At 41.7% G+C, this 144179-nt stretch overlaps 2 protein-coding genes and 1 non-coding gene across 7 annotated transcripts in view; all 3 read left to right on the top strand.

Moving 5' to 3' along the window:
* Nucleotides 1–8035, top strand: part of LOC147891279 (uncharacterized) — a 23051-nt gene extending 15016 nt beyond the window's left edge. For all 3 annotated transcript variants that reach the window (XM_087389405.1, XM_087389402.1, XM_087389404.1), the window contains 5 exons: nt 2831–3190; nt 3379–3552; nt 3635–3741; nt 6463–6887; nt 7054–8035. In XM_087389405.1, coding sequence (XP_087245531.1) covers nt 2831–3190; nt 3379–3552; nt 3635–3741; nt 6463–6887; nt 7054–7400 — 1413 coding nt within the window. In that variant the 3' untranslated portion in view covers nt 7401–8035. The remainder of the gene's footprint in view (nt 1–2830; nt 3191–3378; nt 3553–3634; nt 3742–6462; nt 6888–7053) is intronic.
* Nucleotides 456–527, top strand: TRNAK-CUU (transfer RNA lysine (anticodon CUU)). Its single transcript has one exon. It is a non-coding gene; the product is annotated as a tRNA-Lys (tRNA).
* A 38750-nt stretch (nt 8036–46785) lies between the features above and the next one.
* On the top strand, nt 46786–95142 carry LOC147891278 (GATA transcription factor 28-like). Of its 3 annotated transcripts, none has more exons than XM_087389806.1 (9): nt 46786–47034; nt 48373–49017; nt 82310–82396; nt 82483–82616; nt 88813–88941; nt 90796–90901; nt 91143–91214; nt 94267–94393; nt 94483–95142. In XM_087389806.1, exons 2-8 carry the CDS (start codon nt 48550–48552, stop codon nt 94351–94353), a joined length of 1083 nt encoding a protein of 360 aa, XP_087245932.1. In that variant the 5' UTR covers nt 46786–47034; nt 48373–48549; the 3' UTR covers nt 94354–94393; nt 94483–95142. The 3 variants fall into 3 exon arrangements, with proteins under 3 accessions (XP_087245932.1, XP_087245931.1, XP_087245930.1); XM_087389805.1 differs by adding an exon at nt 47951–48235 and having other exon boundaries at nt 94267–95140; XM_087389804.1 differs by having other exon boundaries at nt 94267–95140.
* The last annotated feature ends 49037 nt before the right edge of the window (nt 95143–144179 follow it).

Raw genomic sequence — 144179 nt, 5'->3', positions numbered from 1 at the left:
ACAGAAAAGCCCTAAATTTTAGGGTTAGGGTTGCTGCAAAAGTAGGGTTTGCAGAAAATTGGGGCTTTTCAAAATTTCCTAGAGCATAGTGTTCTAGCAATACTAGGGAAGCTTCAGACCATAAAAGCCCCAACAAATTCACCCAAAATGGGGCAAAAATCTTCAAAATCGCAATTTAGGGTTTTGGGCTCAGAAAGGAGCTGGAAAAGTGTGAGCATGAGCATGAGAGTAGGCAGAATATCTCAGACGGACTGTTAGCAGAAGATAGCGCACATTTCAAGGCCGGCTGTACGGATAGTAGGCCAGTTTGTACGGCGCAACAGTCCAGTGTGAGTATCCGTAGCACGTGTCAACGTAGATCGGCTCCTTCATGCAGCAGTGCTGTCGGCTCTTAAGCAGTTGCGGGCATCTTCTCAGCCAGCAGCTCACCAGTCAACGCAGGAGGTAGTGCAATCGCCTCTATAGCACAGTGGTAGTGCAATCGCCTCTTAAGCGAATGGTCGTGAGTTCGAACCTCGCTGGGGGTACCATCAGCGTTGAGTGAGGGAGCAGTTGCGAGGGAGGCTAAAGGTAGCAAGCAGAGGAGATAGCGGGCAGAATGGCGCAGCGTAGAGCAGAAGCGGGAGCAGCAGCGTGGGCTAGTAGAAGAGCGAACAGAGGAGCGGGCAGAATGGCGCAGCATCAGAGAAGATAGCGGAGAGGTGGCAGAAGAGTGGCGCAGCAGAAAAGTGGAGCAGAAGAGTGGCACAGAAGAGTGGCAGCGAAGGATGGGCAGGATGCTTCCTCCGCTCATCACCTCAAGGAGAGGAATGCCATCAGGCAGGAGCTTCAACATGGCTCTGATACCAACTGTTGAAAATGGGGAGAAGGTGAGAGACACATGATTGGAGACGAGCTGAGGCACGAACTGATGTGGATTGATTGATATCTTCACAGCAAGTACATAGCCTCTTTTATAGGCTGGGCAAGCCTTATCTTCCCACACAGACACCTCATAGATGAGGTCACACACAAGAGAATCTAGATCCTAAAATCTAGGTGAGGAATCACATCTACCACATGAGGTGGCACAAGTGGCCTCAAGACTCTTCACACTCACACAACTATAGGACACCCCTAGGACTCTAGGACCACACACACTAGGACTCCGATTCCAGCAAATGCAGCTTCAACATTCAATTCGCAGCAAATCTGAGCACTTAGCACTTCAAAAACGATTTCAAATACTGGCTGGAAAGTGAACGTTGAAGCTGGAACTTGAATCCCCTCCCAAAAAAATAAAATAAAATAAAATGAAAATAGAATTAAAAAAAAACAAACAAACAAACATACATACATACATACATACATACACAGAGAGAGAGAGAGAGAGAGAGAGAGAGAGAGAGAGAGAGAGAGAGAAACAAACAAACAAACAAATATATATAAAGAGAGAGAGAGAGAGAGAGAGAGAGAGAGAGAGAAGGGTGCAGCCATAGATAAAGGCTCCCCCCCTCCCGAAGGTCTTTATTGCAATAGAAAACCGTTACAAAGCTTGTTCACAGGGGAGCATGAATCTGATACAACTTGGATTCTCCATCCATACAAAGAGCAAGATTGCTCTCTAATTTATAAACTTGGCACACAGTCGAAAAGCTAGGCTTTCTGCAAAAAAAAGGGGCCTACTTTTGGTCAAAATAGGTCAGCTTTTCCTAGAAAGCCGTAGCTTTCTTATCCAAATAGACGATTTCCTTGCTTTTAGCCCTGTGGGCTCTCTTTTATGCTGCTCGCTCCCTTGCCGTGTGCTTTCTCCCCAAAATTGGGCACTCCATATCTGCTTTTCTCTTGCGGGACCTGCTTTTTGTGCTTTCCCCCTTAAAACGAGGGCCTTTTTGCACTCTCCAAGGTCATGCCGCAATGTCCAATACTCTTTAATCCATTAAGATTAGCTAATCCATAAAAAGTTTGAGTTCTTCGACTAATCCTAGTCCTTTGTGAGCATACCCACGATGCACATTAACCAATGCAAACAAAGGAAAATGGAACTTGTTCTAGTTGACCAAAGTCAACAATCTTTAATCAGAGTCAAAAATAAAAAATTCTCTTTATTTCTTGGGAGGAGTACAATTTGGTGACAGAAACGTTTACATTTAAAAGTAAATCCATTTTATCAGGGACTGGCCCATCTTGGCCCTGGACACGTGGATTTCTCTGTGAACCCTAACCAGCTATTTGATATGTACAAATAATATGTTTGGTGACATGTCTTCACTGGAGTAGACTTTCTGTAGACTTTTTGCTGTGTTACTCTTACATTTTCTTTATGATGCTAAACTTTTCACAAATTATCACTACTAATTGATTAAGAAAAGAATTAGAATCGCATACATACAAGTGGTTGCATTGAAGGATTGCTGAATATCATTGGTATGATTGACCTTTTTGGCTTGAGTTATACGTGTGGGTCCTGCATTGGTGCGCTAACCTTGGTGGTTTAAAAGCTAACTGCTTTTATTCAGAAGCTATAGGACATATGGAATTAGCGCATGGTTTTCCCTTTTGGATGCTCTTATTTTTGGCAATGGATGTGTTTGCTGGAAACGATTTTGCCATTTTTAAATTGTGCTTGGATTTCAAGCTTGAACTGTATAGATCAATTTGTTATAAATCTCTCCTCTTTCAAAATTTGAACAATGATTTAATGTGTAGCCCTATCTCATGTGCTAAGGATCTTGTACTCATGCAATGTTTGACCTTGATTTCTTTATGCGGTTAGAGGTTTAGCAGATTGATTTATCATCAGGGCGATATTAGAAGGCTAATTTTTTTGGTTGTCCTTTTGGTACTTCAGACTGCTAGTTCAGATGTATCCATGGGAATCACATCACCACTTACTTCCAATCTATCCAGCATTTCGGAGTCGAGTGAACAACAAATAAGCAGTTCAATGCCGACAGCCCTGCAAAATACCCAATTGTTTTCAACCAGCCCATTTGATCAACCACAACCCCTACTAGGTTTGCATCTGAGGAAGTCACCATCTCTTGTAGAGCTTGTGGAAAGGAGACTTGCACAAGGTGACGTGACAATGTCTCCAAGTTCAGGGGCTGTAGAACTAGCAAACAAGGGAAGAAAATATGCCAATGGGCAGCAGGAGAAGCTCAAAGCTTCAAATTTTGCAGGCTTGGTGTTGAGAATTGGGACATGGGAGGTGAGTATATCATGAATTGATATAAGTTTTTGGAATGTTCCAGATATGTGCCATACATGGGAGGAAGAAAGATACATGTTTGTATAGGGAGCACTATTGTACATAAACTTGCCAGGGTGGTAGTGTTGTGTCTGCTGCATCAGGGTTGTTATTTCAATTGCTGACAAGGTTCTTTGGTTGTTGGACAGTTTATTTCCAAGCATGAGGGGGACTTGGTAGCAAAATTTTATTATGCAAAACGAAAATTAGTCTGGGAAATTTTGGATAATCGATTGAAAAGTAAAATAGAGATACAATGGTCAGACATAACATCGCTCAAAGCCAGCTGCAAAGAAAGTCAGCCTGACGTGCTGGAAATGGAGGTAAGTAATCTGGCTTATCACTTTCAGGATTGCCTCTTGCAGATGGCTTTTCATTTCCTTTACAATTGATGATACTTGTCAGGTATCCAGACCTCCATTGTTTTTCAGAGAGATTGATCCTCAACCAAAGAAGCATACATTGTGGCAAGCCACATCTGACTTTACTGGAGGGCAAGCAACTATTTGCAAGTCAGTAATGGAAAATTTACCACTGCATCTTTTGTTCTTTAGTTTTTTTCCCCCTTGTGTGAATGATATCATATTCGATACTGGTGCTATCGTGATGAACTTAATCCAAAATCAGCAGAGTCCTTCCGTTGAATTAATTTCTTTGTTGAAACTTCCGTAACGTTAGTTTAGAAATATGAATGTAAGCCAACCCATAATCTTCTAAATGAAAGGCTTTCAAATGGTTCAGATCTTCCTGACAAGGTTTTTTCCTTAGTGATATACCCTGCAAATATATTGCAAGCATTCAATAAGAATCCAAATTCTGGTCAGAATTCTGTGTAGGTGGGATAGTTTAAGGTCATCAGCTTCCATAAAACTGATAGCATTAAAATGCATTTCTTAAAACAATTGGATTATAATACAGGTTGTAGTCCTTTTTTGTATGAAAAATTCAGATCAAGCATAAAATTAAGGCATTTTGCATAAAAGAACAAGCAATCTTGGGATAGGATTTGGATCATATTGAGCCTTCCCAATAGAGCACATAGAAGGGTGTTTAACTCCTTTAAAAACCTCTGTAGTGTAAACTGGTGTGTTGTATGAATTGCCTTCATCTATGAAATACCCACATTTTGTTTGGGTATTTTCAAAACTAAAAATATGACTCATTTGAGGAAAATGTCTCTTAAAGCTTTAAGGCAAAGCATTTACAGCCGGCTCTCTTTTCATGGAAAACGTTCTAACAGAAATTTGAATAGGGTTGCCTTCCTAAAACGATCTAATGTGTTTCATATTCTTATTAGTATTTTTCACTTTTAGTATTCACCCCTATGCCCAAAAGCAAATAAATGGATGGAGGTATGCTTCTACGGTGGGAGGGTTGTGGAGGCATGTATGCAGGGGTAGAGGAGTGTCTGGAAGAGAGCAGGACTCGGGGACTGAGGGAATGGAGGGCCAAGCAGAGGTTGGAGGAGGGGGCTGTGGCAGCCTGAAGACTCAAGACGCTGAGCATAGGGTGCAAGGATGTGAGCAAGCAGAACTTCTGAAGGTGGGGAGTAATGCAGACCCTCAGTCATGGGGCCATTTCTGCAATATGGTGTTTGGATTGAGTAAGATGGGGCATTTAGGCACTTTTTGTCAGGGAACCTGGCTTTATTAAGATGTTCTCCTGGATTGTCCCTCCCTTTCAGTTGATGCTTTAGTAGAGGTAAATAAATTCAGATTTGCAACAAAGTAAAGACAAAGAAACTAAGATGTCCGAGTAGAGATTAAATGTTTGAGCTGTCTGAACTCTTGGAAAAGGCTGTGCAAACATCAGAAACCTAACTCCTGCTGTCTAGCCGAAGGGTTTTGTAAACATAGAGAAAGATTCAGGATTTTAGCCATGGTGTAGTTTTCTAGCCTTGGCAACTTCTGGTTGGTAGAGCCCTTGTGGCACATGCCCTGCCTTGATGATAGCGACAGATTAAGGTGTCCACAGAAAGGATGAAGTTCACACTGAATAGGGCCTAAAGAAGTTTAGAGAGAAGGATTGTATGAACTGGCAGGGGAAGATGGTAGGAACCAGAATACCAATGTAAAAAGGAACAGATGGGAGACCTCAAATCTTTAGTTACAATGACTAATTTCCAGGTAGCGAGGTGTACTTGGAAAGATCAAGGTCGGAGAAGCATATAGTGGAAACACAAGGGAAAAATGTGCTATTGGTGAGTATGGAACCATGAAAGATGAGAAGATTGCTGAAAAGGGAGATTTTGTGGGAATTTACTTTTTTTGTTGGCCTCTCTTTGAAACTGTTGGCTATGATTAATTGTTATATTGACATAACTATATGGACGGTGATCTCCATTGTTTTAATGGAGCCCTCAGCTCTTGATGGGACCAAGTGGTAGGATGGTACCAACAAGGATGTAATATTGGCCAATATTTAGTAATAAAATATGCACTCTCGTGCTGGTGCAGGATGGGGAAGGGTGCATTACAATGCATTAAATGATAGGCTCTGTGAACTCTAGGCAAAGGGTGGAGTTAAACAGGAAGGTGGTCCTTGAGTGAATGAACTCGAGTCACAAATGAAGGGTACCCCTCTTCTTGTGTAAAAATGGATTCTTTCTCTCCCACCTTGCATGTTTGCGTACAATTCTTTCACATCTTGCATGTTGGCATCCCGTAGTAGTGAATATTCTCACGAAATTTCTCTTACCCCATTGAAGGCCAATGTGGCATAAACTCTCGTTGAGATTCTGCAATTTCTGAATCAGCATGTGTGTGTGTGTGTGGGGCACACTTTTGCAGCGTTTAGCATGATCGGGTCATAACACAAACCAGAGCGCATTTTAATTGCCTTCTATCAACATGTGTGTGTGTGTGTCACAAGTCTCTTTCTTGGTGGAGAACTTCTCTTCGGCGTATCTGGACTAGCAAACTCCCTCTCAAGCAAAGAGCCGTCCTATGGCGTTTTTTAGTTGGGGCTTTACCGGTGGTATCTTTCTTGGCCTTCAAGCACATTGCTTCCTCGACTTGCCCACTTGCTCTCATGCAAGAGAGGCGATCTTGCATCCGTTTTGGACCTGTCTTTTTGCACGGGATTTCTTTTTCCGATAATCGTAGATACTTTGGAGGTGATTTAACTGTGTGCAATGAACAGAAAAGTTATTGCATGGCATAGCTCATTTACTAGGATTGAGGGCTCTGCTGGCTTGATCAATTTCGCTATATAAGTGTCTTTGTCAAATGCAGGCAGCATTACTTGAAGTCTGCTTCGGGCCTTTTGAATAAACACTATGAAAAGATTTTGCAATGTGATCCTCACTTGAAATCACTAAGTGAGAACACTGGTGCAAGTGGGAGTTTATTTGATTTAGAACATCAGGATGAGGGACATCATGAACATATTTTCCAGCTACCTCAACAAGCTGCAATGCATTCAGTTGTAGAGTATGGAACTCCACAAAGAAAGGGCACCACGTCTTTCTCAAGTTTTCAACTATTACCTGGAAATACTACAGCCACTTTCTCAAATCTGCAATCGTTACCTGAAAATACTGCTATAGAAAGGAGCATGACAGTGCATCATGTGGGTTTAATTCCAAAATCTGAACCGGCTGAAAGGGAAGATTTTACTACAGAATGGAACCCAAGAGGGCTGGCTTCCTCACCTTCAGGTATACTGTGTGCTTTTTGTTTTCAGCATAATTTTCCAGTGTCAGGCACTATTCTAGGATTTTGAAGTTTTATAACTACTCTAGTGATTCCTTTATTCGAGCTGTTTTCTTGGAGAACTGGTTTAGAGCAAGACCTTTTTACTAGAGAGCTTTTCTCTTTATACAGGTCACCTCCATGATGATAGCATGAGCACTGACAGAGGACACTCTCAGTCAATAAAGCACACAGGCGTTGGAGAGGCCAATTATATGAGGGAAACCTCTGCCTCTTGTATATGGGATCCAAGATATCCTACAGACATGCTGTCTCAGTCTTCTCTGGAAAGTCGAAAAGCTATGACAACCACAGGAAGTCAGTCATCAAACTGGAAAGTGCTTGATGAAATTTCTCGTATGTTACTTGAAGAGCCATACCAATATTTACCAGTGTCAGCAGGGGGTGTTCTTTTTTCTTCATTACAACAGAGTGCATATAATTATTTTCAACAGCTTAATTGTTATGATAGAAAATGACCATGCAGTCAGAATCAAGGGATATACTGCTATGAAAGACTTTGATAACCGCTTGAAACAAAGCGTGTGAAAACAAACAGGCACAATCTACTAGGGACTGTGTTGGAATCTTCAATACAATTTATCATATGCCACAAATTTTTCCTGGCTTCTCTCATGGGCTAGCTGCATGTCATGAGCTTCCAAATCAATAATGAGCAATAGAGTGATGGATAGAAGTACATGATTACTTCTAGTTTCAATTCCTTTGGAGCTTTAATATTATCCTTTGTATAGAGAGTGAATTTCGAACCTATGATGAAGGTGCATGAAAGGAAATTTCTTGATCAAGGTACTCATTCATCATTGCGTTGCACAAGAAAACCTGTTGAAACTGCTGCTGTAGAGTGATCTATAGGCTTAAAAGGTTGGAACCGGATGTGTGAATGACAGAAGAAATGGGGCTTGCTGCTGAGGGCAGCTTTGATGAACCTTGACTGGTATGAATAGAGGTGGAGTTTGGAATGCCATTATTATCCTAGGATCCATTTGTTAATCAAAACACAACAGTGGCAGACAAGTTTTGCATGTTGTCCCAACTTCTGAAGGTTCCACAAGCATTTGTTGTCAGTGTAGGCTTTGATTTGATTTGTTTCTTTTATATATATTTTATGCTTGAGTTTGGGGTTTCAAACTTTTGTCCGAGTTAGGCTAAATAAGGACTTGCTTGCAATACACAAGGTTTATGATTGTTATTTGAGTAAGGAACTGTTGCTGTGTAATATCTAGATGTCTTTTCTTATTAGTAAATTGCGATCTCCTTTATTTTCCTTTGATGAGCAGTGCTATCATTTCAGCTCTGTCTGGGCATATAAACTTTTATGTTTTGAGCTTATGTTCATCAGAGGGTGAGCTAACACCCGTCACAAACAAGGCCATCCTTCTCCTCTACATGTGCTGCTGCTACAGTCTAGCTTACATGCAGGAGCCTCGAAAAAGGAAGAGAAGAAGAAGGGGAAATCCAAAAATAACAAGGAGGGAGCATCTAGGAAAGGAGCAGCTACAAAGAGCATGTAGGAAAGGAGCATCTAGGAAAGGGCACTGATGCCATGTACATGTGTGTGTGTAGGTTTATTTATGCATGGGGACATAATTCACAATGTTGGATTTGAGAAGTTCTAAATTAGAAGTGCCAATTAGGGTGGTGATGGAATCCTTCAGGGCTATGTATATGTGTATGTATTTATGTATACATATGTATGTACACACAGAGAGACTTTTTTTGAGGGGTATTACAAAGAGCAGTCCCCAGAAAGGGAACGTACAATTACAGCACCAGAAAATCTCATTGTAAGACAAAGTATGCGTGCACGCGCGTGCGCGCGCGCACACACACACATTTTTAAGTGAAATCTTATATTTCTCTGTGGGAAACCTCAAAACGAGGTGAAAACCCACTAATAAGTACAAAGATAAAATTTACAAGCAAGCCTCAGAGAGAAAAACTCATGAGGCGACCAAGATAAAATTTACATATCAGTTGGAGGATCTAACAAAACATCCTCCAGTTTCACATTATTGACTCGTAAAAAGTGATGTAACGGAGTGACGTCACCATCAGTAAAACACAGCTGTTTTTTCCCCTTGTGATTCTTCTTAATATAAGCTGGCAACTTGAATTTTTGAACCACAGGATCAAAAACCTGTCTCAACCAAGGATGAAGAGAGTCCAAAGTGAAAGTAGCATCTGCCGTTTGAGCATAAATAGACTTTAAATTTTCCTTTATTGGTATTTGAACTGCATCCACAATCTCAGACATGGGAGTTGTATCTGATAAATCATGACACATCATGACAGCTTCACCTTGTACATCAATCTTTGATGGAACATGTGCATCATCTTGAGTGATGCCCTCCCCAGCGAGGGAATCCATATCTTGAAGAGAAGAGGTCTAATCCTGCTCAACAGTAGGTTGATCTTGAACTTCCAAAATAGCATAGGGATGAACCTAAGGGCAAATTGATGTCGAAGCTTCTTCAACCGGTTTCCAAACCTTGGTTTGGAAGATTGCCTGGCTACCTGTAGCCCAGAAGGAGAAATAAAAGTTGCTAGAACTGCATGAGGAGAAACTGAAAAATCTTTAGTTGCAGTTGAAGGGTGTTCCCTCACAAAATGACCAAGTTGTTTGCATTTGTAACAAGCATTTGGAAAAGAAGCAAATTGTAGACGTATCCGAAAAGGCCGTGCCAAACCTAGATCCACATCTAAGAAAGTAGGAATAGGTTCCTCCATATCCCACATCACACAAACCCGAACATCTCTGCTAGCGAGCAAAAAATTGCTTTTAGGAATAAAAAGCACTCTACCAAGAAGGGTCGTCAGAGAGTGAATATGTGGAAGAAAAGGAATTGGCAAGTCCTTTAGAGAGACCCACATTGGTGATTGAGCAGAGACTGTGCAGGATCGAAGTGTCCTGCACCACAAACTCCTCCCATGCCCACCAGCTGAAAAACTCTCTATATTTGTACAGTGAGCAAAGTAAATTCCTTTTCCCAAAAAGTGAATTTACTAGCACCAACTATAGAAGAAGACCAAGCCCGTAGGGTTGCACCACTGACATCACTCTGCCCATAAAATATAAACAAACCCCCAACTACTGAGCTTGAGAGAGGCTTGAAAGAATAGGTTGGGGGGATAGGGCACGAGAAAGAGAAGATCCCGAAGAAGGATTTAATTGAAAAGACTCTGCACATCTAAGAAAGCAGGAATAGGTTGCTCCATATCCCACATCACACAAACTTGAACATCTCTGCTAGCGAGCAAAAAATCGCTTTTAGGAATAAAAAGCACTCTACCAAGAAGGGTCGTCAAAGAGTGAATATGTGGAAGAAAAGGAATTGGCAAGTCCTTTAGAGAGACCCACATTGGGCAGTGACTGAGCAGAGACTGTGCAGGATCGAAGTGTCCTGCACCACAAACTCCTCCCATGCCCACCAGCTGAAAAACTCTCTATATTTGTACAGTGAGCAAAGTAAATTCCTTTTCCCAAAAAGTGAATTTACCAGCACCAACTATAGAAGAAGACCAAGCCCGTAGGGTTGCACCACTGACATCACTCTGCCCGTAAAATATAAACAAACCCCCAACTACTGAGCTTGAGAGAGGCTTGAAAGAATAGGTTAGGGGGATAGGGCACGAGAAAGAGAAGATCCCGAAGAAGGATTTAATTGAAAAGACTCTGCACATCTAAGAAAGCAGGAATAGGTTGCTCCATATCCCACATCACATAAACCCGAACATCTCTGCTAGCGAGCAAAAAATCGCTTTTAGGAATAAAAATCACTCTACCAAGAAGGGTCGTCAGAGAGTGAATATGTGGAAGAAAAGGAATTGGCAAGTCCTTTAGAGAGGCCCACATTGGGCAGTGACTGAGCAGAGGACTGAGCAGAGACTGAGCAGAGACTGAGCAGTGACTGAGCAGAGACTGAGCAGAGACTGTGCAGGATCGAAATGTCCTGCACCACAAACTCCTCCCATGCCCACCAGCTGAAAAACTCTCTATATTTGTACAGTGAGCAAAGTAAATTCCTTTTCCCAAAAAGTGAATTTACCAGCACCAACTATAGAAGAAGACCAAGCCCGTAGGGTTGCACCACTGACATCACTCTACCCATAAAATATAAACAAACCCCCAACTACTAAGCTTGAGAGAGGCTTGAAAGAATAGGTTGGGGGGATAGGGCACGAGAAAGAGAAGATCCCGAAGAAGGATTTAATTGAAAAGACTCTGCACATCTAAGAAAGCAGGAATAGGTTGCTCCATATCCCACATCATACAAACCCGAACATCTCTGCGAGCGAGCCAAAAATCGCTTTTAGGAATAAAAAGCACTCTACCAAGAAGGGTCGTCAGAGAGTGAATATGTGGAAGAAAAGGAATTGGCAAGTCCTTTAGAGAGACCCACATTGGGCAGTGACTGTGCAGAGACTGTGCAGGATCGAAGTGTCCCTTGCACCACTAACTCCTCCCATGCCCACCAGTTGAAAAACTCTCTATATTTGTACAGTGAGCAAAGTAAATTCCTTGTCCCAAAAAGTGAATTTACCAGCACCAACTATAGAAGAAGACCAAGCCCGTAGGGTTGCACCACTGACATCACTCTGCCCATAAAATATAAACAAACCCCCAACTACTGAGCTTGAGAGAGGCTTGAAAGAATAGGTTGGGGGGATAGGGCATGAGAAAGAGAAGATCCCGAAGAAGGATTTAATTGAAAAGACTCTGCACATCTAAGAAAGCAGGAATAGTTGCTCCATATCCCACATCACACAAACCTGAACATCTCTGCTAGCGAGCGAAAAATTGCTTTTAGGAATAAAAAGCACTCTACCAAGAAGGGTCATCAAAGAGTGAATATGTGGAAGAAAAGGAATTGGCATGTCCTTTAGAGAGACCCACATTGGGCAGTGACTGGTGCAGGATCGAAGTGTCCTGCACCACAAACTCCTCCCATGCCCACCAGCTGAAAAACTCTCTATATTTGTACAGTGAGCAAAGTAAATTCCTTTTCCCAAAAAGTGAATTTACCAGCACCAACTATAGAAGAAGACCAAGCCCGTAGGGTTGCACCACTGACATCACTTTGCCCATAAAATATAAACAAACCCCCAACTACTGAGCTTGAGAGAGGCTTGAAAGAATAGGTTGGGGGGATAGGGCACGAGAAAGAGAAGATCCCAAAGAAGGATTTAATTGAAAAGACTCTGCACATTTAAGAAAGCAGGAATAGGTTGCTCCATATCCCACATCACACAAACTCGAACATCTCTGCTAGCGAGTAAAAAATCGCTTTTAGGAATAAAAAGCACTCTACCAAGAAGGGTCGTCAGAGAGTGAATATGTGGAAGAAAAGGAATTGGCAAGTCCTTTAGAGAGACCCACATTGGGCAGTGACTGAGCAGAGAGACTGAGCAGAGACTATGTAGGATCGAAGTGTCCTGCACCACAAACTCCTCCCATGCCGACCAGCTGAAAAACTCTCTATATTTGTATAGTGAGCAAAGTAAATTCCTTTTCCCAAAAAGTGAATTTACTAGCACCAACTATAGAAGAAGACCAAGCCCGTAGGGTTGCACCACTGACATCACTCTGCCCATAAAATATAAACAAACCCCCAACTACTGAGCTTGAGAGAGGCTTGAAAGAATAGGTTGGGGGGATAGGGCATGAGAAAGAGAAGATCCCGAAGAAGGATTTAATTGAAAAGACTCTGCACATAAATGGTCAAGGAGATCTTTCTGAGCAACCAAAGATAGAAAAGCCGTAAAAGATCACTTTGGAGATTTGTCCAGAGGGGCATAAGCTGGAGAGGATTCGGTTGTGAAAACAAACAACCGAGTCTAGAGTCAATGAAGAAGGGGCAGAGGCTATACTTGTGGAATTAAAAAGTACATGCGACACTATTGAAAGGAAAGATGTAATAGGGACATGCTTAGAAGGAACAATTGAAGAGGCAGATGGTGTCGAATCTGGGAACGAGGTAACAGTCAACGGTAAGGGCAGCGGGACAGAACTGAACGAAGACAGAATTGAAGCAGATGAATGTGGAAGTGAAACAGACGACGAAGGCTTGACGTGAACAGATTGAGTGGTGCGAATAGTGTGAACTGAAGAGAAACGTGAACAGATTGGGTGGATGGTATGGCAAGAATAGACGGTACAACGGGAGGTGTAGACGAGGGAGAGACGTCGAGCTCCATCACACACACACACACACACACACACACACACACACGATGGAAGAACTCCTAGCAAGACTCTCCACACACACACGCACACACGCACGCACACACACACACACACACACACACACACACACATACATACATACATACATACATACATACATACATGTGTGTAATGTGTGTCAGTTTCTTGGAAAAAAGGCTTGGTCAAATTGTTCGCGAAGAAATATGTGTGCAAATCATTTGCTGATTGGAGGCATGTTACACTTATGCTTGCCATCTATAAGGTGATTGCTAAAATGTGAGTGTACATCCTGTCCGATATGGGTTATTCCCTGCAGATATATTACGAAAAAATTGCCAATGTTTATGTTGAGATAGAATATGCAAATTACACTTAGACACTCTTTTGCTATAAGTGGACATTGCTAAGGCATTTGATATTGTACAATGGGATTTCATCTCAAAGACTATGCAATTATTGGGGTATGGCAAAAAATTGCAGCACATCATTTATTGGCTATACCATGGGAATAAAGTTGCATGCATTCTCTCTAGGGATCTTTATGATGAATGGCTATTCTTTGGTACGTCAAGGATGTCCACTCAATATGTTGCTATATGCAATAGCTACTCATCCAATGCTTCAATACATGGGTTCGTTGTGGCTACAGGTAGCTTGTGTGGATTAGAGATACATGTAACAATGCCGATGGTTGCACAAGCAATGTTGATGACTCCATTCATTCCCCGGAATATTGAGAAGGATCTTTCGTAATTCATGCATGCTTTATTATTGTATGGTATGGTTGTTTATCTATAGGTGAATTTAAAAAAATCTAGGCTTCTATCTTTGCATATAGAATAGAATGGCATCATCTTTAATGGTTTGGAGAAATTATTCCACATATGCATATGGTCCATCATCTTGTGGGGTTAAATGGTCACTCGCCCCAGTAAATGGATTGACCAAGTTGAAAAAGAAATTGGAATACATGAAGCTAGCTACTTGGTCTTTGCATGTTCGATTTCACACAGTCGAACCGATTTTTGTATAGTTCTTTTTGCCTTTGATGATGTTTGGCAAGCATGATATTACATTCTTCATGTCTAATATTATGGAGACCTTTTGGTAGTCAAAGCATGGTTGTAGTAGCCTTAGGTTCTTTTCATAGAATGCCTTTGCCTACTGTGAAAGATGCATGGGGGATTATATATTAGTCTTGGGCTGTCTTGATGCGTCACTTACTTTCACACTTGATCATTGATGCCTTTGGCTATTGGTTGCGTTGACTAAATGGGATTTTCTTCTAAGATATATGAATGGTAGAGTTAAGGGTTATCCTTTTGTGACCCGAATGTTTTCAGATTGGAAAGAAATTGTCTCGCATCTCAAATGGCATTGTTGAGACTCTCTTGATGAAAACTTGTTGCATGCTGAGAGTTTACATTGTTCTAAGGTGTTTGCTCATTCTTTGTCTTTGTAGGAGCTCAAATGCTCGTATTTTATTTGGTCCAAAGGGATCCACGCTGTGGGGGATGTCCTTGATGATTCTAGTACTGTGCTATCTTTTCCTCTAGTAGCAGTCATACAATTTTGATTGGGAGTGCACTATCAATCTCTTTGGCATGCACTTTTCACAGATGCTCTAAGCTTTCTGTCAATACCTTATCTTGAGATGACATATTGTCTTAAAGATTGGGCCCTCCATTCACAGTTTTCATGCTATCGTTCATAGTATTGGTTGATATCATGGTTGCTAAGTTATATAAGGTCTTGTTGCCTCACCGGCCTCCAGAAGGAAAGGAGTCCTTGAGATGTAATCTTAAGGAAAGGAGTCTTTGAGATGTAATATGAAAATCATATTTGGTCTATGAATCGAATGGAAAGTGGTGGCAAAAAAGTGTGGGGGTTAAAGGGCACTGTGCCTTTACCCCAGTTATGCGCAATACTCAAATACATATATATAAATGAATGAAAAAGAAGACAAGGGTGGTTCTGCACCCACCAAAACTTGTGTGGCTCTCTGTTTCTCTCTCTCCCTCTTTCGTTCTTGCTTTCGTTGAGAGCACTCTCAACTGGTATCAGAGTCCAGGTGATTTAGTTGAGCGTGCATGAATGCTTGGAAGCTCAGCAGCTTTGTGGGAAGCTTTATGGGTGACTTTACTTGCATACGAGTGTGCATAGACCTTGGAGGAACCTTTGGAAAAGTCACTTTGGCTTTGCAAAGTGGTTTTGAGAGCCTGTTAAGTGTTTTCAAAGAAAAAGTCGTTTTTTGAGCTTTTCCTTGTTCCGTTCGATGACAAAGACTCCGTATTGACTTGTAGAGGCAACTATTGCTTACTTTTGGTGTCCACTTCACTTTAGGAGCTTGGAAACACCTTCATTCTTGAATCTAGGATCATTTCATTGGATTTTTGATTCACTATGAGTTTCTGCGTTTTTCTGCCCGGGTGTTGGAACTCAAGTTTGGAGCAACCATTTGCAGATCTGTCAGTTCCAGTGGACTCAGGAGGTCCTAAAACTTCTATGTTGCTCATCATTCTACAAGATAGTGATAAAAAGGAGAATTGGTTTGAGCTTGATGGTAGAGCTTAAGTACAAAGTGAATGAGTGTAGATGAAAGTGTGATAGTCCTTTTATTAGAACCAACACTACCATTTTGGGCTTAACATGCATAGTGGCATCAATTTTGAATATGTTTATGCAATAAGTCTTGGGGTTCACTCATAAATATGTAAGCGTAGCACGTGGGTTCAATAGAAGGAGTTTTTAAAATCCCCTTCTTAGACATTTTTCACATGTAGAAAGGTATCATATAAAGGGGGTATTCAAAGATTGAATTTAAAAAAGGGTATTTTTTATTCATTAAATATTTATATAGGGCTTGAAAACATGTGATATATAGCATTTATACATTGTGACCCCTCGAGCTATAAGGCACTTTTTATTGTGCGATCCTTGCACATATGGTTGTGCTTCCTCATGAGAGTACCATAAATGCACATTTTTAAAAGAAGCCACATGGTAAGGTTTTATATTACTCTCATTGAACAATTCATGAATGAACTTCCCCTACAAGTTGGAGATAGTGTTGTTATTGAACACTTCATTTAGCCTAAATGGGCCATTCCTCCCAAGCTAATGAGTTTGTTTGAGGGGAATGAGCTTTGCATTTAGAGTAATATGAGCATGTTCATCTTTATATTATTTTCCACAATGTGTGAATTGTCCCATGCCTTTCTTCAGCTTTAGATGCCTTCTTGTGCCCATGCCACTTAGAATTTGAGTTGATCCAAATTTGCTAGCTATTTTAGTCTCCTATGATAGCTTCATGCTCTCCCAACTAATTTTTGGTAGCTACTTGGAGGCTTGGTACCAAGAATTTTTGAAGGCAAAACTACTTCCAATCCATAATCTTGATTGTAACCTTGTAGGCTATTCCACATGTCCAAAGCATAGCATTTAACTTGATGTCTCAATCTTGGTAGTGTGTATTGATAGTTTTTGTTAGAGTTCAAGACTTGATTCTACTTATCTATTGGGTAGTAGTTTGTTGCTAGATTGATAGTAGTTTGATTCTACTTATCTATTGATAGCTTATCTATTGGGTAGTAGTTTGTTGCTAGATTGATAGTAGTTTGATTCTACTTATCTATTGATAGTAGTTTGATTCTACTTATCTATTGGGTAGTAGTTTATTGATAGCTTTTGTTAGAGTTCAAGACTTGATTCTACTTATCTATTGGGTAGTAGTTTGTTGCTAGTCAATGTATAATCATGAATTTTGTGATGAGTATGCTGAATACTTCATTCATGAAGTGTGTTTTTGTCACAACAAACTTGATCGGGCACCCGTATCTATAGATGATATTCTCATAGGTGAATTTAGCTATGTTCCAAGCTTTTGCCTCTTCCCATTGGTTGTGTAGTTTGTGGCTACAATGATGTATTTATTTTTTATATGTTGTGTTGAAAATTTAAAAGGACCCATGAAGTCTAGGTACCATCTTTGGAATTCTTCCCAGATTGAGCTTGGGTGTAGAGGCATGTGATGTCACCCTCCCTGTTCTTTGGCACACATCATGCTCTACACAATGGGCAAGGGCATCTTTGAACATAATGCTACTCAAGTCCTTCATGAAGGACTTTCTTCACCATTAGCTTTCTACTTAAGTGTCCTTCTGCAAGTTTGGTGCATGCCCTGGTCAACACAATAGCTTACTTATGAGGAAGCACCACCTTTCTCAAGATTCGATCTATGCCTTTTTTATTAGTGTTTGAGACAACATGGCCCCTTTACTACCAAATAGTATCAAAACTTTGTGAATATCCAAATTTGGTGTAATCCAAGGTCCAAGCTTGCCGTGGTGCAGGGTTGTTTAATAGACTATATTTGTAATGAAGGGAACACATTCAAATGAGATATATGGATAGTTTACAATGCATTGTATGCAATGTAATGGTGAAGTGTGAATTGTTTGTCCCAATTTTTATATCATTATAGCCAACTATTTAATAAAGCTGTCCACAAGAATTTTACTACACATGCCTTCTTGTACCTATGAGTATCCATCCAAAGAGTGTTCCTTGGGGATCTAATGGCCATTGATCTACCATTCTAACTAAAAATGGGGATGGCTACAGATTTTTCAAATTTAGCTTCATAGCTATGCTACCTAGATCATGCCTCTTCATGGGGTGTAGGGACAATAAAGCAATGTCATACAGAACACGTTGAGGTAGGTGGATCTAGAGATGTAGATGCTTATTAAACATGGTTAGCACAACTAGCAAAAGCAAGGAAAGATCCATTGTTTTAGAAGATGAAGAATCTTTGTGGTGAGAAAGAGCATCAGAATACTCATTTTGAATAATGGAGGAAACAAAAAAGCAAGAAAAGATCTCTAAGTTCAATCCCTTCTCTTTCCTCAGATGACATCAATGGGTCATGGGTCCTTTTTGGGGTGCTCATGCATTTGAGAACATCTTATGGAAAAACAAAACCTAGTGATGATTACCCTTGAGTTCTCTGGGAATTTGAGCTACTACCTTAATTTGTTATTTCCAATTGATATATGTCTTTGAAATGCCCAAACACTTCACTTTTCTTTTTCGTAAAATACACCCAAACTTTTGTGCTATAGTCATCCATAAAAGTGACAAAATAATGACAGCCTCTAATAGATGCAGCTTTAGTAGTCCACACATCAGAGTGCATTAATTCCAATGGCCTCTTACTCTCTTGAACATGTCTAGGAAATGGTTTCCTTGCCTGTTTTCCAAATTGACAGGCTTCACATACCTTATGCATTTCTGCAACCTTAAACTTAAGCAATCCTTCAACAATATTTCAGGCCTGCATTAATTTAAGTCACTGTACATTAACATGACCAATGCATTTGTGCCAAATATCAATATCTGCAACTACACCGGTCCCATATGCAAACATTGCTGCACTCAATTCAGGCATGTCTGCATCTAACGTAAACATCCCGCCCTTCTTCTTCCCATTTCTATCAAGTGACCTTTATTTTTCATATCCTTAATAAAGCATCCATGAGCATTAAATCTGACCTGCAAGCCCTACTCAACCATTTGACCAACAGAAACTAGGTTCTTGGTGATATTCGGGACATGAAATACATCAGACAGGTATTTCTTTTTCCCATCCTACATAGACAAAGGAACTTTACCAATCTGCACAATAGGATGTGCAGTATCATCACCAGTCTCCACAAATCCTGGTCTTTCCATTTTCCTTGCATCTTGCATCCATTTTGCATGACCTGTCATGTGGTTTGATGCACCTGAGTCAACATACCATACATCATTGCTTTCTTCTACACTTGTCACAGAGTTGGTCATGTGTTGCACCATAAACAAATGCTCATTTCTGTAATCACCCTGTCTACTAGAGGATGCATAATTGCCTTGCTACAATTTTCCATTCATGATGTCATTCTACTTTTTGTAGCAGTCTTTAGCCATATGACCCATTTTACCAGAGTAATAGCATTCAACATTGCTGTTTGCATTTTGGCCTCTCTGCCATCCACCACGACCTCTTTGGCTCCACCTGCCTCTAAGGTTACCACATCCTCCTCCATAGGACTGGTTTTCTTGAATTTGCTACATATTCTGATTTCTGCCATGGCCTCCAGATCATGGCCTACTCTACCTCTGCCTCTACCTCTTCCAGCATTTGAGTAGAGGTTTGAGTAGAGGATAGCTTCTTTTGAAGTTCCTCTTGAAGAAGATGCACCACCATTTCTCTGCTCTTCAGATATTAGAAGAGCAATCAACTCCTCAAAATCAAGAAATTTTTCATGGATGGCAATGGATGTTCAGAATTGTGCATAATCCTTTCCTAAACCATTCAAGGTCACAGAAACTAAATCATCATCTTCCATCGGCGACCCAATGGAAGCAAGTGCATTTGCAATCTTCTTCACCTTCATGTGGTAGTCATTGATGCTCATATTTTCTCTCTGCACATTATGCAACTCTTGCTTGAGCTGCATTTTCCTAGCCTATGTATTTGTGCTTTACATTTGTCAAAGTATCCCACGCCTCCTTCGACATGCTTGCATCATGAATATGCACAATCATAGAATCTGAAATACTGATAGACAGCCAGTACATAACTTTTTTGGCTCTCTCATGCTAGCCTTTAATTGCCTGCAACTCCTATTGATTAGGAACATTAGGAATAACTAGTTCTTGTTCAGCTCTAGTAATGAACTCCCAATAGCCTTTTCCCTTAAGGAAATTCATCATTCTAAACTTCCATGCTGGGAAGTTGTTCTTGTCAAGCTTTTCAATGACTATCTATGAAAGAGCATCAGGAGCATCAGATGCCATTACAAAACACTGCAAAAATATTCTGTCACTACAAAAAACACAGCTTCCGCCTCACAAGGGCAAATCTACAAAACTGACAAAAGTGGTATTTGACCACAACATCACTTTCTAGTGACGATTTCGCATCAACAGGACATAAGAATATCTCTGCGCACAAGGATACGATGCAATTTCTGTGGCAACTTTTCATCGACTTGTAGAACAGTGGTCGCACAGCAAAAACAAGGCACCTTTTTGAGTGCTTGCGAAAAACTTCCACCACCAAAACGGGCTCCGAAACAGCCTTGAATCAAAAAAATAATGTCATCAAGGGCTTCGCCTAGCCCTGTAGCATATACTACCCTCTTGTTGCACCGCGAAGGGCATCCCAATCTGAGATAATGCACTCTTGCACTTTCCGGCTATGCTACCTGTAGAGACTTGCTCCCAAACTTAAAAAAGGAAAGCAACACTAATCCTCTTACCAAGACACTGCGAACTTGGTTTGCTTTCTTGAGCTCCTTACTCCGAACCGAGCTCTGATACCATGTGAAGAGAATGGGAGAGAGGTAAGGAGTCTCACTTGCAGCTTTCTCACATACACAGTGGGGGAATATACACAAAGGTGAAGGTTGAAAACAGTTTTTCTCTTCTTAGTTGTGAAAGCCAAAAGAACACTCTCTCTTAGTACAAAAGGAATAGATGAACCCTATATGTAGGTCTCGAACCAAACTCAGCTAACCTAGGTGGCATACTAACTGAGCCACTAACTAGAGTACATAAAGATAGTTGTCATCTAGCTATTATTCATGGGTGGTGTACCAGCCGCATCTGCAACTAACAAGTCGGTGACATAAATGCACAACGGTCACCCTAGCATATCACAAGTGGAGCTCAATATCTCAACAAATGGCACTCTCTATTAGAATGGCACTGGTGCCACTCTCATTCTATGTCTATGTCAGTAGTACCATGTGATAGGGAAGATGAGAATAGATGTGGAACATTGGCACTCTCTTCTAGGATGGCACTCTCTATCAGAATGGCACTGGTGCCACTCTCATTCTATGTCTATGTCTATGTCTATGTCTATGTCTATGTCAAGTAGATTGGTAGTAGTGCCATGCGGATAGGGAAGATGGAAATAGATGTGGAACATTGGAATGGCACTGGTGCCATTCTCTATCAGAATGGCACTATTGCCACTCTCATCCTATGTCTATGTCAGTGTCAAATAGATTGGCAGCAGTGCCATGCTAATGGGGAAGATGGAAATAGATGTGGGAACATTTATGCATAACATTTTTGAGACATTGGCATTCTCTATCAGAGGATGGCACTCTCTATCAGAATAACACTGGTGCCATTCTCTATCACACTGGCACTAGTGCCACTCTCATTCAATGTCTATGTCAGTGTCAAGTAGATTGGCAGCAGTGCCATGCTGATAGGGAAGATGGAAACAAATGTGGGACATTTATGCATAACATTTTTGAGACATTGGTACAGTGCTACTATCAACAAACTCTCATGTATGATAATGGCACTGGTGCCACTCTCATTTGGGTCAATCACATAGAAAATCAGATTAGTGCCCACTGAAGTTAGATTGTAGAGAATTCTCCATGTGAGTTTGTACAGAATGGCACTTGTGCCAATCTCATGCAATTCATGTACCTCCTTCTTATTTTGTCACTAGTCCAATGCTTTGTTTTAGGATTTATAACATAACTACTAGACCTTGAGCTTTAATAATGTGATGCATAGGAATTATTTTACCTTGGACCATAGGAGCCACCCTAATTCATGAGAGTTTGTGGGGCATGGCACTAGTGCCAATCTCCGCAATCTCAATTAGTTTGCCACTCTCATTCTATGTCTACGTAAGTGTCAAGCAGATTTGCAGCAGTGCCATGCTAACAAGGAAGATGGAAACAGAGGTTGAAACATTTATGCATCAATTGTTTGAGACATTGGCACTCCCTACTAGGATAGAACTCTCCATCAAGATGGCACTTTCCATCGAAATGTCCTTGAGCTTTGGTAATGGGATGCATAGGAGTTATTTTACCTTGGACCCTGGGAGCCATCCTTATCCATGAGAGTTTGTGAAGAATGGCACTGGTGCCAATCTCCACAATCTCAATTAGTTTGCCACTCTCATTCTATGTCTATGTCAATGCCAAGTAGATTGGCAGCAGTGCCATGCTAACAGGGAAGATGAAAATAGACGTGGGAACATTTATGCATTAATTGTTTGAGACATTGGCACTGTGCCATTCTCTATTAGAATGACCTTGAGCTTTGGTAATGGGATGCATAGGAATTATTTTACCATAGACCTTGAGAGCCATCCTAATCCATGAGAGTTTGTGGAGAATTGCATTGGTGCCAATCTCCACAATCTCAATTAGTTTGCCACTCTCATTCTATGTTTATATCAGTGTCAGATTGGTAGAGAAATGCCATGCTAATAGGGAGGATGGAAAATAGAGAGAATGGCAGTGGTGCCAATCTCATTTGTGTCAATCACACATAGAACCAGATTAGTTCCCCCTCAAGTTAGATTGTAGAGAATTCTCCATGTGAGCTTGTATAGAATGGCACTTGTGCCAATCTCATGCAATTCATGTACCTCCTTATTTTTTCACTACTTTAATCCTTTGTTTTAGGATTTATATCATAACTACTAGACCTTGAGATTTGATAATGTGATGAATAGGAATTATTTTACCTTGGTAGGAGCCACCCTAATCCAGGAGAGTTTGTGGGGATCGGCACTGGTGCCATTCTCCACAATCTCAATTACTTTGCCACTCTCATTCTATAGAAGATGGAAGCAGATGTGGAACATTGGCACTCTCTATCACGATGGCCTTCTTTATAATAATGGTGCTGGTGCCATTCTCTATCAGAACGACACTAGTGCCACTCTCATTCTATGTCTATATCAGTGTCAAGTAGATTGGCAGTAGTGCCATGCTAATAGGAAAGATGGAAACAGATGTGGAACATTGACATTCTCTATCAGGATGGCACTCTCTATCAAAATGGCACTAGTGCCATTCTCTATCAGAATGGCATTGGTGCCACTCTCATTCTATGTCTATGTTAGTGTTAAGTAGATTGGCAGCAGTGCCATGCTAATTGAGAATATGGAAATAGATGTGGGAACATATATGCATAAGATTTTTGAGACATTGGCACTCTCTATTAGGATGGCACTCTCTATCAAAATGGCACTAGTGCCACTCTCATTCTATGTCTATGTCAGTGTCAAGTAGACTGGCAGCAGTGCCATGCTGATAGGGAAGATGGAAACAAATGTGGGACATTTATGCATAACATTTTTGAGAGATTGGCACACTGCCACTATCCACAAACTCTCATGGATGAGAATGGCACTGGTGCCAATCTCATTTGTGTTAGTCATAAGGAGAATCAGATCAGTGCCTAGTGAAGTTAGATTGTAGAGAATTTGCCATGTGAGTTTGTACAGAACGACACTTGTGCCAATCTCATGCAATTCATGTACCTCCTTATTTTGTCACTGGACCTTGGGAGAAATCATAATCCATGACAGTTTGTGGAGAATGACACTAGTGCCAATCTTAACAATTACAATTAGTTTGCCACTCTCATTCTATATCTATGTCAATGTTAAGTACATTGGCAGCAGTGCCATGCTAATAGGGAAGATGGAAACAGATGTGGGAACATTTATGCATTATATTTTTGAGACATTGGCACTCTCTGTCTAGAAAGCACTCTCTATTAGGATGGCACTCTCTTTCAACACTCTCTATCAAAATGGCACTCTCTATCAAGATAGCATTCTCTATTAGGATAGCACTATCTATCAGGATGGCACTCTCTATCAGGATGGCACTCTCTATCAAAATGGCACAGGTGGCATTCTCTATCAGAATGGCAGTGGTGCCACTCTCATTCTATATCTATGTTAGTGTCAAGTAGATTGGCAGTAGTGCCATGGTGTTAGGGAAGATGGAAACAAATGTGGAATATTTATGCATAACATTTTTGAGACATTGGCACAGTGCCACTATCCACAAACTCTCATGGATTAGAATGGCACTCTCTATCAGAATGGCACTGGTGCCAATCTCATTTGTGTCTGTCACAAAGAGAATCATGCATGTGAGTTTGTACAAAATGGCACTTGTGCCAATCTCATGCAATTCATGTACCTCCTTGTTATTTTGTCACTAGTCGAGTCCTTTGTTTTAGGATCTATAACAACATTGTAATGGAGATTGCAAGGAGAAATCCTATAACAACATATTCAGTGGCACCAATGCCATTCTACACAAATGCACATTGATTTTTATGGCACCTATGCCATCTCATTCTAAGTCAATGTTAAGTAGATTGGAAACAACGACCAACCAAAAAACAAGGTGAAAACAAGTCAACCAAATGAATTAGCCATTTCAAAATCATATTCTAAAGACTATTAGTAGTTCAAGTCTCCACCAAATGATCTTATTTTCTCTCTTATCTCTAATTATTAGTAATATAAATCTTTAAATATAACTCTCTCTAATTGCTCATGTAGGAATATAATGCTCTCTAATTGCTCATGTAGGAATGGCTAAAGGAAAGAGAAAGGTTTTAGAGGTGAGAACTTTTGATGGAATCTCTGCTGGAAAGGGATGGTACTTGGACATATTGAGTAGAGTGAACTACAGTAGCTCAAGAAGATCCATTGTTTTGTTAATCTCCTAGAAACTTCATTGAAGATGTGGGGGAGGTTAAAGAGATAGTGGAAGCTGAAGTCCAAGAAACAAATGTCTTGAGGTTCATCTCGATGGTCCTATAGTGTATCTTTTGGATCCCACTTGCTATGACAATGCTAGGATGATATCAAATATGGATGACTCGATGGAATCCAAGGGATGGACCATTGACCATGAGAATTTTAAAAACACTCAAAACTTGGATGACTTTTCTGTAGTGTTAAGGACTTTAAAGGAATATAATGCCATGAGTAATAAGAAATCAAAGAAACTCAAGAGCATTGGAGAAAAAATCAAAGAGAAGGCTGAGGAGAAAGAGTCAAGTCCACTATCTAGCACTGGAATGGCTAAAGAGAAGGTGTTCGACAAAGATATGACTGGGGATACAAGCACTCTCGGGGACAAGCCAAATGTGTCTAGAATAGAAGACAGAATAGTGCCACATGAGAAAGCAATGAAAAATATTGATTATAAACCAATCCAAAAGAAAATTGAAATTTTTGAGAAGAAGGATACTAGCTTGTCAGGATTTATGGATTATGCAGAGTATTTCCCATTTGGGCTTGAGTACAAGGTGTCGATTCCAGTTGTGAATTTCCATAAAGCACCAAGTCAATATGTGTACATAACCTTGACTCTTTCCTATGTCAATGAATTGGTACACAAATTTGCTACTATGTCAAAACACTCAGCAACATACGCATATCTCATGCCGTTCCACATGCACTTAAACACTCCAATGCTCAAGGATGAGGTACAGAAAGAAAGATTGTGGGAATATAATTATTGGATTCTTGCAGGACAGCAGTCAATACTTGCAGTAAAATTTTTTGTGGAAAGTGCACCACAAGGAGAAGTGTTTGCTGCAAGGAAGAGCTTCTATACAAGGAGGAAGTCACGCATTATTGACAATGCTCCGGTCGGTGTGAGCTACAAGATATCATCGATGGCTAACATGGAGGCTCAAACACTTCTAAAGAACCACCCATACATTGACATCTTCCAGCATTTAAGGTCCCAATGGATTGCGTTTGGATGACCAAATAAGCCAGCCCCAAGATTTCTGAAAGGTCATGCAGATCGCCAAAATTGGGATGTAAGCATTTCTCTCTTTTTATTGCTATATTTGTTCATGAAATTTTCAAGTATATTTTCAATTCAGTTACAAGTTATTTTGGACATTGGATCTAGTTATTTCACAAAAGAGAGAGTTGTACTAGTGCCATTTTTCATCGCGAGAATCATGAGAATGGAACTAGTACCACTCTCTCTTAAGTGAGAATAATCAGATTGTCATAAATTTGGAAAGAATGCTATGGATGTTTGACTCAATCTCATCTATTGTATGTATTGTTTATGATTTTATTTTCAAAATTAAGTATAATAGATTTTTAACACTTTATGAAGTAGTACCATATTAAGTAGATTAAAAAGTGCTTAAAATCTTTTAAAATTATGATTTTAAAAAAAGGAGTGAGGAAGAAATAAAGAGGGGACCGTTAAAGATAATTATATAAAACTTTATAAGACTAGAGAGGGGGGAAAAGGGGTTTGGGGGTTACTTACTAGAAAATTAGTGCACAAATCACAAACACCGATGCATGAGTTATTAGAAAGTGAGGGAAAAAAAGGGGGGGGGGACTATCAAGAGGAGGAAGGTAAGACTATTAATTAGAAAGAATTTAGTAAGTGCCATAAATTTATTTGCTACCAAAACAATTATTTAAAGAGAAGTGTAAGTATAAGGGACAGAAATAGCATAAATTGAGGAAAATTTTGAGCTAGAAAATAATTGATGATAAGGAAGGGGAAGTGGGGGCTTAAGGGGAAGGGGGTGGGGGTGGGGATGGGGGGGTTTGTGCTACGTATAGGTGAGGAAGTGTGTGCACACATCATGAGTGTATGTAAGTAGGAGAAACGTGTGTGTGTGTGTGTTTTAGACTCGACAAGACCCCTTTCCATAGTGAAATGAAAACAATGTAGCTCAAAAGAGCGAGCAATTGAAATTAATGAAAAATATTGAACGCTAATAATTTGTCGAGATCAATGAGAGGTGGGCATTTTTTTAATAAAAAATTGTAGAATGAACAACTATTCAAAATGTTGTGCTTTGATAAGTCATGGCAAGCATCACTTTTATTAAAGAGGGGAGTCTACATACCTGCCACCATCCAACAAGAAAAACATGGTGAGAACGAGCTTAAACTTAAGTTGACAGGTGTCATAAACACCCCTCCCTTGTTATCAGAGTCATAATAAAAATAAAAACTTAACAAACAAACTTTTAAATCTTAATGTAGATTAATGTCTTTAAGGAAAGATTGTAGCAGAAAGGGATCAAATTAGGAATTTTTAAGGGAATTGACTAAAATTTAAAGAAGTTAATAAAGGAGATCAAATATAAAATAGTGGCATTTGAGACAAGGTTAATTTTTTAAAAAAGAACAATAGTTAGAAGGTTAAAAGGTAACTTTATAGGCAAGACTTCAAGAAAAGAAAGAAATGTAGGGGAGAGGGGGAAACCAGTCAATTGTAGTTGCCATGCACCTAATGGGGACTTCCCTTAGAGAAAATTTTGAGCAAAATGATAGGAAGATGAATTTTTTACATATGAAAGCCACCGATGCAGCAAAGAAAGTGAACCTGAGAGAATGCTCAGGGAGGTGCAAAAGCCAAGATGGAGGCTATAGAAGCAAAGGCCTTGTAGGCACAAGATGAAGATGAGGCCATGCTAAAAAAAAGGCCAAGAAAAGAATATAAGAAAGAAGCAGAGAAGTGCATCAAGATGCTGCAGCAGTAGCTTGATGTGTTAGAATGGATGGGGACAAGGTAGAGAAAGAGCTAGCAGGAATGAAAAAGTTTATTGAAGATCAGAGAGCTGACAAGGAGGCTCTTTACCAATGGGTCTACAAAATGTAGAATGCATTGAACATCGATAAAGACAAAATGATAGAGTAACTAAAAAGGGAGAATGCAGAAACCAGAACATTGATGTAAGAGCTACAAGAGAGGTTCAAGTCAAGGAAGGACGCAAACCTACCAGAGAGTAGCCACAGTGGAGGAGACAAAGAGAATGTGCAATTTTGGCAGGATATGTACAAGTCCATGAAATCAGGTTACACTAGGTCTCTACAAGAGCTTGCCATGGCTCTTGAAGGTTTTGATAAGTAGTTCTTCATCCTATTGGAAACTCAACAAAGAGTGGATCTCTTGGAACATACCTACGGAGAAGTTGCTACACAATTTCACTAGGTTCAAGAGTAGCTGGTAGAATTAGATAGAGCAATTGCAGCGAGTGAACATCAAGTGGAGCTTATGTAAGAGAACGTATGCACCCTCTAGATTAGGCAGCAAGAAGGAATCAGGAAACAACTTGTTAATGAATAGAGTTAGATTGCAGTATTGACAATTGCAATAGTTAAAGTAGATGACTATCCTAGTCCAATGTGGTAGGGTAAGAAGTACATGGTCTACCATCTGCAGATCATAGATGAGTGCATGATCTGATGGCCTAGGTGCAACCATGTTCTGCATGTTTTTTTCTTTGGGGTGTTTGTGGATGAAAAATCACTTTGTAGAGAACTAATCCACTACCCATGTCATGAAAAGATCAATTGTGCCTACCTACAACATCTATCCATAGTGAGAGATGAGATGCTATAGTAGAAATTGCCAAGTGGTTCTACTAAGAAAAAATAAAGGGCCTTGAAATCAAAGAAGTCCAAGGTTGAGCCTCGAGAAAAAGGGATGATTCCCCCAAGAAGGGAACTTGTAGGGACGAAGAAGAAGAAGGGAACCTAAAGGAAAGAAGGGCCGATCCCCCAAAGGAGGGAACCTAAAGGAAAGAAGTCCAAGCTTGAGCCTCAAGAGGAAGGGCCCATCCGCCCATCAGGCAGACGTAGCCCAAAGTGCTCAAACCAACCTGATGAAGGGAGCTCAAAGTAGTTAAGTAAAATGTGGAAACAACCCCTTGAAGGAAAGTAGCAAGAAGGGCCCATCCTCCAAGCAACTGGATGTACCTCAAAGACCTCCAAGCAAGAGAATGTAACTGAAAGTCCTCAATGTATGAGATGTATTTGTTCAATTATTAATGAAACCACTATTTAATTATTGCCAAAGTTGTCAATGTTTACAGCCATTTGAATACAGTTTTCCTTTATAGAAACAAGTTGTTTTAGGATCGCAACTAGCACGATGGTAGTACAACATAAGTGGTTTCACAATTTTGGATCGCAGCCAGCAACAAGGTCATAGTATATTAAAAGTGGTCACCAGCATGGTGGTTGGTTGTGTACGATATATGGGCTCTTGAGGTGTCCCCTTTAGGGGAAAGGGCCATATATGCATGCCCTATATGTCTAGTGGCATGTCGATATGACCCTTGCCCCTAAAGGAGACCCCTCAAGGACCATATTGACAATTGCATTTATACAAGCTGTTTTAGTATGGTGGTGGTTTCCTTCAAAATTATTATAAGATGAATGTGGTTACCTTTCAAGTGGTTTTATAAGATAGGTGGCATACACACACACACACCCCTTTGTAAGACTAGAATACATTCAATCATTTGGAATTACTAAAAAAGTATGGTGGGTTTGGGATTAACTGTAAAAACCAAGCACAATGGTTGTAAAACAGCAATGGGGATTTACTATTTGGAATTTACATAAGATAAGTGCAGTGGTTGTAAAACAAGCATAGGGTTTGGGACCTATATATTTTTCCAAGATAAGTGGAATACATTTTCCTTAGAATGTGCGGTGGTTGTAAAACAAGCACAATGGGTTTGGGACTTATCTATTTTTCCAAGTTAAGTGGAATACATTTTCCTTAGAATGCACTTTCTTATACTGTCTTAGTCATCCACTACTGCAAGACACCTCATGATGTGCTCATGCCTATCTAAATCCATTTTGAAGATACTCTTGCCCTTCTTTCATCCAGGCACAACTTGCAATTAGAACTTAATATCTCTTACTAGATAAGAGTATACAAATGTTTGCAGACACTTATGTAACTGTTTGTAATTGTGGCCTCTCTTGGTTGTTATATTGTACCAGATAGCTCCAACTATTACATCCCAAAGTTTCTCGTAGCTTTTTCCCCAATGATTGTTAATGCTCCTCAACATTGTGCTTGGGCTTGGTACACTGCAACACAAAGATCATCTTCCTCGTTCTCCCTAGAGTCAATGATAACTCTTCTTCCAAACAATCTATGAGGTCATCAAAATACTTCCCAAATTGTGGTAAGTCATCATTTGTCTCACCATTTTTTGACACTCCATCTTCATGTAGGGGAAAAAAGTCTCCCATCTCTTCATAGTTGCAATGTCCTCACAACTGTCATGATCCCCTATGATGCACACTCTGTAGAAATAAGAAAGCTTTCTTGTTTTGGGCACATGGTTGTTTGAAAAGCCCCATATGCTATGCAAACTATGAGTTCCTTTAATGGCCTCACAATTGTGCCTATTTCTCCTTTTCACTTCATTCACTTTCACTTCATGGAACACTCCATGCACAATACTATTCCTAAGGCTTTGTTTACTACATGTTGATTGTGCCCCTATGGAGAGGTTGGTTGTGAGCCATGTTATAGCATCGTGGGCATCATTGAGGTTTTCTTGAAGGCATATTAGTTGGTGTTTGAATAGAGCTCACTTAATAATAGCACCACAGCCATCATGATTCCCCTTGCCATGCTAGACTCAAAGAAATTCCACATCATGTTTAGACCGGTCAAGGATTTAAACCTTGAGATGAAGTAGAATCCACGAGCTAATTTAAACTAAGAGGAAGCACCATATGACCACACCCAATGTTTCTTTAAATTTGTTTGATCATTTATAGCCATTACTATGTTGTTGGATGTGTTTCGCGCCCCAAGGACCAATAATGTCACATAAGTGATGGTTATATACAATGCCTAAAAGATCAAGTTAGACCATAGAAAGTCCAGTCCTTATTGGTTTCTACAATCGAACTATATGGAAGTCCCCATTATTATTAAAGCGACAATTTGAAACATACAAATTATTATCCCGTGGTTTCATATACATATGCATGACATGCATTTCTCACTTTATCCTCATAGGGTAAGCACATCGAGTGGACTCATCATTTGCCTCACTCACGGGCTACTTTTTTGACATATATAGTGTACACACATATATACATGCAATGCGCCATCATCATTAGAATTATCTTAGCCATTGAAAACCCTTTAGTGCTACGTCGTATTACACATAAAGCACCAAAAAAATTTATGGGGTAAGTTTTTGAGATGGCTTAGTGATGGTTACTCAAGCTGAAACTTTGCATGGAGGATGTCCAATGGATGTTCCATGCATTGACACCCGTAGAATAGATTTTCATTCTTAACAATATGCACCTTTTTAAAGTTAATTTAAAAAATACCCTAATCATAGATGCTTTGTCAAAAAAAATCAATATAGAGAACTATCAGAGTCGATAATAATGTCAATAATAGCATCAAAGTAGCTACTAGAAACAACTTTTGACACTAAGATGATTTGCAGCGTTTCTAGGAACTTTGTAGTGCTAATTTTGACGTGTTATTTTTCAAACTTATCTTTTCAAACTTTTAGCACACTGTAGCTCCCCTACACTTGCTCTCTATCATCTCCATCATGTCCATTCTGACCATATTCTCCATCCCTCTCATTTTTCATTTCTACCGTCCCACTTTTCTCTCTTGACAATTTATGGGTCTTTGAAGAGCTTGACAATTAGCAAGGCATTGCCATGAAGGGCTAGCCAATAGAGGCAAAAGAAGGTGGCATACTTTCTACAAGGTAAGCTTCGTGAAGCTCCTCTTCTAGGGCTGAAATTTTAACTCTATTGTTAGAGAGTGAGTTTTTTAATATCTTACCCTGTTAGTTAAAAGTAAGCTTTTTTTCTTACCCTATACAATCTGTTGTTCTCCCCATTATTATTATGGTTTATACTCATCAAATTTCTATAACAATTTACCAAAGTAGTGTGTTGATCTCTAATTCAACACAACATACTCAAATTTTCTTTCATTACCTCCTAAATTTTAACATAGTTTACACAATTCTTTGAGTTCTTGCAAAGTTTTTCAAGCTTTATGATGCCCAAAACTACATAGTTTTTAACTTTTCCAATTCCCAAACTAAACACTATCTTGACTACTAAAAATTTTGACTATGCATTCTTTTGACTCTTCCTACTTCTAAAAATGTGAGAAATTTGTATAGAGAGAGATTTGATTTCTTACTTAGATCAAATTTGTATAAATTTTATAATTTTGGGTAAGGTTCTATCAGACAGTCTAATTTTAACATAGAATTGGTTACTACGCATTATACATATGAAAATAGAAGGATTCTCAATAAATTAAGACATCTTAGGAGTAAACATCTTCTCCATCCTCCCATTTTCCCCTACATAATACATCGTTTAAAAAACTATAAGTATGTTTTATCTGAATCAATGCATGGGATTTGGAATAATACATATCCACCAAATTTGGTCCCTACAATGTTTCTTTCACAAAAATTAAAACCTTGAATCTTTCAAGGTTCTTGAGAGAAACTCTCTAGGGAATGAACCTAGTGGGTAATACTAGCCCTTGCCTTGGCATTGTTTTAACTAAAAAATTCCTTTAATAATAAGATAATGAGATGTATATAGCACAAATAATGAAGATAAGGTATTTTATTATATGTTGATGTCCATTCTTGTTTGGGTCTTTCCTTTTCTATCTAGTAAGGTTATGAACTTGCACCTGTGCTTTTTGAACTCAATTGCACACCGCAAGGCCTTTTGGTTTTGGTTTTGGTTTTGCTGGTGTTCCATGTAGACAAGAGCCGATAAAGTATTATTTGGTGTGTTGTTGGTGAGATTGTTTACTTAATATGTATGTTTGTAAAATATTAGAAGAATGTAGGAGAATCTGCATTAGTCCATGTGCTCTTCTAGGTATTGAAGGCTTTGGAGAGACATCGCTTATGCCATCAAAAGACGTGGTAGAGCATAGTGATGCCTTGTAAGTTCTAAACATTAAATTCATGTCTAAGAACTGTAGATTTGCCTTTCATGGGAAGGCTATAGCTAAATATAGCACGTATCATGCGCCGAGACACCCTTAGCCAAAGCTTCTAAAAGTTTATCTAATTGACCATCTTGCTGAGTAAACCATGACACTCACGGGTTTTGAGACTTTGATAGCAAGATTCTTGGACATAGTTGAGATCGATGCTTGCATACAGGTGGAGAATTTTGTCATCAAGGCAAAGAATCCAAATGATTGTGCAACATCTCCATTTTCTCTGCATGTTGATACCACAACAATGATAGTCAGATGTGAGATGTTTCCATGTAATATCTACTTCTTTCCTAAGGAAAGTATCAGTCATGTTTTCCTAGAAACCTTTTCTCCCTCGAGAAGTGCTAGCCTTTGGTGCGATCTTGCAACAATTGGCTTTGTTGTCATGAGTATTGATGCATTCTCAAAGGTAATCGGTAGGATGCTTGAGCAACTAATGATCATTGATGACCCTCTACCCACTAATAGGGCATCCGACAACCTTTTCCTCTTTGCTCAATTTTTGGTACTCTAAGCCTTTCTATCCTTTGATTGTATGCTTTTTGGTCTTTCCTATAGTTGTCTTTTGTGCATGAATGTTGTGAAGATTATAATCACATTGTTAGGGAGTTTCATGAAAAAGGCTTAGCAATATATGCTATGCATAATATAAGCATTTGGAAGCAAAGAAGCAATATGCTATCGAGTCTTGATGGCATGATTTTGACCATTATTCCTACAACTGATAAGGATGTTGAACTAATTGATGCATTCATGTGCAACAACTGTTAGAATTAGGCACAGAAAAAAAGTGATGACTTTTTTATTGGTGTTTTTTATGGGAGATTTCACTGTGCTATTCTTTTCAAGCATGAAGTGATTATGAAGCTATTATTACAATTGATACTTTGCTATTTTCTAGAAATACAAAGTGATCTTGAAGCTTTGGAAGGATCTTATCAAATGCCTTCTACATGAGGAATTTAATTGCTTCTCAAATTCTCCTCCTACTTTCTTATTTCTTGATTCTCTGATTTGACCTTGTTGAATACTTGAGTTCATCAAGTCTTTTAAAATGTTGCTAATGTTATGCATGGGTAAGTCTCTAGGACACTCTAAATAGAGAAGATAAACACTATGAAGATTGATTCGATTTGTCTTCCTTGCAAGGGTACTGAGATTAGTTGGAAAGGTTTAAGAGAATTTCGTTATGACTATTTGGATTATACCTCTATGTTGTAAACTACTATTTTGCAAGCTAGGATTAAGCTATGATTACTCAACTTGATTGGCAATAGACAAGTGTCTTCCTTGAGGGAGCTTTTAGATAGAGTTCTTGGGCTCAAAGAGCCATTTGTTCCAATGTATAAAAAAAGTGCAATTGCTACAAAAGCTATGCTTGTCGATGTGCTAAAGAATTTCTCCCTTGACCACCAAGGGCGTGTTGTTGATTTACAAGGCAATCAATTGAAATAATTATGCTCATGATCAGTGTCACTTGTGGCTTCGTTTATCTCCCATTTGGTTTAATTCTCAATCAACTACATTTTGGAAAGTAAAAAATTGTGGCTACTTTGGTTCAAAGTCAAACAACTCAGATAGTTCCCTTCTACCTTGAAGATGAATATCTATTAGTTTGGTTATCCTATGTTTCATGTGCTTAGTATTCTCTTTTCCTCTTAGAAATGGAGAACTGTGACAATCAACAATATGCAAATGGGTTCTTGTAGTTTGCCTCTATGCTCATGGCACCTATGGGTTTGCTTATCGTATGTTTGATCCGTTGAGCTTTCCCTTTTGCTCTCACTCATGGAAAATTTTGATAGTTAGAAGTACGCTTTGTTTTTTGCTCTAGAACATGGAGAGCTATGACAATGAAAAATATGGAAATGGGTTCAGTCGATATGAGTACATGAAATGACTTGATATGGGTTCACATTGTAAAGTATGGTCTTTTATATCAACATATATAAATTTTTTCTCAACTACAATCCCTCTAGGAATCTTGTAATCATCTTTTTGAATTAATATAAGGAATTTTTGCTCAGCTACTACCCTTCTAGAAATCTTGTATTGAAATTTTGAATTAATACAAGGAAGCTTTTTCTCGAAAAATTCTCATTCTACAGTTTGTATTAGTATAGAATTCTCTTTTTCTTATGTTTAATCTCATGCGAGTTGAGAAGAAGCCTTCCAATTAATTTAAGAGACTTTTTTTTTAGGTGTTGCTCATTGTATATCTTGTATGACTATATACATGAATTTAATTATCTTTTTGCTCGCACCAGTTCAGAATGATATTATAACGTTTTTCCTTGACTTACTAAGTATATGCTCAGCAAAAATTTTGTAAATAAATTTGATTTCTTAAACAAAATCTATTTTGAAAGAGCCATGGTATTGACGTTGCAAGTTGTGCTTATAATAGTCATGAGATATTGACTCTATGCTTCACTCATGATAAGAATGCCAAATTCATGCCAGCTCCTACTACAAATTTGTTGCATGTGTGATGTGCATGCATCCTTTGAGAATTGACCTGTAGCTACATTGATTGGCTATTAAGCTGTTAATGCTAAGACCTGGTAGTTCAATTGATGATCTTTTCAATTCTGAGCTACTTTGGTTCAAGATCTTTTGATTTTTGAGCTAAGCCTACCCTATGTGTGTTTTTGTTCAAACTATCAACATTCAAAACAAAATGAGATTCTTGGAGCCTCTATTTGATTAAGATGTGCATCTTATGGACTGATTCTTTTCTGTAGTGAAGAGATTGCTCTTGATTATGTGCTTATCTCTCAGTCTACCCATATCTGATTGAATTGTGTTAAAGCTACTTAGAGAATTACTCAATCTACCCAATCTGATTGAATTGTGCTCATCTCTCAGCCTACCCATATCTTATTGAATTGTGTTGAAGTTACTTAGAGAATTACTAATGCTGACCATTCAGCAAATAATTTTTTCCCAAGTAGACTATGACTTTTGGTAGTAGCTATATCCTTTTAATAGAGATTTGTTCTTGGTACTAGCATATTTAGCAAAGAACCTTGAGCGTAGCAAAGATAAGCCCATTCATTTATGGCATTCATTCTATTCAGAAGTTGTTCAAACCCTTGATAGAACAATAGTTTTGGAAAGAGTTACATGCATCTTTCAACAAATTGAAAACTCAAACCTACTTATTCACCACACTGGGAACCTTGTGGGAACATTGATGCAATGGAGAGTATCAATCACAACATACAGATACTTTCAAAAATTCATATGTTACCTATGCTTCAAATGTTCATCAAAAGGCATTACAATTACATATATGTTTCCATAGAGTCTTTTGGTTTTCCCTCTAGCAAGTGCTGACGAGCCGAGTAGACAGCATGCACATTGGCTTCCAAAAGAGGAAAATTTGCTATGAGACCTCGTTCATTAACTTGAATCAATTACATCTCCTCCTCGCATGCTTGTCCCTCAATTCAAGCTGCTTTGTCCAGTGGATGACACTTACAAACAAGTAGATACAAGGCAAGATTTACAAATAACACTAAAAGAGGAAGAAAATAGAGCTTTTCTTAACGATTTCACACATTACAACAAAGCAAACCAAGCGAGAAATCAAAGATATGTGAATGCTATTTTGGATACGCCCTCAAACCCTTGCTCTTGTTGTGGCAACCTTATGCTTTAGGAGACAATTACAAGGGTTTAATGAGATTGGTGCTTCCATATCATTCTCTTATGAATACTGCAACTATAGATTCTAATTCAACTCCAAAAAGAGTTTGTAAAAGATGTACATTGAGCTTGAACCAAGGAATCTTCCGACGACTATGAAGCCTCAAGCTTCACCATGAATGCTCCAATTGAATCAATCCAAAAACTTAACCCAATCAAGGCATGCTTAGTTTCCATACGTATTCCATTCGCATAGATTCATGAGCTGAACTATGAGGGTTAGTATGGTTTGCATGGTAGGGTGATTAATGTGATGGCAAATGTGAAAAAAGCGTAAAAAACCATACAAAGGTTTTTAGAAAATGAGGCATGTCTTCTTGTTGGGATTAGGCGAAGGCTCACATACAAGCATTCTTACATGCCTTGAGTTCTGTGACCTCTATTAACAATGAAAGCATTCCACGACCTAATTCAAACACCATTATATTTTGAGAATAGCATAATTCTCAACAATCCTAGGTTCAACGTATCACTGACCAACAACAAGCAGTCTAGAATGATATCCCTTATCTATAAACAGTCTAAGATGTAGAAATTCCAAGAAGTAGAGGAACAAATGAAGATGACCTTGCTGAAGCTTTCGAAGCACAGATACACTACTACGTGGACTATATGCATCACAGCAAGTTGTTGACCCTAATGACTCAATCGTGCATGTTGCACCATAAGAAGACTAGTCACCACTAGGTTTATTTAAGGATACCTTTTGTGAGAAATTTTCTTTCCCAAATTTATTCTTTAGCCATAAAAGAATAGACTCTAATGTAGTTAATAGAAAGAGCTACCAAACAATTGTAAAATGGGAACTACTTAATGAAGATAGAAGATTTGTAACACATATAGAAAATCTATTCTTCAAAATAGTGAAAATAATGATCTTTAAGATTCTAGCTTCTACTTGCATAAGACTACAAAAGGGAAAGCTACAAGGCCAACAGCTCCACACAAAGGATATTCGGGGTGACACAAATATCAAGAAGTTGCTCAGATCAAGGATTGGATATAAGGATTTTGATGTGCTACACAAAGGTTACAAGGACAAGCTTTAAAAAAATGTTTTTGCAATGATCCGACAACTTGGAATGCTAACATTCTTTGTGACATTCTCATGCAGTGAGAGACGATGACCAAGTTTGGTCTACTGTTTGCAAAAGGTGAACCCTGATATCAAACAATGTGATAATGACAGTGAGGGAGCATACTTGCAACATCTCTTCCCATCTGACCCAATTACTATGGCCATATACTATGTGCACCAGTTCAATGCAATCATATAAGAACCCAAAAGAGATGACACAATTGTTGGTAATATCTATGGCTTCTTCTTGGTCATAGAGTTTGGCATAGAGGGAGCCAACATGACCATGGTCTCCTATGGATCAAAGATGCTCCTGCTCTTCTAACTTCGGACATACCAAGAATAATCATGTTTGGTGATGAATACATATATGTCAATGATGACCTGTTATCCTCATCATTACGTGATGTGTTTGCACATCATCATCATCAAGGCTACACGAAACCATGAAGAGAATGCAGATATGGCTTCCCCAAGCCGCCAATAAGTGAAACATGCATCTTAGAGCGAATTGGTCCTGTTGACCTCGAGGAGAGCAACTTTAAAAGTGAGCTACTGGCAAAGTCAATCAGCAAACGACTACATGATCTTGGTCAAGACACAACAATTTCATTCAACGAGTGGTTGGTATCACTTGAGACTACAGAAGCTACATACATCCAAGCACTAAGATACTCTATTAGCAAGGCACCGATCTTCATGAAGAGGCAGCCAAAGGACATCTACATGAACAACTTCAACCCAAAGTTATCTTGTCTCCAGGATGCAAACATTGATATTCTAGTTTATTATGAACCCATACGCTATAGTTGCATATTGTACTTCTTATATCACAAAAGTAGAGACAAAAAAGAGCAAAGCAATGAAAGAAGCCTTTGACTACTACATCAAAAATAATCTCAATGCATTTGAGTGGTTACACATAAGTTGTATATATTGTGTTGTTACTCCCCTTGACAAGCTGCTCACATCAGTTTACATTTATCAACATTGATTATGAAGAAGATAGAACATTGTACTAAGATGCAAGCAGCTTTGCAAGTCTTGGATGAACATGACACAAATGTCTTCTTTGAAGATACCATCCAAAATTATTCAAAGAGCCAAGCAGCATTATATGATCTTTGCCTGATAGAATATGCATCGCAATACAAAACAAACAAAGGCAGACAGTTGAAGCTAAAAAAGGCTCAAACTATACACTTTGTGAACTTTAATCAACACAAGGACCCGCTAGAATCCTACCATGAAAATTGCTTGTTGTACTTGCCATGCAAAGTCTCTGAGAAAACTATTCTATCTAGGTACAACTCATGGCATGATGCTTACAAAGAGAACTTAAGCATCGTCAAGTAAAAGAGAGAGAAATTCACAAAATCGATTGTTCCAAACGTAGAAGCAATCACATAACAAAATCAAGAAGCAATGACCTATGACATTTCTCTCGACATTCCAATGCATAGAAGCATTCAAAATCTCGATTACACCATCCATAAGACATACATATTTATTCCAAAAGAGGATCATCATGCTGCCATAAGCTCAACTTCCACCAGCACATGTTTCCTGATGACATTTTGTTGCATAACAGAGTGGAAACAAGCAACACAATTCATATATTTCTCACTGGGGATGTTGGCCCTGATAAAACCATTCTGTTGTGTATTATTGTGCAAGGGCTATTCGTCACTACTCACAGATGATTGCGAATGGTACAAAAAGCCCCCTAGCATTTCTTATGGTGTATAGAGACAAAGCTTATTTCAACATAGGTGGAACACAATCCACTCAGCATTACACCTTCCCTTGCTTGTTCAAAGCCCAACAAACCTCATAGGTGAAAATTTGGGTAATCTTAGTATGCTATATAGAAACTTGAAGCTAGTCGTATTTAATGAGGCATCACTAATTGGACAAAGAATGATGAACATCATCGACACTAGGCTATGCTCAATCAAGCACAATCATGTAAAACCATTTGGTGCCTTCGATGCTATCTTTTGTGGGGACCTTTGTCAAGCAAGCCCTGTGAGAGATACATAGATATTCAAGAGGATATCCCATCCAACAAGCCTTGTCAAGCAATCGTACTAGGAAGATACAATTTGATGCTATGAGATTATGAAGATAATGCACTAGAAAGACAAGACATTTATAGAGGTCTTAAATAGAATTAGAATTGGGCAACAAACTGATGCAGAGTTGGCCTACATCAATAGCATGTTTCTTAAGAAACACAATCTTGACACAAAGATCCCGTGTCTCTATTTCACAAATGCCCAAAAAGAAATCCATAATCAATACATATTCAAAAAGCTTCCCAAGGTGTCCTACATTCTAGATGCTATCAAAAGTCATCAAAAAACCCACATGCAATAGTTGACCGACACGCAATGCTAGCTTTAAAGAATGGAATAATAGTCTAGATATGCACATAGAATATCGAAATCGAATATGGACTCGTTAGCGGGACATATGGAAATTTTGAAACCATAACAGTAATCACTCGACAAGAAGTCGTCTTAATTCTATTTGGCAACACAAGCATAGGTAACAAAGCATGCTATGAAAGTATCCTCCCAACATGGACACCACTAATTGGCAACACAAGCATAGTTGACAAAGCACGCTATGAAAATCAACACTTATATGATGATAGTATCCTCCCAACATGGACACCACTATACCAACTGATAAAAGAATATTATCACATGAAAGAAATTTCCAATACAACCAACCAATGCTAGAACCATACATAGATCCCGAGGGCTAACCATGACAAGTGTCGCATTCGACCCACGCAACATTTCCACACATGGGTTGACTTACACAGCTCATTCTTGAATTACATCACCAAAGCATTTATGTACTTGGCAAGCTTGAGCATAAACACATAAAAGTTGACACCAATGTTCTTTTTGAAATATCATGACTACAATCACAAGAAAAAAGATGGAAATGTCTACAAAGAGATATATTAGTATACAAAAACTCACACACAACTATCGAATCTTTGAACACTGTTTCGTTCATTCCACACAAGGATGACATTCTAGAAAGCAACAATCTCATGTATGTTGATGTCTTATGTCCCCAAGAAACATGTACTACAATTGATGAACAATGTAATACTAGCAAATGCTGGTGTTAAATCAATATGTGCTAGCTTTGGAAATGAAACCTTTGATGAGATCCAAATAATGGGGCTATACAAGGCACCTAAAATGAGCCTGACTACGTTCATCACGACTCTCAAAGAGGCTCTTGCAAAGTTAGATAATACAAAGCCAGTATTCATCTTTGGAGACTTGAACATCGATCAACAAAGCTTAATGCAAGGATACGGCATCCTTGCAGCAATGCTTCAATACATATCATGCTCCTAGATCATCGATCATGCAAAACACAATATACCAATCAACATTAGACCACATTTGGACCAATATCCCCACATTCTAGTAGGAACTCCTTTTTGCAATTGGTATGACCACTTGAGCACATATATGCTAGTTCCAAAGAACATATACTAGGCTCTAAAGCAACAACAGTTTTTTGCTCACAAATATCTTCATTGACAAACTACCACAAATCCCCTCACATGCGCCAACAAACCAACACAAATCCCTTTTGAATGCACTCACACCTTCAACTATGAGTCAAACGATGCCTCCACTGCTATGGGCTCACAAGTCGAAGCATTGGGAACCAACCTCTCTACAAAAATAAATAATTCAATATTTTTACTACCAGATGCATGCTTACAACTTATCCCACATGAAAGTTAAAAAACATAAGGACTGCTTCTCTTTGCATATTGCTTCAGCACCAGTAGTAGTTGGACAATGTCAAATGAAGAATAATGCGAGTACATCCATACAAAAATAGAACTGAATTCTTCTAAAGCTTCCCATGTCATCAAAGTTGTAAAAATGCATAGTATTCTCTCCTTCTAGACCGAACTAAGCTTGTATTTTCCATTTCTATCATTAACTTTTGAAAAACACACTATAGAACAGATATGTATTGCAACAAAGACGAAAAAGATAGACCAATAATTAGAAAAGTTTTTGATTCATATTTAAAAAGTTTTTACATTGGTTAAGTATCCATCATGACAAATAGGAAAAAAACACCATAAATCGACTATTTATCATGATATGAGAGCAAATATCTAGTGATAATTACAAAAGCTTTTGATTCTCATTAAACTTTTTACAAAGGCACCATAAGCCAAGTATGGATCGTGACAACAAGCAAAAGATCCAGCTATAATTCAAAAAACTTTCATTTACTATGGATCATCTGACAAAGGCACCAACATGCCAACCATCATCAAGATAGCTATAGTGTTTAGAAAGTGACTACTATCATACTACATATAGAAATCAAGCCTGAGTCACATAGCAATAGTTCTAAAACTATTAACCCACTGATCAAATCTTTAGAAGAGCAACCATTACAACAACCCACACAGGAGAAAATCTTCACTCCTTCTTCATAGCAAACTGAAATAAAGTCTCCAAATTCTTTTGTTGAATCCTAAAAGACCATGAATATTAGCAAAGCAAATTCCATATATCTTTTGTGGCAAGCAACTGCGCACCAGGTAGAGGAACATCCATATTCATTTTCTTAGCCAACTCATCAATTTGATCATCATAGTCATGCAACAGCTTCTAACTTTTATGCAATAAAGAAAAAATTTTCCATTAGTCCAAATAAATAACATCTATAGAATTAAACTCTCATACAATAAATTTAATTACAATGCACAATCCAATCTCATTTGAATTTTGTACCCTCACTAAACACTATCCATGACAAAAAACTTTGCCTATACACTCACAAACAAGACTATTTACATCCCTTCCATATCTGTGCTATTCCCCCAAATGCCTTCATGCATCCTCGTTCCAAAGATGTATCACTTTCTCCCAAGTAAAACTTTCTTATAGGACTTGTTGCAAAATCTTTCTCTATGGTCTCCAGCTGCCATTAGTTAGCCACCTCTTATTAAATGAATTAAAAAAAATTAGCTGCCAAGAGAAAAAAAGAAGAGCAAACATAGCAACATCAATCGCACCCAATGTTGTCTCCTTCTCGTTTACATTCCATCAGTATAAAATCAAACCTGCAATTTCGCTTTTGTTGCCAACCAAATTGTCTTTGGTTCGCTATCACAAAATAATTACCACCGCTACCAATGTAATTTCTGTTCTCACCATTTCCACCTATCGAAAAATGCATAGCCTAGATCCAAATATCTCATTGGCATCTATATGTAAGACTTCCACACAAAACTACAACAATAAAAATTGTTCGAACTCCCTTCACAGTTTTATCGCTTGATGCAACTCATTCGTGAAGCATCCTCGAGCACGTACTGCATGGAATCAATCCCTCTCGCTTCCACTTCCAATCCCTCTCCATAACAAAGACTTCGATTGAAAGCAGACCGAGGGACAAAATAGTAGAGACTCAACCCCAATCGATCACCACAAATACCAACCATCGCATGAGCGAAGAATGCCTAGATGAACTCGGACCAAACTGGTTGTTCACTTCAGTCTCACCAACTCGCTTATCCAAAAATGTGTCGCCCATTCACTTCCATCATGCAAACTATACGTAGATTCGGAACAAATCACAATTATCGGTTTAACCCAACCACATAAATTGTAGTTTATCATTTAACCCAATTACATTGGTCCTCTTGACTGCAATCACACTAACCCATTCAGTCACGGAACTTATTTGAACATCTTGTCCAACCCCCATTAGTAGGCAACATGAATTTTCACATTATTGTTGTTTTGCCCTTTTCATTGTTGATGGTTAGGTCCTCAGAACGGAAGGTTAAAAACCTACTCCTCCTAGTATAAGACCATTGTCACAAGTCCTCCAAAGTAAGGGTGATCAAAGAGGAATAGAGAGCCAAATTTTGAGAGGATAGATGAGATAGCATGTAATGGCCATGTCCTTTTATGATATCTCCTTCCTAGCCTGAAGAAATTTATGTTAAAGAGCCTACAGCTTGTTGATGTGCTCCATCATTATTTAAGACTTTGCAAGGATTCAACACATGCTTTGCACTTCCAAGGAGACTCTCTTCATGGGTGATACATAGTTTGCCAATCCCTCAAGCTAGGGTCATGTGTTTGATGTGATTTGATCACTTGCTGTGTGCAGTTGAGGAAGATGAAGGAGAACACATGCGCCTTGACATGATCCTATATTTGTGGTAGAGTCTCTTGCTCCTTTTGGATTATTAGGAGCATCTCCTCCTCCTCCTCATCTAACCTTGAAACTCCAACTGTGATAAAATTAGCCAAATCTCCATCATAATGCCAAACCATAAAGTCAGTCAAATCATACGAATGAAAACCAACTCATCATTATTTTACAAGTCATGAAAATGCAAAACCAACTCCCTATTTGTTCCTATCCCTTGACTGTCCACTAGGAATGTTGGAAGGGGGGGATTTTTACTAGCTTCTTTGGCACCTTGAGCAAGTCTGCCATCTTGGGGGGGGGGACTTGGTATTATCGAGGGAGGGTGAGTGGGGGACAAACTTGAAGAAGAGGTTGCGCTTGCTTACAAGGTGGCTGTCCAACAATGATGCCTCCTTCTACCTACTTCTCCACGTTTTGTGCGGCCCGATCTCTTTCCAATCAGCATAAATATCAACAATCCCACAAGCTCTCATCGTCTCCAAGGCTTCAAGCAACTTGGATCTCTAATACTATGGCAGAGTGTGCATCAAAAATGAGACACAAATTGAGAGCATACACACACAGGAGATGCAAGAGAGAGAGAGGTGTTTAAAATCTGCTTTATACACACTAATATCCATTACAAAAAGTGGGGAATTATGCCCCAACATATAGGCTGAGGGGCCTCCTGAACCTTGTTGGTCGGCTGGTCCACCACCCTACTAGTCGGCTAGTCAACTAGCCACATCCAGGCATGCCCCCAAAAGAACATGGAAAAACCAAGAATGAGATACTAGCCTTTCGTGGGCGATGTCACATGCCCTCAATTCCTACAGTATGGCACAGACAGAAGATGAACACAAAGTGCTAATAGAAGTTCCGACAAGATTGCAAATGCATGTCTTGCACTAATAGTTATAACATTGGTAATTTGGTAGCTGCTCGATAATTGTGACGTGCTCCATCAACACCATGCTAGTTGTTTGCTACACTCCAATTGATCATAGTCTCCAATCCACATAATCTCTTTATAAGACAAGCATCATGACGCATTGATTCACAAAGGCATAGGCGAGCCAAGTCTACTATTGTATGCAAATTGAAAGGAGGCTCCTTTGAAGGAGTAAGAAGAAACTCAAAGAAGAAGAAGACTAATATATACTATATACAGGTGTACAATTTGAGATAAGATGAAAGATTAAGGAGCTTCTATTTATTTCTCATATGCATCTTAGTTTAAGATAGGAAATGGTTGAAAATCTAAAATCTAAAATAATGCATCGTATGCCATCTTTATAATAGTGGAGACATCTAAACAGAGAAGTACAAAGTTGAGTATCGAAAGCATGAGTCTTTTTGATGGGTGGCAATAATTAATTGGAGAGACAGGAGGTGGCCAAGGAAGTCAATGTAGGTCAAAGTCTTCTCTCTTAGAGTGAACACTTGTGGCCTTCCACGAGTTGCTAAATTTAAGGGCCTACATTCAAACAAGGTTTAACCATTTCACTCAATGAAATGCTAATCCAAAAACCTACCCCATGCAAACTAGCACTATACAAGACTAATTGACAATGTCTTGTACATTTAAATTAACAAAAGAGCATGTAGATGAAGCCAAAAACATCCCATAGCCTTGTAGAGTGGCAATTTTTTTTCCTCCATCACCTTGCTCTCGTGATAGTGTTGCATGTGACCTCAAGGAATCACCATCCCTTAATCTCACCCTAGTAAGATGCATCATGTTTGGACATACATTATGTATGACCATTGGCTCAAAATAAATTCTACACACAAATAATATGTATTGTTCTCTATGATCCAAATTCTCCTATATTTGGTTTCTCTCTTCCTCCTTTGTGCTATGTACACAAGGGACCCACTCTATCTACCACACCTTTGTCAATCCATGTAATCCACCCTTTTTAAAATTTTAGATAATGTAGAAAGAAATGTGAGGGGAAAGTTGTGAACCCCATGTAATCCACCCTTTTGAAAAATGCAAAGAATAGTAGAAAGAAATGTGAGGGTTAAGCCATCCTTGTGAACCCCATGTAATCCACCCTTTTGGAAAAATGCAAAGAATATAAGTAAGAAATGTGAGGTGCAGGCCACTTATATCTTGAACTTTAGATTCTCCATTTGAAACTTTCATTGTTTTCGATGGCAACTTGTGATGAAGATTGAACACACAAGAGCTCCCACTTCAATTTCAGTGGGGGCGCCACTAAAATTTGCTTTTAAGGTTGAACATACAAAAGCAATTTCCTTCAAGCACCATCTTGTCAACACAGCCATTCAGATGTCAAACTATCACCCGACACCCAAAAGAACAAAATAAGCAAGCAAACTATGGCTCTCTCTCTCTCTCTCTCTTGTATCCTCACTTGGCTTTCTCTTGTATCTATCAAAGCTCACACAGAAGGTACCCATCATAGTGATAGCCCCCCCCCGGCCAAATTTTTAAAAATTTTAAAGAAACAAATAAACTGTGGCTTTCCGACTCTTGTATCCTCACCTGGCTTTCTCTCTCTTCCTATTGTAGCTCTCAAAATTGTTCTCAAACTGTAATATAGCCCACCCTGTCCCTGGCCCAAAAAAAAAAAACCTAGCTTTCTCTCTCATTCCTATTCTAGCTATCAAGCTCACAGAGGAGGAACCCATCATAATGATAGGACCCCCCCCTGGCCGCCCTGCCCCTCCCCCCTCCCTCCCCCCCAAAAAAAGAAAGAAAAACAAACAAACAAACTCTGGAGGACTTGGCTTTCTCTCTCTATTCCTATTCGAGCTATCAAGCTCAAAGAGAAGCCATCTCCCAAAAAAACAAGATGAATGATATGTATCATTCAATAGGCCTGCCAAGAGGAGGAAGAAAAGGGGGGGGGGGGGAGAGAGAGAGAGAGAGGGCTAAAAATGAGATTTCTACCAACCAAAAAATGAGCTTTGAGGAGACCCATGGGGTTTACTTACCTCCACCTGTGGCAGGCCAAAAAGGAAAAAAAACAAACTGCGGCTTTCTCTCTCTTGTATTGTTCACCTGGCTTTCTCTCTCTTCCTATTCTAGCTATCAAGCTCACACAGAAGTACCCATCATACTGATTGGCCTTCTCATCCACACTCGGATCCAGCTCTCTTTACCATCGCCATCGCCATCGCCATCGCCATCGCCATCGCCAAAAGCTCTCTCTGCTTCCCATCGATTCCTCCATCCCCAGGTTATTTTTCCTCCCTTGCCCTCCTCTTTTTTGTAATTTGGACGATTGCCGCTTTCTACGAGTTGGACCATTGCCACTCGTTACTGGATCACACTGCTCCTGCGTGTCGTACGGAATTTGATTCAGGTCTGACCGTAGCTTCGAATTCTGCTTTCCTCAAGGGGTGCACTACTGTAATTTGATTGATCTGGGACGTGGAACCTTTCTGTTGTGCTTTAAGCAACAGATATCTTGAGAGCCTAATTTTGCTCCGCCTCGCTTCCCTGCTCTCGTGCTCAAGGCTCTTTTTCCGCTTCTGCATTTCCTACAGAGATACCATAAAAGCGTAACTGTTCAAGGGATCGCATTGCTAAGCTGTGTTGTCGCAAGGAGGAACTACAAAATCACATCTCAGACGCTGCTTTTTACCTTTCAAAATTTGAGACAATCCATCCTTCACAGCTTGTCATGAGACGATGATTGGATACGATTCAGGACGCTGAATTCTAAACCATAGCTTTCTGTGCCGGTCGCGAACATTATTCGCCTCTGAATTGTTTCGTTGTAAGCTTAGACGAACTAACTTCTGGTATTTTTAGAAGGGATGGCAGTGTTAGTTCTGACTTGGAGGAGTAATGTCATACTTCTATGCTTTTGTGTTACGGCCTTCATGTCTCTCAAACCTTGATACAAGGCAAAATCTTAAACCACACCAGTAACAATATACATTTTTAATATTTACTTTTCAACCGTTGTATGGGAACCCAGTAGGCGTTAATCCTGAGTCTGCTATGTATGCATTTGCATGACCTAGAGGATCTACAAGCCAATCATGACAGGGATAAGATGTTGACGATTCAGAAAGCATTGTGAGAAAGCAGTGTGAGAAACTAATACTTGAATGTTACTGCGGGAACTCTATCTGCTGTGTATGCAGTTGCATGAGGTGGAGGTCAATGATCTTAACAACTCGGACATTGACGTATGACAAAACTTTCTCGCACACTTTAGTCTCCCATCAGCTTCTGAGCCTGAGTGTTCATCGCTGTTACAGCTGACATGTATCATTTCACATGTGCATTGCCGTATATTTATGAAACGTTCATGCATTTTCCAATGAAAGATATTTTGATGGAAGTCTCGCAGTTATTGCGGTACACTAGAAAACATTGTACATTCTGTTATTGACAATTATCTTGAAGCTTGGCTCTCTTATTGGATGGTATCTACACTTGCCTACCCTTGGTTACCTGCTCATTTGTATTTCATCTTACTGTAGCTAATACCGGTGGTTTAAAATGTTACATCAAGAAAAATATTTTGAGGATCTTTTTTTTGATAACCTTTCTGTTTCCCCAGTGTTACAGGACCGAACAGCAAGCTTTAGCAATTGAATGGTTAGGGAGATTGGAAATTTTGGTTGGTGACAAATGATGACTGGCGTAGTGGCTTAAACAACTGCTGTATCCCTACATTGTGCTAGGCACTCAGCTTGGTATATTCATGAGCCAAGTTTCTCTGGGATTGTAGAACAGAATGTCCGATACAGACCATGTGTCTGAAACGCAGGTTCTTCACAGTCATCATCCACATCCATCTCTCTACACGCATGGTCATGGGCACTCCCACGGTTTGCCTCATGCACATATGAGTAGCCATCACCATTCTCATGTGCATGATATGCATATGCGCACTCATGTGGAAGCAGACTCCCAAACTGAGGCACAGGGGCACCTAAGTGATCATGGCCACGTTCAACTCCGCTATGTTCATCCTCATGCACATGGACATGCAATGCATAGGAATGACGAGAATGGGCTGGGTGATGAGCCAGATGATGAGGCTGGTGATGAAGAGGGTTTGGAGGAGGCAGAGATGCATTCAGATGGTGGTCATCCTGGGGATCCACAGTCAAGTCTTGCAGTGCGTGCTCAAGGAACCAATCAGCTCACACTTTCCTATCAAGGAGAGGTCTATGTCTTTGATACAGTCCCGCCAGAGAAGGTATTTGACTACTCTCTCGTTTTGAGTTTGTAAAAATGTGCAAAAGACCAGATTAGTGCATGAGACCAAAGTATGATGCATAGTGTTGGAAATGCTTCTCCCTACTACGAATGGAGCAAACTAAAGTGTGAGGATCATTAAAGAGAACCAGAGATCAGTTTTGCCATGTGGATCTTTGGAGCTGAAATAGTGTCAGAGAGAGAGAGAGAGAGGGGGCAGGAGGTTTTGGGGGAGAGAGAGAGAGAGAGGGACAGAGATGATATGATATGATTGTATTAATTCCTCTTGAGACCCTCAGGATCTATGGGACTGGTGACCACGATTAAACTAAATAGTGGTCAATTGTTATAAAATTCTCACAAATCTTTCTATAATGTGAGTATTTGCTGCCTTTTTGTGTTTGAGAGCTTTGCTGCAATGTTCCAAGATTTCTTTTAGGTGGCTTCCAAATTTGTGGGCTTGCTGTTCCAATAGATTCTTCAGATTACATCTATTGTTCCCATTGTGTGCGTATGCTTGGCATTTTAAGAGCATGTGCTGCTCATCTTCTACCTCCCTGGTAGGGCAGATTTTTGTATAACCTTGCCTCTCTTGGAATCCTGGGCTGCATCTATCTATCCTTCTCCACTTGTAGATCATGTGAGCTGCTCCTTAGCTTGCAAATTAAATGCCTTTTGAATGTTGAGATGTCCTCCCCAAGATATTTCTGCATTGCATAGCTGTCCATCGGGTCGATGTCCCATTTGTAGAACTGCATTTTTGTGCCTGGGTCATCTTCTGTAGGACTGTCAGTGGTTACTAAGTCTCTGATTTCACCAGGTTCTTCTGGTATATCAGCCGCCTTTATCCCCCCATAATTCCATGGAGACCAGAAAGGGTCCATGGGAATCAATATCAGTACACAAATTATCCACTGAAAGGTCATCCTCTTGCATCCAAGTGGAATAGGAACCTGCACATATAAGACTGGTGCAAGTGTTTACTTCGCATAAAGTGGTATCCATGGGGCACATGCAATTTTGCAGCTTTGAATGAATGAGCTCAGGAGCGATAGCACAATGAGCAAAGTTTTATGCTTGAATGAAGAGATTTTGGACTACCTTTTGATTAGCCTTCTCTCAGCTCTGGAGTGCCGACAGAAACTCAGTACGAAGACTTTGTATAAATGGATGCTCAAGTATGTGTAGGTGTGTGGATTTGTATGTGTGAGAGCATATGTTTATACCATGGTCTACACCCAGTCACTTTTTGTTTCAAAGCGATCATTGAGTGACTTCATGTGTTTCAGGAAGGCACTTGACACAATACCTCGTGTTTGCCTGATCGGAGAACTACATGAATCACAGGTGTCAGAGAAGAGTATATGAGCTGTAGTTGCACTCTGGAGTGAGTCCATACAACGTGAGGATGGGACAGAGAACATCACAGGGTTCCAACAAGGTTGCCCACTGTCTGATCTTGTATTCTCTATCGATTGATGAGTTGTCCACTTTCAGATTCTTTCGGATGAGAGGAGTCCCTAGGCCCAGACTGTAGTGCCAATCTTACTATGAGCAGCTGATATTGCTCTTGTGAAGATGGCCTTTGATAAATATTGGCAAAACTGTCAGAGAATAAGCAGCATACCTTGTATTATATTGCAGTGGAATGTAGATTAACACAGGAAATAAACTTTTTGCAATCTAACACCAAGTTCTTATCACATCAGAAAGCTGCAGCAAAGGAATCACTTCATCAAATCATGGATCACGCTTACAAGATGCTGACAAAGATCTCATCCTATGTACTGAGTCAGAGATAAAGTGTCTGGCTAGGGGTCAGACTAGACTGCTGACCAGATGGCTGGACTTACTGCAGGTTGAGCCCCTGGTTGTGCCCTAGATGGCCCTATAAAGCATGGCCTTTATAAGTCAGATCTGCCCCCTGGAGGGCCTGCCGAAACAACCCCAAGTGGGCAGAAGAATCTTAGGCTCAAGAGTAATTCAGAGAGAGAGAGAGAGAGAGAGAGAGAGAGAGAGAGAGAATCTGCTGCTTCACTCACAAAGTCAAGAAGTGGTGTTGCAGGGTCTCATAGTGCCAAAACTGCAGCTAATCTTTGCTGATATATCTGCTGATACGCCTTGTCCGCTATCTCCACAGTCCGAGAGTCTAGTAGCAAGCCAATCAACAAAGCTCCATATTGTCACTCCAGATTTGCAGGGTCAAAGAGGAGGATGAGCATAAGACAACCTTTTGCATAGAAAGTCCCCATCCCAAATGGTTCTCCTATGAGAGCTTATTGGAATAGATTTAAACAATCTTCCTCCTACCTTGAGGTTTCTCACAAAGCAATGAATTCTTTGGGATTACCTTTTTTAAAGAACATAGGCATATAGCCAATTGGATCATGTTCCACGCCAAGTTCTTGTTGGATTGACTTCAGCTAGTTCCATTGTATTACTGGTATACATGTCTATGTATTATCTGATCCAGTAGGGCCTACTCTTTGCGGGAGAGGTATGAAGTACAAGGATTGTAATTCAATATTAGTTGACCTTTGTTCCCTTGACCCAAGTGTGATAATGTAGGGCTAGGTTGTAATTTTATTTATAGTGTATCGTCAAAATGCTTAAAGTGTCAATTGATCAACATAAGTTTCTTGGACTATTGTTGCCACCAAATTAGTTGAATAGAACTTTAACGAGCTTATATTGTGTATTGATGAGGATGCCATGGTCTCATTTGGTCTTGATGTTTGTGTATTGGTGAGGATGCCATGGTCTCATTTGGTCTTGATGTTGAAATTTTACAATTGATGACGTCTTTGTCAATTTGCCAACGAATTGTTTCCCTTTGAGTAATACTTTGAAAAAAATTTCCAATAATATTTTAGAATTGGCATGCATGAGTTCAAGGTGCCAGCTACTTTTTAGTCACTCATAAACAAGATATACAGCCTCTTATTTTCTTTAATGACATCTTCATGTCCAAGCAAGAGCAACCTGGAACACATCAGAACGGTGCTGGAAATATTGAGGTTGCACCAGTTTTTGCTAAAGCTTGCACTTTACAGCAAATATCTCGAGCACGTTGTGGGTTGTAATGGGATCAGAGTGGACCCCTAAAAAATGGAATGTGCCAGGGAATGGTCGCAATTACATAATATTGCTCAATTCAAACGTTTTTGGGCATTACCTCATTTCATATGCATTGAGATTTATATAGCACTTTGCAAATAGGCAGCTCTTCTCACAAATCTCTTGAAGAGTATGCCTTCTTGTCAAAGGCAGCACAGTCCAGCTTTGAAGATTTGAAATTCCCTTTTAAGTCATGCCCCAATACTGGTGTTCATGGATTTCTCAAAACCGTTCATTCTGAAGACGAATGCCAGTGGCAAAGGATTGGAATTGCTTAAGGGTAGGAACATGGAATGATAGCTGTTGTAAGCGAGAAGTTGACAACAAAATTTTGGCAAGCTTAGTTGCCATCAAGAAGTGGCATCACTACCTACTACCAATATGGGAGCACCATGTATACACTAGGAAATTTTGGCAAGCTTACTTGCCTAGAGGATGAGTTTGGGAATGTTCCTGGATTCATCTAGGTATATGCTTCTGCCGGATTAGCGGACATGCAAATTTCATCTTGTGAAGTTTTCGTCCAAGTTGCGGCCTGCTGGTATTGTGATAATTCTTTCTATCTTAAATGGTGCGTTGCCCTATCAACTAGATTTAGATGCTCGTTTGGGAGAGACTAAAATGAAATCGTTTAGACTTCACAAGCAGTTGTAGCTTGAATGAAGAGATTTTGGACTACTTTTTGATAAGCCTCTCCTTTAGTGCTAGCCTTCGTCATGGCTGAGTTTGCCCTTCACCTCCGGAGTGCCGACAGAAACTCAATGCAAAGACTTTGTATAAAAGGATGCTCAAGTATGTGTGGGTGTGTGGATTTGTATGTGTGAGAGCATATTTTTATACTATGGTCTACACCCACTGCTGGGCGTTGATGACGTCAGTGGGGATGTCATAGTAGCTAGTCCCTGCTATGCATGATTGAGTTTATGGTGTTCAATCTCCGCGGGTCTTTAGAAACCCAATATAGCTGCTTATGCTTGGGCACTGATGACGACATAGGTGTTGCTTTGCTTGCTAAGTATGTCTTCCTTTTGTTTTTCATAAAAGTTTTTGTTTACCTCTTTTTTCTTCTCTTTCATTTTCTCTTTTATTTTCTATGTAGATTTTTGATCTTTAGAACAACAAAAAATCTAAATTTGTATGATTGGACTTATTCTAGTCTTACAAAGGTATATATTCAATCTTATGAGTGACTATCGTGAGATAGAAACTACACTATTTTGTTATTTTAGAGGATGAGTTTGGGAATGTTCCTGGATTCATCTAGGTATATGCATCTAAATAATTGGAGCTGAGTTGCCTTGAGCACTCCCTCAACTCTTTGGATACCCATATGTATTTGCAACTTTTTTGGTGTGTACCTTGTCCCATAGACCCGTGAGGTCTACCACGGAGTTTCAAGGGCTAGGTTACGACTGTAACAGTAGGAGAGAGGAACAAACCTCTGAAATTTGAGGTGTATTGGGTTCCTTATTGCTACAGGAAGAGCTCGGGAGAAGCTCTATAACAAAAGTAATGACAAGGAGCATCCCAAGAACCACCAAGGCCAACTTGCTTGAGTCCACCCTATGACCAACCAAGGCCAGCTGATCTCTTAGGACGTTCACCTTAGTGAGATGGTCATGGACCATATCTCCTTCATGATACATCCATGCTCATGTTGAACACTTATGATTCAAAGCTAAGATCTGGGACATATTGATTGTCTCATATAAATCCTTCAGAGTGGCCCATGCCTCGATTGACGTGTCTGCCATCTGGATGTGAGGAATCACCAGATATGCCACCATCCCTATGATCAGTGCTAGGAGGCTTGGGCATCCTTGTCCTCCCACGCTTCCAAGTCCTATGGATCTACAGCAAGGACAACATTACCCGCCGCACCCTTGACATCTGCGAGCATTGGATCCACTCCTGTCGTGACCTTCCATAGCTTCCTGGCCACCAAATGGCTTCGGATCTTTACCTTCCGGATAGGATAACTTGTCTTGTCCAGCTTCCTGGTCTCTCAGAAATTTGGAATTGTCCAAGAGGGTGTGGTTGTTGTATGAACATTGACTGTATTGCTGGAGCACCTCCATCAATCCCATTGTCTCCACCTGAATTCTTAGAACCACCTACCCTGGAACCTTCGCCACCAGAACCTTTCTTGCCAACATACTTCCTGGAAATTACTTGAGCTGTCTGAACCTGGGTCCGTCGATTCCCTGGAGCCTTAAATCAAGGTCATCCTTCAGCAAGGTCCTTGCCTTAAGCTCCCCCTGGTGAACCTCCTTCCAGGCTCTGATACCATGTCAGAAACCACTACATAGTGTATACACACAGCGGAAGACTAATAGAATAGCCTAGGAGCTCACACAGTGGGGTTGTGGGGTGGAATTACACACTTCTTTACTTTGTGTGCTCATCAAACATGTGCAAGGCAGTAAATAGTCAATGCTCCAACAGAGATACAGAACAACAAAATATATTTCTGTCTGAAAGGACACGATACAAAAGAAGTCCAAAGTCCCACCAAATCGTGGTCCTCTGTCATGCGGTCCTACTACCTCCGTGGCACTTCTAGATCCCTAAGCCTGCGTGCTCCTTGTAGAAGATTCCTGAGCTATGTCTACAGCTCTTCAGCCCCAATCCCCTGGATGGTGGCCCAGATATATGCTGCTCCGCTGCTCCAATCTGCTGTTGGATTGCTGCCTCAGTGGATGGGGAATAAGCCCTGAAGGCTCCCTTTTTATAGAGGGCTGGTAGTCCCCCAAAATAGGCTGACACAGTAGGTAAAATTGGTGGCCTATCCCTGGTCTGTAAACTGACCAGTCTGGTCTGCCCCAATAGGGGCACCTTTCTTTAGGCATTTCAGGTGCAGGCAGGCGGTGGACCAAGCATTCCTGCCTCTGGCCCGCCCTGTTCTAGCCCTATTTTCTGGCCTAGACCCTGCTCCAATTTGCCGTGATTCAGTTTGGACCTGTCCAGGCCCTAGACAGCCTGTCAAGGCAGCATATTCCATGCTCCAAGCCTCTGTACTGAGCTGTACTGCTGTTTGCAGAAGCCCATTGCCTGGCACAATCGTCCGTACACCTGCCGGCTCCTTGCGCAGATCTGCTGCCATCCATGTGGCTGTTCCGTACATGTGGAAGCTCCATCATACCAATTACTCCCTGGGGTGTGCTGCCCATGTGGCAGTCTCCTCTTTATGCTTTTCCCTTTCAGTTTGCTGCCCACACATGCCAATAAGCTGCCCATGTAGCAGCCCTAACCCTAAGTCTACCTCCCCCACGCTCTCCTCATATGGGGCCTTATAGATGGGGAGGTGACTCTTCCAACAGTTCTAAACTCCAAAATTCTACATTGAAAATGAAGAGAAAACGAAAGAAGAAAAATGAGCAACAAAACTTTTTGAAAAACAAAAAGTAGACATACTAGCAAGCGAAACAATGCTTATGTCGTCATTAGTGCCCAAGCATGTCGTCATTAGTGCCCAAGCATAAGAAGCTTTATTGGGTTTCTAAAGACCCGCGGTGTCTCTTGGGCAAACCTAGTGCTTACTAAATATGTCGATTAAACAAAAGGGAAAGATAACAAGAAACAAAGAAGAAAGGAAGAAGGTGACCAAGCAAAAATAAATAAACATATCAAGAGACAAAAGAGAGCAATAAAATCTCTCTCTCTCTCTCTCTCTCTCATATATCAATGAAAGAAAGCATGATGGAATGAATGAATCATTTAAAACATTAAAAACTAAAGGGACCCCTTACACTTATGTACCACTTCCTACAATCATGCAAAATTAAATTCCCTACTTAAAAAGCACATGCATACTTACTTTAACTCTTTTTTCAAAACTAAAAGAAAAGTGGGTTGTTCAACTCCCCGCTTTTTGTTTTGAGCTTATGTTTAATTATTCTAAACATGCCAAAGGCTGATACATCGTAGATAAAAGACTTCATATCTAGGATTGTGTCTACTCTTTTCATTATTTTCCTTGGATAATACCCCTTGTGTATTAGCAAAGTGATCAAATTACTACATTGAGTGATAAAAGATTCCTTAAGTTGTACAAAGGTAGGAAAATCTATGGAATTTGGAAGAAATAACTCTATGTGTAACATGCAACGGTAATTTGATTGTGTAATTCACAGCAAGACCTTCTTTAAACCTGTAGCGAGGAATTAGTGTTGTTTACCATAGAGAGAGAAAGGAGATGAGGGTAGAGAGAGAGTAGAGTCGGCAACCGATTGGGTCCTTGTACCCACTGAGAGCCCCCTCCCCCAATCAGGGGAGAATTTGCTTTATACTTGGAGAACTGAGAAATACAAAGAACACTCTTCGAGAGAGCACGGAACGCGCTTTTGAAGAGCTCACTGTGCACACGTATAGCAGACCCAAAGATCCGAGAGGCAATGCAGACCAATACCGAGACCTTGATGCTGTCCACATTGACGATGTAGGACGCTTCTGCAAGGTAAGGAAGAGGCTTGTGCTGTCCACTGGAATGCTGGGTTATTGCGTGAGTGAGAGAGTGAAAGCTAGGAGTGATAGATCCTATAAGAGAGTTGAGAGATGATTGAAATATAGAGCTGAGAGTGAGCTGTGTAAAGCTATAAAAGATAACTGAAAAGAGCTGCTGCAACAGACCCCAAACCTTACTCCATCTGTTGTCCCGACTCCCCATCTGATGCGCTGCGTGAACACCTTCCCAGAGGGCTGAATTGATGCCAAAGGCTGAGGCTGGTCAGAGGGCCACTAGGGGTGAGTGTCAGGCTGTTTAGAGGGGGCCGAGGAGGAGCTGTAGGAGGCTGAAGTGCTGGGAGAACTGAATGAGGAAAGAAGGCCTGGAGGCCCCCTATTTATAGGGCTTTTGGGGCTGGTTGGGGTGCAGGGTAGCCTATAAAGGTAGCCCTTGCCCTACCATTCTCTTCACTTGTTCTAGCCCTGAGGGGGCCCAGAAGGGCTCCTATCCTAGGCTGGACCTAAACCTATCCCTAAACCTAAGACGGAAACACTACCCTACGGTTCTCTAGTGGGTACTAGTGAACAAGGACTGATCTTCCGACTTGACCTAAGGCTGAGAGATTGACTTACGTAGCTTGTGCCCGACTGTCCCTGGACAAGGGCTCACAAAGGGGTCATAGCATATGACAAAATCTCCTAATAGGAAACTATTACGCACTTGTCGACGTAGCCAGTGCGTCACTTTGCACCCAAGTGCAAGGGTGCATGTGACATTCCCTTCTCCTTAACTTGGCGGTAGGTTCATTGCTTCCAAGTAGCCCGCCAATATTTGGGGAAACTCCTGGAAAAAAATCTTCGTTCAACGACTTCATGGGTACCTCGATCAGGGAACTTGGTGTAAAACTCCCAAATCCTGCATCCTGAGCCATGCTTGAATTTATGAAGAAGGATTTGTTCTGGCTATAAAACTTCAGCTTCATCAAGAAGTTGAAGTTGTTGCTTGTCGGAAATCTCTGAAAGAGGAGGTCGAAAATATGGCTTCAACCAAGCTACACGAAACACATTATGCATAGTCTAACTGTCTGGAAGGCGTAACTTCATTGAGACATCGTTGATCTTTTGAATAATAGGGAATGGTCCAAAGCTCTTGAAGGATAGCTTAGGGCATCGCTTGCCCACTTGCTTCAATCTTTGCTTGATAATGCGTAAATACACCCATTGACCCTCTTTATACTGAATATCCTCTGGATTTGTTAGCCTGGTGCGTATACGATGCTTGAGCTTTGGCGATGCGGCTTTTCACGGACTCCGTAATCTCTGCCATTGATTCGGTGGTTTTGTTGGCTTCAAGAGATGGAGACACCATCCGAGTAAGGAGTGAGGTAAACTACCGTTCAAACGTTGCTTCATAAGGTGTGCAACCAATACTCGAAGAATAGATATCGTTCAGAATGGCCTGCACAAGCGGAAGAAACTGCTTCCACTTTCCCTGAGCATCATGACAATATGATTTCAAAATATCAAATGTCATATCATTATACTTTTCTACCTCACCGTTCGATTGCGGATGGAAAGCGCTGGACATCTGCAGCTTAGTACCAAAATTATCAAACAAGGCATGTCAAAAGTTTGACGTAAACTTGGAGTCCTTGTCGGATGTGATGGTCTTTGGCAACCCTCCAATGGAATACCAATACTTGATAAACAAACGAGGTACATCTTCAGCGTTGACCGTTTGTTTGTAGGGAATAAGCATACAATATTTACTAAAGCAACAAACAATAGTAAGACATTGAGTATTACGTGTATCTGCGGATGTTGGAAGTGGCCCCACAAAATCCATACCTATGTCTTGAAAAGGATTGTCGGGGATAGGCAACGGCATAAGTAAGCCTGCCGCTTTCTTTCTTAGACGTAAACTTGGAGCACTTGTCGGATGTGATGGTCTTTGGCAACCCTCCAATGGGATACCAATACTTGATAAACAAACGAGCTACATCTTTAGTGCTGGCCGTTTGTTTGTAGCATACAATATTTACTAAAGCGACAAACAATAGTAAGACATTGAGTATTACGTGTATTTGCGGATGCTGGAAGTGGCTCCACAAAATCCATACCTATGTCCTGAAAAGGACCGTCGAGGATTAGCAACGGCATAAGTAAGCCTGCTGCTTTCCTTTGGGAAGCCTTGACCTTTTGACAATTTTGAACATAGCCGTATATGTCCTTCCGCATCTTTGGCCAATAGAAATAGCGCTCTAACTTCTCCAAAGTCCCATTGATGCCTCTGTGACCATCGGTAAGGGCATCATGGGCATTGTGAAGAAGCAATTGCTGTTTGTCTTCGAGTACACATAATCTTTTCTTATAGAAAAGCCAACCATCCTCTAATGAGTAATGAGTAATGGCCTGGAGTAAGCGTCGTGGCTAACTCGAGCTGCGTGCAAAACTCTGCTGACTCCGCGTACTGTGCCTTCATGCTATCAAGATCCTTTCCTTTGATTTCGAGCACAGTGTCCTGCTCAATGGTCTGGATGAAACCTTTTCGACTGAGAGCGTCAGCAACGGGGTTGTTTTTGCCAGAAACGTACTTAATCATTCCTCCAAAATGCTGGAATATCTGGCTCCACCGTTGTTGCCGATTGCGCCATTGCGGACTAGGCATTGTCTGAAGCCACTTAAGGGCTTGGTGATCTGTCTTAATTGTGAAAGTCCGTCCGTATAGGAAAGGCTTCCAAAGTTTTAATGCCCGGATGACACCGAGGAGCTCTCTATCATACACTAAATAGCTCTTTTCGACATCGTTAAGCTTTCTGCTGTATGCCATGGGCCTATCCTATTGTTGTAAAACTGCCCCTATGGCGACATTGCTAGCATCTGTGATTACAAAAAATGGATCATCCCAAGAGGCGATCTTCATAACTGGTGTTGTCGTGGCCAACCGTTGCAAGTCATGGAAGGCCTACAAAGCTTTGCCTGTGACTTGAACTTTTTGTTTGCGTGTCTTTACCCCCTTGAGTAAATCTGTAAGAGGGGCTGCATATGTTGAGAAACCCTCCATGTGTGAGCTGTATGCTTGACACAAACCCACAAAGGATTGGATCTCCTGAGCCGTCGTGGGGACAGCCCATCTTGTGATAGCTTGGATCTTCTCAGGGTCCAATCGAATCCCTTGAGCACTAATGATGTAGCCCAAATACTGAATTTTCAGCAAGCCGAATTTACTTTTCTTTGTGTTGAGGTATAGATGGTTATCACGTAATAACTATAGGGCACATCGCACATCCTTAATGCTGCTTGACTGTAGCGGAAAAGATAAGGATATCATCGAGAAAGATGAACAGGCACTTCCCAATATACTCTGCGAATACCTGGGACATCATCTTGTTGAATGTTGGTGGTGCATTCTTCAGATCAAAGGGCATGACGACGAACTCGTAATGAGCTCGCTCTGTTTGGAAAGATGTCTTTTGGATGTCAGCTTCAAAAGTCTGGACTTGATGGTAGCCACTCTTGAGGTCAATCTTTGAGAAAAATTTTGCACCATTGAGTCGTTCCAAGATGTACTCGATGCGGGGCATAGGAAACTTGTTGCTTACCGTAAGCTTGTTGAGTGCTCTGTAATCTATACACAGTCGTGCAGACTTATCCTTCTTTGCCACAAATAGAATGGGTGCAGCAAAAGGCGAAGAAGGTCTAATAAACCTTGCGGGCAGTAATTGAGATAATTGCTGCTCTAATTCCCCCTCCATAAACTTGGAAAGTCGATGCGGGAACTTACTTGGAGGTGTCGAGTCCGGAAGTAGATCAATCGATGGTCTTTCGGTCGATTGGGAGGAAGCTGGGGTGGCAGATCGGTTATCCGGTAGGTCTTGGTTTGGACACCAGATGGGGGCCATGTGTGGCTTGATGGCTGGACGGCTTCAGATAGAGTTGACACGCCGCCAACTAGGCTACATGCAAGTGCAGGAGGGCATCCCTTGACTGACCGCACTGAGGGTAGACGAAGCATTTCCCGGGGCAGTCCACTCTCGGGTTGCGGGGCCCGTTTGGAGCCTAAGATGATCCCGGATGGCTCTGGGCCGAACGGACACCATAGGTGAGTTGCTCTGTTTTGCGCACCGGTTCTATCGTATGGTCGGTGGCCTATTTCGGGACCGATCCCCAGTCGACCGTTTTGGGCGGACTGGGTCGGTCACCCAATTGAGCCTAACCGACTACGACCGGTGGCTATAGAAGAGCAAGCCCGTGAAGCCCATTTCATCACTGGCTATAGCAACCGTGATTCCTTAGCATCCAACCTCCATCTTCTACTGTTTCCAGCACGCCATCGAAGCTTCTTTCACAGGAGCGCACGGTTGGGAGGCAGTGCCATCTATTGTATCAGTTCTATAGTAATCAATTTTTTGATTCTCCATACTATCTTGTTTTCTCTCTTGCGTACGAGATCCTGTTATCTGTTGAGCACAGACGACGTATTATTTTCTTACATGGTATTAGAGCCTGGACTCTAGCAAGAAGATTTGGTAGCGTGTTTTCTGTTTGCGAGCAGATTGTGAGAGATGGCCCAGCCCGTAAGACTGCGAATCCCACCGTTCGGCGAAAGCAGAAAGTTGGACGGCTCTAACTATCCACTCTGGAAGTTCAAGATGAAGACCATCCTAAGCGCATACGAGCTTTGGGACACTGCTACTGGGGTGGAAGTGAGGCCGGTTGCGAGACCGAATCCAGCCAATGCAGGACAACAGATAGTACCAACTGCGGATGAGATTCTCGCGTGGACAAGAAGAAATGCAGATGCGCTGTGTTCTATTGTCTACAGTGTTAGTGATTCTGTCATGGCGTTAATTCAACATGTCACCACAGCGGAGGAGGCATGGACGATCTTGAAAAATTAGTACGAGACCATGAATCAGACGCGGATTCAGAATCTGGAGACTCAACTCGCGAACGAGAAGTTGTTTGAGTCTGAAGCGGCAGACAAGTTCATTACCAGGGTGAAGAATCTGCGCGATTAGATAACTGCGATTGGCATCATCATCACCACCGAGAATCTAGCACGAAGGTGCATACGGATTCTCCTTTCAAAGTACGATGGTCTTGTTACGGCGCTGAATACGCAGAACAGAAATCCGTCCCATCGGATCAAAGAAAGGTAAGGGTAAGGACTCTAGTAACCCATCTTCTTCTGATGATAAAAAGAGAAAGCAGAAGATCAAGTGCTTCTATTGCAACAAGGCAGGGCACAAGCAGAATGAGTGCCGAAAGAAGATTGCAGATGAGAAGAACAGAGTAAAGAAAGAGTCCAGCAACAGCGCACAGAGAGTACCAGTAGAGCTGTTCGTCGCAATTGAGGAGATTTGCACGGAGGCAGTCCATGTACCTGTGGATGAACCGTGGATCATTGACAGTGGTGCATCATGCCACATGACTAGTCGGAAGGATTGGTATACCTCTCTACAGCCGGTAGGGAATGACATCCTGGTAGCAGTCGGCAATGATGCAAAATGAGCAAAAGAAAAAGGTACGATTGCTCTCAAGCCAGATGGAGTTGTAAAACAGTTGTCTGATGTTCTTTATGTGCTAGATATCAAGAGGAACTTATTGTCCATTTCTGCGATCACAGATCGGGACCTTGAAGTTCAATTCGATAAGAATGGTGCACAGATTTTGGATCTTCAAGGAAAGGTCGTTGGTAAAGGTACACAGCGTAACAACATTTACGAACTCTCAGTTTTCAGTGCTCGAGCGGATGTGAAGAACACTAAGCTGTGGCATGAGAGGTTGGTCATTTAAACCTTAGTTCTTTGAAGGAGATGCATAAAAGTGGAATGATTGCAGACCTACCAGAAATTTCAGATCTGCCCGATGTATGTGAAGATTGCATGATGGGCAAGCAACATCGGCATCCCTTTCCTAAAGAGGCCAGCAGGGCAAAGGCTCCTCTAGAGCTCGTTCACACGGACCTCTGCAGAAAGATGGAAACGGAAGCTTTGGGTGGTTCCTACTACTTCATGACGTTGATTGACGACTACAGTAGAAGGATATGGATATACTTCCTGAAGACTAAAGACGAGGCTTTTAGTAGGTTCAAGGAATGGCATGTAATGGATGAGAAAGAAACGGGAAGGAAGGTGAAGAAGTTGAGATGAGACAGAGGTGGAGAGTTTACATCAACTGAATTCGAAAGTTACTTGCAAAAGTCACGGAATCCAGAGGCAGAAACCCCCGCCACATACATCACAGTAAAATGGAGTAGCAGAACGCAAGATGCGCGTCATCTACGAAATGGACCGGAGTATGATGAAAGGGAAAGATTTGCCAAAGACTTTTTGGGCTGAAGCATGGAACACTGCAGTTTACATCCTGAATCGTAGCTATACGAAGGCTGTGAACGGGATGACTCCACTGCAAGCCTTTTCTGGTAAGAAACCTTCATCTGCACATTTCAGAGTTTTGGGTTGTGACTGTTCTGTGCATGTCCCTGATGCTACCAGGACCAAATAGGAACCGAAGAGCCGGAAGTGTATTTTCTTGGGCTACAGTGAAGAGGCGAAGGGTTACGTCTCTATAACCCTGTTACCAAGAAGGTAATTGTAAGTCGCGATGTGGTCTTCTTAAAACAGCCGCATCAATTGGAGGAGGATACTCCCTTCCCAGACAACTAGGACCACGATTTCCATCCAGTACCGCCACCAATAGTAGACCGAACTTCCCCAACGGAGGATTCAAGACAAAGAAGATGAAGAAGAGCCTGCAGAACCACAACGGCAACGGCCATTCCCGAAGTGGGTAAAGTAGCTTTTGGACGGCAGAGAACCTCCAGCCATTGAGGAGGAACCATCCGAACACCGCCGGTCCAAGAGATTAGAGGAGCAAAGAAGGGTGCAGGAACACTTGGTCAACTATGCTTTGATGACAAATTGCAAAATTGTAGAATGGTCACACTTACCATCATACTTAACAAAATTAGGAGTGGACCGAGTGAGTGGTGTTACCTTTGTTGATGATGAAGTTGTGGTGGTGACGGCTGCTCCGCTCAAACTTGCTTGCATAGTGGCTAACATTTGTTTGTGTTGGAGAAGCATCGCCATTTGGTCTAGTTTTTGTTGCCTCTCTGCGTGAGCGAGCTTTGCGAGTTGCAGTGCCTCCTCATTTTTGCGTTCCTCACGCATCAACAAGAGTAGTTTTTCGAAATCTGTGGTTCCTCTTTCTTCAAGCGGCTTTTCTGCTTCTTTTTCCTCCTGAAGTTGTTTTGTCTGGTCGAGCTGTCTTCTGCTTTCTCCAGCTGGGATGAATGTTCTTCGAGTTGCTGCAGGAGGACCCGATTCTGCTCTAGAAGGTTCGCCATCACTTCTTGAGCACTTGGCGGAAGCGTATGTTGTTGGTAGTCTTTCTCCTCTTCAAAGTCTTCGAGGTTGAAATCTTTTCCTGACCCTTCCATGGTGCTTGATTGTGTGTCCTTTCCGGATCTCAACACAACCATACACTCGCAGTAGTCAAGCTGGATACAGATCGAAGCTTTGATACCAATGTAACATGTAACGGTACTCTGATCGTATAATTCACAGCAAGACCTTCTTTAAACCTTTAGCGAGGAATTAGCGTTGTTTACCATAGAGAGAGAAAGGAGATGAGGGTAGAGAGAGAGTAGAGTCGACAACCGATTGGGTCCTTGTACCCATTGAGGGCCCCCTCTCCCAATCAGGGGAGAATTTGCTTTATACTTGGAGAACTGAGAAATACAAAGAACACTCTTCGAGAGAGCACGGAACATGCTTCTGAAGAGCTCACTATGCACACGTATAGCAAACCCAAAGACCTAAGAGGCAACGCCAACCAACACCGAGACCTTGATGCTGTCCACACTGACGATGTAGGATGCTTCTGCAAGGCAAGGAAGAGGCTTGTGCTGTCCATCGGAATGCAGGGTTGCTGCGTGAGTGAGAGAGTGAAAGCTAGGAGTGATAGATCCTATAAGAGAGCTGAGAGATGATTGAAATATGGAGCTGAGAGTGAGCTGTGTAAAGCTATAAAAGATAACTGAAAAGAGCTGCTGAAACAGACCCAAACCTTACTCCGTCCGCTGTCCTAACTCTCCGTCTGATGCGCTGTGTGAACACCTCCCCAGAGGTCTGAACTGATGCTAAAGGCTGAGGCTGGTCAGAGGGCCACTGGGGGTGAGTGTTAGGCTGTTTAGAGGGGGCTGAGGAGGAGCTGTAGGAGGCTGAAGTGCTGGGAGAACTGATGAGGAAAGGGGGCCTGGAGGCCCCCTATTTATAGGGCTTTTAAGGCTGGTTGGCTGGCCCCATAAATGGCAGCCCTAGGCCCCATAAATGCCAGCCCTAGGCCCCATAAAGGCAACCCTAGGCCCCATAAATGGCGGCCTAGGGAGGGGTGCAGGGTAGCCTATAAAGGCAGCCCTTCCCCTGCCATCCTCTTCACTTGTTCCAGCCCTGAGGGGGCCCAGAAGGGCTCCTATCCTAGGCTGGACCTAAACCTATCCCTAAACCTAAGACGGAATCACTACCCTACGGTTCTCCAGTGGGTACTAGTGAACAAGGACTGATCTTCTGACTTGACCTAAGGCTGAGAGACTGACTTACGTAGCTTGTGCCTGACTGTCCCTGGACAAGGGCTCACAAAGGGATCACAGCATACGACAAAATCTCCTAATAGGGAACTATTACGCACTTGTCGATGTAGCCAGTGTGTCACTTTGCACCCAAGTGCAGGGGTGCATGTGACACCATGTTTTGCCAAATCAGAAATGTTTGAGTGAATGTGAGGCATTTGTACAATGTGTAATCCAATATATTCTGGTCGTTGACGTTTATATACCAACTTCTAATCCTATGGCAAATCTAAAAAAACATAGGAATCTCCTGTTGAAGTGCACTTAAGTTCACAAGAGCCACGAGGCTGCTGCAGACAGCAGTACAGCATAGGACGGAGGCCTGGAGCATGGAATATACTGCCTTGACAGGCTGTCTAGGGTCTGGACAGGTCCACACTGAATAATGGCAGATTGGAGCAGTGTCTAGGCGAGACCAGGGATGGGTTGGCTATTTTACCTGCTGGGTCGGTCTATTCTGGGCGGCTACCAGCCCCTATAAAAGGGGAGCCTTCAGGGCTCATTCCCCATCCACTGAGGTACCAATCCATTAGTAGATTGAAGCAGCAGAGCAGCATATATCTGGGCCACCATCCAGGGGATCCAGTGGGGCTGAAGAGCTCAGACATAGCTCAGGAAGGGGCTGCACCCTTGGCTGTCTTCCATGGGCAGCAAGAAGCAGGGATCAAGGCACGGTGACTAAAGTCTACAGAAGCTCTACGAGGAGCACACTTAGGGATCTAGAAGTGCCACAGAGGTAGCAGGACAAAGTCCTTTTGGTAAGGACAGTGGACCACGATTTGGTGGGACGATGACAGATTAGCTCAAGGAAAAGGGAAATACCTTCATATGGGATGAGAAGAGTTTTGAAAAGTTAAAGTAGCTATAGTGGTAGCTTCTGTCTTTAAGGTAGTGAATCCCAATGAACCATTCGTGGTTGAAATATACACCAATGATTTTGCTTTTGGGGTGGTACTTTTACAAATGGGTCGTGTGGCCTCAGATCCAAGCACTAGTGGGCAGCACCTCGCTGTCCATGTAGTGTAGTTTGCGACTACACTAATTTACCATATCTTGCTGTCTTTAATCTATTCCAAATCTAAGCATGGTTTATATATACATGCATGTGTGCACACCTAGAGTAGGATCTTGGATGATTCATTTTTTGCTGCGTGTTCTAACATGGTACCAAAAGCTAGGACTTGAACTAGATGTACATGTTCGGATATTTCTGCAACATCTTATTAGAGCCCATTTATGATTTAGAGGGGTAAGAGCCCAGAAATTTGATTGGGGTCCTTAACCTGACCTCCATAACACTAGCCTAGTTATGTCCATGTGTGGACGTAACATTCTCCCTGAGATATAAATTTTGGGAATTGGCATCAGAGAATCAACACTTTCCCAAGTGATATCCTCATCTAAATGATCTTTCCACCTAACCTTGAGCTCTGGAACAGTCCTGTTCCTAAGCTATTGTCCCCTATAATCTAGAAGGCATTCCGGTTCATGGGGTACATGGATAGATCTCCAATCTTATGAGATCATCTCAGAGACGAGATTATCTCCAGCACCCAAAGCCTGTTCCAGTCTGCTGACATGAAAGATTGGATGTACCCGAACTTTGTCAGGTAATTACAACTTGTCAGCCGTGTCATTGATCTTTTTAAGCATAAAATAAAAAATGGGCCACAATGGCAATGAGATACCTTATACACAGGGCCAGTGTGTATCATCTAAGATTCTCAAGTAATCTGCTGACCTTTTGACAAAACTCGAGGTGTTCGCTTCTGATTAGCATAAAACTACACTTTATCTTGAGTGCTTCTTATGCTTTCCCTTGCAAACTGCAACATATCATGTTGCTATTGCAACCAATCAGTAGAGCTCACCTTGACATCCTGTAAGTCAACCACCCAAAGGGGCTCTAGGTTGATTTCCATACATCAACATGAATAGAGTGTTTCGAGTTGCTGAATGCTTAGCACTATTGTAAGCCAATTCTAGCAAAGGAAGGAAGTCTTCTTAATTTTCTGCCTTAGGGAGACATAAGCTCACAGCATGCCTTACAAAGTAAAAGTAACCCGCTCAATCTGTCCATCCGATTCTGCATGATCAACTGAACTCATACTAAGATCAGTATCCAACTTATTGAATACAGCCCACCAGAACATAGCATCTCTGTCACTGACTATTTGAGCCGCTAAGCCGTATAGAGCAAGCTTGGGTGGCTATAATAACCCTCGTATGTGTGAATCTAGCCAATTTGGTGGGTTGGGCAACAAGTACCCAAATTGCATCATGCCCATGAGATGTTCGTGGTAAACCTACTTACAAAATCCATTGAAATACTCTCTCTTGGAAGTCAACATCTCGTGTCTCTTTAGTGAGAGAGGGCCTTGCTTGTGGGTGTGCCCGCCTAGTGAGAGGCTAGGTTAGGTTGAGTGAGGGCCTGTGTTGTGGGTGTGCCCACCTCTTGTGAGGGTAGAGTTTGGTAGGGAACATCTACCCACCGTGGGTCCATCTAGGCTGGGCGGTTGCGACTTGTCAGCTGCTGCTTAGGCACATGTTGTTGGGCAATGTTGTTGGCATGTGTGGCTGCCCTTGGATCCAGAGATCTGCCCTTCCTAGACTGAGGTGGGCCGACCTGATAGTTGGCCACCTAGGCCTACTGGTCAGGGGGCATAGGGCAGGAGGCAGCCCCTATAGGCTGCATGGCAGTCTCGTGTTGGGCTGCTGGCAGTGGCAGCCTGGTCGGCTTCATTGGGTAGGGATAGAGGCGCCTCTAGGGCTGCCTTGTAGCCCCTTTTGTAGAGCTGAGTAGGTCGGCCTATAGAGGCCCTAGTCGGGCTGGATAGAGGAGGGGAGCAGCGGGCTGTGTAGTAGCCCTTGGAGGTGGGTCGGCTGATCCTGTTGGCTGGTCGGCCCCTAGAGCAGGGGGTCGGCTCTCTTGCTACAGCCGACTAGGGAGGGGGAGCTAGGCTATATATAGGGGCCCTTCCCTCATTGTTTGGTGTCTCATTGTGGAGCACACTTGCCTATTGATAGAGCAGGGTTTTCCTGACCACACGGGGGTTTTCCCTGAGATTGCCCTCTCTCAACCAACCCTCCCCCCCCCCCCCTTGTCTCTCTCTCTCTCTCTCTCAATGCTGCTCCCTGCTCCGTCACCGCCACGCTACCCCCCCCCGCCATGCTCTTTCTATACTGCTCCCCTCCACGCTAGCTCCACCATGCTGCGCCTTGCTTGCCCCGTGAGGCCTCCCTGCCTTGCTGCTCCCCGCTCGCCCCCCCGCCATGCTGCTCCCTGCTCCCCACCATGCTAGCTCGCTGTTCTGCCCGCATTGCTGTTGCCTAGCCCGCGAGCCCACCTGCTTGCTCTCCTAGCCCTTCCACCCAGCTCCTCGCCTAGCCCCGCCTAGCCCCGCCTAGCCCCCTAGCCTTCCGCCTGCCTCACCTACTTGCTCTACTTGCCAATCCCGCCCTCAGCACACAGGCCGTGCACAAGTAGACCCCCGCATAGACCTGGAAGAACAGAAACGACCCGGGGGGGGGGGGGGGCTGTAACCTGTTACTAGCCCCGGCACCTCCTCAACCCCCCAGGCTGCCAATATGGGGACAAGAGAGAGCTCACCAGACCAGAAAACAAGGGGTGAGAAGGACCGGAAGTATAGCCTCATTTGGATGAAGGCGGAGGAGATAGAAGACCCGAATGTCAAGGCTTGCATATCAACACTCAAGGTAGTATGTAAGATGCAAGACACTGAAATTGAATGCCTCCGCAAGAAGCTGAGAAAGACTAGAGAAGACAAGTTCTCAAACCTCCAAGCCCAAATGCAAGATGAAATGAAGAAATGGCAAGAGGAGATGCAAACCAAATGGACATGTGAAAAAGGTAAAATGCTGTAGGACATGACTCGTGTTGTAGGTGAAAAAACCAGTCATTTGGCCTCTCAGATTGAGACATTGGAAGCCCATGTTGCTGCCCTTAAAGATGAGAATGACAAATTGAAGGCAAGTGCACATTGGGAGGAAGGGGAGTTTCAGCCACCTTTAAATGAGGAGCTGAACACCATTAAAGAACAAATGCAACAGCTCAAAGATTCAAAGGGGACGTCAGAGGAAGGATGCAAGATCGTTGATGTGCTGAAATCAGAGAATGAACAGCTAAAAAAGGAAATGGCAGCTTTGCAAACAACGGTACAAGGGAAACATGCTGAGTTCATACAGCAAATCACGAAGGGGAAGGCAGATATGCTTGCATGGAAAGATGTACTAAAGAAAGACACAACACCAAAGAAAAGGAAGCTCATCTCTGAAACACTTGAATAAGAAAAACGACGGGGCAGCAATTCTCTGAATGTGCTGGTCAGAGGCCTAACAGTAGGTGATAGCCCCATGTCAGATGCCAAAACCCTTTTTGACAAGATGGGAGTCAACCTTGTGAATCAGCCTAGAGAGTGGGTAAAGCAGATGCACTGATGAGACTAAAGCACGAACAGCCACGGATAGATCCACCCTCATGAGTACACGGGCAACATAGAGGGGGACCAAGGTCTTTTTGGATGAAGATCTCACACTCCTACAGCAGGAGCATAGAAGGGAAGGAAAGGTGCGGGTGATGGCTGCAAGACGAGGGAAAATGGGCAGTTTACAAAGATGGCAAGGTGATGATTCGAGAGAGGGCAGAAAAAGAAGTATGAGACGCAGGAGAAGGGGACAGCACATGATGGTGTCTGAACAATGGGACAAATTGAGGATGGCAGTGTGGAATTGTAATGGCACCCTCTGGTCCGATCCAGGGGGGTCTTGGAGACTACAGTAATAGAGATATGATTTTCTACACTGAGACACATGAGAGCCCACAGATAGGGCTACCCACAGTGAGGATACACATGGGAGTATGAGGAAATTGATGAGGATAGTGGGGTGTGAGGATTTGGAAGTGTGGTTGTTCTCTTCAGGTCATATCCGAGGCCCCTTCTCTCTATGATACGAAAGGAGGAGCATGCACGGCACATGTGGATTCATGTTCAGTTACTAGATGCACGGCCGATCTTCATTGCAGTGTGTTACTTTCCCCCAGACACATCATCTTATGCGTGAGACGTCATCATTGACGGGCACAACCCATATGAGACTATCCATGATGACATCACAAAGTTCTCCAGACACAGGGACACTCTCCTCCTTGGTGACTTCAATGCACGTACTTGGAACATACAAGTCGGCCTGTTAGATTTCGATGAGGATTCCCTCATAGTACTGGAGATGGATGCAGGAGAGCTGGGGATCGTGAGGCAGTTAGCAGATGCAGATGCAGATGCACCAGTGACAACATATAGGAGGCATCTACTTGAGTTGGAGGCTATACATGACTTTATCATATAAAGCGGTCTCCGAAGATGGCCATCATCTGGCGGGTTCACTTGTTTCCCACATGGAGGGGGGAGTAGTAGGTGGACTACCTGATCAGTCCACTAGCTTTGCCCCATGGATACATGATTTTATTGTGCCTCCTCCTCCACTCGGAGCCGACCACTCATACCTTACCTTCTGTATATTAAACGCCATACTAGCCATGAGAAGGGCCACCACCCACTCACATTTAGATCTATTTTGACCGTGCTCTTGGCTCGGTGTACGTGAGCCACCTGGCTCCTGAGCTTCTAGTACTACTTGGAGAGGGATGGACCTAGACACCCTTATCTCAGTGATACAGGATGTTGCCACCAGATCCTTTCCCACGACACGATCTGCACGTGTTCCAGATGGGAAGATGCTTCAAAGCCCTTGGCTCGACGATGAGTGCAGAGAGATGAGAGCCCACCTTACACATGAGCGAGCACTGGGACACTTGACTTCACCAAAGGCACAACGGATCTCACGCCGAGTGACATGGCTTAAGAAGCGGGCTTTCCTCATGCACAGAATGGATGAGGTGATCAACTCCTTTCACGGAGGAGACCCTACTAGAGGATGGGGGCTCTTGTCGGAGGGGAAGTCGCCCATAACCATCACAAATCTAGCAGTTTGGCGTACACATGCATGCTCTCTATATGATGTCCCAGGTTAGGCACCACCTGATATATCCTCTATGCCCAGACCCACTACATGTCATTTATTTACTGTGCAGAATGTACGAGCTGCCCATAACGGGAGATCACCAGACCATGAGGGACTACGCACTGAACATTTGGTGCATGGGCAAGAGCTCTTGACCCCGATCCTAGCACAACTGTTCAACCATGCCGTATGCCATGGCTTCCCACCTACGTGCAGCATCACTACCATAGTACCGATACACAAGGCAAGTGATCCCATGGACACTAGGAACTATCACACTCTTATGATTGGCCAAAGTGCGCATATGGGTCGGTACGAGAGAGGGAGATCAACAGCCACACAGAGGGTCACGGCAGCGAGCACTTGGGTAGGCAGGTTTTCGGAGACAACGCTCCACCCTAGACCACATTTTCACCTTGAGGGCTATTATTGAAGAGGCGAAGTCGAGGCATCATAAAGTCTAAGGCATTTGATACTGTCCCACGCTCTTGCGTGATCAGGAGGTTACAAGAGTTGCAACTCCGAGAGATCATGATTTGGGGGGTCATGAGTTTGTATGAGTCTGTTAGAGGGAGGTTACGTGCCCAAGGAGGCCTATCGGACTACTATCGGAGTAAAACAAGGCTGCCCCCTATCACGGACTCTTTTCGGGCTCTATATCGATGAGATCACTTCTTTTGTCGATCGCCTAGGTGGGGAGGGTTCGCTTCTAGCTGACCTGATGGTGCAGATATTGCTGTACGCCGATGACATAGTCCTCATATCATCCGTAGCAGAGGGACTGCAGAAACATCTAGAGGCTCTGCTGATGTTTTGCAGAGAGAGAGACTTGACAGTTAACCTTGGAAAAACCAAGGTTATGATCTTCAATACCTTGCGAGCAGTGTCCCGTTGCCATAGCTTCACATACAGTGACAAGCCTGTGGAAATAGTGCAATCTTACACATATTTGGGGATGGTTTTCATCGGACCAGGTTTCACGATGATCCATGCAGGTACGGCACGACTCACACGAGGATGGGGTGCTTAGAGAGGTGATGCTTCCAAGCGCACTTCGAGGACCCTCTGACGAAGGGTCGCCATAGCTTCACATACTGTGACAAGCCTGTGGAAATAGTGCAATCTTACACATATTTGGGGATGGTTTTCATTGGATCAGGGTTCACGATGATCCATGCAAGTACGGCACGACTCACACGAGGATGGGGTGCTTAGAGAGGTGATGCTTCCAGGCACACTTCCTGAAGGGCCTGAAGGGGGAAGAAGAGCAAGAGGGAGAGAGTGAGAGAGAGAGAAGACTCCAATGTGCGGGTGTGAAGTGATGAGCCACACCACAAACTCTTTAGTTTTATTAGGATTAGGTTTTACCCTATGACTGTCTTAAGACAGTCATAGGTGTCCTATCTTTAATGAAGGGTTGGCAATGTGCCTTTACCCCAACAACGCCTTTACCCCAACAACCTCCCACCTAAAGGCCAATGTGCCTAAAGGGGAGAAAAGAATAAAAATTACAGCAATATACAGTTACTGTATACAAGACCATATAATAAGAATGGTCTCATCCTAATCCCATGATGTGGCGGCAATGTGCAAACCGCTCTGTAGGCAAGCTCTTAGTGAGCAAATCTGCAGGATTATCATCAGTATGCACTTTCACAAGCTCAAGTTGCTTGTCTTCCAGTACCTCCCTGATGAAATGATATTTCACTTCTATGTGCTTGGTCTTCTGATGAAAGACCGGATTCTTTGCCAACATGATAGCACTTTGACTATCACAATGCAAAACTGGCATATCTCCTATAATGCCCAAATCTCCCACCAGCCGAGTAAGCCATATTGCTTCCTTGCAAGCCTCAGTGGCTGCAACATATTCAGCTTCAGTAGTTGACAGTGCAACGCATTTCTGCAACCGAGACACCCATGATATAGCACCTCCTGCAAATGTGAAAATATAACCGGTAGTAGACTTCCGGTTATCTGCATTCCCTGCATAGTCTGAATCTGTAAAACCATGCACCAATGCATCCTGCCTACCATAGCATATGCACAAGTCTTTGGTACCCTTTAGATACCTCAAGACACCTTTCACTGCTTCCCAGTGCCTCTTGCCTGGATTTGCCATATACCTGCTGATGACTCCCACCGCAAAAGCAATATCCGGACGAGTGGCAACCATGGCATACATCAAAGATCCAACTGCAGATGCATACGGAACCTTGGCCATTTCAGCCTTATCATCATCTGATCTGGGGCTGTCCTTACTACTGAGTTTTAAATGTGGAGGTAACGGGGTACTAATAGACTTCCCCCCTTCCATTTTAAAGCGTTGCAGTACTTTGTCAATGTACTCTTTCTGTGACAGAAACAAAAGTCCCTTGGACCTGTCACGAGTAATCCTCATGCCAAGAATATGATTTGCATCACCCAAGTCTTTCATGTCAAAAGACTTATGCAGTTGTTTCTTCAAAGCACTAATCTCATGCTGAGATTTACTGGCAATAAGCATGTCATCCACATATAGGATGAGTAGCATCAAACTGCCATCCTTTGCCCGTTTGGTGTACAAGCAATGATCGGTCTCACACCTATGATACCTTTGGGACTGCATGAAGGCATCAAACTTCTTGTACCATTCTCTTGGCGCCTGCTTGAGTCCATACAAGCTCCTCTTGAGCTTAGACACAAGCTGCTCTTTCCCTTTAACAACATATCCCTCTGGCTGACTCATATAGATCTCATCATGGAGATCTCCGTGAAGAAAAGCTGTCTTCACATCCATCTGACACAAATCCATGTCGTCATGAGCAACAAGAGCTAACACTGCTCTCAAAGTAGTCATCTTGACTATAGGGGAAAAAATCTCATCAAAGTCAATGCCCTTCTCCTGCTTAAATCCCTTGGCAACCAATCTGGCCTTATACCTCGGTAAAGCATTTGAATCCACTTTGACTTTGTAAACCCACTTGCATGGCAAAACCTTTCTGCCTGCAGGTAACTGCACCAAGTCCCATGTATCATTTTGAAGTAGGGAGTCCATTTCTGACTGCATGGCTTTCTCCCACTTCTTTTTCTCTGTTCTTCCCATAGCTTCCTTGAAGCTAGAAGGCTCACCACAATCTGTCAGCATGATAAAATCAGCCACATTATTGGCTCCTGGAACAAACCTGGCAGGAGGCCGTTGTACACGGGTGCTCCTCCTAACAAAATGTTCCGGATTAGGCTGCTGTCCAGCCTGTTCTTCATGCATGACGGGTGGCTGTACCACTATATCTGGCTGTTCTACAGCCCCATCTGCTGGCATATCTAGTGGTGCATCATTGGCAAAATTATCTGGCTGATTTTCAGCCTGTATACCCTCTTGAGCAGGGTTATCTGCAGCAGCCTGCTGCTGCATATAAATGGGCATTCTTTGCTGTCCAACATCATCATAAATAACCCTCCTGTATTCCACAGGTTGCGCGGGTTCCTTGTGTACACTATCCTCTTTAAAGATGACATCATTGCTGCGTATAATCTTCCGTTTAACGGGATCCCATAACCTGTACCCCATTTCACCTTCGTCACCATAACCCATAAAGATGCATCTGATAGACTTTGGATCCAGTTTGGTGCGCAGTTCTTTGCGTACATGAGCAAAGCACTCGCAGCCAAATACACGTAAGTGCTTATATGAAGGTGGCTTGCCAGACCACACTTCCTCTGGCACTTTCAACTCCAAAGCCTTGTTTGGCGACCTGTTAATAATGTGAACTGCTGTTTGCACGGCTTCTGCCCAAAAGCCATGGGGTAATGCAGCATAAGACAACATACATCGAACCTTCTCCTGAATAGTTCGATTCATCCGCTCACTTGCACCATTTTGAGATGCATTATGAGGAGCTGTGAGTTCCTGTTTGATGCCCTTAGCTTGGCAAAACTGCACAAAAGCATGTGACACATACTCACCCCCATTATCGGATCTGAGGCATTTCAGCCTGCGACCTGTCCGATTCTTAACCTGAGCGACAAACTTCTTGAAAGCATCTAAGGCATCGCCCTTATGCTTCAAGAAATAGACCCACACTTTGCGTGTGGCATCATCAATGAAAGTAATAAAATATTTTGCACCCCCTAGTGATAACTGTGGCATCTCACACAAATCAGTGTGCACTAGATCAAGTGGTGCTCTATTCTGGGGAGTTCTCCTCTTATGAGGAGTCACAGAATGCTTGCCAAATATACAATGATCACAAGTAGGCAAATCTGAAAAAGAAAGAGACGGCAGATAACCCAAACGTGACAGTTCTTGCATTCCTTTAACAGACATGTGTCCCAACCGGCTATGCCACAATGAAACCTTTGGCAGCTCGGTTATGGCAACAACATGATTACCCACACTGGAAACATAAAGAGGGTACAAGGTATCACTCTTAAAACCCTCAGCCACTACAGCCTGGCCCTCAGTAATCACCCATTTGGAATCCCCAAATGTGGTGTGGTAACCACTGTCATCCAATAAGCCAGTGCTAATCAGATTTTTCTTGATTTGCGGCACATGGCGGACACCATCAAGCATGAATATGCGTCCATCAGGAAATACTATCTGTATACTGCCAATCCCTGTAATCTGACATGCATAGTTGTTCCCAAGATGAACAACTCCATGAGTACCTGTGTAGGAAGTAAACCACTCCCTATGAGGAGTAACATGAAAAGAAGCACGTGAATCCAAGAGCCAGGTGTGCATGTCATGACCATCAATAACCAAGGCATGTGCTATTACAGCAGAAGAGCATAAAACATCATGTATGTCACTGTCACTGTCCTCTGCTGCAACATTCACTGCATCCAAGTCATCTGCCTTGGCCTTGCCTTTGCCTTTGCTTGCATTTCCTGCATCCTTTGTTTCAGCCTTCTTGGCTTTCTGATCCCGTATGAACTTGAAGCACTTAGACTTCACATGTCCCTTCTTGCCACAATAAAAGCATTCAATATCCTTTTTACCACGGGACTGACTTCGGGATTTGGACTTACTAGCAGATCTCCCCTTCTGCTGAGTTCTGCCTCTTTCCTGTACCTGCAAGGCATTTGAAGACTTGCTGCTCGCATTATTCTTCCTGCTCATCTCCTCCATAAGGAGAGAGCTCTCTACATCAGCATAAATAAGAGTGACATTCGAATTTGACAGGGTGGTCTTGAAAGTGTCCCAACTCTCAGGGAGGGTACACAGCAAGAAAGTAGCCTTGAACTCCTCATCAAGATTCAATCCCTGTGCAATCAGCTGTGTAAAGATGGCATTGAACTCACTCAAGTGTGAGGTCATAGCTGTACCTTCCTTCATGCGAAGATCAACCAGCTTCTTCAACCAATAAACCTTACTGGCTGAGCTCTTTTGGGCATACAATTCTTCTAGCCTTTGCCATAGACCATAAGAGGTCTTTTCAGCCTGAACATTGAACACAAGAGTGTCAGAAATAGTGAGCATGATAGCTGCCCTTGCGGACAAATCAAGCTCGTCCCAGTCATCAGCTGCCATGTCAGATGGCTTGACACCCTTCACCCTTATGGGCTTAGAAATCTTCTTTAATAGAAGTACATTCAAGCACTGTTCTGCCCATAATGCATAATTGTGTGCTCCTTCCAGTTTCTTTATGTTCAGAATTGAAGAATCACTTCCCCCTGATGCCATATCAGATAAGGAAAGTATCTGACTCACTGGAAGTAAAAAAGACTGAATAAAAAATTCTGATTTCTCAGAAAAAAAAAAACCTGCTCTATTAAGAGCCAGGAGCACTCACAATAGTGCTGTTTTTTTTTTTTACTGTCAGGAAAATCTGCAGCAAAACAGTAAATGTCCCTGCAAAGACTGTACCTTCTGACACACTGTACCGTGCTCAAAGAGGCATAAAAACAGTAATTTCAGACTGCTGCAGTTGTTCAACAAGTGCTTAACAGTGCATAATCAGCTGACAAGGCACAAACACTGCTGTAAACACTGCTGTACTGACTGTACTGATCACTTCTCCCACCTCAGATGAGGTATTGCACTGAGTTAATATGCATAAACCACTTGGTAAACTCCCAAAAAAAAATGACACTTCAGCCTGTTACAAAACCTGCAATAGAAAATGGGATAAATCCCAAGCAATCACCCTTCTGCCAAGGGGATAAAATGCATCTGAAGATCTCTGTCGGTGACCCAAGTGCTATCAAACAAAATCTGGGCAAAAGCCCCTTGATCTGACACCTGAACCAAGTGAAGAACACCTCAACACTGAGGTAGCATGCAATATGAAAATCTCTCTGACAAAATCAACCAACAGTGTAATGCATATACTGTCCTGTGTAAAAATGACATACACAGATCCCAACGTACAAACACTCAATGAGGAACCTTTTGAGCACTGTCAACGATGGACAGTTAGGGACCGAGTAAACTCGATGCGCCCTGGCCAAGCGTGGCTCAACTGAGGTTCTCTGAGTGTTGCACAAGAAATGTGACCTGCAAGAAAAATGTCACCTCGACACTGCGGAAATCAAGACAAATGTGTGCTCTCTGGCACCACACTGCCTCAAGGCATACAAAGCATCAACTGCCAGGCAAAAGCCCTATGATCTGCTCACCTATAAACTGAGATTCAAACCCAGTAAAAGCATATGTCCTCTTGCAAAATCAAGGCATTACCTTCCCAGAACAAAATAACTGTGCAATCAACCACACACTGTGGTTCTCTTTTCCTCAAGCACGAGGTAAATGAAGGTACTTGCTGTACTTTCAAGAAAACACAGTTCTGTGAACTGAAAGATGATCCTGAATCAAGAGGAATGAAGAGCAGAGTGCTCTTTCCCCAAACAAAAAAAAAAAGTACCTGTTGTACTTTCGTACTTGCTGTACCTGTGCAAAAGCCAGATCCAAGGAGAGAAGTTTCCTCTGACACAGATCCCAAAAAAAAAAACCTCCCTGCTGCAAAAAATCGGAAGCAGCTCCCTGCTGAAGGGCCTGCCAGCGTACAGTACAGTAGTCTGTACTGTACGGCACAGGGCCGTCCGTACGGATGTACAGACGTACGGCCAAGCGTACGGGATGTACGGCGTGCGAAGGGAGCCTGCGGCTGCTCATGTACGGCCGTACAGATGTACGGCGCGCGAAGGGAGCCTGCGGCTGCTCCTGCGCGATGCGCCGATGCGCTGCTCCCCTGCAAAGTGGCGCGCTGCTGCGCCGCCCTGACCTGCGCTATGCGCCGCCCTGGCTGCTCGACGCGTTGTCGCCCTGCGCCCAGATCCGACACGTGCCCACACTCGTAGCCCGCGCCCGCGATGCGAGTCGTCGCTCAAAGTTCGTCCGTACGGCTGTACGGACGACGTACGTCCGTACGGCGCTGGCTAGGTAGAGGTCGAGGGGTAAGGTGGCTGGTCAAGGGTCAAGGGTAGAAGGGAAAGGTGGCTCTGATACTAGTTGAAGGGCCTGAAGGGGGAAGAAGAGCAAGAGGGAGAGAGTGAGAGAGAGAGAAGACTCCAATGTGCGGGTGTGAAGTGATGAGCCACACCACAAACTCTTTAGTTTTATTAGGATTAGGTTTTACCCTATGACTGTCTTAAGACAGTCATAGGTGTCCTATCTTTAATGAAGGGTTGGCAATGTGCCTTTACCCCAACAACGCCTTTACCCCAACACTTCCAGGACCCTCCGACGAAGGGTTGTCTTTTTGACATGCTGGTGAGACTGACTGCCATGTATGCAACACCTTTCTGGGGGAGTGATATTTCAGCGACAGAGTGGAGGGGATTTGAGAGGAAACGTGTGACTATGGGATCCAGGATGATTCGGAGTAACAGCCCCCCATCAGAATATACAGGCAGAGTTCACCATGACCCCTCTCCAGGTTGATGCCATCTTTCTGACAGTGACGTTCCTCCATAGAGTCTCTTCTATTCATCCTTGACAACCAGTGGAAGGATTAATATGTTAACTTGGGAGGAACTGGTCTTGATGGTGCTTGACCGGAGGAGAGATTTGTAGATTGTACCTATGAAAGTCAGCGTGAGGCTTTGGCAGCTGAGCAGAAAAGATGGAAGAAGTTGACAGTTGAGGAACGGGAAGCACTCAAGGTGTCATGTACATGTAACCGATGTGGCCAGAAAGATGATTACTGGTGGCGGCATTGTCCTCAAAGGAACAATGAGGGGACCAAGACGGTTCTACTATTGCTATGACGTTTATTCCAGCCTTCTAATAGGATGCGTTGCCAGCAGGCTTTTTGGATCCACACAGAGGATTGCTTACTTGTTTGTGGCAGTGGTACCTGCCAGACAGGTGTAATGGCAGTATCTTTATAGTATGTATTTTGTTTGGACGTCATGACCTGGCAGATCTAGCAGGGGTTTCCTTGTGTTCTGTTGTAGCTATTGTCTGACGAGCTGCTGGAGGTCCAGATGGGTCAGAGGACACGGTTCATTGATCCTTGTGAACTTTTATATGCCCATTGTTTTTGGAGCACTGAGGTCCATCGATCTAGAGACAGTACCAGTTTGGACCTGAGAGGGGGTTGTATAGCTCTGAGATACAAGCTCCTATGTTGGGAAGCACACCTTACATCGATGGCAGTATGAGTTGAGTGTCATACCAGATGACCTATGGTACAAGTACGAGACCAGAGTAGTGTACCTAGCACTTGTGGCATGGGAGCAACTATGCCAGGTTTTGAGTGATCGTGCTAAGGCGGTTCATGCCAAAAGGGGGCTTCTTCGACAATACCTGTGGTGGTCTTCAGCGATGGAGCATCACACGACGGTTTCCTCCAATCGTTCCAGCGGCACACCCAGCTCTCAAGGCACTCATGAACTCAGAGGGTCAACATCTCCTGCTGTCACTTTAGTGAGAGATTGCCTTGCTTATGGGTGTGCCCAGGCTGCACCAAGCCTCCCAAGTCAGGCGAAACAGCCTGCCTTTGAATCGCCAGCCTTGGAACAGCAGTGCGCCTGTTCTAGGTTGCTGTGTGACATGATTGGAGCAACAAAAGACCAGCCCAAAACTTGCAGCGAACTGTTTCAAACAGATTCTCCTGCCTTCAATCAAATAGATTTCTCAGCAAACACTCCTTGCTGCAAATTTCACTCCTTGATCTTCTCTAGACCCTCATTTGGGCTTGCAAAGTCTTCTAACTTGTAAACAGAGTCAGGAAAAGCAAAAACGACAGCTCATACAAAAACGAAATTTACTAGATGGCTCATTTTCTCTTTCACTGGCTAGAATTCCAAGCGAATGCTCAATCCATCCTCTAACACGGAATCACACACAAACAAATTGCGATGGGCAAACATAACCTTCGAAGCTCTAGAATCACGCTCGGATACCAAATGAAACAACCTCTAAGCTAGGGATCCAAGATCTCCTTTATGTCAATTCTAACCTGCTAGCATAGATCACCATCAGAATACAAACAAAGGGGCACATGTTGGTATTGGCTAGTGTGCCACCACCGAACCGTATATCCCTCAAGATCACCCTTGAGCTAGAGGTGAGGCAACGAAGTCCATCTGAGGTAAGGCTACGTGTCCCATACCACGTAGTCCCATTTGCGCTCAACCTAGACGGGCTCTCAACCTAGCTGGGTATTCTCAGGAAGTCCCACTCCCAAGAATACCCCAAGTGAGCAATGGCTCTCACTTATATAAATATAAATGTAGGGTGTCTTAGGTGTCTCAAGCCTAAGACTTCCCTTAGTGTTCTAAGGGTACCACATGTCCTAACTGTCCAAAGGGTTAGGACACATGACTATAGGTTAACCTGACCTCCGTAACACTAGCGTAGTTATGTCCAGGCGAGGACGTAACACATCTCCCCTTCCTGTTTTTTCCATATGTCCGCTGTTGAAATCACATCTGTTCTAACTCCTCACTTTTACCAAATAGGTGCTGATAATACCATCTCCAATGGTAGTTTATACTGAGTATTGATAAGATCCTATCTATTGCTTTGCCTACTACATTACATCTTTGCTACTTTTCTTTTCATGTGTCTTTGGAGTTCTCTTTGCATCAAATGTGACACTGATTGCCCCTTTCCATTACTTATAAATGGTTATAAGTTTTGTCATTCCTTTGTTAGTACTAAGTCGAACCAAGATGTCCTATATTCTCCCAAACTGAATTGCAGCTTTTTTGTGGCTACTTGCTAGGTGAGACGAAATCGTCCCTTTGCTTTATGGGAAGATCTCTTTGCTATTTTTATTTTCTGTGTGCGCTGATGTTGCTCCTCTAGGTTAGCTTTTACATGCATCTATTGTCCTGATGACTTAAATAAGGGTGTCATTGTAGGTGATGCAATGCTTTGCTAACTGCATGTTCTATTTTTCCTCTGTAGGATTAATGAACAATAAATTCTGCATTGTCTTTATTGGTGAGGTCTTGTACATTCTGGCCAGCTCTTGTACATTTTACATTACATTCTAGTCATCTACTGTCTTTTGATGTTTTACATGAAATGCCTTTTGCAACAGGCTGAAGGGACGTGACATAATTTATAGCAACCTAGCTGACCTGAGAGGCAATAGCTGCGTTTAGGTACTTTTTGACTAAAGGGTTTGCGAGAGAAGTGATATGATTTGTGGCAGTCGATCTATGTGAAGCCCTAAGACATTTGTTACTTCTCAGCTTGCTGATTTTCAATTAATTTGAATACACATAGATGTTGATATATGGTGGTCTACATTAAGCACGGTTGGTTTTAACTATTGTAAATGTTGTGGGTTGACTTCTGTTAATCAAATGTCCCTATTTTTATATTTTGTTGTACCCGCAATGATATTGTAGATTGAGTATTTTGCCGTTGAATATTTTGTTGTCCTGCACAAGCACTTGTGTGTCACATAATCTTTTATAGACCGTGCTTAGAAGCCTGGCTTTCAAGGTGCTTAGAAGCCTGGCTTTCAAGGTTCTCTTTCGATGACAATGACAGTCTTTAAAGGCAGTAGTTACCCTGCTTTGTATGGTCTTTGGATCGTGAGTTTTATGGCTTGAGATGCTAAGACTATGATTCCTGTGAAAAGTTCTTTAAAGATTGAGCCTGATGTAGGTACAAGCTGTACTGCTGCTGTTAGGAGGTCGAGAGGTCCCACTTGGCATGCCAGGAGTCTCAATGCAAGGCCATCATCAACAAAAGGTCTCTCTATTTTGATGAACGTCATATTGTACTTTCACATTGTATGCTTTAGCAAGCTGCTTGATGTTTCCATTTTCTTTATGCAGGCATTATCAGATCTCCCGCAACGAATGAACATGCCCCAAAGGCTGGCATCTTTAACAAGGTTTCGAGAGAAGCGCAAAGAGCGTAATTTTGATAAGAAGATCCGCTACTCAGTACGCAAAGAAGTTGCACTTAGGTACTGTGTTTTTGCCTTAAAGGTTTATGAGGAGTTACCCTCTCTCTCTCTCTCTCTCTCTCTCTCTCTCTCTCTCTCTCTCTCTCTCTCTCGCTTCGCTTACCCAGTTGAGTTTTATGAGAATGAAATTTCACAAGGAGTTGTATTCTGAATGGGGAGAACCAAACCTAAGAGATGCTTCTAGGTGACTTGTTGGATGCATTTGTCTCCACTATACAAACTAATTATGGAACACTTCAAACATACCGACGTACCTTGTACTGCAGCTCAATACAATTGTTGGTTGTACTTTCTGCTTTTCTCTTTAGTTCTCTTGAGAGATTTATCTACATTCTCCCTTCTAGCATTCACATATTGTGTTGTACTTTATCTCCTACACTTCCAAAGGTATCCTCTCTCTCTCTCTCTCTCACACACACACACACACATTTAGTAAGCCCTTGGTTTTCTGTATATTATTTTAGCAAAGTTTACCATTCAACGGCTATACACAGATGCACCTCTTTCATGTTGTCATTGACTTCCATTGAGTATGACAATCTTACAAGACTCATATTGGCAAGCAACAACTTCTTGGCCAGCCTATCTTAGTCTATATAAATAGCACACCATGGTTGGTAACACGTGCCTCTAGATGGCTGACGACTCAAGAGGTCTCCGTGGATAGAATGCATTTTAGCATCCTAATCAGGTATTGAGCTCCCCCCCCCCTCTCTCTCTCTCTCACACACACACACACACACACACACACACACACACACACGTACGCACGCACGCACGCACGCATGCACGCACGCACGTACATGTAGGTATGCATGTGTGTAGGCATAGGCGCGCACACACACTTGTAGCCATGCATTTAAATGAAACATCTACTTTTAATCTAGCATACACACACATAAGGGAGAACCATGGCAACAATAGTTGTAATCTGAAGAATCTATTGGAACAGGCAGCCCACAAGTTTGGAGCAAAATTCTCCAGAAAATAGCCCAGCAAATACTCACAATGTAGGAAGATTTGGGAGACTTTTATTTCAATGGTTGTAATGGACCACTATTTAAATTTAATAGTGGTCACCAGTCCCATAGATCCTGAGGGTCTCAAAAGGACTTTAATACAATCATATCATATCATCTCTCTCTCTCTCTCTCTCTCTCTCTTCAGGTCAGATCTTCATGATGAAACTAGCTCTGCAGGCCCGATTGAGTAGAGGTATGCTCACTTTCCAGACTCGAGCATCAGCACTTTCAGTCCCATTTTCATGATCCGTGGAACATGTCTCTCCTATTCAACTATCTTGTTCGCCCAACTAGGAAGTATGGCAGTCCCTTTAGGGGGGTAGATCTATTTGAGGCAGCTTGGCCCCATGTCGAGAGACTGCAAGTTCTACTTCTTCCATAGATGATCCATAGCAAGCCATCAGTCCCACACCATATCCTGCTAGCAAAGTATGTGGTACTGCCCCAATATGGCTTGATGCATCCTTCTAGGTGGTCACATACCTACACAGAGTCAAGGACTTCGGCACTACTAAATCAGGACGGTGTAGGCTAACTTGATTGGACCTGACCTCATCTATGGCAGTTGATGCAGATGGAAATAAGAGGAGTTGGTATCTTAGACATGCAAATGGTTCACAGGCTTGGGATCTTATATTAATAGTGTGCCACTATATTAGTATAACCCTATCCCATCCATTTTGCTCACCTATAATGAGCTGAACTAGGTCATAGAGAGGACCTCCTTTTGCTCCACACATACATGACCTAGCTAGCACCTCACGATCTTTTGGTAAAACTCAACTTCTTACAAGTCTTCTTCTCTTGCAAGCCATAGCGAGCTACATGTTGCCATTGATGCCATGGCCATGATCAGTCCAAAACTCACCCCCGATTCTCTCTCTTCCAAAACATTTCAAACATTCATTCCCACCACTTTCTAGCAGAGCTGGTTTCAAAATATCTTCTTTCCACTCTTGCTTAGTCATTCTCTTTTATGGACTGATTTAGTCTGCTTCCCATAGAGACAGTGCTCACAAAATTCAAAATCAGAGAAACTCAAATGCGGTACATAACCCAAACGGCATAAGAGTTTCATCCCATTTTGGCTCATATGGCCCAACCGGCAATGCCATAAAGAAGTGCTTGGCTGCTCGGTTATTGCAACAACATGATCAAATACCCCTGATACATGTAAGGGATACAAAGTCCCACACTTGGCACCCATGGCCAAAAGCATAGAGCCCTTTTGAATTTTCCAACTTTGAAAGTCAAAAGTGGTACCCCAATAGCAGACGACATCACACTTCTCCTTTACAAGAGCACAACCCATACTAAGCAGAGATTGTAGCTATGTAAGATCACTAGACACAGATTTGGAGACCTCTAGCTTGCTAGAGACCTCAACACAAGCGATCAGAAACTTTTTTACAAGAGAGGAGTCCACTCTAAGTAGGGAATTGAGGATATAAGAACTTGAGCCCATCCTCCATAGAAGACTGACCAGCAGGAGATTGGAAATAGGATTGATGAGTTCCTGTCCCATTGGTGGCACCATCATTGCAATATGATAGCATCAGGCTGTCTATGCCCATGGGTCTATCCCATGGATCACAGCAAGGCACGACAATAGCTGATCCCAAACATGTTTCTTTAACATCAAGATTCTCGTCGATATCCCAATTGGGTTTTGGTCCCTTATTAAGCTCAAATCACTCATGGATTATGCATGACATGAATCCCTCTACTTGCTTCTCGTTTCATTTTCTTTGTACTACATTTTAGGAGTGAGCTATACAGTTTTAGTTCTTGTTTCCTTACGCCCTAACTGAAACATGGTCTCACAGCCCTTTTGGACCCTTGCTCTCTCTCTTAAGTAAGCTCCTTCTCCTCGAGACTCTTAGTTGCTCTTTCATCGATATAGGCGGAGCACCAAGTGGCATATATGGCTTTAAGCGGTTCCCTTTGGTTGAGGTGGATATTGGAGGATATGGATGTTTGCCAAAGAGATGCAACGGAGATCTTATTCGACAACCAAAGTTGTATAGTGATCACCAAGAACTAGGTGTCTCATGCTTATACAAAGCATATAGAGGTTCAATATCACTTTATTAGAGAGTTGATTGAGGATGAGTTTGTGTAGCTGATCTACTGCCTGACCAAAGAGAATATCTCTGGCATGTTCACAAATGCTCTTTCCAGAGACCAGCTGGATTATCTCATGCGATGCATGGGCGTGGCCCATGATGTGAGTGAGAGGGGTGTTAGAGATCATTGCCCATCTGTGAGCCTCCATATGAGGACTCAGGACACAATAGGGAATAGGGGATGGTGTGAACAAAGGGTGTGAGCAAGAAGGAGAGCAACGCAAGTTGTATTGCAAGAGACAAGAACAACACACCAAACTTGGGGTTTTGTCAAAGTGACAAAAGACTAACTAACCCAACCACTTACTACTAACTGTAGTTGGGTATCCTAACTGCAGTCAGCGAGAAAAACCTCTAAAGAGGGAATAGTGCCCTTAACCCACTTATTAGTCATACATTGGTCACTTCCATGAATTATGGCTATTATTCCAACACCCCCTTGCAGTGCCAATGTGATGAGGTACAAGAAAAAGATCAATCACCAAAAGGAGATAAGTTCAAGGCATTGCGGAAGGCCTCAAACTTCTCACGTGGAAGTGCTTCGGTGAAGATGTTTGCAACATTGTCATGTGTGGAGACATAGATCATATTGATCTCCCCTGCATGCAACTTCTCTCTGACATAATGATAATGAACCTCAATGTGCTTCGTGCGAGCATGAAACACAGGATTCTTGGCAACTGCAATAGCACTCTGACTATCAGTGAGAATAGGAGAAGGACCCTCCAATGCTAGATGAAGATCAGACACTAAACGACGCAGCCAAACATACTCAATTGTTCCTGGATTCATCTAGGTATATACACTCAACTGTTGCTGTGAAAGCTGTCCTATACTCAGCTTCACATGAGGAGATAGCCACTGTAGATTGTTTCTTGCTCAACCAAGAAATGCAAGCATCACCCAAAAAGAAACAATTACCATGTCATAATCTCCAGCCCCATCTTCCGTGACCTTGCCTTCTCGATGATACATCTGAGCGTGAGAATGTGGTCCATGGTTCCATGATCACGCCGGAATCCGGCCTCTGTCCTGCTGCTGTAAGTCCTTGATACTCTGCAAGTCTGCTAATCTCGGAGTCAAGTACTGATGCATAAATCTTGGGCATGACATGTCCAATCATAATGGTCCTGTAGTTCTCCAGGCTCATGGGATCTCCTGCCTTGTGGATGGGTGAGATAGTGTTAATGATCCAAGTGTGTGGAAATCCCAAGAGTTTATTAAAAGTCTTCGGAAGAGCAAAGGGTCTACGAGACTAAAAGAAACCTGATACAATGAGCTGAGAGGTGGTGCCACTAAGTGAGCATCAACACCCATGATGGATACAAAAAGACCAAAAGATTTATGAGACTAAAGCAATGAGATCAGTTAAGGATTGAGAGTCAAATGTCAGATAAGGAATGAGAGTCCATCCTAGTGTCTTAGAAGTTTGTGTATTACATCAGCGATAGACTGAGTGGCCCCACATCTATGTTGCTGTCTTATCCAATTTGAAATCTTTAATGAGAGCAATGCTTTCACGATATACTGCCCATTTGCCATTCTCTCAAGCTTCTCGTACTTTCAGAAGTTCATTAGCTTTCATCTTAAGCATTGAGGGGTGATATCTTTTGCTATCCATATCTTGGTTCCTTTCAAGGCTTTGGTTTGTTGAAGGATTGTTAGCCTGTCCTCTCGTGTCTTAAATGTGATGATGGAATGATTTTGTGGTGTGCATCGGAATGCCTCAACTTTTGTAGTAGCCCAAGTGTGCATGGGCATGGTGTTCACTATATTATGGAGGCATTGCTCAAACGTTAAGGGAATTTTAAATCCTCGCTTCACCAATGCTCTAGTAATCCCCCACTCCGCACATTAAGTACAAGCTTCTCCTAGCTTTCTCCTCCTTAAATGCTAAATCCACATGTTTATTGAGTTTTGATTTGACCTCATGCAAAGTCAAATTATCAAGCTTGGAAGTAACATGCGAAGGGGGATCACTCACCCACTTGTGTATGACTTCTTGAATGTGTTCTTGCCTAGATTGCTTCTCTAGATGGGTCTCCAGTGCGGCTAGGCACTTGAGTACCCAGTTCTTCTGTTGGAGTTTGTTCTTGTGAACTCAAAGTGGTGATTTAGTTTACCTTGCCTTTTTTTGGGCTGTGATCTTACAGGTCCCTACAGAAGACAACATATGCAAAAGACTTGACCCTTGTTTTGGTCATTGTCAAAAGCACAACATTTGTTTCTGTCTGGTTCCGTTGATGGAAAATGAAATTCCTTCACATGGAGCTTTGGAAAGAATGCAACCACTTGTGATCTGGGCAGGCTGCGAGCAGGCTCCCAAACGATTTCATCTGTTGGAGTCTAGTGAAGCGGATGGTGGCTGTTGCAACCCTGCAACAGAGTTTGGTCGTTTTTAATCTCCAAAGCTATGAATGTCGTGTGGAGGGCTATGATAAGGCTTAGAACTGTAATTAGCTCAAACATTTTCCTGGATTTGTCTAGATTATACAAATAAAGAAGACTTTACAAAAACATAGAGGTAGAGTATGTAAACTGATGACATCGAATATAAGATACGTAATCTAGGTAATTTTGTCCCAGATATTCTGAAACAAATAGTTATTTTTTGGCTTCAAACTTTTTCAAAGTTTCTGATAATATTTTGAAATGTGTACTGTGATATATATTTGAGTTTGACAAAAAGTGTGGTGGCAACATGACATGTGGAATAGAATTCAGAAAACCGATTGTAAATGTTTTGTAGACATGGGTCGCTTCGTCTATTCACATCATCGGTACATGGATTCTTCTGGTCTGTAATTGCTAGATGTCTGAGGTAGAGAGTATAACAACTCAAGGTTTGGAAGTACTGTGCCAATGGTAGCTTCAATTTCTGTTGGATTCTCAGTCTACAATATATCTTTAGTTGCTTTTTCTCCCAGGATACGAATGCTTCTCTGATGTTTAAAAATTTTAATTCAAACATGCTAGAAAATGTTATCAAAGATCTCAGATTCTTTTATCTAGTACTAGCTTTCAATGGATGCAAACTGGTTTGTGTAGAATGCAAAGGAACAAGGGACAGTTTGCTCCTTCTAGACCTGCAACAGAGGAGAGAGCTGTCTCAAATTGGGAGAATACTCAACCCTGGAATAATCAGTCGGGGGCTAGCAGTGCGCATCAAGAAATCACGTAAGTGCTTACTATGACTTGGGATGATTGGAATCTTTAATAAAATTATTTATGTTTTCCTAGTTCATCCTCGTATTTATGTTGAGAAGAGGGATATTTCTTAGTTTTTTTTTGAAATGTATACCAAGGCAGAGATCGATATACTCAAGAAGAGGTAGAGCATATCAGATGTATGTAGGGAGTAATAAACCTCTGATGGACGGAGAGGACGCTCAGCAAGTTTAGAAGAAACTGACCTTTCAGATATTGCAGGCAAAAAGCTGCATGTTACTTGAAGTCCCATTCAGTTTCATTGGGTATTAACCATCTTGCTGGGGAAACTCCTTGCTTTGTTTGTAGGTTAGTAAAGAAAGAAGCTCTAGAGCTGAGGAAACTGGCTATTGTGACAGAGAGATTCAGTAGACCTTAGTGGTTAAAATGTTAGGTTTCGTAGTGGTGAAGATTTTCAGGTTGAAGTTGCTATGCAAAGCTTGATGCAGACTGTTCGTTTGTGTATTAGGTAGCACCCAACGTCTCAATACCTAAGGCACACCAGGCTTTTTTGCAGATGCTGCAAAATGACCTCTTAGATTTCTCTTACTCAATGCTTCAAGCCTGATTTTTTAACGCAACCCTACAGGGCCAGTTATATGGATGTGATATTTGTGACCTTTTTCAGGGACTATTCTCCTGGTATTCTCAGTTTCCAGGACAGGCAAAAGATTGCAAAAGCATCTTCCATCTCTTCAAAACGATAGAATAAATGAACTATAAATTTTGGACAAGAGGGAAAAGGGTAAAGATAGAAGCAAGGATAGTCTGATTTTCAAATATAATCTTTAAAATTGAAGGCAATTGAAACATGCATATCTAATGTACTACAAAACAGAAGTTATAGTTATTGCTGGGCTGTGATTTCAAGCACAAATATCAAATATTTGATGGGCTTTTTGAGCTGGGAATAACTTCCCTACAAACAGTCAAAGTGACTGAGTATTTGCGTTTTACTTTGTGTAGTAAGGAAAGTTAAGCACTTATTTTTGAGAGAATTTTGCAAACATATAGGACAAAATCAATAGCCAAAAGCAAAAATAAAAGCAAAGGTTTTCTTTGGAACAAAAGCAAAGCTATTGTCTTCACCAAAATGAAAGTACAATAACCCCAGGATATATGCTGAAACCAGATAATGTAAAATAGTTTTTTTTTTGGCCGACATTGAGATACTAGAATATGTGACCTCATGTAATGAAGACACATCTAGATTGAGGCCCTTGAACCAGCCTAGTAGATGAGACCTCTGACTTGATATTTTCCGCTTTGTGTGTAAATATTTATACAAGTATATTTTTACTTGTATGTTATCTAGATATAGAAATATACCAAGGTAATTAGGTTCTGCAGGGATTGAAGAGGTCAAACATATACAACTGAGACAAAAAGTTCCAGAATAGCTAAGCATGGCTCATTTAATTGGAGGCCCTCATCCGTTCCAAAAACACTTGCTTGCAGAGCTCAAAATGAATTATGAGGATAAACCAGGTAGGAATACAAACCCTACAAAGGAATTTTAATGTCAACCCTTATCAAGCTCCTCGATAAACCTTTGAAATCTCTTGAGAGATTTTAGTTTACACTCATGTAGGCTGGTTGGGTGAGACCTGGGCTGGTTGAGCCGGGTGGATCATTTTGCTGCAGAGAACCTTCAATTGCAGTCTTTCTTTTCCCCCTTTTGGTGTTATTTCGTTGTTCCTACAGTGAAAATGCTATAGTTACGATTATGTTCCATGATTAGTATAAGCTTGTTTCAGAAGACTGGGAAATGCATTTGCCATGCTAGATAAGGATGGGCTCATGTTTTCACTTAAATTTTGACAGATGTTTGCACTGTGGAATTGGAGAGCGTGCCACTCCAATGATGCGGCGTGGCCCACATGGGCCCAGGACATTATGCAATGCCTGTGGACTGATGTGGGCAAATAAGGTACAGTGTGGTTTTTCTTGGTGACTCTTGGCGTGTGATTTATTGTGTCACTTTGCATTCTCTTATTTCCCTTTTCAATATTCCTGCCAGCATTAAAGGCCCCATTCTGTGTCAAATGACTGCTTCCTTTGGTGTGGTTTGTTGGCCACATCTTTTAGGATTGCCAGAATTTTAATAAGTTTACTTGATACAATAATACACATGCTTGATTTGATTCTTTCTTGTGTAATGATCTTCTCAGGGTGTATTGAGAGATCTATCTAAGAGTTCAACTGTGCCTGGAACTTCTCCACAGCCTCTTCTTCATTCGCAAGTAGGTTTTGATTTTCATAATATAAAGCTTTTTCTTTCCTTGGTTGTTCTCTCTCTCTCTCTCTCTCTCTCCCTTCTTGTTCTTCATTTTTATCTCAGATTTTGAGACTGAATATATTTTTCACTTACAAAGGGCATATATGTCGTTTTTCGAATTTGCAATTTTTTGGGTGATCCTAGACATAGCACATTAATGCTGCTACATTGGGCATGTGTGGCTCATAATGGGCTCATTGAAAATTTCATATCATCATGAGAAAATGTCGATATACCTTTACAAGGGTGAAAAGATATTTTATATTTAGGTTAGAGTGAACAAAGAGATACAAGTCAAGAGAGTAAAAAACACAAACACATTGAATTCTAGAAAATCTGGGGCAAAAACGTGTATTTGGGCGAAACAAAGGTTTCATTGAGAGCGTTCTTCCTATTTCGAAACGTTTCGTCTGTTTCACGTTTCGAGGTTTCGAATAGGACGAAACAGGTTTTCATGTGACTATGCTTCACATGGGAATTAATGCTAGTGTGTCCAATAGAAGCTTTTTGACATTTCTTTGCCATACCTTGGATGCTTTGCAGCTTCTCGTACCAAGCCAAATTATCATTGACCATATGAACAATGGCGACAAATGCAAGGATCAATCATGAAGCAAATAAAGGAATTGCTAAACATAGAAGCCACAATAAAAGAAAAGCTGGCTAAAATGTCGACCTAAATGTAGCAGCCACAGATTTAATATGCTGCAATTTTTGGAATAACTGGAAGCGCTATTGATAAACCGGAGTTTCTGGATCTACAATCTCTATAACATCATTCCGTACACAGAGAGCCAATGCTAACAGGATATCCATTAACATGTATAACAACAAATCCATCACAGGATTTTAGAACGATCAGGAAAAATAGAGGAGGATATCTAAGGCACTCATTGCTTACTGCCGTAGATGGATGTCTCATCAAACTTGCAATGCATACATGAGCTTGTGCACTTGTTGGGAGGGACAGAGATTAGAAATAATCAGTCTGCCAAAGAAGGCAATAGTTGGGAAAATAAAATGGAATATGCAATTGGAAAATTTTTAGTTGGGGGGACGTATTCAGTGTGAAAGCATAGTTTTTTTTCTAGAAAGATCAGCTGATGCATAAATATCAAGGTCATGAAACCTAATCAATTAATGAATCATTTTCTTTGGTAAGTTATGCACAAACTTGTAGAAGGACAATGCTCAAGCCATGACCCAACACAATTGCGTATCAAGAGAGATCTGAGAGAAAAAGGGATTTGATGGATACCTGTGACTGCACATGTATAGATTAGGTCTGCGACAAGCTGATCATTATCCATTATGAAATTGAAGTATTTAAACATCTGTGATGAGGCTGGTAACAGGGACAAGCGGTTGAGATAGTGTGATTCAGGAGTTTTTTCTCCAAAGAACTTATAAAACTCCACTGATACTAAATGTAAGATAAGGTAAGGGCAAGTGAAGACAGAGCTGTGCTGTGTTTCCAGAGATGGCATAGAGTATTCCTTTCTTCATGGAAGAGATACCATGGAGCCTTGAATATGACGAGTTGACCACATTCTTCAGAATGAAGAAAGAGTGTCAGTATTCTTTTGTGGTGGTGTTTTCAAATTTGGGTTGGTTTTCTTTCTCCCTCTATGTTGCTGTGCAGCTTCTGCATCAAGATTCAGATGATTGTGTTACACTTTTACCTCAGCTATATCTGGTGGATAAGCTCTTCAGGGTTTTTCTAGAATGTGGGTATAATATCATTCTTCATAAATCAAGTGCAACATATTGCATTGAATGTCAAGTTACATCTTACTAATGCAGCCAATTGGCAAGCAATTTGAATGCATCTCAATTAATCAAAGCCAGCCTGAATCTGTAGCTTACAAATTATTTTGGCATTTGCAAGGAAGAGAGTATGCTGAAATGATTTTGGAACTCAGGATTGCATGAAGTGCTTGTAAGAAGAGCTATGACAGAGAAACAAACCTGGCACCGAAAATTGGAATACTGTTTTGCTCAGTTAGGGAAGATGGAAGGATGCAAGAACAAAGACTGGGAGGAAAGAACAAAGATTTTGAAACCGTAGTGGATGCCATGGATACTGCATTTAATGTCAATTTGAACGTTAGATCCATGTTGTGTATCGGTGCGTTGCCTGGTGGATTTGCTTAAAAGGTACTTTGGCCGCAAGACTTGGATAGGTTGATGGAGCAAACAAGGCTTAAAATGAATAATTACAAAGGTTTAAAGATGAATGTGCTGAGGTGGAACTGTAAGAAATGGTTCTACAGCCTGTGAACATTTGGAGTGGAACATTGTGGATGGGTTTAAGGCTGCAAATTAGTGTAAGATGTGGTTGCGCTAACCAAAGAGGAGTCTTCTTGCTTGGGTATAGGACAAGCACTCTTTGTAAGGACTAGCCCAAAACAGGTTTTACAACTTACTCTTTGCAAGGACTAGTACTCTTTGTAAGGACTAGCCCAAAAACAGGCTTTACAACTTACAGAGTGAGAGGAAAGAATGAATGCAGTTGTTCATGAGAATTTCTCCTGTCTCTTGTACATAAAGATTGCTTAGATACATAAAGATTGCTTAGATACCTCTCATAACATTTCCAAGAAATGTGATGGACCTTAAAATATTGTGATCTTTGTTCAGCCTACGCACCAAGTAAATAGAAGATTGCCTCTCCATATTTGCCTCTCATGACACACTGCTTCCTTTCTCTTCCTGAAAAGCACAAACTTCTTTTGTAGAATTCTATTCAGAGCTTAATCCAGTCTTACATTTGAGTCCCTTTGCATATTTGATTCTGCATATTTGATTCTGCTTGTTAGTTTACTCCTTCCAGCTGCATCTGTTCAATGTTTCTTTTCTTTATTTCTTTTTTCCAAATCCCTTTGGGGACGATGCGGCCACCCTTGCATGCCTTGAAAACAGAGAGAGAGAGAGAGAGAGAGAGAGAGAGAGAGAGAGAGAGATCCTCATCTGGTGCGCGATTGCGATTTTATTGAGTTTATACTGTATTTTGTCAGCCTTCAGGGAGCCAGAAGATGGAAGAACACCAGCCAGATGGTGGTGTTAGTGCAACTACCTTGGCAACTGTCAGTGCTGCTGGCTGATCTGGAAGGGGTGTCAGTAATCCTCTTCTTTCCTTGTTAGGTGACTCAAACAAAATATTGTTGACTAGGTGCTCCATGTTTCTGCTTACACATTCAGTGCCTTATTATATTTGTGCTCGATGTTGCAAGGATCAAACTGGAAACTCCATTTGGTTATACATCTGAAGGATGCACGTCCATGCCTGTCCATATTCTGCAGCGCTTTCTATTTTTTCAGGGATGTTTTCATTGCTGGAAATTCAGAGGAAGGGCAGAAATTTACTTAGGGTTCAACAGTAATATGTTTCTTTTTGGAGTGAGCTCTCAAATAGACCTTCCCTGTCTGGTTACCTGTAAACTCTGAATGTATAGTCACATACATGGCTGATACTGAACGAGTAGCTGGAAGCTGTATATGATTCACATTGTTAAATTCGACAAAGTTGGAATTTAAATTTTGTGATACCTACAATGAAGTGTACCACGTCTGCTTATGTACAAGTATTTTTGTACAAAAGCAAGCATTATGTGAGCATAAATCTTGGCTGGTCTGTGGAAACAAATACCAGGCTTTTAGTCAAGTAAAGCATTTGTCTCTTTCAAGAAAATTACTCAACGTCCTTGATTGCATGTTCATGCAATGCCAAAACGGCTAGAAATAGTATGCTTATGGAGTGTGCCGCCTTTAAACATGTTATCACATGACTGGCACATACAAATTCCAGTACAGTGACTGAAAAGTGTGCCTACTTGACGAGTTACAACTTAATATCCAGTCCCTGATTAATCTTAAAAATCTGTTGTTTCCTCGTCTCAAGGATGCTTCTTGTACTACCAACATGGTATCACGTGACATTGCTAATTGACTGTTGTTTCGTCATTGTATCCTGTAACACTGCTAACTATCGTTGTCTCCACAGTAGTGCTAGTTAATATGAAAAATTTTCAAGTGAGCAAGTTCAAGCTTATCAATGTGCAAAGCTTTGTCATAATTACAAGTTGACCTTATTCATAAATTTGATGCTATGAAAGTGCACATACGTGGCTAAAATACGAAGCCTAAACTCTCATGGGTAGGTGTAAAGGTCTTTCAAGTTGTATTTAGGATGTGACACCAATTGTACGTTTGATCTGGCATCATTTGTACTGCATTGCTATGAAGAGTCTTAATAATTCAATCACTGTACTGGATTGCTATGCAGGGTCATAATATAGATTGTTATTTTGGCAAAACAAAGAATATACGAGAAACTTGGTATGGACATTGTTATTTTGTGTAATCTCTCTCTCTCTCTCTCTCTCTCTCTCTCTCTCTCTCATAGATACATGTGCACTGTCTTTGAAAAAATGTATAGATGGGTTGTTTGATTGTCATATCTTTATGCTAGCATGAATTGTACATGAAAATAGCTGTTAGACTAGTAGATATTGGAAAGTTCCAGCTTGTTATAAATATCTAAAATGCCTTTTAGTCGATTGGAGCTTGACTGTTCATCAATGTAAACATAATAAAATGCCCTTTAGTCGATTGGAGCTTGACTGTTCATCAATGTAAACATAATAACCATCAGATCATAGAGGTATTCAAAGTCAACAACATGTCAACTAGATGTTTGTGAAAAGTGTAACCATTCAGTCCCTTTGGTTTATCCATTGTAACAGCTATAGATGCATTGTTTAAAATTTTGGCTAGCTATAGTATTTAAACTCGTTTCGAGTGCTTCTAAGTTCCTAATTATGAATTATGAAGACAGATTTTTATGGTTAAGACATGAAACACGCAAGTGGAGGATGTGAATTTGAGCTATGGCAAGGAGCATGAACGTAAATCTATTCAATCGAGCATGTAAAAGTATGGCATAGGGAACTTCCGTGGTGCAATACTGTGAAAATTTGCATTACATGGATCTGTCCCATGTTTATATGCAAGGGTGCAATGGCTTCAAAGTAGTAGACTGGAGCATTATGACCTATGGCCTTCAATGTCAATCTTTGAAGGTTGGTTCTCCTTAGGCTACCTCTCTATAGCAAGCTTAAACATTCAATGATTAATTGTTTAAGAATTGAGAAAAAAGCTACTTGAATATAAAAGGCATACTTTATAATTTAATTGTCATCTCAGCTTTCTTATATTGTTATGGGGTTCTTGACATCATTTGCTTGTAGTTTGTAAAGTATGTTGGTTTTTCAAATCTTCTAGTTATATTTTTCGATGAGGATAGTGGCACCAAGTTTCCCTCAAATCAACGTTATAATTTCTTAAAAATTTGCAAAAGATAAAGCTGCGTGCCTTACGAGAAATAATGAATGGTTGGCATTTGTCCCTTATGGAGCCATGACCAACACAATGGATCCATGTAGGTTTTTGCTATAGTGGCAGACAGGTTGTGCTAGTCCACGTACCTCGCAAAGGTGGTTAGCAGAGATGTTGCTTTTTCAATCAACTCCGCCTTTGTTGCAGTATCCACAATTGTAGCCTCAAAGTCATACTTGGCTATGGCTGATTTCATCTTCGAATTATCTCCTCCAGCTTTGCTCGATGGTTTGTTGAAGTTTGCTCAGGTTGAAGCTTTGATATGTAAAGGGGAGAAGTGAGAGGTAGGAGGTGCAGGAAGCCTCGGACTGCTGCTGCTCCCCGCTCCTCTTGCTGCCCTCCCCTTGACTCCCCCTGCCTCCCTCCTTGCCTCCCTTCCTTGCTGCTGCCCCCTCCCTTCCCCTCTCCGAACCCTCTCCCTGCCCCCCCCTCGCTGCTGCTGCGCTACCCCCGCTGCTGCTGCCCCCCCCCCCCCCGGGCGGCTGCTGCTGCGCTGCCCCCCACCCGCTGCTGCTTGCGCCCCCCCCCCCCCCCCCGGCCGCTGCTGCCTGCGCTGCTGCTCCTGTGCCCCCCTCTGCGCTGCTGCTCGCACCTCACCCCCCCTTCCCTCTCCTCCTCTCCTCCTCTCCCCCCCTCCTCTCCTCCCCTCCCTCTCCTTCTCTCCTCCCCTCCCTCTCTCCTCTTCACTTCTCCCCCTTTCCTGCTGTCCCCTCCCTCTTCCCCTTCCAGCTCCCCCTCCTTCAACCTCCCTCCTCCTTCAACCTAGACTTGCTCTCTCTCTTATCTCCCTCCTTCCCTCACCCTCTTCCTTCAGGTGTACCCCCGTTTTTTGGGGGGTCTTCTGGGCATCAGGAAAGCGGACCGAGTTTCTTTATTGTATTTGAGTCGGCCTTACCCACCTCGATTGACGAATGGGCACCCATTCAGTCAATCCGTTATCGCACACATCGGCCGTGAGAACCGTCACATTTTCAAGAGACGAGCTACAGCAGTTGCAAAAGGACTTCAAGCATGAGTGTTCCACGACTCTCTTCGCATGTATCTTTGGTTCACACCCCTCTAGATCACATGCTAGAGATTGGATGCTTGCGGCACTTCCCCAGGAACTCGCCCCCCATCTTAAGGATGTTCGTTTGTTGGGATGAGGTTTATTTCAGGTGTGCCTAGATTCCCCAGACGTCACGAGAGACTTGCTACAGGCTGGGTTTCTACTTCTAGGCTACAGGAGGATTTTTTTGTTTCCCTTTCAACTGGGCTTTGACCCAGTTGAAGAGGACAAACAGGGAGCTTCTGTTTTCATCAGGTTCCTTGATCTCCCCTAAGTTTATCATCGGCTTCTTTCAGTTATTGGCGAGAGGTTTGGTGTGGTAGCAGAGATCCCTCCTCTTCCTCGCGAGCCTTCTTCGACTGCTGAGGCGGTCAGGATGAATGGGGTGCCCAGAGTTAGAGTCCTTGTCCAAGACCCTAATATTTCAGATGACCACATCATGCTACAACGACCCGATGGGTCTTTCTTCTGCTAGAGGTTCGAGGTTGCAGGTCGGCAAGACCAGTGCAGGATTTGCAGGTCCTCGAGGCACTTCGCCAAAGATTGCCCAAAGAAGAAAAAGAGGCCCAGAAAGTAACCAGCTCGTACTAGCTTACGACAGAGAACAGTAGGACTCTCCGCTCCACAGGCTGCCTCAAACACGAGCTCCCTCTCCTCCTAGGGCTGCTTGAGTCCCTCTTGCACCCCGCACCACCTCTGACCCACGGTGGGTTAGGCCCTCTACTTCAGAGCATACTTCCACCGCTTCGGAGGCATCCCCCTTGGAGCCTCCCCGGAAGCTATTGCCTTGGAGGCTAGTGTCCAGGAGCCTTCTTCCACTCCACCCCGTTCAGGCTGTACCTCCCTCAGCAGCCCAGGTTGTTGGCACTTTGTCCGCACCACGTCTTGATCAGGACTTAGTACAGGTGCCTTCTTCCGTGGATAGAGGGAAGGGGGTCTTACATTCCCTCTCTTCTTTGGTAGGAATCCTTCGGACCCCTCTCCAGGACTGGCTTAATGGAACTCCTTTTTTGCTCTTGAGGACCTCTCTGACCTCCCAGATGATGATTTTGTACCTTCCACTTTCGGAGAGCTAGTTATCGGCATCCCTTTCGAGAGATCTTGCTCTCTTTCACCTATGGACTTTTCTCCCCTTGGACCTCATGTGTATGGCAGGAGATCAACTTCGATGGAGGGTTCTTTTTTCTCCACCAGGTCGGGTAAGGTATTCCAACCCGCTTCCTCCTGCTGATGAGGATAGCTAGTTGGAATATATAGGGATTGGGCGGCATCCCCCATTGGGGACCATGTTCTTTTGTGGAAAGAGTTGCTCTCTTGGGTTGACATTGTTGATTCGTGGATTATTGGAGGTGACTTTAACATGGTTGAGGCACCATCCGATAAGCAAGGGGGCAGAGAAGGTGGTATTCATTCCCTCGAGAGAGTAGCTTGGGATGCCTTCTTGTTCAAATTCAGTGGCAGAGATGTTTGATTAGATGATGCGTTTCATATTCAGTCTTAGTCACTTTTGTTTTCATGGTCGAACCATAGGGTGCAAATGCCTATCCATGCTCGGATTGACAGATTCTATGTGGATGACTGGGCTCTTGATAGAGGGGGGACAATTTGCATTGCACCTGGTGTCTCCACCTCCGACCATTTTCTGATAGTTTTGTCTATCTCAGAGCCCCATCTGAGAGGACGGTCTCATAGCATCAAGATCCTAGATGCCTTATACACAGATGAGACTCTCACAGAGGCAGTCTTGGAGATTTGGGTTTCTCACTTGCAGGGGGGGTGGCCGGTCCCTCACATGTGGCCACAGCACTTGCCGGTATCAGCGACTTTTATCACTCTGTCGCTAGTGCTCGGCGAGGTGAGATACTCAGGCAGGAGATTGGTATCCGCTCTTTAGACCAGTCAGGAATTTTTTATGGAGTGGACTTGATGGCACGGCAGATGTTGTAGTGAGGGTCGCCTAGGAGACCATTATTCTCCGTACATGTGAAGGGGGCCTTAATATCATTAACCTGCACTTGCAGTGCAGGGCCTTGTTTTGTAAGGTGGTGGTGAGGGGACTCATGCCTGGGTAGGAACCTTGGAAGGATTTCTTTTTTGGATGCATTCAGGTTTGCACACCTACCTTGGGAGATTGGGTGGACAGCCCTCGCTGGATTTTTACTTCAGCCCCTCTCAGATCTCCTGCCTCTCCTCTCATGATTGCCATCCTGAAAGCTTGGGGGAGCTTCAGGAACACTCTTTGGAGGGTGCCGCCCTCTACCCTCGAAGAGATTTATAGGCAGCCGATCATTTGGAATGATAGTATACTTGATTGGAAGGCTTTTATCAGGCTACCTGAGGATCAAAGACTACAGTCAGTGAGTCACCTCAGAGGAGTAGCACACAGGATTCAACAGATAGGTGCAGCCATCCCGGTGGAATGGACAGTTGAGATGCCTATTACTTCCACCACTTGGATGGGAGCTTTTTCGAGGACAGCAGTTCCTTTACAGGTGATCGCTCTTCGAGGTCTCGAGGAAGATGCGTTGGTCTTTGATGTTGGGGATGGAGGGGATGCGTCAATTTTACGAGCCAAAACCTATGAGCAGGTTTATTCGAGCGTGTTTTTCAAGAGATTTAAAAAATAGTATTTCTTTAGGAAACATGGTATTTTCACTTTTATTTTATATAGACTAGTCACTCATTCATTTTTACATAACATAAATCTTCTTATTCATAGACATCCGTTTGTATCCTTGTTATTACCTTAAAAAAGTGTTGAAAAATAATTTTTTAAAGAAACATCCCTCATTATCACTCTCAATGTAATAATATTATACATAAATAACTACTTATTAAACACATTTTTATCATATGGCAATATCTTTCTAGTGTTTTTATAGTATTAATAACAAGATATTTATGGACATGTTTTTAAAGAAGTTTAAATTACTGTAAACAAGTATTAAATTGGGCTTAAATATTACTTTCATAAAATACATGTAATATTTAATACTATATAAGAGAGAGAGAGAGAGAGCTAGTGTTGTGGATTGAGTTGAGTAAAGCATGAAGCTACGCCATCGTCCATAATGGGTGCATCGCAAGAAATGATAGCTTGGTTTGATATTGGTAACAGAGCCTGGTCACAGCCTCCTTAAGCTGTGACGATCCAGTAAAGAGGTATAATGGATTTTCCAAGAATTGCGAACATAGCAAGGAGTTCATTCGTCAGTTTATGCTGCACATGGGAGGATATTAAGAACTCTCGCTCAATTGACGATCAAAGGCCTCTGCCAAGTGCCATAATTATTCCACGAAATGTTTGGATTTTTCTGAGACAACGGGCTAGTTGCTTGATTTCCTGTCATGTGGAGAGCTTCCTTGAATCGTTTAAAGTTTGGGTGTCCTGGGCTTTTTCCTGGAGAAAAAGTGTTGGGGTAAAGGCACATTGCCTACCCTTATATTAAAGAATTAAAGTTAGGCACAGGAAGCTACACAGTCTTTTGTTCTCGATCTGTGTACAGCAGGGAGGTACACATTCTTGGGATCTTTGTCCAAAATTTTTTTTGGGGAAGTGTGCTGCTGCAAGGACACAAGTACAGCAGGACAGCCGGAGTTTCTATGCATTTACTGAGGAAAAATCTCAGTTTTGGGTGAAATTATCAAAGGGCTTTTGCCTAGATGTGTTTGCAGTCTATGCCTTGAGGCAGTGTGTAGCCAGGGAGCACACATTTGCTTTATTTCCGCAGTGCATTTGGTGACATTTGTTGCAGGTCACATTCTTTGTACACACTCTGAAAATCTCAGTTGAGCCACGCTTGGTCAGGGCGCATCGAGTTTACTCGGTCCCTAACTGCCCATCGTTGACAGTGCTCAAAAGATTTTCTTCTGGGTGTTTGTACTTTGTGGTTTGTGTTGTTACTGAGTACACAGAGGCAGTCTATGCTTTGCACATTGTCAGGTACAAGAGTCAGAGAGATTTTCATATTGCTTGCTACCTCATTGTTGAGGTGTTCTCCACTTGATTCAGGTGTCAGATCAAGGGGCTTCTGCCCGGACTTTGTTTGATTGCACTTGGGTCACCAACAGAGATCTTCAGATGCATTTTCTCCCCTTGGTATAAGGGTGATTGCTTGGGATTTATCCCATTTACTGTTGCAGGTTTTGTAACAGGCTGAAGAGTCATTTACTGTTTTTGGGGTGTTAGTCAAGTATTTTCTGCAATTTGAGACAGTGACATACCTCATCTGAGGTGGGAGAAGTGATCAGTACAGTCAGTACAGTCAGTACAGCAGTGTTTACAGCAGTCTGAGTGGTTTTGTCAGATAATTATGCACTGTTAAGCTCTTGTTGAGCAGCAGCAGCAGTCTGAAATTACTGTTTTTTATGCCTCTTTGAGCTCAGAACAGTTTGTCAGAAGGTACAGTACTTGCAGGGACATTTACTGTTTTGCTGCAGATTTTACTGACAGTAAAAACAGCACTTTTGAGAGTGCTACTGGCTCTTGAATAGAGCAGACTTTTCTGAGAAATCAGAACTTTATTATTCAGTCTTTTTACTTCCAGGGAGTCAGGTACTTTCCTCATCTGATATGGCATCAGGAGGAGGTGATTCTTCAATTCTGAACATAAAGAAACTGGAAGGAGCACATAACTATGCATTATGGGCAGAACAGTGCTTGAATGTTCTTCTGTTAAAGAAGATTGCTAAGCCCATAAGGGTAAAGGGTGTCAAGCCATCTGATATGGCAGCTGATGATTGGGAAGAGCTTGATTTGTCTGCGAGGGCAGCTATTATGCTCACTATTTCAGACACTCTTGTGTTCAATGTACAGGCTGAAAAGACCTCTTATGGTCTATGGCAGAGACTAGAGGAATTGTATGCCCAAAAGAGCTCAGCCAGTAAGGTTTATTGGCTGAAGAAGCTGGTCGATCTTCGCATGAAGGAAGGTACAGCTATGACCTCACACTTGAGTGAGTTCAATGCTATCTTTACACAGCTGATTGCACAGGGGTTGAATCTTGATGAGGAGTTCAAGGCCACTTTCTTGTTGTGTACCCTCCCTGAGAGTTGGGACACTTTCAAGACCACCCTGTCTAATTCGAATATTACTCTTATGTATGCTGATGTAGAGAGCTCTCTTCTTATGGAGGAGATGAGCAGGAAGAATAATGCGGGCAGCAAGTCTTCAAATGCTTTGCAGGTACAGGATAGAGGCAGGACTCAGCAGAAGGGGAAATCTGCTAGTAAGTCCAAATCCCGCAGTCAGTCCCGTGGCAAAAAGGACATTGAATGCTTTTATTGTGGCAAGAAGGGACATGTGAAGTCGAAGTGCTTCAAGTTCATACGGGATCAGAAAGCCAAGAAGGCTGAATCACAGGATGCAGGAAATGCAAGCAAAGGCAAAGGCAAGGCCACGCTAGTTGAATTAGATGCAGTGAATGTTGCAGCAGAGGACAGTGACAGTGACATACATGATGTTTTATGCTCTTCTGCTGTAATAGCACATGCTTTGGTTATTGATGGCCATGACATGCACACCTGGCTCTTGGATTCAGGTGCCTCTTTTCATGTTACACCTCACAGGGAGTGGTTTACTTCCTACACAGGTACTCATGGAGTTGTTCATCTTGGGAACAACTATGCATGTCAAATTGCAGGGATTGGCAGTATAAAGATAGTATTTCCTGATGGACAGTCATTTATGCTTGATGGTGTTCGCCATGTGCCGGAAATCAAGAAAAATCTCATTAGCACTGGCTTATTAGATGACAGTGGTTACCACACCACATTTGGGGATTCCAAATGGGTGATTACTGATGGCCAGACAGTAGTGGCTGAGGGTTTTAAGAGTGATACCTTGTACCCTCTTTATGTTTCCAGTGTCGGTAATCATGTTGTTGCCATAACCGAGCTGCCAAAGGTTTCATTGTGGCATAGCCGGTTGGGACACATGTCTGTTAAAGGAATGAAAGAACTGTCACGTTTGGGTTATCTGCCGTCTCTTTCATTTTCAGATTTGCCTACTTGTGATCATTGCATATTTGGCAAGCATTCTGTGACTCCTCATAAGAGGAGGACTCCCCAGAATAGAGCACCACTTGATCTAGTGCACTCTGATTTGTGTGAGATGCCACAGTTATCACTAGGGGGTGCCAAATATTTTATTACTTTCATTGATGATGCTACACGTAAGGTGTGGGTCTATTTCTTGAAGCATAAGGGAGATGCCCTAAATGCTTTCAAGAGGTTTGTCGCTCAGGTTGAAAATCGGACAGGTCGTAGGCTGAAATGCCTCAGATCCGATAATGGGGGTGAGTATGTGTCACATGCTTTTGTGCAGTTTTGCCAAGCTAAGGGCATCAAACAGGAACTCACAGCCCCTCATAATGCATCTCAAAATGGTGCAAGTGAGCGGATGAATCGAACTGTTCAGGAGAAGGTTCGATGTATGTTGTCTTATGCTGCATTACCCCATGGTTTTTGGGCAGAAGCCGTGCAAACAGCAATTCACATTATTAACAGGTCACCAAATAAGGCTTTGGAGTTGAAAGTGCCAGAGGAGGTGTGGTCTGGCAAGCCACCCTCATATAAGCACTTACGGGTATTTGGCTGCGAGTGCTTTGCTCATGTACGCAAAGATCTACGCACCAAACTGGATCCAAAGTCTATCAGATGCATCTTTATGGGATATGGTGATGAAGGTGAAATGGGGTACAGATTATGGGATCCCGTTAAACGGAAGATTATACGCAGCAATGATGTCATCTTTAAAGAAGATAGTGTACACAAGGAACCCGTGCAACCTGTGGAATACAGGAGGGTTATTTATGATGATGTTGGACAGCACAGATTGCCCATTTATATGCAGCAGCAGGCTGCTGCAGATCACCCTGTTCAAGAGGGTGTACAGGCTGAAAATCAGCCAGAAAATTTTGCCAATAATGCACCACTGGATGTGCCAACAGATGGGGCTGTAGAACAGCCAGATACGGTGGTACAGCCACCCGTTATGCATGAAGAACAGGCTGGACAGCAGCCTAATCCGGAACAGTTTGTTAGGAGGAGCACCCGTGCACAACGGCCTCCTGCCAGGTTTGTTCCAGGAGCCAATAATGTGGCTGATTTTATCATGCTAACAGATTGTGGTGAGCCTTCCAGCTTCAAGGAAGCTATGGGAAGATCAGAGAAAAAGAAGTGGGAGAAAGCCATGCAGTCAGAAATGGACTCTCTACTTCAGAATGATACATGGGACTTGGTGCAGTTACCTGCAGGCAGAAAAGTTTTGCCATGTAAGTGGGTTTACAAAGTCAAAGTGGATTCCAATGCTTTACCGAGGTATAAGGCCAGATTGGTTGCCAAGGGATTTAAGCAGGAGAAGGGCATTGATTTTGATGAGATTTTTTCCCCTGTAGTCAAGATGACTACTTTGAGAGCAGTGTTGGCTCTTGTTGCTCATGCTGACATGGATTTATGTCAGATGGATGTGAAGACAGCTTTTCTTCACGGAGATCTCCATGATGAGATCTATATGAGTCAGCCAGAGGGATATGCTGTTAAAGGGAAAGAGCAGCTTGTGTGTAAGCTCAAAGGGAGCTTGTATGGACTCAAGCAGGCACCAAGAGAATGGTACAAGAAGTTTGATGCATTCATGCAGTCCCAAGGGTATCATAGGTGTGAGACCGATCATTGCTTGTACACCAAACGGGCAAAGGATGGCAGTTTGATGCTACTCATTCTATATGTGGATGACATGCTTATTGCCAGTAAATCTCAGCATGAGATTAGTGCTTTGAAGAAACAACTGCATAAGTCTTTTGACATGAAAGACTTGGGTGATGCAAATCATATTCTTGGCATGCGTATTACTCGTGACAGGTCCAAGGGACTTTTGTTTCTGTCACAGAAAGAGTACATTGACAAAGTACTGCAGAGATTTAAAATGGAGGGGGGGAAGTCCATTAGTACCCCGTTGCCTCCACATTTAAAACTCAGCAGTAAGGACAGCCCCAGATCAGATGATGATAAGGCTGAAATGGCCAAGGTTCCGTATGCATCTGCAGTTGGATCTTTGATGTATGCCATGGTTGCCACTCGTCCGGATATTGCTTTTGCGGTGGGAGTCATCAGCAGGTATATGGCAAATCCAGGCAAGCAGCATTGGGAAGCAGTGAAAGGTGTCTTGAGGTATCTCAAAGGTACCAAAGACTTGTGCATATGCTATGGTAGGCAGGATGCATTGGTGCATGGTTTTACAGATTCAGACTATGCAGGGAATGCAGATAACCGGAAGTCTACTACCGGTTATATTTTTACATTTGCAGGAGGTGCTATATCATGGGTGTCTCGGTTGCAGAAATGCGTTGCACTATCAACCACAGAAGCTGAATATGTTGCAGCCACTGAGGCTTGCAAGGAAGCAATATGGCTTACTCGGCTTGTGGGAGATTTGGGCATTACAGGAGATATGCCAGTTCTGCATTGTGATAGTCAGAGTGCTATCATGTTGGCAAAGAATCCGGTCTTTCATCAGAAGACCAAGCACATAGAAGTGAAATATCATTTCATCAGGGAGGTACTGGAAGACAAGCGTCTTGAGCTTGTGAAAGTACATACTGATGATAATCCTGCAGATTTGCTAACTAAGAGCTTGCCTACAGAGCGGTTTGCACATTGCCGCCACATCATGGGATTAGGATGAGACCATTCTTACTTTATGGTCTTGTATACAGTAACTGTATATTGCTGTATTTTTATTCTTTTCTCCCCTTTAGGCACATTGGCCTTTAGGTGGGAGGTTGTTGGGGTAAAGGCACATTGCCTACCCTTATATTAAAGAATTAAAGTTAGGACACCTATGACTGTCTTAAGACAGTCATAGGGTAAACCTAATCCTAATAAAACTTAAGTGAGTTTGTGGTGTGACTCACTCATCTCTTCACACCCGCAATAGTGTGTCTCTCACTCTCACTCTCTTGCTCTCTTCCCACTTTACTTCCCTCTCAAAAAGAAGGGGCAACGGGATTAATATGCAGCGAGGCTCCTTATGGGTAGCGATGAACTAGCTTGGAGTTTGTGGTGGCTAACATAATCCAGATGACGGGAAATCAAGCGACTAGCCCGTTGTCTGAGCAAAATCTAAACATTTCGTGGAATAAATATGGCACTTGGCAGGGGTCTTTGATCATGTGGAGGCGCTCCACATGACGGAAAGTCCAACGATGGTAAGCTGAAGGCTATGCATGGCGCAAAGGCAAGGTGATTCGATGGAAAGCTAGGCAGGATCTCAAGACCTTGAGGCAAGAATTGTGTATGGTGTATGACTATTCAACGTGTGTGTGCATTGTTGCGCAAGTGCTTGGCGACGACGTCCGTTGTGCTAAGTGTTAGGTGCTGACATGGCCAGTTGTTGACATGACAGCCAGTCTGCCTTGCTGATGTGGCAAATCATGCATGTAGAGATTACGTGGCATAGACACATGGTAGTCGACTAAGGTGGCAGTGCAGAGTACACGTGGCAGGCCAACTAGTTGATGACATGGCAGGCTAGATCAACTAGTTGACTTGGCACTTTTGGTTAGGTTAGCCTAACCTAACCAGACTCTAGTCTAGTCAAACTAACCAAACCAAACTAGTTGAGCTAACCAGACCAGTTTGGTTTAGTTACTTACACACAGGTGGGTAGCTTGTGGAAAAAAGGAAAAAAAGCTGTTTTTACCGGCCAATTTTCTGTTAGTGATTACCTGTCAGCAGCCTGTCAGGAACTACTTGTCAGAAAACAACAGAATGTTAGTAAAATTGCAAGGAATATGGAGTGATGCATGCCTTTGAAAAGTAAAGGGAAGTTACATGTTACGCTCAATTTTTCTATCCTCACTGTTCCGTCGAAATACAGGCGATAGCATCATAAATTTCCTCCCAGCCTCTCTTGTGGATCCCATGCATACATAAGATATGTAATTATCTTTCCTCATGCATATCCACAAGCCCACAACTCCCTAGATGGTTCCCTCATGCCACATGTCATCTTTTAGACCTTTAGCTTGGTACACCATTTACCCCTCTCTTGGGGCACAATTAAAACATTTGCCCCTTGGCATTATTACACATTTAGGTGCACCTAGGCCTTAGCACTCAGAACCACCTAGTCGATGCCAATACACCCTCACCTAGGACCTTGGCAGTTACTTCCCTTGACCATTTAATTTACGCACATAAAATATTACAGAAGTCGGTCATCTAAGAGAAAATGCCCACCGATCTTTTCGAGGTCATGCTATCTCGGCTAGAGCATAACATTCCTTCCCTCTTTAAGCATCAACGTCCTCGATGATGAAATGTGGAAACACTATCCGTAACTGGTATACGGATTCCTAGGTAGCTTCTGATAGAGGTAGACCATGCCATGCAACCAACACCGTGGGTATCTTCCGATTGCGCACTTGCATTGTTCCTCGGTCCAAGATTCTTGTTGGTTGGCGTCTTGCATTATCCTCTATCTCCTGAAACAAAACAACACCTTCGATTAGTGAGTCACTTGTATGCAAAAATTTCTTTAAACGAGAAACATGAAACACTGGGTGCACCTTACACCCCGGTGCTAATATTAATTTATAGGCTACCTTGCCTATTCTTTTTAGAATTAGCCATGGCCCACAATATCGAGGTGATAACTTAGCACACTCTCCTGCAGTCAAAGACTTAGAGTGCGAAGGGACTCTGAGAAAAACTTTTTCTCCTTCCTTAAATTCTCTAACAGATCGATTTTCATCCGCATACGCCTTAGCTCTATCCATAGCTTGGCGGATGTTAGCTCTCGCAAGTGCTAGCATCTCCCGCATTTGAACCACAAAGTTCGCGGCACTAGGGACTTTTTGAGGTACTCCAACTATAGTTGGATTCGCTAGCCTATAACCATAGTTCAGTTCAAACAGACTGAACCTTGTAGAGGAATGTTTTAATGTTTTCTATCATTGTAGGCAAACTCTAACAATGGCAACCACTTGTCCCATGTATGTTGCCTCAATGACACATATGCTCTAAGCATATTCTCTAAAATTTGGTTGATTCTTTCTGTCTGGCCATCCGTTTCTGGACGATCCCTACTACTCATTCCCAACTCAGTCCTTAGTGTCTCAAATACCGCAGTCCAAAAATGACCGGTAAATTTGACATCTCTGTCTGACACTATGGATCTGGGTAATCCATGCAGACGAAATATATGTCTAATAAACAAATCCGCCACTTGCGGGGTACTAACAGATTCTCTAGTTGGAATGAAGTGAGCCATCTTGGTAAGACGATCAACCACCACAAGGATAGAATCATATCCACCTTGTGTCGTAGGCAGACCTACAATAAAGTCCATGGAAATGCTCTCCCACTTACTTAGTGGTATCTCCAAGGGCTGTAAAAGTCCGGTGGGCTTCACCTGCTTGGCCTTACTTACCTGACACGAAAAACGTGTCACAAATTCATGAATATGCTTTTTCATCTTTGGCCAAAAGAGATCTCGCTTCACGAGATCATATGTCTTCTCGACTCCTGGATGTCCCGCACATGGGCTATCATAACACTGTCGAATGACTCTCTGCCTGAGATCATTCTGACTAGATACTACTACCTTGCCATTTCTTTTCAGCATACCATCCCTTATGGCATATCTTGCATACGTTTGGCCTTTTCTGGATGCCAAGTCATCCTTTTCCCCGGGTTTTAACACATGAGCCTTAGGCCAAAGGCTCTGGACAAACTCGTCCACCTTCTGAGTTTCTCTAATCTCGGCCATTAGAGCACTCTCTAATACCGTGAAACTCATGTTATGCATAATGCGTGACAACGCATCAGCAACTTTATTATCTTTTACTCTTCGGTACCGAATCGTCAAATTAAACTCTTGCATGAGTTCTGCCCACCTAGCTTGGCGGCCTCTTAAGTCAGGTTGTTTACAAAAATGTTTCAGAGTATCATGATCAACATCCACATAAAACTCTGATCCATACAAATAATGTCGCCATGTTTTCAAAGCATGGACAACATCACACAACTCTAATTCATGAGTTGGCCAATTCCTTTGAGAGGGAGAAAGCTTCTTGCTTTCAAAGGCTACTGGCCTTCCCTTTTGGAGGAGAACTGCTCCTACCGCAATGCCACTTGCATCGGTTTCAAGGATAAACGGTTTCTGGGGATCAACTATTTTTAACACTGGTCCTGTGACCACAGCTTGTTTTAAGGTGTTAAAACTTTCCTGTTGATTCTGTCCCAATATAAAAGGTACTTTATCTGAGGTTAGATCAGTCAATGGCGATACTATTTCGGAATATCCTTTGATATGCCTTCGATAAAATTGGACAAATCCCAAGAATGATCGCAAAGCGGTCAGACTCTGAGGGATTGGCCAAGTCAGTATGGCAGCCACTTTCTTTGGATCCATTTCTACCCCCTCTGAAGTAATTATGAATCCTAAATATTCAAGTCTAACCATACACAGTATAGTTTTCTTCTTATTTACATAAAGACTGGCTTTCCTCAAAGTACTGAACACTATTCTTAAGTGTTCGCGATGCTCAGTAATACTTTTATTGAATATCAGAATATCGTTAATAAAATGTACTACAAACTTTCTGATATACGGACGTAGTAAATCGTTCATAAGCATGACGAATGTAGTTGGAGCATTGGTAAGTCCAAAGGGCATTACCAAAAACTCATAATGACCAAACCTGCTTCTAAAAGCGCTTTTATGCACATCCTCGGCTCTAACACGAATCTGATGGTAGCTACACTTAAGATCTATCTTACTGAAAATTACGGCCCCATGCAATGCATCTAGCAAATCATCGATCCGAGCCATCGGATACCTGTGCTTAACAGTGATATTATTTAATGCTCTGTAATCTATACAGAGGCGAAAAGTATCATCTTTCTTGGGGAAGCAAAAGGTGAAAAACTGGGTTGAATCTGCCCCAACTTGAGGTATTCTTCCAGTTGTCTTCGCACCTCAGCTTCTTCTGTAAAACTCAATCTATAGGGAGGTCTGTTTACACGTTCTGCCCCCGGGATAAGCTCAATTTTATGCTAAACATTCTGCTCTGGAGGTAACCCATAAGGTAACTCATCCCTAAAACAATCAGAGAACTTCTCCGATATCTCTTTAGCCAACTCGGCTATTTTCCCGTCTTGGGTAGCCTGAGTGCTAGTCGATGCATCATCAATCGACTCTACTGATGCTATACACAGACACAGAAACTCTTTCGGAGTCTTCCGAATTTCCATGGCTGAAATCAATGGTCCTCAAGGTAAATCCTTTTCACCTCGCAAAACATATTCTACCCCGTTCATCTTGAATTGGTAAATATGCTTTTTCCAATCAATGGTTGGATTTTTCCAAAAATGCCAAGCCATGCCTAGGGCTATATCTGTGTGAGCAAGCCTGGTCAACTCAAAGTCCAGCTTCTCAACATAGTCCTGAATTTGAAGTTCCAATTGGGTAACCCCCTGGTGCCATACTTCAGTTGAACTTCCGTCCGCCATCCTGATCGTATAAGCATAGTCAGACGGACTAGTTTTCAACTTGAGCCTCTTAATAAGCTTCGAGTTAATTACATTGTGCGTTGACGCTGAGTCAAACAACACAATCACATCATGATTGGCTACTTTCCCTTTCATTTTAATCAACTCAGGCTCATTGAAAACCGTATACCCCGTTGTTGCGGGCTTTGAAAGGATGTTTTCAGGTGCACTGCTTACTAACTTAGTAACAGACACACTTAACAACACAGGTACTAACCTCTGAGAAGGTCCCGCCAATTGCATATGCATATGTTCCGCATTGGGACTCTCCTGCATTTCCGTGTCGCATTCAGATATTATCATATTGGCCGTGCAACGGTCTTTGTTCAATGGACAATCTTTCCGCTGATGTCGCTGAAGGCAGCCGAAGCACAATCCTTCTTTTCTAGATTTCTCTTTTTGCTCAGGGGTCAACGAGGACTTTGACCAAGCCCAGGCTGCCATTGGAGTTACTTTTCTTTTCACTCCAAAACGGTGATACTTGTCTTTGTTGGTCCCTCAACCGGCTTCACCTGCTTGGTTTTGCCACTTGGCTGCGAGACACTTGTCTTTGAAGTCCATTTCCTCTGAAATCCCCCTTTTCTCGGGTACTCATGCTGAGTCCCTGCTTGCACAAACCCACTAGGCCTGCCTCTGGCATCCTCATAGTTCAGGGCTACTGCAACAGATGCATCTAATGTAGTCACATATTTAGCCCGAACTTCCATTTTAATCTCGTCGTTCAGTCCATAGATATAGTCTTTCAACTGAACCGACATAGGGAGAGGGTCTGTTATTTTCATAACACATTCCCTGAACTTGTCAGTGTACTCTGCCATCGACAAATTCCTCTAGCGAAGGTTTCTATAAGCATCCCAAGCTCGGGACTCTTCGTCAAGTGGAAGGAAGTGTTTCTTAAATTCAGCCTTAAACCCTTCCCAGGTGGTAGGGGCAACTTGATCTTTCTGTTGATTAATCCACCATCTATCCATTGCCTCAATAAACAGGTGAGTGGCCTCGCGGATTTTCTTTAGATCAGATCTGATTTCGCAAATGGCGAAGGCTTCTTCCCACTTGTGTAACCAAACCTCGATCACATCAGAATTGCGCTCGGTCATCCGCGAGTGTACTTCTCCGGTCTATAGTTGGCAATATTAGGTACCTTGACCTTCGCACGTTCTGATGAGTGTATACTGGGCTCTGGCTCTGCTAGAGCTTTACCCTTTTCATTTCTAGATGGTCTGGCCGACAAGGCTTGTACCATCTCTCTAATTTCATTTTGACCAGCGTTCACTTGAAGCTGTTGGTTCATGATCTGCTGTAAAGCATCTTCTAATACAGAAATTCTACCCACCAGAGTAGGTGTTGTGTGATGGGACATTTCTTGCGTAGACCGCGCTCTAGATTCACCAGGATTTACCCTGGAATCTTGTCCCTCTGCCTCCATTGTTTCAAAAGGGAAAATAGTTTTTTTTTTTTTCACTTCAGATTCCCCTTTGCTGTACAGGAATAATAAACTGCAAACTGGAAACTAAAATTTTATATAGAAGGAAAAAAAAGGATGCCCCCCCTGGAGGTTCCACTGAACGCAAATATCCCTTTGCGTGATACCAAGCTACAGCCTGCATGTACGCGATTCTGCTTCGTCAAAAGCCTCTCGATGCAACTTCTAGTTTCCTCCAAAGTAGCCGTCTGCTCCAGAATATAGATGTTGCTGCCTCGATAAACTGCTAGATGGAAGGAAGACTTCGTGGAGTTTCTCAAATATAAGAGAAACAAGATTTGTCGTATAGAAAGATGAGGCCACTGATACACTTGACACCACCAACACCTTGCTCACGTCGCTTCAATAAAATTGTCGAATCACTGCCCAACTGCGTACTCTGCGCGATGTATTAGTCTTGGCCAGTTCGATGACGAAATTCCCACATCGTTGAGCTATCGGAGCTTTTTTTTTTTTTCAAATTAATCCCATAAGCGACCTGCGCACGCGAACCCTGCGCTGCCCTGATTTACTCTCTTGAGGAGCTGCTTTGTTCTCAAATACCCCCTGACGTGCCTTCGACAATCCCGTCTGTCACCCTCATGCGCCACCGTTCCCTGGCTCCAAATCCTTTGCCCGCGGCAAGCAGAAGCAATCCGTGGCAAGAAGGACTTGATGCGACTGCTCTTGTGTGTCGTCACATATCCCGCGCTCCCTTCATACCCAACTGATACGCTCCCTTTTCTCGTTAGCCGCTCTGATACCAAATGTTACACTCAATTTTTCTATCCTTACTGTTCCGTCGAATTACAAGCGATAGCATCATAAATTTCCTCCCAGCCTCTCTTGTGGATCCCATGCATACATAAGATACGTAATTATCTTTCCTCATGCATATCCACAAGCCCACAACTCCCTAGATGGTTCCCTCATGCCACATGTCATCTTTTAGACCTTTAGCTTGGTACACCATTTACCCCTCTCTTGGGGCACAATTAAAACATTTGCCCCTTGGCATTATTACACATTTAGGTGCACCTAGGCCTTAGCACTCAGAACCACCTAGTCGATGCCAATACACCCTCACCTAGAACCTTGGCAGTTACTTCCCTTGACCATTTAATTTACGCACATAAAATATTACAGAAGTCGGTCATCTAAGAGAAAATGCCCACCGATCTTTTCGAGGTCATGCTATCTCGGCTAGAGCATAACATTACATGCATTCCTGGAATTATTTGCAGTAACTAGAAAGGGGTGACATAGCATTTAAAGGATAAGACACATGCCTTGAGGTGACAACCACCTGGCTTGAGGTGACAACCACCTGCTCGCACAAATATGCAATAAATTGTGGATGCAATATACCTCTTGTTGAGGGATTTCTAACTTGGACAGAAAGGATTGCATGCATTACTATCATACCTTTTGTGTGAAGGTTGACAAAAAAAAAAAAATCAGTCTAAGTTGTAGAGATGGCTTCGCAAGACCATGCTCATTCACCTCATGAGGGGAATGTAGATTCTGCCCAGGTCAGGCATGAAGAAAGGGTGCAATATAACAAGGAGAGTTTTAACAAAGAACTGCTTGCTCAGCTAGTAGATGCAAGTATGGATTCTTTGTTTTGCAGATGGATTCTGGAGCAACTCAGAAGGAGTTTGGCATGAAGCGATCCCTGAGTACAGCTCCTATTCTTCCTTTAGATGATGCATCAAGGAAGAGTAAGAAGCCTCGTTATGAGGAGAGCAAAAACAGAAAAGGAGATAGCCAAGAAGAGAGTTTGCATCCCAGGAAGAAGAAGGCCAGACATCATCACAGCTCTTCAGGTTCTTCTTCCTCTTCTTCCATTTCCACCTCTTCATCTTCAAGATAACGTGCAGTCACTCTCTCGATGATACTACGGATGCTGTGATATGCCATATCCAGCTGGCAAGACATGGCACATGAAGCATGCAGGATCTTACATGAGACAAAGAATCATCATGCCTCAGAATCGATTGTTCACCATGATGATGGGAAAGGAGAGTCAACCCATAACTTCCTTGTAAGAGTGAAAGTTCTCAGGAGGATCAATTTGCAGTAGCAGTTGGTCAAAAGGTGGACAACAAATAGTTGGTCATGGTTCTGGTCTCCTAGCTTCCAAAGAGCTATGAAGGGTTGGTAACGACCTTCACTGCTAGAGAATAGACAAGGATAATTACGTTCAAGGAATTGGGCCTGCTGTTGTTTCAGGAAGAAGCCTTGATGAAAACATATGATGGAAGAGATGATGACTATGAAAAGGCTATTATGGCCAAACATAAGAATGGAAAATGGGGTTTTCGCAGTCAAATCATGTGGGAGCAGATCTTAGCCCTTATTGGGGCAGATTTTGGTGCATACGTTGAGCTGTAAGGAGAGCACAAGACTGTTGAGTAGTAAGCAGCAATCAACCAAAAGAAGCTACTACTGAATCCTATTAGAGAGGCACATAATAGTTTGGAGATGTACATCAATTGGTGCAGGATGCAAAGTTCAAAGTGGTTCTCACAGTAGAGGTTCTCATAGTCAAATCATGGAGGAGGTTCTTGTCGTCAAATCATGTAGGAGCAGACCTTAGCTTGTATTGGGGATGATTTTGGTGCATATGTTGAGCTTCAAGAACACCACAATACTGTCAAGTAGGAATAGTAAGCAGAGCTCAACCAAAATCAACCACTACTGAAGGCTGTTAGAGAGGCATGCAATAGTTTGGAGGAGATCTGCATCAAAGAGTGCAATATACAAAATTCAAAGTTGTGCCTTACCTTACGAGAGTTTGCTATGGGCATGGTACACTATTAGAGTTTGCTTTGTATGTATTTCTACATCTTTCTGAAATCTACTATTTGATGTACATCTGCACATTATTTCTCTTGCCAGTTTGGAAGAAGGATCCCATGGTTCAAATGACGACTTGACGGAAAAACAAAAAGAAGAGAGAACAAGAAAAAAAAGCTTTTGTTGCAACATGCTTGTACATTGCTAAAGGCTGCAAAAAGAAGGCGGCTTCCCAAGCAAAGAAGGTGGACTTATCTGACACGCATTAGCCAATGTGGTAAAAGATGAACTACACTTAGTGATGAATCCATGTCCCATGAGATAGAGTTTGTGGACGTGGGTGTGACAGTGTTTATGAAAGACATTGAAGAGTGGAGCATAGAAGTAGACTTTGTGGTTTCTTGCACTTGAAGGCTCTCCATGTTGATCCTACAGTTCTTTGCTGCTGCACAATGTGCAAACGGTTAAATTTTCCCAAATTCAGCTTAAATCCCTTTTCCTTTACTATTTTTGATGGTCACCATCTCAAACCAATTGTTTCCATTCAAGGGATCGCTGATCCCAAGGTACTCATCTTGTTTTGAACAACTATCTTTGACCTCTACAAAATCCAAACTCTTCTTTCTCTTTTTTTTTTTCAAACATTCTCTTTCTCTCTGAGCTCGCATCTCTTTCTCAATGTCACTATGCACCATGAAACATTGAAAGAATTTCAATTGACACCAAGTACGCATAAAATCCAATGCCAAGGCTGCAAGTGCAAGTATAAAAGAAACTTGCTAGAAACAAGATTTTAGCAAGCACGTAACATCTCAATGGATACCAATAAATCGTCCTTGTTCTTGTTTGGTCCCTCTCTCCTGCCACCCTTATGTGGAGGCAAAAAGCATGATCATTGAAGATAGAAACACCTAGAGGTAGTTTAATGACGTTGCACAACAAAAATAAAATAGTATTTCAAGTTTGCTCATGCTCATTCAATATAAATCTATCTCCAAATCAAGATGTGTGTGTTTCTTAAAGCTTTTTAACTGAATAAAGTATATCACATAACTATGTTTTCACAAAGATCTCTTCATTCATCCTATAGGTATATATATACTTTCAATGAAGTTACAAATTATTTTTGAAGTTAATTCATCTGTACTAGTTGTAGCAATGAAAGTTGTCCTTACTAGAATACGTTTGGGAGCATCATATCCAAAAGAATCCATGTCCAGTGATTTCCATCCCAACCCACAATTAGATTAAAAATAAGGACCAATGGAGCTCTTACCCTCTTCAAAGCAATCTTTAAGGTCCTTCCAGATGGGATCCCATGTCTAGGTATGGGAACTCCTTTTGAACCAAAAGAAATGATGAAGGAGTCTTCTTCCTCTAGTATCCTTCTTCTCAAAAGGATGTCTTTAATCTACTTCATTCTATGCCAACTTGTCGGACACTTTGGTGAGATGGTGGACTATCTCTTTACCTTCAACTTTTTCATAGTCTCAGCTAGCAAATCAACTTGAAAAGCGTGAAATCTCAAATTCTTCAACCTCTTCCTTGTTTTTCTTCTTTTTTTTGGTTTTGTTGTCTGCTCTTTAGCCTTCCCAAGTATGTCATCATGGGCATATTCCTCTTCCTTGTTTTTCTTTTCTTTTTTTTGGTTTTGTTGTCTGCTCTTTAGCCTTCCCAAGCATGTCATGGGTAGTTTCTTTTGGATCTTCATCTTCCTCTTTTTTAGAAAGCTCATCATCTTCCATCTCATCATCGTCCTATCAATATGCCTCATCAAGAAGAGGAGGAACAATATCTTATGTCTCCCAAGGTGAATGCCACATCATCCATCAAAAGATCAATTTGTTGAACCAAACCTGATGCCTCTTGCGAGTATTCAGTACTAATCACGTGCTCGTACTTCATCACCATTCACTACTAATCATGATAATCCGTCAAAGATCCAACATTAATATACTCAAAATCCCTATTGTCATAAACATGAATAAGCTTCCCTTCCAAACCATAAGCCATTTGAAAATTATTTATCGGAAAAGGCAATAATGTTCCTATCTACTATTATGAGTAATAATGGTCCTATCTACTATCATGAGTAATAACGTTCCTAGCTACTATCATGATTAAGAAATTCAAGTCATTGAGTTTGTTTGTTCATAAGATGATTGAGTAGAGATGAAACTTGGTGAATTAATTTCATTACTATGCATAACCAAAAACCAAATTACATTTTATAGAACAAAGGAACAAGTTGCAGCTAAAAACTCACAATACTATCACAAGATTGTGGTAATTCATACAAGCCAATTTATGTGCTTCTAGCACATAAGTGGGAAGAGGTTTTCTTGAATTTTTGTCAGTGGAAGTTAAATTGTGTGAGTCAAAATTAAGGTGGCATGAAAATGCTCGACTTTTGATCGAGTTAAGTTTGACTTGACTTGGCTAAATTGTATGAATCAAAATTACGATGACATTAAAATGTTTCACTTCTGACTGTCGAGCTAAGCCTGACTTTTGAGGACTAGTAGAACCTCAATAGCTTAGGTGTTTAGTTTTTAAATTTAGTTGAGTCTTTCATTTGCCTATAATGTCTCGTTTGGTCAATCTTCCAATCAATATAGAACAGTGATAGGTTGTCTAGAAAGAAAACCAATGTGAATAGTATTCCTTAGTACAATTGCCAAGAGATAGCTTGTATATGTTAAGGAAAAGCTCTCTAAAGGGGGTTGCCACAACGATGTACTTTGAACAGAGTATGGCAAGTCAAATCATACTGAAGGGAAAGATTAAACCCATCAATATGAGGTGATGCACTCTGAAAATTCTCACATTGCCATTAACAGTATAGAAGAGTATGATGCCTATGATGTCTAGTTTGGGTCTATCTTCCAATTAATACAAAACCATGTGGCAGGTTGTCTAAAAAGAAAACCACAACTATCTCTAGATGATGCTTAGGCTCATCGCGCTGTCTGCACTCTCTCCCTTGTGCATATCGATAGAAATAAATGAAGTATATGGCACATTATCTGTAGATGATGCTTAGACTTCATCACTGCTTGCATTGTCTTCATTGTGCATATCAACAAGAATAAGTGAAGAAAGTATATGACACACTCGCATACCATCAACTATCTCTACATGATGCTTTGTATTCTCTTCCTTATGCATATCAATAGGAATAAATGATCGAAGTATATGGCACACTCGCTTGTTATCAAAGAACCTTTATTTTTCTCAAAATGAACCAAAATAGAGATGCAAGTTTTGACTCTCTACCCACCAATATCTCACACAAAACACTACATTGTCACCAGTGCTTTTTATAGTATCTCATGTTGCTTCTTCCATAGCTAACATCCGCTCTTGTGGTGCCCTTCCTTTCCTCAGAACCTTTATTTTTCTCAAAATGAACCAAAATAGAGATGCAAGTTTTGACTCTCTACCCACCAATATCTCACACAAAACACTACATTGTCACCAGTGCTTTTTATAGTATCTCATGTTGCTTCTTCCATAGCTAGCATACCGTCCTATTGTTCTTGTTCCTTCACCTTGATAGGCTTGCTTTGGCTCGTGCGCCACTTGATTGACTTCGAGCGTCTGCTTGCTTTTGTTTTAACCAACAATCTTCGGTGTTGTGGCTCAGATGATTAAAAATGTTGCAAAATCGGTCGAATCGACACTCATTTGTTGTGTGGCCATTCATCTAGCACCAGACCTCTCTTCTTGAGTAGCTTGTTGAGCTTCTCTATTTTGATCTTGATGTCCTTCTTGGCCCTTTTAATCTTCATTGCTCTCTACTTCTTGGACAAGTGGTTTCTACCTCCTTCACGCTCTATGTTCCCTTTTTCTAACTCAATCACTCTATTGAGCAATTTGTCATGGATTCTTGATGGGTACATTATCTCCATGTTGTGCAAGTTGGGTCACAGATCCAAGTCACTCATTAACCATGACCGGTAACCCACGAGCACCCTTATCCTTGATGTGAAACCATACACATCTTTGCCCTTTTGTTGGTGGAGATTGTTTCACTTTTGCACCGCATCCTCCTTGCCGAATTCGTGCTAGAACGTTTTTATGAACATGGTTTTCAGGTCTTCCCAAGTCATGAACTAGGCTTTTCTTGCTTTTGCATCTAGCAAAGAAGAATATTCTGTAGCAAAGTATGTAGATAGTCTTGCAAGGGGTAAGAATATTCAAGAACGACTCTAAGAGCCTTCAATAAAAAATGGAAAACAATGAACACACACTCTCAACTACATAATGGACTATGTGGAGTAGGATAGTAGACTCTCTCTCTCTCTCTCTCTCTCTCTCTCTCCAACACACATACACACACGTGCACACACGCATGCACATACACACGTTCCATTACTTTGGGATGATAAGTGTTTCCTCTAAGTACATCTACTGGGAAGAGGAAATGGGGGAGGTAAAATGGAATAACATTTTCTAATTACTAGTTAAATTAATAAAAACCTTAAATTGGAGAAAAAAGACAGATTTTGTGATATGAGACATTTGTGATATGAGACATCTTGATTAATCTCTCATTGCCTAATTACTGGCTCTTGGAAAGGTTGAAAGATAGGAAAAGGAACTAGGATTCCTTCTAACCTTACCCCAATTATATTAGGAGTGTTCAAGAAAGAATTTGAGACCCTTTTAAGTTTATGACCCCCTAACAAAGTAGATACCACTTAGTATGTTGGCTTTACCTTTTGTGGGATTCATGAGGATAATATTTTAAATGTTTATTAGTAATTATAACATGCCTATCGTTTTGTCCACGGAAAAGGGAGGGTCTTATAGTTTGGGCTTTGATTAGCCCTATGGGTACGATAAGAATTTGCCTTTTACCCAGTCAACAAGAAAGAGATACTACAATGGGTCACTAGATCTACCGACAAGCTGACTCTCAAGGTCTTTTCCATGCCTTTCCTTAACATTGTACCGACATTTTCCCGCCAGGTATGGAAACAACACGCTTCACATGAGTCTATGACCATATGGGCGCTTCGGCTACGACGAGTATGGTATTCCACACCCTCTTTGGATTTTTGTGGGCACCTAGTTTCGGAAAGCTCATATATGTATACAAATGTCTTGGAAAGCTGCACTACTAAGAGATTAGGGAAGAATGACTGACCCACACTGGCAACTTTGGAGCTTAACTTATCCCTTGTCATCCAAAAAATATAGGTGATCAGAAATGATATGGTATTTCGGCATGTTCAATCTCAAGCTCATTATAGTTAGACCTTCAGGTGGAATTAATCAAGAGTCTTGAGTATTTCAGTCTCAAAAGCTTTGAATTTTGCATGCCTTTTGCTATTGCTTCAATTGCTGTATGATTCTTTCATTCTATTAATATAAACAACTCTCCTTTTTTTTCCCTCCCCCCCCAAGAAAATAAGAAGGAGATACTAAATTAGGCCCAAGTGAGCCAAAGACCATTGACAAGTGGCATAAGCAGATTGCAACGACGCTTTCGTGCTAGTGATCGAGAGAAAGGATAGTGGAGTTTGATTATGCTAGCGAGTATAAGAGTTTGCCCTCCCATAAAGGACCTGGATCAGCCAAGATGCAATAGTAGCCGTTAGATCAAACCACATTCAAAAAAGAAATGTGACCAGCCCATTCGCACTTTCCTCTCGGCATTTGGAAAGACCACATTAAACAACACATATAATACAAAGCCAAAAATCCCAATAGGATTAATCATTAGCAATGAGGATGGGCCTACCCAAGTCCCTTCACGTGGGGTATTCGAATAGCCCAAGGTCGGCTCTTTTCTGGTCGAAAATGTGCCCACAAGTGCTTGCCACTGGCTGGGCACTATCCACCCAGAAAAGGCCCATTTCCCTATACAAAATGCAGCGTCGTGATACTGAGGACTCAGAGAATCCAGATTCCAAAACTATTTGCTTGAAGAAAGAGCCATTCCTTGGCTCAAGATTTGAATATAACGTTCTTGTTCAGAATAGAGGAAAAGGAGCGGCCAGCCAGAGTGCTTCGAGACCTGACCTTGTATAGAGAAATTTTGAAGGAGTCCGAAGGGCGGTCCCTTCACCCAAAAAAATGACCAGGTTGCGACTTGAACTGTTCGGCATGCTCTGATGGAAATTCCATAGGTGCCTATTGGTCTTGGATGTTATCTTATCTGCCTTTCTTTTCCCTTGATAAGTATTACCTTCAAGCTCAAGCAGCTCCCGATATCTTTTTCCACTCGCCCAACTCAGACTACTCCCGCTTGCGCTCTGCTCGCATCGAGCTTTGTGTTTCAGCGATGCACCTAGGTCTTACTGAGCTGCAGACAGCCATCAACTCAACCTATTGGCTGTAGCGACGTAAGCTTACCTTATTCTATATCGTGCAACAGTCATGCGTAGCAGTCTGATATGTTTTGACGTCCTTGGTGAATGTTCTCCACCACAGCTCGCTTATAGAGCAATAAAATACTATCCCCCTTTCGCCAAGCGAGTAAGCTCAGGTTTGAGGTCCTCCACATCGAGCTTGCATACCACTACTCCATGTCTTTTCCAAGTTTCAAACCATGGCTTACTAGCCACTTCTTGCACTCTTCGATCAGTTTCTACATCGATGAGCTTCCTAGACACCTAGTAGTCGTCTAGCTGAAAGAATCCTCTCTCCAGTTGTTCTAGAGGCGTTCTCAAAGAATCCTCTCTCCAGTTGTTCTAGAGGCGTTCTAAACTTTGTTTCATACTGTTTTTGGATGGTTCCCAAAACCATAGAGCAGAGTATGAAACGATTAAAAAACATGAGGAAAGAGTATGTGACATGGTAAAAACCATCAAACAAGAGTATGAAATAGAGTAAGGTGCATTTGACATGCTTTGCTTGAACTCATCAGCCAAGTTTCCTTCCATAGCCTATTTTGTTAGAAAGAGAATGAAACATGGTAAAAACCATCAAACAAGAGTATGAAATAGAGTCCAGAACACCTTCCTCTCAAGGCCAGTTTGACATGCTTTGCTTGAACTCATCAGCCAAGTTTCCTTCCACAGCCTATTTTGTCATCTCCCTGACGTCGATGAAAAAACACTCTCTGAAAAGTCTTTTTCCAATCTCTCAAGATGCTTGGTTTCCCTCATGTAACTTCTGGAGCGCAAAAGCAATGGTTTGGGAGTAGATGAGTGCACACAATTGCCTAAGATGGCAGTCTGGTCATTAGGATCTGAGGGTTCTGTTGAGGGACCTCCTGACTTTAGTATCAGCCACTCTTGGATTCTCCTTCAACGATCTTCCATAAATAATACCTTATAGATGATCAATACTCCCACATTACGTAAGACAACAGTAAAAGGGGGAGCTAAATTTGCACAGGCCCCCTTCTACTCATCAAGTGGAACTGGGGCAACAAGCCCATTACCTTGAAGAAAATGGTCCATCTCAACTGAAAACAATGCATGATATGTAGGTAGAGATTGCCAATCTTAAGAGGACATTGGATGCATTAAAAGAAGACTTGGCTTGTCTTCGCCGATGACAGTCTGGTCATCGGGATCTCAGGATCCTGTTCAGGGCCCCGTCCTGACTTTAGTATCAGCTACTCTTGGATTCTCCTTGAGCAGGAATTGTTACAATAATCGTTGGATTTGAATGACTGCCAATCAAAAGTATTAAGCCACCTTCACCAATGGATGCATATTTCTTTTAATGACCCATCTATTGACGATGATACCACAGATCCATTTACAACTGTAGTTCCCGAGAACATGAGTGTCCTACCAACCAACTCATCTCTAAGATCTTCTGACACAAATTTAAGGAGGAAAAACCCCTTACCCAAGTATATCGCTGAGTACCCAAACACAAAAACATCACACTCACACGAAATGAACTCGTCTCTCCACAAACGACATAACACACCCTATAAAAAACAGATACAATCTCCCGTTTGTCAAGCGAGTGAGCTCGGGCTTGAGGTCCTCCAAACCGAGCTTGCATGCCACTACATGTTTTAGACCATGGCTTACTAGCCACTTCTCGGGCTCTCCGATCAGCTTTTGCACTGATGAGCCACCTCGTCATCCAGCTTAGAGAATCCTCCCTCTAGTTGTTCTAGAGGTTTTTATCTTGTTTCACACTCTTGTTCGATGATTTTTATCCTGTTTTGTATTATTTCCTCATGTTTTTTGATCATTTCATACTATGCTCTATGGTTTCAGGCCTGTTTTGTCAACAATTATGAGCTCCTAAGGTTGGGGCGAGTGAGCCATGGAGCTCAAAATTGTTGACAAAAGAGGCTTGAAACCATAGAGCAGAGTATGAAACGATAAGAAAACACGAGGAAAGAGTATGAAAGAAGGTGAAAACCATCAAACAAGAGTATGAAATAGAGTCCAAAACACCTTCCACTCAAAGCCACTCTGACATGCTTAAATGCTCGAACTCGTTAGCCAAGTTTCCTTCCATAGCCTGTTTTGTCATCTCCTCAATGCCGATGGAAAAACACTCTCTGAAAAGTATCGTTCCAATCTCTCTGCAAGATGCTTGGTTTCCACTCAGGTAACTCTTGGAGTGCAAAAGCAATGGTTTGAGGAGTCGGTGGTGCACATAACCACATAAGATCATGATGTATTATGAGTAGATCTGAGGTATCATCGCCAATAGATGGGTCATCAAAAGAAATATGCATCCATAGGTGAAGGTGGCATGGTACCTTTGATTCACACTCATTTGAATCCAGCAATTATTGCAATAATTTGTGTGACCAGATCGTTGAAGGAGAATCCAGGAGTAGCTGATTCTAAAGTCAAGACGGCCCTGAACAGAACCCTGAGATCTCAATGACCAGGCTGCCATCGGAGACAAGCCAAGTCTGCTTTCAATGTATCCAATGTCCTCTTACGATTGGCAGTCTCTAATTGCATTTCGTGCATTGTTTTCAGTTGAGATAGATCGTTTTCTTCAAGATAATAGGCTTGCCTCGTTTCCACTTTCGCTATTGTCCTACATAATGAGGGAGTATTGATCATCTGTAAGGTACTAGTATTGAAGAGCACGTCCACCTTTGTATGCAGGTGGCATCTAGGTTCATCAAATCCTGGCCTGATGAGCTTCTGCTTTGACATACTGTGGAGAAACAAACACAACGCTCTATCGATGGCAAGCCTCACAATACATTGTCGAAAATCGTAATTTTTTGCACATTATCATAAAAAAGATGTTTCATTGCAATATCTATGATATGTAAAGGAAACTCCAGTCGAAGGCTTAGAAAGCGAATTGTAGGCAAGAGAAAATTGGATCGCAACGAAGAGAAACGGGGACTACTTACCTGGACCGCGAGCAAGCTTGGATTGTCACGTTTGTTCGAGGGCGCATGCCTAGGGCCTCTAGGGAGAGGAAGGAGAAGGGAGGATGAGGAAGATGAAGGTGTTAGAAGCAAGGGGCAAAGGAGGAGAATCGAAGAGAAGAACACATCTTTACTAGGGGAGCACTGAAGAGTTTTCTCAAATTCTTGAATCCTACGAAACCATGTGGATCGTTCTAAATTGTTAGATCGTTGTATTATTGGTTTTTTAAGCTTGTAAGACATTTGTACATAAAAGTACCAACGCTCTCGTTACAGCTTTCAGGTTTAGTATTTTTGGGAGCCGCAGCGATAATTACTTCATAGTTGCAATGGAACTGGTGTAACCTTTCACTGAAGATAGGCGAGCAACCCTGTACATTATCTCACCATTACTCCGATGCCTAGCAGCTTTGAGGCACTCTGCTTGAAAGCGAGCATGCATTATACCACGCTGTTTTATCACTTTCAACAGGAGCTAAAGAATGCTCTTACTAAGCTTCAAGAGAAGGGTGTGATTGAAAGCTTGAAACTTTCAAAGGCATGGCAGTTGCTCAAGTTACACGCAAAGCCAGGTTCGCACCTCCATTCCGAAGCTTGGCAGCTTTACTCCGCCTGTCTGACACTTGATCCAAGACAGCCTTATTTGTTTCTTAACGTATTTCTTCCCTTCCAGATCACAGAGTGTTTGATTAGGTCAGATTGTGCAACTCTTCTGCAGTTCTGCCCTTATGAAGCCTTATGAACGGTGTCTATCAGGAGAAACACTTTCGTCTGGGTCAAAAATTCCTCCTTGCTGCTTCCATGGAAAATGCAAATTGCGTATTTCACCTTCTTGGATTGTTTGGACTACTTTTAGATTGATGAGAATCTACTGACCATTTCCTGCTCTAACTAGCATTATCAAAGTCCTACCAGGAGGATCACAGATAACGAGGTCTTTCTATGATCCTCCGTTCATCTACTCGTGAGTGAGATCGCTTGACTTTTAGTTCGATATGCTTGCAGTAAGTAGATGTGTTTATGAAGTGGTCGCATGACGACAATGACTTTCATTTGATCCACATTCTCGTTTGCTCTTACGATCCATGCACTCCCCACAACCTAGTATTACCAACAACATTTCATAGTAGAGATTCCTTCAAAATATTGTACTGCTTGAATAGAACTCTTTAGTGTAGGCAGCCTAGGAACAAGTTTTGGTTTTCTGAGCATGATCAGTTACACCTTTTGTCATATTGTCTTCTATCAGTGGCGCATGTCTCTTTTGACCACTTTCATCTGTCTTCCATAGTGGCTTTATGATGATGACAATGGGACAAAACTTTATGGGGATTTTTAATTAGCAAAATCATATTAATTGTGCACCAAAATATGGAAGTGTCTATGCATGATTAGCAAGGTCATTATCCTTATCTAGGGTCCAATTTCAAATCAATTGATATTATCTACTATGCCTATCTATCCATATGCAAGTGAGTGCTCATGTGATAATTCAATACCCACTAGTGAAGATTTGAGACCTCAATCCTCCAACATTATCATTGTTAGCTTGCACGTTGTTGTAGTAGTACTTGATCATTCAGCAATTTGGTTCCAATTGGACCAATTTCTTTTTGACCCTATAAGCCATATACATTTTGGAATATTCTTGAAGAGCAATTTGCACTTTGTTGTACTCATTGAACCATCAAAGGGGCCATAGATTGGTGACCTTGCTACTCGTACCAAAAGTGTTTCTATCAATAATATGGGCTCTTATGGTGGATACATTTACATTATTAAGTTTCATGCATCATTATTAGCTTCTTGTTCTTTTTGGGTACAATTACAATTGGGAACAGTCAACAGGTGTGCTTAATTTTATATATGATGCTCTATCCAATAATTTTTCTAGTTCCTCGTACACCATGGTGCCATACCTTCCTTAGGGTTGGACATCCCTCTTTTTGTGATTACTACGTTTGAGAGATTTCCTTGAGGGACTATTAGTCATTGGTCTACCATTCATTTTGAAGGGAGATGGCTTCAAGCTCATCATCTTTAGATTCTTCATGAGGCTTTTTGAGATGATTTTGACACCCGACCGACCATCCATGATGATACCTTGTACAAAATGCATTTTTATCTTCACTATGATGGATGGCTACTACCTCATTCACCATGAGTGCCTCAATGACTAGAATGATGGACCAATGATTTCATTACGCTTGTGCTTAGTAACTTCATTTGCAAAAGCTCATGACAATATGGAGCTAACTATAACAAGCATTTCATTCTAATGCTGATCTTTGGGTCATGGAAGATTTCCTATGCTTGAGTGGCATTATCTTTGCATCAATTCTTCATTATGGCTCAATTCCTTTGGCCACTATTGCTTGCTCTATGTTGGGCCAAGTTCGAAATACATGGTTCTTATTTAGTAGTTGGCCTAAGGTTGCTCTTTGCATAATCCATTGCCTCTATTAAGGAACCCATACTATTGGGTTGCAATCTCCCACCCTCGAAACTGATAGTGGGATGTTGGACCCCTTGGGACACCCTAGCTTGGGCACTGTCTTGAACCTTAGCTAACACTTGCACCTTTGACCATCAAGCCACACTAGCTCACACTTGCGCATAAGATAAGGTACTCAAGGAGCTACTTGTACAAGAACCTACCCTCTACTAGTTACCTTGCATGGTCTTCAATGAAGATGCGATCATCTTTCAACAATCCAAATCTTGAAATGTACTAATTACTAGAGGGGTCAAGGAGGAACGCCTCTATAGGATTATTACAATGCTAGTTCAAGATAACAAAGATAGGATGAGAGATTGAGTCATGGTAGAATTCAATCTCGGATATGATGTGATTTGGAATGGTGGATGGGCTTACATTGAAGGAAAGAAACACTGGGGTTCTTCTTAGCAATGGTGACCATGAATTAGGCCATGAAACAATTTGAGTTGATTCTCTTAAATGTATTTGGCCCAATGCCCACAAGGTCACTTTTTAGATCTATGTAGGGTTAATGTTTGCTTGGGTGTAGACATTTTTGGTATGTTTCAGGGAATTTTTTGTAGATAGGTATCTTGCCTGACCCATAACTTATGGACTGCTCAACAAACTTTGTCTTCAAGTTGTAGTACACATTCCAATATTGAACATGAGATAAAAATTTATGGAATAAAGGTTGGAAACAAGATCATAAAAGTATTATAAGTGCTATGTTACATGTGAAGCATGTATCTTGAGGAGTATAGGATATAACAATTAATTCAAAAACATCAAAATTTTATTTTGCATGTACATGCAACAAGTAATTATTCAAAACTACACTACATGAGATTCTTCTCAATCCAAGGATACGCCTACTTGAGAACCTTAGGTACATGGTTTAAGGGGCCTCCAATGTTGTGCTAAAATTTCTCATACCTATTTGAGGGCATGCTCCATAACTTTTTCTTGATTTGTTGAAAACCAAAATGGTTTGAAAATTTGAAATCCAAACTATTTTATTTTGCGCGTACATGTAACAAGTAGTTATTCAAAACTACACTACATGAGATTCTCCTCAACCCAAGGATACACCTACTTGAGAACCTTAGGTATGGTTTAAGGGACCTCCAATGTTGTGCTAAAATTTTTCACACCTATTCGAGGGCATGCTCCATAACTTTTTCTTGATTTGTTGAAAACCAAAACGGTTTGAAAATTTGGAATCTAAACTAGTGGGACTATTGCATGGTGGTCTTAAACATTGATAGTTACTGATATTGGTATCTAGATTCACCCTAGAATGGAACAATTTGAAAATGTGCAATTTGGGCATGTGGAAAGATCTTTTTATAAATCTTAACACTATTTATAATTTTGTATTGGTTCTTTTTCCATACATTTTTTGGCTATATGGCTTATAAGCAAAGGTCATTGCATTTCATAATACACAGCATCAAACCTGATAGCATGCTCTTTGGACTACTTGTATTTTGAAGCAATTTGGGGCACATTGCACTTGCTTGAGGGCAACCAGTATATCCAATTTTGTTGACATGTATTGTCAAAGGATGCAAATCATGGAGCTTGAAAAGTTTGCTATTCCCATATCCATTTGAATTTTTTCACCTTCTTTCTTGTAAATCTTAGAATATTAAACTCTATTGCCTTGCAAAGTACATTCTCCCCTACTGCTCTGCAACCTATCCCGTGCAGAGTCAGTTCGTGACCTTGTTCTTTTGGTTTGAAACTATCTTCTTTACTCAGGTAAGTCATCTTCTATTCTATGCTTGCCTCATAAGGTAGCTGGTCTTTGCTTTGGTGGCATTTCACTAATTGTCTCCATGGCATCAATGGCAAAATGCAACTCGCCATGGCTTGTAAGAGAACTAGACAGAGGCTACGAGATAGGAAAGATGAAAGCTTGGTCATGCCATACGGACCAGATTGTGAGGTGAGGAAATGGCAACGAAAGGCACTTTTGTAATGTTTTGTGGAGGGAGAAACATTAAGAAGAATGAAGACTACTTGCATAGCAGTAACAGAAAGCAATCAGATGTAGGCATTCGATAATTTTCCATCGGAGCGAATAACATGAGCTGTGGTCTCACATTTGGTGGAAATATTTGCAGCACACATCATTCCATTCAGGTGAATAACTGTCTTGAGTCTTCAGAAGCTTTTGCTTGCACCCTAAAATTCATCAGGTGACAACCCTACCAACACCTTTGGAGATGCATGCCCAAGAGATGATGCTCTCTAACCTGAGAAATGGCCAACAGAAAGAGACAAGGGTGTACATCTTAGATCATCTAGTCACAAAGAGGTTGACGTTGGCTCTGTTAGTGTCCTCTGAAACAAAGGAGAAATGGATTGTGCGCACAATGTCAAAGATGTTGTGAATCAAAAGAACCAACATGGCTCTGGTTAGTAGACACAAAGTGGAAGCAATGTAGGATCATCCTGACCCGAGAAGTCTTTGGGCTTCAATAGAATGTAAGAAAAGGAGAGACATCTTAAGTACAAAAGTTATTGATTGAGTGATAACATTTTGGCATGAGAAAATGAGAGTTTTTCCAAATAACAAGGATGTTTACAAAAAGTAGACGGGATGTAAACAGTGGGATGAGCACATCATACATATGCTTGATATAATGCAGGTCAGTGATGGGTTTTCTAAACCAGCTTGATGGCTATCTGTGGATGAGTTTTGAAATAGTTTAATTGTTTGAATTAATTTCTAAATTAGGCTAGCTTGTACTTAATGTGATGGTCCTAAACTAGCCTGGTGGTTGGAACATCATGCAATATATCACTGTGATGATTTAAATCAACATCGTTTATGTGATGGCCCTAAAACAGTGTGGTTGAGAGGCTTAGAGGTTGTCAGTGAATGAGTTTTAGAATAATTTAATTGATTAATTTTTGAGCTGGGATGGCTTGGACTTAATGTGATTGTCCTAAACCAATCCGGTGGTTGAAAATGCTATGTTTCTTAGTAGTTAAATAGTAGTTAAGTTTGTTTTTTGGGTGGTTCGGATCATATACTAGTCGATTTCCAAACTGGGTTGGCTTGGACTTAGGTGATTTTGCTAAAACATCTCGATGGTTGGAACGTCATGCAATATATCACCGAGCTAGTTCAAGTAAAATAGGAGTTATGTGATTATTCTGAGCTAGCGTGGTTAACAAAAAATAAAAAGAAATATATTTTGTAACCAAAATAACTGATGACTAGCCTACCTAATGGTTGAAATTGTTTAGGTGGTTAATGTGATAGTCGTTTAGTTGTTTGATTGTTTTGTTTTCTAGTAGCTTGATTAGTTTAATTAGTAGTGTGATTGTCCTAAACTAGCTCGGTGGTTGGAACACCAAGTTGGTATAGGTCAAACACCCATTATGTGTCTCTATTCTAAAATATCCCAGTGGTTGAAATTGTTTTGTTTTGCAGTAGTGAAATTGTTTTGATTTCTAGTACCTTGATAGTTTAATTAGCTTGGCTTAGACTATTTTTATTTTCAACAAAATTTTATTTCTCGCATGTTGGGTGAGCAGGCGAAGTTGTATCTGAAGTTTATGGCTTAGAACCCTCACCTTTCGATTGGTAAAAGAAAATTTTAGCATTGTAAGCCTTGGTACGTATGGGAACTCAAAGATAAGAATGTCTGTTGTTGTAAAATACACATTGACTTTGACCTGACTCGACAAGTTTTGAATGACTTGAGATCTGGTTGTATTGGGGAATTGCTCCATGGAGATAGATGCCCATGTCTCGTAGATGAATGTGAAGTCTATAGGCCACCTGAATTCTCATCATGTGTTGCAAGGGAGACCAAGTTAGCCTAAGGTTTCTGTGGGAGCCAGTAGTCTGTCCAAAGGGAGACTCTAAGTTGCACCACATAGAATGCATTTGTGGCACATGCACCTGGGGCGCCAACTCAATATGTAATATGTTACTATCCTTGTCCAAAATTTAAGGTATGGGGAGATAAGATCCATATATAATATGCATGGATTTCCTTTAAAAATTTCAAATATGCAAGGGAAAAATATGAAAGTTTCATGTCCCCCCTCCCACAAAATATAAACTATATACCTTAAAAATATGAAAGACTTTATGATTTGTACATATTTTTCATAATATGTGAGGCCCAAGGGGGGGGGGGAGGGACTTTTGGATGAGGCGGGGTTTTAAAAAAAAAACACAAACATGAAAACCTATCTCTTTTCAAATTGATGTAGCTTTTTTATGTATTACCCAAATTTCAAGGTGTAAAGACATATTTGAAGGTCTTTTAGTGTAGAACACAACCATGTTACTTTGAATGATTTCTACTTGTGGCATATTGTTAAATTCATCTCATACTCAAGATTTTGATAGGTTTTCTTACTAAAGGGAGTTGGCATCCCAGGCACATGCACATATTTTAATCTCAACAATCCAAGTTTGGGGATTTGAACCCATGACGCATTCTTTAAAATTTTAGGTCCCATGATATGAACCACTCTACCCAAATGTCGATGTTGCATGTTGGGATCTTCTAAAACTTAAATAATATAGAATACCCTTTTGTATACTAGAATAAGAGGCAATATGATGTCTATTCAAATGAAATGAGGGAAGATAACCCTACTACTCTAAAATGGAGGAGATTTGAACATGTTAATGTTGAAGGATCGGAGAAAAAGAGATGGCTACTATCGTAAAAGAGCACTTAATCGAGGGAGTTGTAGAGCACTTGGTTCAATCCATCCCAAAATATGTGCTTCACAATTTCACGGCCAGCAGCTCTAGAAAGATAAGCAGTTTATAAAGCGCCTTGCCAAAAAATCCCATGACACTATTGTCTCTGTCATATATTTTGCCAAAACCTACTCATTTAAAGAACAAGATGAGGTACAAAGTGCTTACTGGGGGTTTTCCACATGAAACATCACAAACACCATTGATACTGAAAAGTTATTCCCTATTTTATCAACATATTTAATGACTTTTAGTGTGGTTTTGTCATTTTTATTGATTTCTTACCAACTTGTATCAATGATATGACCAATGTTTAGGGTTTCATATCTAATTTTTTCAATGCTTAGGCTGTTATATTTCATGCTTTCTAGATGAAAGCCATATTTTAAAGGATAACTAATTGTTGGGTTTTGTATACTTTACATTTAAGTTTTATGGGATTAGCTACAATACAAATGCATATACTAGATCTCTTAAGTGTTTTTGTTCCTTCAAAGAATAATTTTTTTACAAATTCCACTGCCAATACTACCACATCTTCAAGAAAATTATAGCATACCTCCATATATAATTATAGTTGATGAACTTATTAAAATATAGTAAGAGTGAATGTTAAAGCAATATAGTAAGAGTGAATAGTAAGAGTGCAAATAGCAAAAACCTCACACATCCACATTAATGTTAAAGTCCTTTAAAGCGGGGTTCTGTCTGTTTTAGCTCTATCTCTTAAAATTTAAATTTGAACATCTAAAGATTACATGTTGCAATTCTTTTTATTTTTAGCTCTAATCTCCTGTTATCTCTAAATATAAAACTGAAGATTATTGTGAGGTCCATATTGTTTAGGTTTATGGCTCATAGGATTTAGATCTAAAATGAAAAAGAAACCCATTTTATAGGGCTGTGATATTGATGCCAGTGGCCATTCAAGTATCAAAATGCATTTTGTAGGCTTAATTACATTCATTATTAAAGAAGGAGATGATATATATCATAGAAACTTTCAAAGAAATCCTATGAGCAATGCTCTTCCTGTGCAACGTCATTCATTTAGAAAAGGGAATTAGATTGCCTTTAGCTTTGATATCTTCTAGTTTATTTAGGTGGCATTTGTAGGGTTTTCTCAATATTTAGTTTGGATCTTCTAGTTCAATCAAGTCACTATTTGTGAGTTTTTTCAATCTTCAACTTGGCATAAGAATGCCTATGAGAAATTGTATGTAGAAAATCATGGTACACAATACATGGAATATCAAAGGCTTCCTTTTATAGGTACAAAGATTCTAATATGCAAGGGGCTAGGAAATCATGTCATGGAAACACATGGATAATATGAATAGCATGGGAACATGCAGATATGGCCAAAGTAATCATCCAAGACTACATACATGGACAATGAGGCAAAGATTATACCTCATAGAAGTAAAAAAATTAACATTTACAATGGTGCATTGGCCTTTTGATCCAAATTTCATAGCAGGGTCACTTCTTGCAAAATGCTTGAGGATTTTATAGCTTCTAGATGAGGATGTTAATTATTAAAGGAGATATTGATTTTAACCGGATGCCACAAGCCATTTTTGGTAGCTTGCTATCAAGGGATGCATATAGATTTGTTAAGACTCAAATATTGCAAAACAAGGTTAACAAAAAACCTTGGAAAAGTGGCATAATAAAACCATCGATATCAAGCTCTAACATCCATACTTCATTTGGTGAGCTTGAGATGAAGGAATAATATTCCATGGTGAAGGTAGGGTATTGGTTGGTGGAATGGCATGATCCTAAAAGCTTGTGGAATCTTCTAATATACTAGAGGTTTACATACAATTTGCATCCAATAGACTATCAAAGTGAGAAGGAAACATTTGCATGGTTGCAATTTTAAAGTTTCTCTCTTAAAGATTATTGACACTTCTTTTGACAGTTATTTTGACGCTTACATGGTGCATAATTTCAATGGGTGTTTTGACTCTTTTTGCGATGCCCATCAATTTTTTAAAAAGTCATTTGTAAGCAAGTTTTCCAATTCTCTTAAGTATTGTGAATGGTCCACAATACCTAGGAGACAACTTCGGACATTTACATGTCTTTAGAGATTCTAAAGAGTCAAGTACCTTGAGATAGAATTTCTCATTTACTTCAAACTCCAACCTTCAATGGTGGGGTTTGCATAACTTTGTGCTCTATCCTGAGCTCTTCTTATGTTGTCTTTAGCTAGCTTAAGCATTTGATTTATGTCTTCAAGAAAGTCTTTGGCCACTTGAACCTTCTCTTTTTTGAGTCCCACTACCATTGGGGTCTTGGTTGAAATCCATACATCATCATGAATGGACTGAAACCTGTAGCTGAAAGGTTTGGCATTGCTATATGCAAATTCTAATATGGGCAAATATTCTTCCCAATTAGTTTTTCATTTAGTTACATATGCTCAAAGCATATCTTTAATGATCTGATTAACTCTTTCAGTTTGACCATCACTTTGTGGATGATCTACAGTGCTCATATTCAATGAAGTTCCTAACCTCATAAACACAACCCTCCAAAAATGGGTATTAATTTGATATCTCGGTCACTAACAATACCGGTTGGTAGCCCATACAATCTATAGATATGCTCCACAAATAGCCTAGCTAATGATGGAGTTTAAACATCTTCATTGATACAAATAACATGAGCCGTCTTGGTCAACCGATCAACAATTACCCACATAGAGTTGTGCCCCCTCTTTGTCCTAGGTAATCCCACAATAAAATCCATGGGGATGCTTTCCCATTTAGCAGATGGAATCTCCAAGGGATGTAGGAGGCCTCCTACCTTAAGCCATTCAGCCTTATCGACGTGGCATTTTTGGCACTTCCATAGATAGCCTTGGACGTCCATACCTATTCTAGGCTAAAAGAATTGCCTTTTTAGAATTGTGTATGTCTTCTGAATTCTCGAGTGTCTAGCACTTAGACTATCATGACATTTGAAAAGAATTTGGCAACTAATGCCATTATCTGAGATACATACTCTACCCTTGTAGAGCATGTAGCCATCCTCAATAGTATATATTTTCCACTCCATGTCCTTTATCACCAACCTGTGGTGTGTCACCATTTCCATGTGACTCCTCAGTGAAAGCCTCTTGATTAGTTGGATTCCTAGTTCTAATTGCATTTCATATTTTAGAGAAGTGAGGATCAAACTCACATTTCCCCTTTAAGGACTCTACCCTAATCATTTTGAAATTAAGTAAAACTCATTTAATTAACAATTGGCATTCGGCTAAGGGAGTGTGCTACCACATTGAACTTCCCAGTCCGATATGTCAATTGTATATCAAACTCTTGCATTAATCCAGCCCATCTAGCTTTTCTACCTTTAAGTTTTGGTTGATTGCAAATCAACAATGCTCTTTTGATCAAAGATGATCTTGAATTTGGCACCATATAAATAGTGCCTCCAGTTCATATAGTTCCTTCTCATATGCCGAGTAATTCTATTGGGCATGATCTAACTTTTTTCTTTCAAAAGCCACTGGTCAACCTTTTTGTTAAAGTACCACCCCAATAGCAAAATCACTAGCATTTGTCTCAACCACCAATGAATGGTTCATTCGGATCCACTACCTTTAAGACAAGAGTTGCTGCTATAGTACTTTTAATTTTTTAAAACTTCCCTTTTAAGGTTCATCTCATATGAAGGTGCTTCCCTTCCCCTTAAGCTCGTCCATCATTGGAACAACAATCTTAGTGAAGTCTTGGATGAATCTCCTATAGAATCCGAACAAACCTAAGAATATCTATAATTCTTCTAGGTTTACAGGATGTGGCCATTCCAATGTGGACCTTACTTTTTCAGGGTCCATATGAACCCCTTCTTGGGATATTATATGTCCCAAGTACTTCACTTCTTTTACAAAGATATCACATTTGGATTCTTTAGCAAAGAGTGAATTATCTCTAAGTAGTTGGAACACTTTTAGCAAATGTTCCAAATGCTTTTTTCTGGTCTTACTATAAATAAGGATATCATCCAAAAATACAACAATAAATTTCCCTAAATATGGCCCTAAGACACTATTCATAAGTGTCATGAAAGTTGCTAGAGCATTTGTTAATCGAAATGACATTACTTTAAACTGATAATGCCCACACCTAGTACAAAATGATGTCTTAGGGACATCCTCTTCCCTAATTCATACTTGGTGATATCTTGATCTTAAATCAATTTTAGTAAAATATGTTGCCCCTTGCAATTGGTCAAAGAGCTCATTAATGCGAGGCATAGGATACTTATTTTTTATGGTGAGTTTATTTAGTGCTCGGTAATCTATGCATAAATGCATAGTACTATCCTTTTTCTTTACTAGTAAAATTGATGCAATGCAGAAGACATAAAATCACTAATAAAAGTAAGTTCATAGAGATATACCTTGCATTCTTCTTGGTGCAGTAGTTGTTCCAATTCCATTGAACAAATAAGAGGAGAGTTGGGCACATCATGTCTTTGCCCAAACATTTGAAGCAAATATTTTCTTTTTTGTCCCTTTCATAATCCTCTTTCTTCAAGAGAGGATAATTTTGTGTTTGAGATTACTTAGGTAGTGCCTGAGGAACCTCGTTAAAGTGCCCCTTCCTTTTCAAATTGGGAAATTTGTTGAACTTAAAAACAAAACCTGTTTGTTCTTGAGTTTCTAACTTTGGATTTCCCCATCATATTGTCATATATTAGCGTATATTGGGGCATACGTAATTGCATCCTCAAAGGTTTTGGGAGAATTTTTTTTCACCTCAACCTTATAAGTGTCTTTGAGACCCTCACAAAACCCCTTATCTTTTGGAATTCATCAATTCCCTTCAGCTTGACTTCCTTCCTATAATTTTCTATATATGATACCAGAGTGTTTTTAGGAAAAGATAAGGGGTTTGAGGAAGGAAGTCAAGTATATAGAAAGTCAAGGAAGTTAGAGCTTGAAGAGTTTGAGGTTAATATAAAGAAAAGGTTTTTGAAAGAAAGAGGGGAGAAGGAAAAGAAAAGTCCTTAAAGAGGGGTGAAAAAGGAAAAGTGATACGGCTTTTCGTAAGGTCTAATGACCTTTGATGATGTGGTGGTTTCTTTGTCTACTATTGCGCAGGTCAACGAATTGACTATAGTCACCAATGGCTTCTTTCTCTTTGTTTGAGCACATGAAGCTTTGTACTTCTATTGCAAAGTGGGCATAGTTTTTGTTAAGAGATCGACAGTAGCTGTGCAACCATAAATGGGTGATGGATGGCTTTGAACTCCTGCATGCGGCTATCATTTCTCTTTGATTTACGAGTTACTGTAGTTTAACGTTAGTGCAAACTAATAAAAAACTCTTATGTGCTTCTGGCAGCTCCAATTACTATGCACTATTGAGAGATCATGCTCGACATCATGTGATCATATGTGCATAGCACCATCAAGGGATCATATGTGCATAGTACTAACCCAATAGAGTGCTATAAAGGAAAGGGTTAACTGCCCTATTCCTAACCGTAAATGGGTTTATATATATTCTACATTTTCAACCAAATCTAGTGTACAGTTAGTCATTTGTGGTGTGCTCTCCAGCTGTGCCCTCTCTCCTCATCTCCACTCTTCTCCTCTCCCCTCTTCATATTTTGTCATGGTATCAGAGCTCCCTTGCCTTCTGTTGAGGCATTGCAATCCTTGAGAGTGTGAGAGAGTGATCGAGAGATTGAGTGTTCATCTTTCATTCCATTGATGAAAGATTTCTGTTGAGTGATAGAAATTCCATTCTTGTGAGAGAATTTCCGTCCATATATTGAGAGGATTCTTGTGAGAAGCTTTTGTTCATTCCGCTTTGAGAGATTTGCTTCTTCTTCTTAAGAGAGAGAGAGAGAGAGAGAGAGATACATAGAGTTTTGGCTTGAGAGTTTGTATGTTTGAGAGTTTTTTGACTAGAAAGAGAGGTTTAGTTTGAGGGAACTTTGAGAGAGAGACTGTATGCTTAGTTGACTGAGCAGTGGAGGACCTAAAGGCTCCTACTCTACAACTACAACTCTAAGGCATTGACAATAAGGTCTCCTAAGCCTATCACTAACAAGTGTGCCTCCATCTACATGACCTTCTACAACATCCTTAGCAGCAAAGTAGACTCTACCAAAAGAAGTTGCTCCCAGCGACAAGCGTACTTCTCTAGCCTCTTCGCATCTGGGGTGACGGAACCTCTGCATCGCTATAACCAGCCTCTCCTCCATGGGCTTCGATGCCTTCAACAAGCCTAGTCTCACAGCTTTAGTGCTCCTGCTCCATAAGCCATGGCTATTGCTCAACCTTCTGAATGCCACCATCCAAGGCAGCTCAGTAGCCTACTCACGTGCTTGCACTAGCAAATATCGACGCTCTAGCCACTTTCCTCCATCATCACTAACTGCCATTTTGTAGCTAGCATCACACTCGACGATCCACTAGGAAGTCGAAGAAGGCAGACTGCAAGTTTAAGAGAAAGGCCTCTCCAACAAACTCCCTACAACTACAACAATGCAAACTAGCTCTAACTATGCATAGTGCACCTCTAGCTACCCGTGAGTGACCACACCTAGTCACCAATGACTCCATCGATGACTGGCTCCCTTCAGCAAAGTTCTATAGCATACCTATGCAATGCCCAAGCCCTGTAAAAAACAAGCAGTGCCAGCATCGCAAACAAGTAATGCTCCATCCCAGCTGACTCTAGAGCTTCTCCTACTAATCTGCCTATGTTCAACGCCAAGCCTTTCCATCCCATGCACAGCTTGGTATCATTCTCTAGGCTCACGAGTAGCCTTCCAACGTCTAACGCTCCACAACACAACAACTCCAGTTGTAGCCTACGAGCCTTGGCATCTACATCCACCGCATTAATGACTTGAGGCTTCGAGCAGCCATCCATTGCAAAAGAGTGCCAAGCTTCTCCAAATGAGCTCTTACCAACAACTCTAGCAACAAAACATCTCCAAAGATTTGCACAACGCCATCGCCTCCAAAGAACATAGTCAATATTCTTTGAGGATAGGGTTAGTTTAGTAAAAGTGCGAGTTAGTCAGATTAACCCCCAATCAAGATAGAGACACATGTTCAACATTTCTCCACCCTATCCACTAGGGTCACCACACACACAAGTGTGGTTAAAGAGCTGACATGTGGTAGGCTTATCTGCCATGTCTATTTGGTTGCATAGCACCTTGGGGCATTGAATCAATATGTAATATGTTACTACCCTCATCTAAAATCTAGGGCATGGGGGGACAAGGTCCATAAATAATATGCAAGGATTTTCTTAAAAATTTCAAATATGCAAGGGAAAAACATGAAAGTTTCATGTCCCGTCTCCTGAGAGTGCTCTCAACGGAAGCAAGAACGGAAGAAGGAGAGAGAGAGACAGAGAGCCACACAAGTTTTGGTGGGTGCAAAACCACCCTAATCTTCTTTTTCATTCATTTATATATGTGTTTGAGTATTGTACATAACTGGGGTAAAGGCACAGTGACCTTTAACCTCCACAACCTCCCACTTAAAGGACAATGTGCCTTTAAGGGAGAACAACCAGTGAGCATACTATCCAATGCCCATCAATACACGACAATACTCAAACCGCTGACTAGGTAGACTCTTCGTCAGCATATCTATAGGGTTATCATCTGTATGAACCTTGACAAGCTCTATGCGCTTGTCCTCAAGTACCTCCCTGATGAAATGGTACCTGACCTCAATGTGTTTGGTCTTTGCATGAAAGACCGGATTTCGTGCTAGCTGAATAGCACTCATGGAATCACTATGCAATGTCGGTACGCCTGTATGAATCCCCAAATTTTCTTCCCTCCCCCCACCCCCTTCATCTCCACCACACCCTCCCCCTTCCACCGCCTCCCCCTCCACCACCTCTTTCTTTCCTTCCCCCTCCCCCCCTCCATCTCCACCACCCCCTTCCACCACCACCACCACCCCCTCCACCACCTCTTTCTTCCCTCCCCCCACCCCCCTCCATCTCCACCACCCCCTCCCCCCTTCCCCCCCCCTCCATCTCCACCACCACCCCCTCCACCTTTCCCCCCGTCCATCTCCACCGCCACCCCCTTTCCCCCCCCCTCTCCCTTCACCACCACCCCCTTTCTTCATCATCCCCTCCACCCCCCTCCATCTCCCACCCCTTGTGAAGAGAGTGGGAGAGAAGTAAGGAGTCTTACTTGCAACTTTCTTGCATACACAATGGGGGAATACACACAAAGGTGGAGGCTGAAAACAGTTTTCCTCTTCTTAGTTGTGAAAGCCAAAAGAACTCTCTCTCTCTCTCTAAGTACAAAAGGATAGGTGAACCCTATATGTGGGTCTCAAACCAAACTCAGCTAACTAAGGTGGCATACTAACTGAGCCACTAACTAGAGTACATAAAGATAGCTGTCATCTAGCTATTATTCATGGGCGGTGTACCAACCGCATCTGCAGCTAACAAGTCAGTGACATAAATGCACAACGGTCACCCTGGCATATCACGAGTGGAGCTCGATATCTCAAAACTCCCCCTTGAGCTTAATCCCAATTCTTGCACACCAAGCAGGTCTCTGAACTTGTGCAGATTCTCTACACCCAATGCCTTCATGAATATTTTAGCTACCTGATCCTCTGTGCTAACATAAACCAGATCAATAAAACCTATTAGAATCTTCTCCCGCACATAGTGATAATGCACCTCAATGTGCTTTGTTCTAGCATGATAGACTGGGTTATTTGCCAAGTGTATTGCCAAGTGTATACTGCTCATGTTGTCACAATATATGACAACTGGCCCATCTGTAGACTGATGCATATCATAAAGTAGCTTATGCAGCCAAGCTGCCTCACATGCAGCCATTGTTGCACCCTTGTACTTAGCTTCTATGCTTGACAAGGCAATTGTAGGCTGCTTCTTGCTGCTCCAAGTGACTGCAACACTCCCAAAAGAGAACACATATCCACTGGTAGATTGTCTATAAAAAATGCTACTGGCCCAATCAGCATCAGTGTATCCATGCAACTGTATCTGAACCCCAATCTCATAAAATAGTCCATACTGCATGGACTTCACATACCTCAGTATGTGTCTAACCACATCCAAATGCGGTTTCCTTGGAGCTTGCATAAATTGACTTACCAAACCAACAACATAGCTCAAATCTAGCCTGGTAATAGTCATATAAATCAAACTTCCTACTATGCATCTGTACATAGTAGGGTCTTCTAGAAGCTCACTTGCATTTGTGCTCAACTTCACATTCTGCTACAAAGGAACTGAAATAGGCTTACATCCTGTCATCCCATATTTGGACAGCATGTCTAATCCATACTGCCTCTGCAAGAACCATATCCCCCTTGTGGATCTAGTCACCTCAATGCCCAAGAAATAACGTAGCTCTCCCAAATCCTTCATCTCAAACTCCTGCTTCAATAGCATCTTCAGATGAAGGATATCTTCATCACTCTCACCTGTGATGATCAAATCATCAACATAAATGACAAGCACCATAATACCTTTCTCTGTTTTTCTCACATAAAGTGAGAAATCTGCCTTGGAAATCTGAAAGCCAATAGTGACAAGATATTGTCCTATCTTATCAGACCATGCTCTGGGTGCTTGCTTAAAGCCATACAAGGCTTTCTTCAACCTGTAAACAAACTCAAGATGAACAGCATGAACATAACCTAGTGGCTGCTCCATATAGACCTCTTCTTGCAAATCACCATGCAAGAAAGCATTCTTTACATCCATCTGATGTAAAGACCATCCCTTTGATGCAGCCATAGGAATGACTACTCTTACGGTTGCCATCCTTGCAACCGAACTAAATGTTTCTTCATAATCAATGCCCTATGTCTGTGCATACCCCTTAACAACTAATCTTGCCTTGTATCTGCTCACAGAACCATCTGCATTGTGCTTCAACTTATAAACCCACTTGCAGCCAATTGCATTCTTGTCTTTAGGAAAAGGCACCAATTCCCATGTAGCATTTGCTTCCAAGGCATCCATTTCTTCATCCATGGCTTTCTCCCATTTTTCTTTTCCCATGGCTTGCTCAAAAGAAGTGGGTTCTGGTTCTTGTATCACTTTGACCATATGGGCATAGTGAATGGCTGTAAATCCATCATATTTCAGCCTATCCACAGGATACTTAACTCTGGTAGACCTGTGCAAAATAGGCTCACTACTAGATGCTCTCAAAACATCCCTTGTCTTCCTTACTCCAGGTGTAACAATGGAAGCAATACCCAACTCATCATCAAGGCTCTATTTTGAGCCACTGGATTCACCATCCACATAAGAGTGACCTGCATTCACATCAACCATGGGCTGATCTACTTTCTCTTTTCCTTTTTGTGATACTTGCATACCACTATCTCTCTGTGCCCAATGCCTTCGTGAATATGTCAGCTACCTGATCCTCTGTGCTGACATAAGCTAGATCAATAAGACCTAGTAAAACCTTCTCCCGCACATAGTGATAATACACCTCAATGTGCTTTTTCTAGCATAAAAGACTGGGTTATTTGCCAAGTGTATACTGCTCATGTTGTCACAATAAATGACAACTGGCCCATCTGTAGACTGATGCATATCATAAAGTAGCTTATGCAACCAAGCTACCTCACATGCAGCCATTACTGCACCCCTGTACTCAGCCTCTGTGCTCGACAAGGCAACTGTAGGCTGTTTCTTGCTGCTCCAAGTGACTGCAGCACTCCCAAAAGAGAACACATATCCACTGGTAGATCGTCTATCAGAAATACTACCAGCCCAATCAGCATCAGTGTATCCATGCAATTGTATCTGAACCCCAGCCTCATAAAATAGTCCATACTGCAATGTGGACTTCACATACTTGAGTATGCGTCTAGCCGCATCCAAATGCGGTTTCCTTGGAGCCTGCATAACCTGACTTACCAATCCAACAGCATAGCTTAGATCTGGCCTGGTAATAGTCATATAAATCAAACTTCCTACTATGCGTCTGTACATAGTAGGGTCTTCCAAAAGCTCACCTGCATCTGTGCTCAACTTCACATTCTGCTCCAAAGGAACTGAAATAGGCTTACAGCCTGCTGTCATCCCATATTTGGACAGCATGTCCAATCCATACTGCCTCTGCAAGAGCTGTATCCCACTTGGTGATCTAATCACCTTGATGCCCAAGAAATAATGCAGCTTTCCCAAATCCTTCATCTCAAACTTTTGCCTCAATAGCATTTTCACATGAAGGATATCTTCATCACTATCACTTGTGATGATCAAATCATCAACATAAATGACACAAGCGGCATAATACCTTTCTCTGTTTTTCTCACATAGAGTCAGAAATCTGCCTTGGAAATATGAAAGCCAAAAGTGACAAGATACTGTCCTATCTTGTCAGGCCATGCTCTAGGTGCTTGCTTCAAGCCATACAAGGCTTTCTTCAACCTGCAAACAAACTCAGGATGAAGAGCATGAACATAACCTGGTGGCTGCTCCATAAAGACCTCTTCTTGCAAATCACCATGCAAGAAGGAATTCTTTACATCCATCTGATGTAAAGACCATCCCTTTGATGCAGCCATAGCAATGGCTGCTCTTACGGTTGCCATCCTTGCAACCAGACTGAAAGTTTCTTCATAATCAATGCCATATGTCTGTGCATATCCCTTGACAACGAATCTTGCCTTGTATCTATTCACAGAACTATCTGCATTGTGCTTGATCTTATAAAACCACTTACATCCAATTGCATTCTTGTCTTTAGGCAAAGGCACCAATTCCCATGTAGCATTTGCTTCCAAGGCATCCATTTCTTCATCCATGGCTTTCTCTCATTTTTCATTCCCCATGGCTTGCTCAAAAGAAGTGGGTTCTGGTTCCTATATCACTTTGACCATATAGGCATAGTGAATGGCTGTAAATCCATCATATTTCATCCTATCCATAGGATACCTAAACCTGGTATACCTACGCAAAATAGGCTCACTTCTAGGTGCTCTCAAAACATCCCTAGTCTTCCTTACTCCAGGTGTAACAACAATAGGAATACCCAACTCACCATCAATGCTCTGTTCTGAGCCACTGGATTCACCATCCACATAAGAGTGACCTGCATTCACAT

This window comes from Dipteris shenzhenensis, chromosome 18, assembly GCF_047967505.1.
Source record: "Dipteris shenzhenensis isolate YYH24624 ecotype China chromosome 18, Dip_SZ_1.0, whole genome shotgun sequence".
NCBI lineage: Eukaryota > Viridiplantae > Streptophyta > Polypodiopsida > Gleicheniales > Dipteridaceae > Dipteris > Dipteris shenzhenensis.
Note: the sequence above shows the minus strand (reverse complement) of the source record. Positions and strands in the feature narration are given on the sequence as shown.

Excerpts from the sequence above, each read along its gene's own strand:
- LOC147891278 (XM_087389806.1), top strand. The coding sequence starts at position 48,550 with ATGTCCGATACAGACCATGTGTCTGAAACGCAGGTTCTTCACAGTCAT. Across the intron at positions 82,397-82,482 it reads AAGGCCATCATCAACAAAAG|GCATTATCAGATCTCCCGCA; the intron begins GTCTCTCTATTT and ends TTCTTTATGCAG. Across the intron at positions 90,902-91,142 it reads GACTGATGTGGGCAAATAAG|GGTGTATTGAGAGATCTATC; the intron begins GTACAGTGTGGT and ends TGATCTTCTCAG.